Source organism: Taudactylus pleione, unplaced genomic scaffold (genome assembly GCF_031769625.1).
Source record: "Taudactylus pleione unplaced genomic scaffold, aTauple2 ptg002050l, whole genome shotgun sequence".
Classification (NCBI taxonomy): Eukaryota; Metazoa; Chordata; class Amphibia; order Anura; family Myobatrachidae; genus Taudactylus; species Taudactylus pleione.
In genome coordinates this window covers 2373-146551 of record NW_028286445.1, presented here as the reverse complement: position 1 = coordinate 146551, position 144179 = coordinate 2373, and the positions used below count along the sequence as shown (strand labels likewise).

The window sequence follows — 144179 nt, the reverse complement described above, 5'->3', positions numbered from 1 at the left end:
AAGTAAGAGGGAGGTTGTGGGTGTTGATAGAGGGATGGAAGAGAGAGAAGGAGAACAAAGAGAAGGGAAAGAAAGAGGGAGGTTGTGGGTGAAGACAGAGAGGGATGGAAGAAAGAGATAGGAGGAGACCAGAGAGAAGGAAAAGAAAGAGGGAGATTGTGGGTGAGGACAGAGAGGGATGGAAGAGAGAGAAGGAGAACAGAGAGAAGGGAAAGAAAGAGGGAGGTTGTGGGTGAAGACAGAGAGGGATGGAATAGAGAGAAAGAGAACAGAGAGAAGGGAAAGAAAGAGGAAGATTGTGGGTAAGGATAGAGGGATTGAAGAGATAGAAGGAGAACAGAGAGAAGGGAAAGAAAGAGGGAGATTGTGGGTGAGGACAGAGAGGGATGGAAGAAAGAGAAGGAGAACGGAGAGCAGTGAAAGACAGAGGGAGATTGTGGGTGAGGACAGAGAGGGATGGAAGAGACAGAAGGAGAACAGAGAGAAGGGAAAGAAAGAGGGAGGTTGTGGGGGAAGACAGAGAGGGATGGAAGAGAGAGAAGGAGAACAGAGAGAAGGGAAAGAAAGAGGGAGATTGTGGGTGAGGATAGAGGGATTGAAGAGATAGAAGGAGAACAGAGAGAAGGGAAAGAAAGAGGGAGATTGTGGGTGAGGACAGAGAGGGATGGAAGAAAGAGAAGGAGAACTGAGAGCAGTGAAAGACAGAGGGAGATTGTGGGTGAGGACAGAGAGGGATGGAAGAGAGAGAAGGAGAACAGAGAGAATGGAAAGAAAGAGGGAGGTTGTGGGTGTAGACAGAGAGGGATGGAAGAGAGAGAAGGAGAACAGAGAGAAGGGAAAGAAAGAGGGAGATTGTGGGTGAGGACAGAGAGGGATGGAAGAAAGAGAAGGAGAACACAGAGAAGGGAAAGAAAGAGGGAGATTGTGGGTGAGGACAGAGAGGGATGGAAGAAAGAGAAGGAGAACAGAGTGAAGGGAAAGAAAGAGGGAGGTTGTGGGTGTTGATAGAGGGATGGAAGAGAGAGGAGAGCAAAGAGAAGGGAAAGAAAGAGGGAGATTGTGGGTGAAGACAGAGAGGGATGGAAGAAAGAGATAGGAGAACAGAGAGAAGGGAAAGAAAGAGGGAGGTTGTGGGTGAAGACAGAGAGGGATGGAAGAGAGAGAAGGAGAACAGAGAGAAGGGAAAGAAAGAGGGAGGTTGTGGGTGAAGACAGAGAGGGATGGAAGAGAGAGAAGGAGAACAGAGAGAAGGGAAAGAAAGAGGGAGATTGTGGGTGAGGACAGAGAGGGACGGAAGAAAGAGAAGGAGAACTGAGAGCAGTGAAAGACAGGGGGAGATTGTGGGTGAAGACAGGGAGGGATGGAAGAAAGAGAAAGAGAACAGAGCGAAGGAAAAGAAAGAGGGAGATTGTGGGTGAGGACAGAGAGGGATGGAAGAGAGAGACGGAGAACAGAGAAGGGAAAGAAAGAGGGAGATTGTGGGTGAAGACAGGGAGGGATGGAAGAGAGAGAAAGAGAACAGAGCAAAGGAAAAGAAAGAGGGAGATTGTGGGTGAGGACAGAGAGGGATGTAAGAGAGAGAAGGAGAACAGAGAGAAGAGAAAGAAAGAGGGAGATTGTGGGTGAGGACAGAGAGGGATGGAAGAGAGAGAAGGAGAACAGAGAGAAGGGAATGAAAGAGGGAGATTGTGGGTGAAGACAGAGAGAGATGGAAGAGAGAGAAGGAGAACAGAGCGACGGAAAAGAAAGAGGGAGATTGTGGGTGAGGACAGAGAGGGATGTAAGAGAGAGAAGGAGAACAGAGAGAAGAGAAAGAAAGAGGGAGATTGTGGGTGAGGACAGAGAGGGATGGAAGAGAGAGAAGGAGAACAAAGAGAAGGGAAAGAACGAGGGAGATTGTGGGTGAAGACAGAGAGGGATGGAAGAAAGAGAGAGGAGGAGACTAGAGAGAAGGAAAAGAAAGAGGGAGATTGTGGGTGAGGACAGAGAGGGATGGAAGAGAGAGAAGGAGAACAGAGAGAAGGGAAAGAAAGAGGGAGGTTGTGGGTGAAGACAGAGAGGGATGGAAGAGAGAGAAGGAGAACAGAGAGAAGGGAAAGAAAGAGGGAGATTGTGGATGAGGATAGAGGGATTGAAGAGATAGAAGGAGAACAGAGAGAAGGGAAAGAAAGAGGGAGATTGTGGGTGAAGACAGAGAGGGATGGAAGAGACAGAGAGGAGGAGACCAGAGAGAAGGAAAATAAAGAGGGAGATTGTGGGTGAGGACAGAGAGGGATGGAAGAAAGAGAAGGAGAACTGAGAGCAGTGAAAGACAGAGGGAGATTGTGGGTGAAGACAGGGAGGGATGGAAGAGAAAGAGAACTGAGTGAAGGAAAAGAAAGAGGGAGATTTGGGTGAGGACAGAGAGGGATGGGAGAGAGAGAAGGAGAACACAGAGAAGGGAATGAAAGAGGGAGATTGTGGGTGAGGACAGAGAGGGATGGAAGAAAGAGAAGGAGAACTGAGAGCAGTGAAAGACAGAGGGAGATTGTGGGTGAAGACAGGGAGGGATGGAAGAGAAAGAGAACAGAGTGAAGGAAAAGAAAGAGGGAGATTTGGGTGAGGACAGAGAGGGATGGAAGAGAGAGAAGGAGAACAGAGAGAAGGGAATGAAAGAGGGAGATTGTGGGTGAGGACAGAGAGGGATGGAAGAGAGAGAAAGAGAACAGAGCGAAGGAAAAGAAAGAGGGAGATTGTGGGTGAGGACAGAGAGGGATGTAAGAGAGAGAAGGAGAACAGAGAGAAGAGAAAGAAAGAGGGAGATTGTGGGTGAGGACAGAGAGGGATGGAAGAGAGAGAAGGAGAACAGAGATAAGGGAATGAAAGAGGGAGATTGTGGGTGAGGACAGAGAGGGATGGAAGAGAGAGAAGGAGAACAGAGAAGGGAAAGAAAGAGGGAGATTGTGGGTGAAGACAGAGAGGGATGGAAGAGAGAGAAGGAGAACAGAGCGACGGAAAAGAAAGAGGGAGATTGTGGGTGAGGACAGAGAGGGATGTAAGAGAGAGAAGGAGAACAGAGAGAAGGGAAAGAAGGAGGGAGGTTCTGGGTGAGGATAGAGGGATGGAAGAGAGAGAAGGAGAACAAAGAGAAGGGAAAGAAAGAGGGAGATTGTGGGTGAAGACAGAGAGGGATGGAAGAAAGAGAGAGGAGGAGACTACAGAGAAGGAAAAGAAAGAGGGAGATTGTGGGTGAAGATAGAGAGGGATGGAAGAGAGAGAAGGAGAATAGAGAGAAGGGAAAGAAAGAGGGAGATTGTGGGTGAAGACAGAGAGGGATGGAAGAAAGAGAGAGGAGGAGACTACAGAGAAGGGAAAAGAAAGAGGGAGGTTGTGGGTGAAGATAGAGAGGGATGGAAGAGAGAGAAGGAGAATAGAGAGAAGGGAAAGAAAGAGGGAGATTGTGGGTGAGGACAGAGAGGGATGGAAGAAAGAGAAGGAGAACTAAGAGCAGTGAAAAACAGAGGGAGATTGTGGGTGAGGACAGAGAGGGATGGAAGAGAGAGAAGGAGAACAGAGAGTAGGGAACGAAAGAGGGAGGTTGTGGGTGAAGATAGAGAGGGATGGAAGAAAGAGAAGGAGAACAGAGAGAAGGGAAAGAAAGAGGGAGATTGTGGGTGAGGATAGAGGGATTGAAGAGATAGAAGGAGAACAGAGAGAAGGGAAAGAAAGAGGGAGATTGTGGGTGAAGACAGAGAGGGATGGAAGAGACAGAGAGGAGGAGACCAGAGAGAAGGAAAAGAAAGAGGGAGATTGTGGGTGAGGACAGAGAGGGATGGAAGAAAGAGAAGGAGAACTGAGAGCAGTGAAAGACAAAGGGAGATTGTGGGTGAGGACAGAGAGGGATGGAAGAGAGAGAAATGATGAGACTAGAGAGAAGGGAAAGAAAGAGGAAGATTGTGGGTGAGGACAGAGAGGGAAGGAAGAGATAGAAATGATGAGACCAGAGAGAAGGGAAAGAAAGAGGAAGATTGTGGGTGAGGACAGAGAGGGATTGAAGAGAGAGAAGGAGAACAGAGAGAAGGGTAAGAAAGAGGGAGATTGTGGGTGAGGACAGAGAGGGATTGAAGAGAGAGAAGGAGAACAGAGAGAAGGGAAAGAAAGAGGGAGATTGTGGGTGAAGACAGAGAGGGATGGAAGAGAGAGAAGGAGAACAGAGAGAAGGGAAAGAAGGAGGGAGGTTCTGGGTGAGGATAGAGGGATGGAAGAGAGAGAAGGAGAACAAAGAGAAGGGAAAGAAAGAGGGAGATTGTGGGTGAAGACAGGGAGGGATGGAAGAGAGAGAAAAAGAACAGCGCAAAGGAAAAGAAAGAGGGAGATTGTGGGTGAGGACAGAGAGGGATGTAAGAGAGAGAACGAGAACAGAGAGAAGGGTAAGAAAGAGGGAGATTGTGGGTGAGGACAGAGAGGGATTGAAGAGAGAGAAGGAGAACAGAGAGAAGGGTTAGAAAGAGGGAGATTGTGGGTGAGGACAGAGAGGGATGGAAAAGAGAGAAGGAGAACAGAGAGAAGGGAAAGAAAGAGGGAGATTGTGGGTGAGGACAGAGAGGGATGGAAGAGACAGAGAGGAGGAGACCAGAGAGAAGGAAAAGAAAGAGGGAGATTGTGGGTGAGGACAGAGAGGGATGTAAGAGAGAGAAGGAGAACAGAGAGAAGGGAAAGAAAGAGGGAGATTGTGGGTGAGGATAGAGGGATTGAAGAGATAGAAGGAGAACAGAGAGAAGGGAAAGAAAGAGGGAGATTGTGGGTGAAGACAGAGAGGGATGGAAGAGACAGAGAGGAGGAGACCAGAGAGAAGGAAAATAAAGAGGGAGATTGTGGGTGAGGACAGAGAGGGATGGAAGAAAGAGAAGGAGAACTAAGAGCAGTGAAAGACAGAGGGAGATTGTGGGTGAGGACAGAGAGGGATTGAAGAGAGAGAAGGAGAACAGAGAGAAGGGTAAGAAAGAGGGAGATTGTGGGTGAGGACAGAGAGGGATTGAAGAGAGAGAAGGAGAACAGAGAGAAGGGTAAGAAAGAGGGAGATTGTGGGTGAGGACAGAGAGGGATGGAAAAGAGAGAAGGAGAACAGAGAGAAGGGAATGAAAGAGGGAGATTGTGGGTGAAGACAGAGAGGGATGGAAGAGAGAGAAGGAGAACAGAGCGACGGAAAAGAAAGAGGGAGATTGTGGGTGAGGACAGAGAGGGATGTAAGAGAGAGAAGGAGAACAGAGAGAAGGGAAAGAAGGAGGGAGATTGTGGGTGAGGACAGAGAGGGATTGAAGAGAGAGAAGGAGAACAGAGAGAAGGGTAAGAAAGAGGGAGATTGTGGGTGAGGACAGAGAGGGATTGAAGAGAGAGAAGGAGAACAGAGAGAAGGGTAAGAAAGAGGGAGATTGTGGGTGAGGACAGAGAGGGATGGAAAAGAGAGAAGGAGAACAGAGAGAAGGGAAAGAAAGAGGGAGATTGTGGGTGAGGACAGAGAGGGATGGAAGAGACAGAGAGGAGGAGACCAGAGAGAAGGAAAAGAAAGAGGGAGATTGTGGGTGAGGACAGAGAGGGATGTAAGAGAGAGAAGGAGAACAGAGAGAAGGGAAAGAAAGAGGGAGATTGTGGGTGAGGATAGAGGGATTGAAGAGATAGAAGGAGAACAGAGAGAAGGGAAAGAAAGAGGGAGATTGTGGGTGAAGACAGAGAGGGATGGAAGAGACAGAGAGGAGGAGACCAGAGAGAAGGAAAAGAAAGAGGGAGATTGTGGGTGAGGACAGAGAGGGATGGAAGAAAGAGAAGGAGAACTAAGAGCAGTGAAACACAGAGGGAGATTGTGGGTGAGGACAGAGAGGGATGGAATAGAGAGAAGGAGAACAGAGAGAAGGGAAAGAAAGAGGGAGGTTGTGGGTGAAGATAGAGAGGGATGGAAGAGAGAGAAGGAGAACAGAGAGAAGGGAAAGAAAGAGGGAGATTGTGGGTGAGGATAGAGGGATTGAAGAGATAGAAGGAGAACTGAGAGCAGTGAAAGACAAAGGGAGATTGTGGGTGAGGACAGAGAGGGATGGAAGAGAGAGAAATGATGAGACTAGAGAGAAGGGAAAGAAAGAGGAAGATTGTGGGTGAGGACAGAGAGGGATGGAAGAGATAGAAATGATGAGACCAGAGAGACGGGAAAGGAAGAGGAAGATTGTGGGTGAAGACAGAGAGGGATGGAAGAGACAGAGAGGAGGAGACCAGAGAGAAGGAAAAGAAAGAGGGAGATTGTGGGTGAAGACAGAGAGGGATGGAAGAAAGAGAAGGAGAACTGAGAGCAGTGAAAGACAAAGGGAGATTGTGGGTGAGGACAGAGAGGGATGGAAGAGAGAGAAATGATGAGACTAGAGAGAAGGGAAAGAAAGAGGAAGATTGTGGGTGAGGACAGAGAGGGATGGAAGAGATAGAAATGATGAGACCAGAGAGAAGGGAAAGAAAGAGGAAGATTGTGGGTGAGGACAGAGAGGGATTGAAGAGAGAGAAGAAGAACAGAGAGAAGGGTAAGAAAGAGGGAGATTGTGGGTGAGGATAGAGAGGGATTGAAGAGAGAGAAGGAGAACAGAGAGAAGGGTAAGAAAGAGGGAGATTGTGGGTGAGGACAGAGAGGGATGGAAAAGAGAGAAGGAGAACAGAGAGAAGGGAAAGAAAGAGGGAGATTGTGTGTGAAGACAGAGAGGGATGGAAGAGAGAGAAAGAGAACAGAGAGAAGGAAAAGAAAGAGGGAGATTGTGGCTGAGGACAGAGAGGGATGGAAGAGAGAGAAGGAGACCAGAGAGAAGTGAAAGAGGGAGATTGTGGGTGAGGACAGAGAGGGATAGAAAAGAGAGAGAGGAGGAGACCAGAGAGAAGGGAAAGAAAAAGTGAGATTGTGGGTGAGGACAGAGAGGGATGGAAGATAGAGACAGGAGAAGAACACAGAAAGAATGGGAAAAGAGTGAGAGAAGATAAAGAAATACGGAGATTGTGGGCGAGGACAGAGACGGAAGGAAGAGAGAGAGGAGAATAGAGAGAAGTGGAAGAGGGAGAGAGAAAGAAGAGAGAGTAAAAAAAAACAGGAATAGAGTGCAGAATAATTGATTGGATATGAGAGTGAGAGGAGAAAAAAACATTTAAAAATACCTTGATCCATTTGAGTTCTGATCGGTGACGGCTCCACAGGTCTCGTTGAATCATTCTTCTGTCTTCTCTTGATGGAAGTATTTTTTTTCCTGTTTGGGGTTTTTGAACCTAAAGATTTAAATAAAACAACTATTAGATTGATCCAGAAACATGCTCCGGCACAGATTCCACAAAAAACTTACACAAACAATACTATCCTACAAACCCCCCAAGTACTACAAAATGCACATACAAATGCACGCGCCACCATTACACACAAACAACAACCACATATACCACTTTTAAACACAAACAAACTACACACAACCAGCATACCAACACAAATAGCACTGATATCAAACATAAAATACATCACTTTGCAGACAAAATAAACACTATACACATACCTACCCAAATAAAAAAAATTAGATAAATACATTTTACAACACATCCTATTGACATATAACAAAACAAAGCCAACCACTTTTAAAATGACAAATAAAATATAAACAGTCACCACTCTGCTGAGGACTTCTAACGGGTACGACATGCATCCTCACGGAGATGTTATCACTCTGTCTTGTTGGGAGTTCGTCTACAAAATTAAAACAATAAAATATATTTACAAGCATCATAAAAATGATATTTATATATATTTATCATACTGACATTTTCAAAAAAAGTAAGCACTATAACATTTACCAGTGATTTTCGTGGTGGATGTGCTCAGTGAATCCACGGTCCCGGTAACACCTACAACCATTTGGGGAGCAAGTTTCTCACGCATCTTCTCTTCCCAGTCCAACCACTTCACCTTCTTCGCTGCGCCGCCACCGGTTCCACGTGCATATCTCGCTTCTTTTGCCATCTTCTCCTTTGCTTTCCATTTGCAATCACGGTACCTTTTCTTGCAATTGTCTACAGTACTTGGTGTATGTCCTTCGGCCATTCGATGCAATGTCATACCAGATTGTTGACTTCTCTCTTGGAGCTGTGTTCTAGTCCTTCTTTCCAATGATTTTATCATAGTGACGATGAAGTTCCTCCACCAGACACAGGTTCTCAGGATTACTGAACCTCACAGTCTTCCCTCTACCTTGTGATGTTGGTTCATCTGATATTTCATCATCCTCCTCCTGTTGGGGTCTGACAGATTTTTTAGTCTTTGATTTCTTCCAAGCTTCTTTCGTCGTCTTTTTTCTCTGCTCTTCCAGTTCTTGGGTGGGGCTGTAGTTATCGTGGGATTCCTCATTTGCAGAATCATCACTAGATGGCTGTTAGCTTGCCATTTCTATTAAATAAAGAGGGTGGGGGGGAGGAAGAAAACAGGCACAACAAAAAAAACAGTACAATCTGAACAAAACAAAATCTTATACTATTGGAAAAAATAAAATAAGAAAAAAAAAAGAAAAATAACGAAAGGGTAAAAAAAAAAAAAAAGAAAAAGGTTTTGAGTGATTTGTGTTTGTGTGTTTATATAAATGGGTGCGTGTTTATAATACTGAGGAGGGGGAAGGGGAGGGAGGGGGATTAGTTGGGGAAAGGAAGGTAGAGGGGGGAATGGGGGAAAATTAAGTGATGAAAAAGCAAGAGTTGTGAGGGCTAAGGTGGTGTTGGTGTTTTGTAGAATGAGATGAGTAGTTCAGTTACAGTAGGTGGGGTTGCGTTTGTGATAAGTTTATTAGTGTGTTGTGAATGTAGATGTCAGGTGGATGTTGTGTTGTAAAAAAGGTTTGTGCTATGAGGATGTGGTGTTGTGAAAAAGGATTGTGCTATGGATGGGGTCTTGTGCAATAGATGTGGTATTTAGTAAAATATCACCAAACAGGAGTCCGCGTCCTTCACTTCTCTCCTCAGCAGCATCTAATAAAATGGCTGATAAAATCCCGCAAGGCGAAATATTTATATGACGCGTAAAGAAATTTTAGCCAGCCACTCTCGTGTCCCTATGCAAATTACGCGTGCGAGGTTTTATTAATTGAATAGCGTGAAAAACAGGAGCGCACATAACGGAAAATGGACGCGAGGTGGCGCGAAATGTAAACGGAAGAATTATTAAACATCACGCGCCCAATTGAATCTGCCCCAGAGACTACAAAAATATCCACCAATGGTGAAAGCTGTGTATAATTAGAATCAACCCCTGTAAAATAGAAAATTAAACCAGCACTGCATCCGATAACAGATAGAAAACAGGGATTATAAAAAGATAAAACATATGGGACATTAGAGCCCAAGAAGCGTAATCTGAGATAAAATACAACCAATATAATAGTGGAGTCTTACCAGGTCCGGGGATCAGGAATAAGTATAAACCAGTCCGTGTAAGTGATGCCCGACGGAAGTACACGTGCTGCGCTGGGGGTGCATACAGACTCACGCGTCCTGCAGTCTTGTTATCACAGCCAGGGCGGAAGTGACATGAGCGCTGACACTGGACCCAAAGAGAGGTTGCTGAATGGGGAGACCAGTGTAAATAGAAGAGGTGACTATGGTAGCCAACTTAAGGGTCGTGTACATTAATAGGGTAATTTCACTAGCTGCTCAAAGCAAAATCATCTACACTTCTATATGTAACATGTGGAGCCAAGAATATCTGTCTGTTCATCTTTTTCTCTTTGTGCACGCCCAGAGTTTTGGACCTGGCTCCACCAAGTTTGACCAGTATTATGTTTTTGCCTAGGTTTGAACTTCATCAGGGCCACACACTGTCACACAATCGCTCAAAATGGGGACTAAATTACACAGGTTGCAGGGCTAGCTCAAGTGGAAATTGGCAATCTGCCAAAAACCTGTAAGAGTGCAACAAAAGTATCCTTTTCACCAGGGTCTGAGCAAATTTGATGACTAAAGGTGCCCATACATTGATTTGTATATGATACGATCTTCTTAACGATTTCCCTTGAAATTCTTTACAATTTGTGCCAACAAATGGAACGATTGTACAAACGAGCAGATTAGATGTGTCGTAAAACAATTGAAAATAGTTTATGATATATCGTATGCAGCAAACAACCTCATGATGCATCTGCTGGAATTTTAATAATGGGAGGGCTTAACTAGGGGGTATAAAGTGGGTTTTTCTGCATTATATTCTGTAGTGATGGATTCCTTTCTCTATAAGCTTCTGCTAGCCTATGGCTATTTGAATCTGAAAGGTGATGGAGCTGAGGAGAAGAGGAGGATGAGGTCTAGCTGGACGAAGGGGTGGCTGATGAAGAGGGAGACTTGCTCCCATATGCTCCTGTTGATGGAGATTAGGGAGAATAACCCGGACGATTACCGCAACTACCTGCGTATGGATGATGCCACCTTCCAGGAGTTGCTGCGTCTGGTGACCCCTTATTTCCTGAGGCAGGGCACCGGCAGGAGGAGGGCCATCCCGGCTGAAGAGAGGCTCATTGCTACCCTGAGGTACCTGGCTACAGGAAGGTCCTTTGATCCTTTGAAGACCTGAAGTTTGGAACCTTCATTTCCCCCCAGGCTTTGGGGCGCATCATCCCGGACACCTGTGATGCCATTGTCAATGTCCTGAAGTTCCACTACTTTAAGGTGAGTAAAAACACTACACATTTCTTTCTGGTGAAAGAATTTAGTTTTTTTATTATACTGTGGTAAAAAAAAACCCAACATGGCACTATATCAATAAACTTAGCAAACGTTATGCATGGATATTTGTACTTAAAAGCAAAACCAACATGGCTGCTTTTTAATTTTTAACAAAACTAATATGGTTTAAAATGTATAAAAACTGCTATACAGTATCAACAATATTTATCTCTCCCAATAGCTAGGCAGCTGTATGGTATACAGTGTGTCAGACGACGGATTGAATAGGCCAAGAAGCACATGGCGCAAGACAAGATTGAGGCCCCGCCAAACAACAATCTGTCCTTACGCCATGCGTTTAGTGACCCTGTCCAATCCTCGTCATCCGCACCGTATACCATGCAGTAGCTATTGGGAGAGATAAAACTTGTTGATACTGAAGGCAAAAACCTTACTAAAAGTATTTATCCTTTTCAGGACAACATATTATTAGTAATGTATAAAATCTGCTATATCAACAAGTTTTATCTCTCCCAATTACTACACAGCTATATGGTATACGGTGTGTCAGACGATGGAATGAATAGGCCAAGAAGCACATCGCGCAAGTCCAGCTTGAGGCCCCGGCAAACAACAATATGTCTTTACACCATGCATTTAGTTACCCTGTCCAATCTGCATCATCCGCACCGTATACCATACAGTAGCTATTGGGAGAGATAAAACTTGTTAATATTTTAAATTATTTTAATTTTAAAATTGTGATGGTTCCTTATCCTCTGCCAACATGACTCTGTAGACAACCTCAGAGGATGGTGGGTTCGGGAGTAAGGTAAGTGGGATCGGGTGTAGGGTGGAGTGGGGTTGGCCCCATTAGTGGTGTGGCCTAGTAGCTTGGTGGCGGGTAAGCATGAGATGTGGAGGACCCATAACTAAGTGGCTGCACCGTTGTCAGGGGCAGAGGCTCATCGGTCAGCCTTGTTCTCGTGCCCAGCTGCTTAAATCTCCCCCCGGATCACTGTCTCATAGATGATCCTCTGTGCATGGATCTGTTGGGTTTCATCCATTTCCCGCAGACTGCTTGCTATATGAGTGCCCAGGTGGTCGAACATGTCCGGCAGCTTTTGTAGGGCCTGCTTGACTTGTTTTAAGAGCACATCTGGCTGCGCCTGGGTCTTTCGCTGATACCTACGTCGTCTTCAAGCAGGCTGAGTATATTCGGCCTCGCTCTTGCTTCTGGGGGCCATTTGCAGGCTAGAGCTAAGGTCGAGGTCTGGTGGTATAGACTGTTGGAGGAGAGAGAGAAAAGATTAATACTAATAACATGCTTTCTAATATTTTGTTTTTATCTTTCTTTATTCCAGTTCCCAACAACGGTGAAGGAGTGGCAGACCATTGCTGAGGAATTTGAACGTAGGTGGAATTTCCCCTACTGCGGTGGGGCAATTGATGGCAAACATATCCCGCATTAACCCACCTGCCCACAGCGGATCCTTTTATTATAATTCTAAGGTTTTTTTTTAGTATAGTGCTCATGGCGGTGGTGAACACCAATTATGAATTTCTTTTTGTTGATGTGGGCAAAAATGGTTGTGCTTCTGATGGAGCGTAATTTAAACAAACCCTCTTCTACGAGAGACTGAACACCAAGCGTCTGAATTTGCCAACTACAGCGGCAATGAAGCACGGCCTAAACTACATTTTTGTTGCTGACGAGGTGTTTGCTCTCCATGAACACTTGCTAAAGCCATATGCGCAAAGGGGCCAGACTAAAGAAAAGCGCATCTTCAACTACTGTCTATCCAGGGCAGGAAGATAGCTGAAAACGCATTTGGCATTCTCTGCAACCGTTTCCGAATTTTCCATACGGCTATAAATCTTCATGTGGAATAGATTCATTCATCTTGGCCTGCTGTGTCCTCCACAATTTACTACGAAAAACTTCTACTCAGGGGCGTATCTACCTATTGGCCGGGCTGGCACTTGCAATCCGTGGTGCCACCCACGGCCAGGGGTAAAATCAGGACAGGACTAGAGTCCTAGGAACGTTGGCTCCTATCCAGGTAGATGTCCGGAGCAGGGCAGCCGCCGGCACTTGCTGACGGCTGCCCGGTACAATGAGTGAATAAAGTTTTATTTTTTTTACAGATAAGCCGCGTGTGACGTCATGACGTCACACGCGCCACATAGCTGCGTGTGAAACTGAGGAGCCGTCCCGACTGTAGCTGTGCTGCCACAGCAAGAAGCGGATCTATCCACTTAAGAGATGGTAAGTAAGTATAGCTAAGCTTCGGAAGCTGGATGCGGGCAGGCAGCATGGTCTGGAGAGAACTAAGGAGGATGGCTGGGGACACAGGAGGATGATGGCTGGGGACACAGGAGGATGATGTGGGGACACAGGAGGATGATGACTGGGGACACAGGAGGAGCATGGCTGGGGACACAGGAGGAGCATGGCTGGGGACAGAGGAGGAGCATGGCTGGGGACACAGGAGGAGCATGGCTGGGGACACAGAAGGACGATGGCTGGGGACACAGGAGGACGATGGTTGGGGACACAGGAGCAGCATGGCTGGGGACACAGGAGAAGCATGGCTGGGGACACAGGAGCAGCATGGCTGGGGACACAGGAGCAGTATGGCTGGGGACACAGCTATGGCAGATGACCCGGACCATTCACAGGAGACAGTGCAAATGTCATCTGTGGCCCCGTCTGCAGTTTTGGAGTCAACAGGGACTGCGCGGGCTAAACAAGTCAGGGAGCAATACCTGGCCTACTTTAATGGAGTGGGGGTAGTACCATGACAGGAGGCAAGTATCTGCTAATGTAATATGGACAATTGTGGACTATTGAACTTTTAAAAAACATTTGGCATGGTGTGTATGCACTATGGGCCTGATTCAGAGCCGCTCGTAAGCGGCCGCTCGTTCGCTCCGAGCGATGTTTGCCCAACTGCGCATGCGTAGGGATCGTTATACGCATGCGCGAACCAGTCAGTGCGGTCGAAATTCATGTGCTCGCAAAATAGCGAATGCCTGAAAATTTGAGTGACAGAAAGAGGCGTATGTGGGTGGTAACAGGGGAAGGTGCTTGAAAACGGGGAGTGGAGATTCGAACGCAGGCGTGCTTAAAGGTCAAAACGGGCGTTTTATGGGTGTGCATAATTAAAACAGCAGCGTCATTGACCACGTCACTGGGTTATTCTAGAGCCAGAACTGCTCGCAAGATTGTGGTAGCAAAAACCAACCACAAGAATAGCGAGCAGTTCATACGCTGGTCGATGTACTCGATTAATCTAATAAATAGCGGACATGACGTAGGATGCGAGCAGCCAGGGGGCGTAGTTTTCCAAAAAACGACCGCAAGTTTTGTACGCTCGTTCAGACCTAGAGGCGTGAACAGACCGCGAAGAGCGAACGGTTCATTAGAATAGCCACCCCTATTTTCTGGACGAGCGAGCGCTAATTGCGTCCGGCTCTGAATCAGGCCCTATGTCTGTACTTACCACATCCAAAGAGGACAGTTGTTCAATTTCTACGTTGTCCTCTTCCTGCTCCTCAGGGACACTGGCAACCACCATAAGCGTTTGGGAAGCTCTGTGTGGCTCCTGCTCGTGTAGGAACTTGAGGAGGTTGAAGTACCACAAGGTACTGGTATATACATCATCTGCCCCTGCTCCAGATGCCCGCGACTCCTGCTGTTTTTTGTTCTCCTTCACGTAGACTGTACATAGAATCTGAATTTTTGCATTCACCCACTTCGGGCAAGCCTCGTCATGGTATGGCAAGCTGAACGTGACGAGCTCTTCAATGGCAGCAGCTCTCTTGGCTTTATTGCTGTAGTCTTTGCCCTTAATGCGCCATAGACATTCATGTGCACGATAGTGCTCGAGAAAGCCGGTGATGAATTGGCGCTCTCTTCCACTGGTCATCTCTGTGGGAAAACAGAACAAAAATTGAATTTAGAATTTTAAAGTTTGAAAGTTTTACCAGTTGAATTATTTTAATTAGTTTATATGTTTTTAATGTGTTCTAATTACATTTTTAAACCTGTACCAGTGTATTTTCATAGAACATTTTTTTTTATAGAAATTGGGGAACAACTTGCATTGTGCTACACTGTCATAACATTGGTTGGGGCAGTGGGTACATTGTGGGTGCGGTGGATTTTAACCATGGATAGGCTAGTACGTTGGTGGCATTGGGTACATTGGTGTGTCAGGGGTTAATACACATTGGTGGTGCAGAGTGTACAATGGTGTGGTAGTAGAATACTACAGGCGATACTCACTATCCAAATCAGCAAACTCTGCCAGACACACAATGCACATGCTGTTGCTTGTCTCTTCTCCAACGTCGTCTATCACAAAATGGAGGAGGGGAGTGGCCAGGGACATCGTACATTGCATCCTTCATCAAGCAAAATACCATACAATGTGTGTCACATCGTACACGATAGGTTGAAATCTTACTGCAGGTTCAGTTGATCTACGATGCCGATACATGTAGCCGGGGAAGCGCATCGGCATCGTAATCGTCCAGGAAAACTACACTTTTTACATGATTGGTCGTTACGATCGATCGAAAATGGCCAAATCGTGAAAAAAATTGCACCATGTATGGGCACTTTAAAGCTGGGCAAACACTATACAATTATCAGGGCGATACGCCCGATATCCGTGGATCGCCCTGATAATTGAAGTGTGTGTACGGGCGACCGAGGGTTAAATATCGATCGGTCGGTCATGCCGGATCGTCCAGCATGTCCATCCGATTTAATTGTAAATTAAATGTTGGCCGCAACAGGCAGTGTATGCCCAGCTGGTCCGACTGACAGACATGTCCCCTGTTCCTTCACAGAGACATCTCACAGTGTATGCCCGCAATATCTGCAGGGTGTCAGGCTGCCAGATAATATGTCTGTCGGCCTCTGTGTGCATGCAAAGGAGTAACCAGGGGAATAGAGATCCGCTCGAGAAAGGGGGCATGGCCTAATTGTGGGAGGCACGCTCACACCCCTTTAGAAAAAAAACACCTTATTTGCACACTGGTGAGTCCCTCACCCAGGCGCAAATCCAGGGGGCGCGATCAGTGTAATCGCTCCCACCCACAGGCAGAGGAGACAGCAGCAATAGTCTCCCATTGCAGCCCAGCACACAGCAGCATGTACTGGGCTTCAGACGGGTAGAGGAAGGAGGGGATGTCAGACGAAGCCCCCGCGAGGCCCCTCCAACAAGCCATGGTAATTAGTACCCGCTCCCCCCCTATCAGCTCCCCTGGGCGTTACTAGAACTTTGTGGTCCACATAGCAAGATCTTAAAAGGGCTCCCCAGAGGTAAAAGAAACACATACATTTTCCCAGACACAGAGCCAATTCATATTATGCCACACAGACCCAATTCAGATTATGCCACACAGTAGTACCCCTTATACACATTACGCCATAGTAGTGCCCCTTACATTCTGCCACACAGTAATGCCCCTTACACATTATACCACACAGTAATGCCCTTTACAGATTATGCCACATAGTAGTAGTGCCCCATATAACACAGTATTCCACACAATAGTAGTGCCCCTTGCACATTATCCCCCCCCAGCAACTCACCTCCCCAAGTATGATTTCCTAATTGATATGAAAAGTTAAATCTACCTTAAGAAGGATTAGTTTGGAACACCACTTTGTCCATAAATATGTTCAGTAAAAGACTCAATACTCCTAAAGACGGCTATATACTAAGCAATTATCTGTCCGACCACCAGTTATCAGCTGATCAGCCTGATAACTGCACAGTCTATCGCCACGACTGAGCACCAATTATCGCTTTGTCAGGCATGAGAAATCTTTTAGTATGCCCAACAGATGTGATAATTGGTGTTCGGATGTGATAGTGAATATGCTATCTGTCTATCTGACAGAAAGAAAACTGTCAGATAGACAGACAACTGTCTGTAAGAAAACTGGTCTGTCTATCTCATGGGGAGTTTAATGTCAGCGTGATATCACAGTGATGGACAGCATTACATTTAGTTACTACAACACTCAACTAGTAGAAGTGATAGCTAACAGAAAAAACCTTTTGGTATATTTACTAAAGTGCGTGTTTATAGAAGTGGAGGTGTTGCCCATAGCAACCAATCAGTTACTGCTTATCATGTATCTAGCACTATTTATAAGATAATATATAGAGTCTGATTATTTGCTCTGGGCAACGCCTCCACTTCTATAAACCTGCACTTTAGTAAATAGGGTGTGATATGTATTACCGCAGGCCGCATGGCCGGCGGTTCAATTCCCGACAGCGGCTGCCCGACAAAGGAGGAAATCCTGATCGTCCTAAAGGTAAATATTTACTAACCTAACCTAACCCCCCTAACCCTAACCCTCCTTAGGGGTGCCTAAACCTAACCGCCCCCCCTGTGCCTAACCCTAACCCCCCCTCTAAGTGCCTAAATCTAACATGGGGCAAAACCTGATTGTCTGAAATTGGTTGGCCTGGAAACTATTGTATACAATGTCAGAGGGGGTCCAAGATTTCAAAAACTTTGCAAACAAGAGGTATTGTGGATGTTCAGATTGGGTTCCTTATATCCTGAGGGTCTTAATGAGGGATTAGAATTAAATTCCATCCTGTGATTAGGAATGGCGATATAGTATTCGTTATAAGATAGTTTATTATATAGTTCCTATGATTCATATTATTATATATAATATTTGATATTTTATATATTTTATTATTCATTTTAATGTTTATTATTTTCAGTTGTTATTAATGTATACATTTCATGTATTTGGTGTTTTAATTAGTATATATTGCACTGGGATTATATACATCCAAGATATATTCCACTACAATTAATTCAGTCTTTCTTTGTAATAAACTACTTACTAGCCTTTAAATATTTTTATAATAGATTGCCTTCTATATAACTTATGTATATAACTTATGTATGTATATTTGTATATATTTAATGTGTTGAATTGTGACTAAACACAATCTTTTATTTATAACATTTGGATACAAATGGACTTATTGGACTCAGCTGCCACAAATTAGGTTGATTGGCAGCCCTATTTAAAGTACAATGTGTGGAGTGAGCGGTATATGCCTCTGACGAAGCTGTGGGAGGAGCCACGGGGAAACGCGTCAGCACTACCGCTATCATTCATTTATATGAGGATCACTGACCAACAGTGCTGACGGCTGCATACACCGGCAAAATACTGCCAGCAGCCAGGATCCTTTCATCCCTTGGGGAGCATTGGACATCATTCCTGCTTGTCGCAACATAGATCCAACTTACGGGCTGACGGGTTACCAGGCTGCCTCTGCCATTGTGCTGAGCTCTACACGGCTTGAATCACCGCCGCACCTGCTGCATCTGCCGCACCTGGACCCCAGCCGTACTGGTGTTACTCGCTACTAGCATCGGCTGGTTAGCTGGAGATACACGCGGCATCCACTTTGTTCCTTGGAGATTAAGGACGTTGCTGGACACTCATTCACACATAGGTGAGAGCCCTCTTTGATCCATCTATAGGACTCTCCCATTGCGCATTCAGTTGCTAGCGCTTTACATCTGATTTATCCATACAATGGGATATTAAGTTATTCCGGGACAAGCATCCTAGGAGACCTCCAGTGAGGGCAGAAAACACTTTTTTTCTCCAGCTCAGCCGGATTATATCCATTGATTCAAATTTACATTAATGCATGCAAGTACTTATTGTCTATACAGCATTGTTTTTTTGGTTTTGATCCTTTATTTGTTTTACATGTAATTATATGGTTATTTTTATATAACACCTCTATTATAAATAAATATATTTTATCTATTATATTGGAGGCACTGAGTTCCTGCGCTGTGAATTATCTATATAATCTTCTTGAGTTCAGTGAACTTCTTTGGGAGTTTTGACACAACTCCCCACAGCTGCAGGACGGGTACCTTATTTATTTAATCAACTCAATAGTAGCGCCTGTTTATAGGGATTTTTCTTGTTCCTAAATCTAACCCCGCCTTCCCCGCTGCCTAAACCTAAGTCCCCCAGGGGGGTGCCTAACCCTAACCTCCCCCCGGGGTGCCTAATCCTAACCCTCCCTCCCCCTAGCCTAACCCTTATCTCCCGGGGGGGTGCCTTAACCCTAAGTCCCCCCCGGGAGCCCTAAACCTAACCCTCCCCCCCCGCAGCTGTCCGCTGCGGCGCCCGTCATCCGCTCTATTGGGATGCCGGGCGCCGGTCTCCCGCCGTCGGGCAAATTACAGGCGTCTACATTTAGACGCCTGTCATTCGGCCCTAGTCGGGATAAAGTAGTCTGGAAGCCGTAAGTGTAAGCAAGTTGAGAGACTGTTTGCTGCATACACACGGAACAACTTGAACAACCATAGATATTGTTGATAGATTTCCCGCCAACTGCCTGTAGTGCAGGTCAAACGATTTTGGTTGTACACACTGATAGATATCTATGATAGATATTTCAGTGAAGCTATCTTTTTACAGGCAAATCTTTACAAAATCGTCCAAGTTGGCCTGCATGCATGAAAGACCATAGATATTGTTATCGTTCATGCGGGAACGCGCAACATTGGTCGTTGTCAGGTTGGTGACTGCAAAACAGTTAACGATAACGATATGAACGATATCGTTCAAATCGCTCATAAAAGTAGTACCGTGTGTACACACCATTAGAGCATGCTGCTGATTCCTCTCCCTATGCAACCAAGCATCTGACTTGCCTTCCTCATTGCTTTGTTACAATGTTTGCTTGCCTTAAGTCACCTGAAAATAGTGACTCCTAGATCCCTTTCCTCTTCAGTAATCTAGGAGTCACTATTTCAGGTAACTTAAAGGCAAGCAAACAGTGTAACAAAGCAATGAGGAAGGCAAGTCAGATGCTTGGTTGCATAGGGAGAGGAATCAGTAGCAGAAAGAAAGAAGTGATAATACCACTGTACAGGTCATTGGTACGTCCTCATCTCAATTACTGTGTTCAGTTCTGGAGGCCGTATCTCCAGAATGATATTAATACATTAGAGACTGTACAAAGAAAGGCAACTAAAATGGTGCAAGATCTACACTACAAAACGTACCAGGAAAGACTAAAAGATCTTACTATGTATAGTTTGGAGCAGAGAAGGGATAGGGGGGACATGATAGAAACGTTCAAATATATAAAGGGTTTTAACAAGGTAAAGGAAGGAGACATTCTTCAAAGAAAGAGAAGTATTAGAACAAGAGGACATGTTCTAAAACTGGAGGGTGGTAAGTTCAGGGGAAATTTGAGGAAAAATTACTTCACAGAAAGGGTAGGGGATAAGTGGAATAGCCTCCCATCAGAGGTGGTAGAGGCTAAGACAGTAGAGCAATTTAAACATGCATGGGATAGACATAAGGATATCTTTCAGAAGAAGGAAGTATCAATAAGGGTTAAGGTAATAATATGTTTAAAAATGGGGCAGACTAGATGGGCCAAGTGGTTCTTATCTGCCGTCAAATTCTATGTTTCTATGTTTAATACTAGATTAAAATCCCAAGGTGCCACAATAGGCTTGATACAAGGCCTTTTTCTCTCTACTGTTTAAAAACATTGAAAAATAAATCCACTAGACTAGATTCCAATCTTGCATATTTTACCAGGCTTGATGAGGTACTAGATTTTTTTGCTGTATTGATTATTTAACCATACTTTTTGTAGGACAGTGATTCTAATCCCTCAAGGTTTCCCAACAGGTCATGTTTTGAGGGTTTTTGTCTGTGGAAACAGGTGGGATAATCACTCACCCAGCAAAATATAATAACTCACTTGTGCATAATTAAATAAATCCACAAAACATGACCTGTTGGTGTTGCTTAAGGACTGGAGTTGAGAACCCCTGCTGTAGGATGTTCATAACCGGGGCTGTTCTTTGTTTGGCAATGTACTATGACTTTCCTATTACAAAAATGTGTTTCGGACAAGGCCAACCCATGTTTCCTTTATTTACAGAGAGCATCCATGAGAACTAGCAGCACTTTAGTGACTACTCTCTGAGAAGAGGACAGTCTTAATGGTGGATACGTGAACTAAAATGGTCTCTCAGCACATAAAAATCCTAGAAACTGATGGTGTTCAGCTACAATATGAATTGGAGATATACATTTTGTAGATATAATGAAGCTAGAAAGTCACTTTCTATAGCCAGGAGAATGGACTGTATGGATTCCACGCAGAAATACCTTTTCATAAATTAATTGACTGAGCGGCCTCAGTTGGAAATCTGTTTGAAATGCCCCTGATGCTTTTTCTACCATAATCTCTGTGTCACGGGACAGGAGAAATTACTTCTTCCAATAGAATTCTGTAATGCAGTGGTTCTCAGACTCGGTCCTCAGGACACCACACAGTTGATGTTTTCCAGGTCATCCAGTAGATACGCAGGTGTAGTCATTACTCACTGACACATTTTAAAAGATTCATAGGTTATTTATTTCACTTGTGATTCTGTGAGGAGACCTGGAAAACATGAACTGTTTTGGGTCCTGAGGACCGAGTTTGACAACCTGTGCTGTAATGTCTCCAGGTTCACTGGAAAGGATAGAACTCAGGGTTTCCCTCTAGGTGTAGACTGGAAAATTGAAAAGGCTGTTTGAATGTGCTTCCACCAAACTGCTAAAAATTGTGTTTTCCCAGCCAATATCTTTGTGGTTATCTGGCCAAAAAATGATAGAGGAAAGCTTCTACTTCTCGAATCCTGCGGCAAGTGATAGGATTTACCTCCAGTGATTTTTTTTTTTAATCATTGTGTCCAGTTTTCCCCAAACAAAATATTGAACTGTGTGGGGTCCAGATGACTGTGTTTGGGAACCACTGCATTACAGAATTCTATTGGAAGAAGTCCTTTAATCTGTCCTGTGACACAGATATGTGCAGGCATTTATGGTAGAAAAAGCATAATAGACATGTGGTTAAATGATTTTTTTTTTTGTGGGTCATCATTCAAGGCCTCATCCATAATGCACTCCTAAGGGTATATTTCCTAAAGTACGGGTTTATAGAAGTGGAGATTTTGCCAATAGCAACCAATCAGATTCCAGTTATTACCTTCTAGAAGGTGCTAGATCAGGGGTGTGCTAGATAAATGATAAGCAGAATCTGATTGGTTGCTATTGGCAACATCTCCACTTCTATAAACCCGCTCTTTAGTAAATATACCCCTTAGAGCATGCCCTGCCATAGTCTTGCTATTTGGCCATGCTAAAACTGTTGCAAGGCATGCTGGGATCTGTAGTTCAACAGCTGGAGGGGGCCGCTTATTGCTCACCCCAGCCCTAGAGACTACTGCTAGAGACATTCTCCATCCATAGGCGCTTCACAAATAAAAGCATTGTGAAATGAATGTATATCGTGTAATACATAGAGCCAGCTTTATACATGGGACGCAGCTGCATTTCTGTGTGAAAACCACATAATGCACAGATGTAACTGCCCCTTTTACTTGATAGCTGCAGAGAATAGAGTGCAGCAGAATAGCTGAGCTTTTCTATATACATTAGGTCTGGCTGCTACCTGCACCGCCACATAGGAGTTACCACCACCTTCACTGTGTGCGGCATTACCTCACTCATCATGCAGTGTGTTACTCTGCAGCATTCCGGAGATATATGCTTAAATGGAGCCAACATCACTACTGAAAGATTTGGCTATGTGTTTTCTTATTGAGGCAAAAGGGGTGGGAGATTTGTTAGTGGCATGTGGGCATCATGTCAAGACGTCTGTCATGTAGGGACGTGTTAAGGTCTGAGTGGCATGTGGAGGTGTCATCATTGCTTCTACCCTCTTGTACTCCCTCCACATTCAATCTCTCTCCCGATACTACTGTATCCACCTTATCACCCTTGCATAGATTACTGTAAGCTACTCTTCATCGGCCAACCAAACTCCTGTCTCGTGCCTCTTCAGTTCATCAACGTAGCTCTCTCACCTACAAAGCCCTCAGCCATTCTACTCCTCTCTACATCGCCACTCATTTCTGCTCCCCTGCCCCTCTTTGTGTACGCCTACATCCAGCTAGTATGTAAGCTCTGGCAAGCAGGACCATCTTTCCTTATGTGGGCTCTATGCAATTGTCATTTGCATCTTATATATGTAGGTTTGTGAACTTGTCAATAAAGCTGTGTACATGTTTACCAGACAGAGCAGCTGATTTGGAAAGCTAAATACACTTACCAATTGGCTGCTCGATATGTCTGGCCAGACACCACAACTGGGTGGGCGTTTAATTTTGCCCACTCATTTGTGATGTCAGTGTTGGCGGTCCTGCATCCAGTATATGGGCGGTCAGCAGGTCGCCCGTACACACATGCAGATGAACCAATTATTATCTGCATGATATATTGGCCACGGCTGTGCTGCGGGGTCGACCTGATATATCTGTGACGTCGTTCCCAGACATATCGGGTGTAGAAATCTGCCGATGCACTACCATCTACCAATATATTGTTCGACCAAACAATATATCTAGTAGTGTGTACCCAGCATTACTGAGTGTCCTATTTGGTCACCTGTATACTGTGTAATTTTTATGTATGGTTTATCCCCATGTAGTGTGCTTTGGAACCCTTGTTAGATAGATGTGCATGTGTCATGATAATATACTTTTCTTTTTTAATTTATAACACTGTATGAAAATATATTATAGACTACAATAGTAGCAAGGGTGTATAGTAAATAAATAAAAATCCTAATCTCAAAGAATGCGAACACATAGCAAGTCTGCAAACAGCAAAGTAAAGTAGTGACCTATTATACAGACTACTTCCCAATCATCATTACATGTTACCATCTCCTCTTCCATCATGTGTCTGACTGACAACTGGGACTCTCACCTGTCACCCTAGTACAAGACTACTAGTGCAGCAGTAGTAGTGGCCTAGTACGTACGTATTGTGTACGCAATAACTTCACCGTCTTTGGGCGCATCCATTTTAGATGGAAGGGGGGGGGTGTATTTTTGAGTGCCATGTATGTGACTTATCTTCTCTTTTCCCCGATACCTCTCTGAGCACAGGGGTTTTCTATAATGACGGATTTAGGGCCAGGTTAGGAGCCCCTCTACTCCTAGGCGTCCTCCAAATTTAGGATGGAACAGGCAGCGTGTTCCCCCTCTCTGTGCTCGAATAGTTTGCTCAGCGGGAAGTTTTAAAAGCCTGCTGGGGGAGTGGCGGGAAAATAGTGACACCTCTGGCGCCTCCAGGTGAGCAGGGACTTGAGCAGCGGGTGCACCGGCCCCAGTCTGCTCAAGTTATTAACTATGTATGTTGGCTGGACACCGGTAATAGCAGTGTGGGCAGCTATAACGACGACCAGCGTTGCTGAAGGGGAGCAGTGGGGACGGAGCGGGAGCCGGTGTGGCCGGTGACACGTGCCGGGCGCGTTGGAGTGTATACAGTACAGACGCGTGAGGCTGGGGTAATACAGGAGTGAGGGGACAGTTATAGCAGAGGACCTCGTGGCGCAACGGTAGCGCGTCTGACTCCAGATCAGAAGGCTGCGTGTTCGAATCACGTCGGGGTCATGAGATTTTTACATCGCGTTCTTTCGTGTCTGTCATTTTATCTGCGTGTGCTCCGGCGTGTGGGGTGATTTTTCTGTAATGTGGTTCGGTGTTTTCTCCTGATACAGTGACAGGCTCTGTGTAATGCCTGTCATCGGCGTACACACGCACGAAGTTTCCCTGTGTGTCAAATGTGCCGTGTTACTGCGACGTAGAGCCACACTTTGCACCCTCTCATTGGGGCAGATGTATGAAGCTCTAGGAAGTGATACTGCTGAATGATAAACTACCAGCCACTCAGCTCCTGTCATGTTACAGGCTGTGTTTGAATGACAGTTTTGAGCTGATTGGTCGTTTATCACTGTACCTTATCACTTCCAAGAGCTTCACACATCTGCAACCGTTATAACACTGCTACTGTATAGTACGGTATTAGTCTACCGGGGCTCCGTAATGCCGGCAGCTGGAGGAGGTGACGCGCGCTGCATGTGCTGGTGCCTAGTACAGCGGAGACAAGGGCGCGTAATCCCGCGGACCCTGTGGCGCAGCGGTAAAGCGTCTGACCCTGGATCAGAGGGCTGTGGGTTCGAATCGCTTCAGTGTCACTATTTTTTTCATCTTCTCCCTGTGCATCTTTTTAGCTATTCACACTGGCTGACTCCGTGCATCGTAGTGAAGCAGTATGGATGCAGTGTGATGTATAGTTTGTCCATAATCCTTACATGTAATGATGCACAAACTCGCATCATGTGTTTGTACAAGCTGCTCTGCAATTGACACTGAAAGTAAATGAGATGATTAAGGCTCCTCTACACCACTCTTGACGATGTCATGCTTTTTGTTTGAAAGTCTGTTAAATAACACGCAACAATGTGCTATAATGCATAGCAACCAGAATGTCTTGTAATAGTAGTTGCACCTTTTGTTAAAGGAAAAGTCCATAGGGATCGCGCGCCCTGTGCGATTTAGGGACTACCTGTCATCTAGGAGCTGCTGAATGCTTGGGATTCAGACGTCTATGTAGTGGTAGGGATGGTTAATAAAATAAAGCCATTAAATAGAAAATTGAGTGAATAGTGTCCTATCTGGGTACTTGTTAAACAGGCACAAAGGTAGCTCTGCTCACCTGTCATTCTAGGGAGTTCAGTTTTCTTGTACTGCTGAACAGAGTTCTCTTCCAATTGCCTAGCTGCTGCAATTATTCCTGATTATAGTTCTAAGGGGGGCAGTGAAATTTAGTGCGATTTAAAAAGTGCCGGCAAGGAGTTCCTGGAGCTTTTCAATTGACTGTGCTGTGCCCTGCACTAAGTCTGGAGATGCTGGTTACAGCTCCTTAAGCCAGTTAAGACGCAGTAACCGGCAGTCGCAGCCTTAAGTGTCAACCGCGAAGCTGTTAGCACAAAGTTGGAAACCGGAATTGCGGCTCTAATTATCTTCAGAATTCTGCTCGCACCTCAGGAGGATGTGAGCAATTCTCTAGTCAGGAATTTAGAGTGCGGTCAAGTGACTAGCTTGGGGTACTCCTTCCTGTGTACTATTCAAATTGCGCTGAATTTAATCACCCCAAAAGTGTTATTACAGAATGTTGTAAATTCACAATTTGTCTTTGAAATGGCTGCAAAAGTCATATTTTATTTTTAGGGGATTGAACACTATGGGGGTTATTCAATTTGGGAGTGAAAAGTCCGTGCTGGACTTTTTGTTCCACATCGCAGCTTTTCCGGTGCTAAAATATTGGAGCGAGCGCCTGCTTTATCCCCATATTCAATTTGGAAGCAGCGAAAACGGGAGCCTGCGGAAAGGTAAGTATCACTAAAAGTTCTGGAATTTTTGGGTATTGTTCCTAGGAACCCTCTAAAGATGTCCAGATATGGGGGTTCACTCTGGGTACCCCCGTCTAGCCCTGCAGAATGTGTTGTGCATTTTTAAATAGCCGCAGCAAGTGTTTTTTCAGATATTAGAACAAGTGATGCAGAAGAGCACTTAGGTTTATTTTTTCGTTTTTTAAGTGGTCACATCAAATTTGGGGTACTTGAAAATGGGTACTTGCATATTTTTAAATCCCTAAACTTATTTTTTTAAAATTCTGCAAAATTGCATCTGCAACTAATAGCCTATTGTAGAAAACACCTGCCGCGTACTTGTAGAACACCCCCAAACCTATTTGGCTATTTTTAAACTTCCCCAATTATTATTTTTTTTAGTACCCCAAATTTAAAGTAAATTTTTTGGGGCGTCCCGATTTTTTTTTTGTTTTTAATGACTTTTTTTTTTAAGCCTGCACCCCTAAACCCCAAATCTGCACTTTTTTTCGCCATGTAACATGGTGAAACCTTATCCCCGTTTTTTGTTTTTTTTTCAAAGACTTTTCGCACCGGCGAAAAGTCTTTGACATTGAATACGGGGGTAATTGAAACATGCAAAAATGACGTCATCGGCAATAAATTGCCGATTCCGACTTTTCGCAGCCTAATTGAGTACGGCCCTATACCCTAGAATATGGAACAGGAGACATTGCCCCTACTTCTCCATATGCAATACTTTAGAAATGTACAAAATACTGTGGAGGGGAAAAGTTTTTGTAGTAGGTGACAAGCTTCACATGATAAAACCTGTGCAAGAGAAGCCAGGTTCTGTTTTTGTTAATGACACGCCTTATATAATCTGGCTCCACCAATTTTGCCTGGATTGAGGTTATTGTGAAATATTAAATGTTTTTACTGATATTTGGAAGAAATATCAAATTTAAGTTGATGTCATATGGGCACTTTTAAAATAAACTGGATGTTATTTTTATGAACTCTACTTACACCCTGTATTTCCAGGACAAAGCAAGGATATATGGGGCAGATGCAGAGTATGAAGAATATTTGGCATACATGGCTGAAAAGAAACATGCATGGCATATAAGCCAGACTAAATGCATCTCAGAATGCTCCTACCTCTGTGTGTAGCATCTGCTCCTATGTTGCTGAAAGTCAGCAGTGAGCACTGGCACTAGCCTTATACTGTGTGAAAGATGCGCCTCCTTATTTGTAAGACACTTTTCCTGAACTTATGTGAGAGTGGCCCTACACTCTCTAGTTTTTCCTCCCCATTCAAGGCCATTTTTTGAGCATTCCCAGTGCGAATATATACAATATATGCGCAGAAAACAAGCATACATTCAACCCTGCATCAGACCCTATAAGTGCAGCATTCCATTCACACACACACTGATGCATTAAATAAGTTTCCTATTAAACGTGCTATCTTTGCTAAATTTCCCTATGGTTATTAAATTTGATAGTTTTCCCCACCCAATCACTATGTTGACTAATATGATATTGTTTTTATTATGTAAGAATGAAAAAAATAAACATTGAAAGACTGATGTATAGAGAGCCTATACCTTTTTAGGTAGATTCTGCAGATTCCACCTGATCATCATTTTCCAGTGAGCGTACCTTTTTCAGTGCTGCCTATTTGTTATCCCTTAAGATTGAGGCATTTAAACATGAGTGGATTAGTCTGTCTAAACTTTAGGCACAAGACTGCAATGGAGAGGGGTTACCTTCGAGCCTCACACCTGCAATAAGGCTTTTCAGCTGACTTAAGCTGGCCACACACTAGACCAACTTTCATCCAACTAGTTGATTGGTTGGAATAAAATCTGGTAACGTATGGGAGTAAATAAGCAATTTGCTCCTAGATGCCAGAAAACAGATGAAAATGGTCGTCGGACAAGTTTGTTAAATGTTTGATCTAAACAATTTGTTCAAACAGTTTTTGTCCATTTTCCGGTGTTTGGGAGCAAATTGCTGATAGTCATTTGCTTTCATACTTTACCAGATTTTCATTCCAACCAATCAACTAGCTGGTTGGATGTAAGTTGGTCTAGTGTGTGGCCAGCTTTACTGTATGTTTGAGCACACATTCTTGGGAATTGGCTGCTGACCTGCTGCTTTCACAGTTCAGCATCAGCCCCATATTGGGGAAGTTTTGATGGGTCTATCCCAGTTTGAGCACATTTCTTTATGCGAACACTGTTTCGTCCGACGTTGAAGATTTACGTTGGAAGCTATGCCCTAAGATTGAGTGAAAGTTCAGCTCTAAACTTCAGAGAGACAGCTGTAGCCTTCTAAAGGAAACAATCTTTGGTGGTATTGAGTTTTGAGGATGCTCTAATGCAAGAGTTTGGATGCCTTGCAAACAATTTTGGAGGGGACATAAGGTTTTCCTGAATGTGTAATGACTCATTAGCATATCTAGATATTACCTGTCTAGTCATCCTTACATTCGAATAAGAGCCCAAAGCTCATACCTGGGTGTGTTTGTTCTTGAAGGTTGCTAAATGAGGTGATATGAACACAGAGTGTTATGGTCCAGCTTGTGACTTGTGCTGGGTACACAGACTGATACTTTGGCCAATCAATTGATCGGCCAATATATCTGCTGCCCGTCAGCCAGTGTGTACCCACAATATGTCGGTGAATGTCGGCGTTCACCGACATATCGCATTGGCTGTGCTGCACAGCCGATGGACAGATATGTCTCCAGACATATCTGTCCATCGGCAAGTGTGCAGACTGCCCGTACACACACAGCAGCAGCCGTGAGGAGGGGGCTGGGACACACGGCCGGACCCGAGGGTACAAGCAGATGGCCGTTCAGTGTGTATGATCGACCATCATCTGCAGATATATGTCAGGTGTGTACCCACCTTTACTGTTGCTGGTCTTTGTATTGCTAATTATTCCTGCTCATCTCAAGTTTACAATAACTGTATAGACTTCACCGCCCAGCTGACCTTAAAGGGAATGTTCACATTTTGAAAATCCGAATGCCCCAATGGCATTTCTGTTCAGTTTATGTACAGCAGCTAAAGACCATTATGCAAGCAGGCTTATCCTGGTTTCTTATCCACCCATCACATTGTGTTGCCAAAGGCCTACAATGTCACTAGAAACCATCTATTGCCAGGAGCTGTGGGCTTACAGGTCTCTAGAGCTTCATTAGTAAAGTTTTTCTTTTTTTTTTTTTTTTTTTCTTGCAAATCATTAAAATGCATGGATAGTTTTCTCTCTGGATTAGGAACTTTATATGAAAATTTTGCAAAGAAATCGTGCTCTGCCAAGGTACAGTAATCTCCTGTTGGTGGGTGCATTGTTATAAGAAATTGGTTGCGTATTTGTTGTGGTACTGTAACTTGAATAAAGCATGATAAACACAACAGTATCCTCATTTTATACAGAACGAACTGTAGAATACACTTCTAAAATGTTAGTTTGTGTTGAAACATGACTATTAATGGTCTGTAGCAAGGCTATGTACAGATGGATTGTCCAAGGGCATTTAAAACGGGGCTCGACAATTTTTTGTAAAATATAGGAGCCATCTTAAAAGTTTAGGAGCCAGACCATCGTCCATTACCAAAATATGAAAGTTTGTATAGACCACCACACATGTCCTTTCAGTGCCCCTCAACCTCCCCATATACGTTCAAATCATAATGGTCATCAGATTCTGCAACATGCCTATACCAGCCCCTTAAATAGTGCCCCCAGTAGTAAGCCCCCTGTAATAGTGCCCCCAGTAGTAAGCCCCCTGTAATAGTGCCCCCAGCAGTAAGCCCCCTGTAATAGTGCCCCTAGTAGTAAGCACCCTGTAATAGTGCCGTGTGAACACACAAACCCCACTCCCCCACAAAAACAATACTTACCTTAAGCCCTGATCCTGCGTCCGCTGCTGTCCGCCACTCTTCAGGTCTATGGGAGAGACGTTATGACGTCTCTCCCATAGTGCCCGTGAGGAGAGCCGGACGCTGAAGCTCAGGAGTGAGAGGGGGGGGAGACCCTTGGAAAGCTTGGTCGCCAGGACTAAAATCTTATTCGTCCTGGCGGCTGGGATTTGTCGAGCCCTGATTTAAAACCAGTAAATATAATAAGATGTACGTGAATGCAATGAATTTAATCGCATAGCATATATAAACAATTCAGTGTAAGACATGAGCCGCACAAGCAAGGACTACAGAGTTTGGACAAGCATTGCACATAAAAGGCGGTATTCAATTAGCCCTGATAATTTTTCAGGAGTGAAAAATGGGACTTTTCCCCATTTTTAAGCTTCGGGCAATTCAGCTAGAGCCTGTATTTTTCCCCCCAAAAAAATTCTGTTTTTGGGTGAAAATACAGAATCCGTGATAAGTTCACTGATGTTGTTTTTGCAGGCGGCATTCTGAAAACAGGCTAATTATTGGGGATTTGTTTTCAGGGCCAGCTGAGGTCCTGAAAAAAAATTCCCTCGTGCTGGGGTTCGTGGCACTTTGGATAGCTCTGGGGGATCAATTAGCGTGCAGTAATTTAACGAGACTAATTGAATTCCCCCTTAGTAGAAGAATCTGCCTGTGAAAGCACACAATCCATGGGAAGGAATATTTAGAGGCGCTAAACAGATTAATCTTAACTGTCCAAGTTGGTAGTAGGAGAGCTAAGCTACTGTCACTAAATTCTAACAACATTTTTTTTTATCACTCATCAGATAGATGTGTGTGCGCTCCTCTATACCTCTGTATAGCTTTGATATATGCTATATAAATCTGTACACATCCTCTCACAACGACTAAATAAAAATATCACTTATTAAAGAACTGATAACACTGGTGCGTACTATCACCATGTATACCAGTATGAAGGACTGTGAATAAGACATGCACCATGTAGACAAGTAGTGCAGTTCACCATGAATCAAATCGGGTTTATACAAAAAAACTTTATTAATCTGCAGTTTGCAGAAAAATGCTACCAAATGTGCAGTGATTTTAAAAGACTCATAGGGAGATTTGCTAAAGCTTGGAGAGAGATAAAATTGTGAGATAAAGCACCAACCAATCGGCTTCTAACTCACATTTCAGGCTGTAATTGAAAAATATGGAAACACAAAGGATTCTACTGCGCATGCAGGTAGCTGCAATAGGAGAATACTAAAAGAGAATACTAAAATACTAAAAGAATCTACCTCTAGGAAATAGATGCAACGAAAAATGGTCTGTATAACCCAAAAATACACACAACCGGACTAGATCAATATCTGATTAAGGCCCGTATTCAATTTGAGGCGAAAAGTCCAGAGTTTTTGCCTGCTGGACTTTTCGCCTCCTTAGCCTGTTTTCCAGGTGACAAAGTATTGCACGTCTGCCTGCTTATCCCCGTATTCAATTTCAAAGGACGTGAAAACGGAACCCAGCAAAACTGGACATTTTTGGGAAATCAGCCTTGGCCCTCCTAAAGATGTCCTGACATGGGGGCTCACTATAGGTACCCCTGTTTTTGCCTGCTGAAGGGAAGTCTGGTTTTTAAATAGCTGCTGTGGGTGCATAAATGCGGTTTTTGAGAAGGTGATGAAGAATAGCATTTATAAAAAATTTTGGGGTACATAAAAATGGGTGCAAGCTAACTTTAAGTCCCTAAAATTATTTTTAAAAATTCTTCAAAAATGCACCTGCCGCTACTCCCCGCAATGAAGAAAATACATGCTGCATACTTTGGAACCCCTCTGGATTTAATTTAGCTATTGTAGAAGTGTTACATAATTATTATTTTTCTACCCCCAAAATTAAAGTAAATTTTTTGGGGTGTCCTGATTTTTTTTTTTTTTTTTTTTTTAGACATACATTAATATTATGGGCCATTCCCAGGGGTACAGGATATTTTTTTAAGCCTGCACCCCAAATCACAATTCTGCGCTTTTTCTCGCCAGTTATTCTGTGGAGAAAAGTTTTCCCCGCACCGGCGAAAAGTCTTTGAAATTGAATACGGCGAAAATGACGTCTATTTGTCTCAAATTGAATACTGCCCAATTACTGATAGGACAAATGGGTATAATACATACAATCAATGGGTAGAAATAGTCCACAACAAAGTCACTGAGCGTTGGATCCTAATCCTATCCAGATCATCATGGTTATTCAATCATCTGGCTCTGGAACTCTTGTCTGTTCCATAGGAGTGGCTGTCCATAAAAATACCTTTATGGGCAGCCACTATTCCGTTTCGATGTGCGTACGGTACGATTAATTGTACATTTCCTTTGTAGAATGCATAGCTGAATGTTACTATAATTCTGGTGGGCTTGTGTATATTCGTTTGCACCCTACCGCATTCCATATACAGTCAGGTGCATAAATATTGGGACATTGACAGAATTTTCATATTTCGGCCTCTATTCACCACCACAATGGCTTTGAAATGAAACAAACAAGATGTGCTTTAACTGCAGACTTTCAGATTTAATTTGAGGGTAATTACATCCAAATCAGATGAACGGTGTAGGAATTACAGCGGTTTCTATATGTGCCTCCCACTTTTTAAGGGGACAAAAGTAGTGGAACAAACTAAACAATCCTAAATCTAACTTTCACTTTTTAATACTTTGTTGCAAATCCTGTGCAGGCAATTACAGCCTGAAGTCTGGAACGAATAGACATCACCAGACGTTGGGTTTCATCCCTGGTGATGATTTGCCAGGCCTCTAACTGCAAATGTCTTCAGTTCCTGCTTGTTCTTGGGGCATTTTCCCTTCAGTTTTGTCTTCATCAAGTGAAATGCATGCTCAATCGGATTCAGGTCAGGGAATTGACTTGGCCATTGCGTAACATTCCACTTTTTAGCCTTAAAAAACTCTTTGGTTGCTTTTGCAGTATGCTTCGGGTCATTGTCCATCTGCACTGTGAAGTGCCGTCCAATGAGTTCTAAAGCATTTGACTGAATATGAGCATATAATATTGCCCGAAACACTTCAGAATTCATTCTGCTGCTTTTGTCAGCAATCACATCATCAATAAATACAAGGGAACCAGTTCCATTGGCAGCCAGACATGCCCACGCCATGACACTACCACCACCATGCTTCACTGATGAGGTGGTATGTTTTGGATCATGAGCAGTTCCTTTCCTTCTCCATACTCTTCTCTTCCCATCACTCTAGTACAAGTTGATCTTTTGTCTCATCTGTCCATAGGATGTTGTTCCAGAACTGTAATGGCTTTTTTAGATGTTTGGCAAACTCTAATCTGGTCTTCCTGTTTTTGAGGCTTACCAATGGTTTACATATTAAGGTGAACCCTCTATATTCACTCTTGTGAAGTCTTCTCTTGATTGTTGACTTTGACACATATACACCTACCTCCTGGAGAGTGTTCTTGATTTGGGCAACTGTTGTGAAGGGGTTTTTCTTCACCAGGGAAATAATTCTTCTGTCATCCACCACAGTTGTTGTCCGTGGTCTTCCGGGTCTTTTGGTGTTGCTGAGCTCTCCGGTGCATTCTTTCTTTTTAAGAATGTTCCAAACAGTTGATTTGGCCACACCTAATGTTTTTGCTATCTCCCTGATGGGTTTGTTTTGATTTTTCAGCCTAATGATTACTTGCTTCACTGATAGTGACAGCTCTTTGGATCTCATATTGAGAGTCGACAGCAACTGATTCCAAATGCAAATGTCACACCTAGAATCAACTCCAGACCTTTTACCTGCTTAATTGATAATGAAATAATGAGGGAATAGCCCACATGTCCATGAAATAGCTTTTGAGTTGATAGTCCCATTACTTTTGGCCCCTTAAAAAGTGGGAGGCACATATAGAAACCGTTGTAATTCCTACACCGTTCATCTGATTTGGATGTAATTACCCTCAAATTAAATCTGAAAGTCTGCAGTTAAAGCACATCTTGTTTCATTTCAAAGCCATTGTGGTGAATAGAGGCCAAAATATGATAATTCTGTCAATATCCCAATATTTATGCACACACACACACACCACCTGGTAACTTCCTGTATGAGACACGAGAGATACGTGAAGGACTACAGGAAAGCTTAAAGATATCTTGATATACATGCTCCAGCAAGCCTCACTGTGAGTTGAGGTACGCTTACTACCCAATCCTTCATTATTGCACATGGGTGAATAAGCTGTGGAAGACACTGATCTAAAGATACCTTTATGGGAGACTTCTCCGTTCTAACGTGAGTACGGTGCATTCACTCATAATTGGGATCTAAAAGGGAATATCAACTCACTTAAGACTGTGGCAAATTAGAACTATAAGGAACATAGTACACTATTGGTCTCCTTGTCTTCCATTTTGTTTCCCTTGTCTGAGAGGAATTGGAAGAATGATCCATCGTCCTATGGAACAGACAAGGGTTCCAGAGCCAGAGGATTGAATAACCCTGATGATCTGGATAGGATTAGGAACCAACCCTCATAGTGACTTTGTTGTGGACTATTTCTACCCATTGTTAGTCTGATAATGTTCTAGTCAAGTTGTGTGCATTTTTGGGGTGTACAGACCATTTTTCTTTGTGTTTGAAAAATGACAGGAGCTGATTGATAATTTATCACTCTCCAAGCTTTATTAAATCTCCCCCCTCCAAGCTGCATGTGGTTTTGTAGTGTATAGCTGGTTTATAAATTGGGCATGGAAAAAATAGTGAAAAGAATGTCTTGTAGTAAGTTAATGTGTTGATACTAGTGAGATTGAGTATACTCTCTAGACCAGGGGTGGCCAAACTCTATCCTCGAGAGCTACCAACAGTTCTTGTTTTCCAGGTCTCACAGAATCACAAGTGAAATAATTAGCTGCACCTGTGGATCTTTCAGAATGTGTCCGTGAGTAATGACTACACCTGTGCACCTGCTGGGTGACCTGGAAAACGTGAACTGTTGGTAGTTCTTGAGGGCCGAGTTTGGCTACCTCTGCTCTAAACACTACATCTGCATGCTGTATTTACAGTTGTATATGCCATAATTATGTATATACAGAATTTTGCTTGTACTTTTTGTCGGGATTTTAGCCATCCGTTCTAATTTGTGAACCTTTTTATAGGACATACTGCAAAAGCATCATTATTATTTGTATTATATAAATTATTTATGTAAATTCATGCAAGTGACAAATTCACCATTAAGAACCACGTCTACAAACAAAAATGTTATCTTTTAAAAGATTTTCTGTGTGAATTTACAAATGCCCGCTTGATGAATTGTACGGTTCTGGATCCTTGGTCACAACACCGGTATTACCATCCACAGATTTTGGAATATGTGAATTGATTTGCAATTTGTGCTTTGGTAAATTGTGATCAAAGTTTCAAAGCTGTCACTTTGAAGCATCTTCACAGTGTGTCTGTTTTTGTTAGTCCTTCCCAGTGCCAGAGCAGGGCTCTGTATCGACCCTGAAATATCATGACTTTACCCTGTGGGGGGCGGGCCTCCGGCACAAGGAACTACTCTCCAAATGGCACTATATGCTGCACAGTGTGTTCCCGGCAGCTCAGCAGCAGCTGCTGTTCCAGGCATCTTGCAAGCCAAATGCAGGTGATGTGGGGCAGTGACTGTGCCGGACCTGTGTGATTGCACCACTCGCACACCTAGTTTTACACCCCTAGTCCTACCCTTTTCCTCCTGCCAGAGCAACCTGCTACAGATGAATAAAGAATATGAGGACTATACTTAGTTGTGTAAGCACCTTTCAGCTCAGTAATACATAAATTTTGATGTTAGACATACTGTATACTGGCTATACTTGTCAAAAGTCTGAGCACACCAGTATATTTTAAGGAATTTTCAATTTATCTGCACAGTAACGAAATAAAACCTGTTTAAGGCAGCCCAAAAATCTTTTTCCTGCAAGACTTGTGGGGAGAAATTCATACAGGGACAGCCTAATGCTTCCTTACTGTGTGATAAATGCATGTGGTCTGATCAATTAGCATCAGTTATATCAACCCTGTCCGAGTTGGAAGCAGCTCGCAAGGACAGGGAGAGGCTTAAGCAGACAGCAGCTGAACCAGATTGCTCTAGTAAGTCCCTCTAGAGATCGAGCCCAATGTCCCAGGCACCCCCTGCATCTTCTCAGGTCCTTAGTAAGAGATTGACTCATAACCCTTGAGGAATCGGAACCTGCATCACAGGGCGTAGATGCTTTAATTACTGCGGTACGCCAGGTGTTACATGTGGAAGATGTAGAGCTAACTGCGAAACCATCTATTTTTGGTAAGAGGTTAAAACAGTCTGTTACTTTTCCAGCATTGGAAGAGCTGGATGATATTCTTTCAACTGCATGGAAACGCCAAGATAAGAAATTTCAAATGTCCAAGAAATATCTGTCTTAATCTCCTACTGTCCTGCGGAAAGGGATAATATGTGAAACTTCTCCAGCTGTAGACCCATCAGTAGCCCATCTTTCTAAGAAGACTGTGCTTCCGGTGCCTGGCGCGGTTTCTTTAAAGGAGACCTCGGACAGAAAGCTGGAACAAACATTAAAATCCTTATACACTGTAGCAGGGGTTTTGATGCGTCCAGCTCTAGTCAGCTGCTTGGTGAACAAGGCCATTGAGGCCTGGGCTATGCAATTGGCGGAGGGGATTAAGTCCGGAACACAATCTGACGACCTAATTCAGTTAGCTGAACAGATTGCAGAATCAGCTACATTCCTGGGGGAAGAGTCTAAAGACAATTGCTGTCTATCCGCCAGATCTTCAGCATTAGCTGTATCAGCTAGAAGGGTTTCAATGGCAGGTAGACGCAGAGTCTGAGAGTGGTAGAGGCCCTCCCTTTTACTGGGGAGGTTCTTTTTGGCTCGGAATTAGATAAGTGGATCTCACAAGCTACAGGTGGGAAATCCACTTACCTACCATCTGCTACCCCTGCTACTAGAAGACCCTCAGCAGGTCCGTCCTTTCGTGCCCCGGGGAGATTTAGAGGGCGTTCCAGAAGAGCCCCGGCTTTCTCCAGGGGTGCCAGAGGCCGGGGTAGAGCATCGGCTTCAGCTGCCTCCAGCTCACAGCAGGATAAAGCGGCTGCAAAGCCTGCCGCATGTTCTCCCTTCTCATTAGGGGGATTCCAGGGTCGGGGCTCGTCTCCTACGTTTCAGGGACATTTGGAACCAGTCTTGTCAAGACGCCTGGTTTTGGGACGTCATTGTTCATGGCCTAAAGCTGGATTTCAGGAGTCAGCCGCCTCCTCGTTTTTTCAAGACCGGTTTACCGCTGGTTGCAGAAAAACGATTAGTAATCCAGGAGGCAATACAAAGACTTAATGTCTCAGGTAATAGTGAATGTTCCTACCCACCGGAAAGGACAGGGGTTTTATTCCAGTTTGTTCGTGGTGCCCAAGCCGGACGGCTCCATGAGGCCCATTCTCAATCTCAAGGAGTTAAACCCTCATCTTCGAGTCTTAAAATTCAAAATGGAATCTCCAATCTGTGATAGCGGGTCTCGAGAGAAATGAGTTTTTAGTATCCCTCAACATAAATGATGCTTATCTCCATATCCTCATCTGGCCTCCACATCAGGCTTTTCTTCATTTTGCTGTACTAGACTCACATTTTCAATTTCAGGCCCTGCCTTTCAGTCTTTCGTCAGCGCTAAGGGTGTTCACAAAGAGTATGGCAGAAATGATGGCCCTTCTGCATCGTCAGGGTATTGTGATTGTTCCACACTTAGACGATCTCTTGATAAAAGCCTCGTCAAGGGATCGCCTGTTAAGGGACAGTCACCTAACGCAGAGTATTCTCTTGCAACACGGATGGATCCTAAATTTCGAGAAATCCTCCCTGATCCCAACACAATGCCTGCTATTCCTGGGAATGATGCTCGACACAAGGGAACAAAAAGTATTCTTGCCCCAGGACAAGGTTTCCTCCATTCAGCACCTGGTGCGCATGGTTTTACAACATCGCTGAGTGTCTGTACATCTCTGTATCCGTCTTCTCGGGAAGATGGTGGCAGCATTCGAGGCGATACAATATGCAAGATTTCACGCGCGTACTTTTCAATTGGATCTACTTTCCCAGTGGTCAGGAGCCCACCTGTTTCTCCATCAGAGGGTCCTTTTGGCGCCTCAAACACGAACATCCCTCGTTTGGCTGAATCCCTCCCACCTATTGGCGGGAAGAAGGTTTGCGATGTGGGATTGGATACTTCTCACCACGGACGCGAGCCTGAGAGGGTGGGAAGCAGTGACCCTGGGGAAGCATTTTCAGGGGCACTGGACTCAACAGGAAGCCAGAATGTCCAGAAATGTTCTGGAGTTGAGAGCAGTGTTTTATGCCCTCCAGATGGCGCATCCCATATTGAGGGGGTCAGGTGATCCGAGTTCAGTCGGACAATGCCACGGCGGTGGCATATATAAACAGGCAAGGCGGCACAAAAAGCAGAGCCGCAATGAGGGAGGTAAGCAGGATTTTGCTTTGGGCAGAGGAATTCGCAATAGCGATTTTTGCAATATTCATACCAGGGGTCGAGAACTGGGAGGCCGACTACCTCAGTCGACAGGACATCCATCCGGGGGAATGGTCACTCAATCATCAGGTATTCCATCAACTGACTGAGATGGGGCTGTCCACAAGCCGATCTCATGGCATCAAGATTAAACCACCAGTTGCCAGTCTTCTACTCCAGGACAAGAGATCTTCTGGCTGCGGCGGTGGATGCACTGACAGCTCCGTGGCGATTCCATTACATATACCTCTTCCCTCCTGTTCCACTTATTCCACGCTTACTTCAAAGAAGCAAGCGGGAAGGGGTCAAGGTACTGCTGGTAGCACCAGATTGGCCCAGGCGAGCGTGGTACTCGCAAATACAGAATCTGCTAATAGATGAGCCGTGGCCCCTACCCCTTCAAGAGGATCTTCTTTTGCAGGGGCCGTTTGTTTATCAAGACTTCGGCTTCGTTTGACGGGTTGGCTACTGAAAGGGCCGTCCTCCGAAGCAAGGGGATTCAGTCTAGCGTGATTCCCTCTATGACTCGGGCCAGGAAAGAAGTCACCTCTCAGCATTACTATCGCATATGGAAGACATATGTTGTTTGGTTCGAGAGACGTAATTATCCTCCGTCAGTCAGTCAGTCAGGGTATCGCGTCTCCTCCTTTTTCTCCAGGCTGGTCTAACAGCGGGCCTTCGTCTTGGTTCCTTGAAGGTACAGATATCCACGTTGTCTATTTTCTATCAAAGGAAATTGGCCTCGCTCCCGGATGTTCAAACCATTTTCCAAGGAGTCGTCAGAATTCAGCCTTCTTTTGTACCGCCCACTGCACCTTGGGATTTGGACTTAAGGTGCCCACACACATAGCGATATTTTACACGATCTGGCCTATTCCGACGAATCATGATGACAGATCGTGTAAAATATGGCCAAATCGTGAGTCCTAACTGGTCGCACATCGCATCATCAGATCTGCCGTGCAGTAGGGCAGATCTGACAATCTGGGACAAAATGCACTGGGGGAAAAAAAAAAAAGTTAAGCACGATAGATGTTATGCTTTTTTTCTCCAGATCGTGTGTAGGAGCTGCCAGGGGAGAGTTCAGGGGAAATCGCACACATCGTGGGATCGTGTGCAGATCGGTATGTGTGTGGGCACCTTAAGTCTTAGCTTTCCTTCAGTCTGAGGCCTTCGAGCCATTGCCCAGGGCGGAAATTATGTACTTAACCTGGAAGGTGGTTCTGCTGTTGGCACTTGCTTCAGCAAGGCGAGTGTCAGAACGAAGTGCTTTATCCTGTCGCCCTCCCTACCTCATTTTCCATGAAGATAGGGCAGAGCTGCGCACTCAGAAATCTTTTCTTCCCAAGGTGGTGACTGGTTTTCATATAAACCAGCCGACAGTGGTCCCAGTATTCAAGGATGATTCTCCAAATTCAAGATTATTGGATGTCGTCAGAGCTCTTAGGATTTAGGTGGACAGGACTGCATCCCTCCGTAAATCCGATGCTTTATATATTGATTTGGCCCGTACAGGTTGGCCGGCTTCCAAACGGACCATTTCAAGATGGATTCGCCTAGCTATCAGAAAGGCTTTTGTGGTGGCTTCCAAACAACCACCTAGTACCATTACGGCGCATTCAACGTGCTCGGTAGGTACTTCATGGGTGGCTGCTCGGGGGGGTTTCCTTAAACCAGGTTTGTAGAGCAGCTACTTGGTCAGGAAAGCATACGTTCTATCGTTTTGATACATTTGCAGCCTCCGCTTCAGAGTTTGGCCGTGCAGTGTTGCAGGGCTCTCAGCGCTCTCCCACCCGGGATGTAAGCTCTGGGACGTCCCCATTGTACTGAGACTCCAGTGTCCCCTAGTGGATGAAGGAGAAAATAGGATTTTGGTACTCATCGATAAATTCCTTTCTCTGATTCCACAGGGGACACTGGACGCCCACCCTGCGCTGTTCTTCCTGCATTGTTACTGTTTTTACAGGTTCACCAGTTTATTTGCATTTAGGTAGTCTGATTGGCCTGTTGTTTTTTTTTCTGTGAATGTTGTGTTATTACATGTATGTGATTATCGTAGCTTTTCTGTCTCCTTTTCCTTACTTCCAGCTCCCCTCGGGCACAGTTATTTTTAGACTGACCTGGTGGCGGGGGGGTATAGAGGGGGAGGAGCTAGCTACTATTAGTTTTTTTTTTTTTTAAGGTGTCGGCTCCCGGTTAACCCACTCCTATACCCCATTGTACTGAGACTCCGGTGTCCCCTATGGAATCGGAGAAAGGGATTTATCGGTAAGTACCAAAATCCTATTTTAGATTTGTCAGTTCAAAGCACCCTCTTCCACTGTTCCTCAATCCAATCCTTATGCTTCTTAGCCCATGCGTACCTTTTGCTACAATTTAGCACGTAGAAGTGGTTTTCTTACCACAACCCTACCACTAAGGCCATATTCCTGCAAGCCCCTGGCCACCGTCCTATCGGACACACACTGAGAATGACTTTTCCGCAACTCCCTTCCTCTTTCCAGAGCGGTAATGTGTGTGTAGTGTGTACTGTGGGGTGTATGTGTATATGTGGTGGTGTGTGTATTGCATGTGTGTAGCATTATTATGTGTATAAGTGGCACTGCCACCGTGGGCATTTATTATGTATACTGTATAAGTGGCACCGCTACCGTGGGCATTTATTATGAGTATAAGCGGCACGACTACTGTGGCCGTTATTATAGTATACTAATTTTTTGACACATTTTCTATCGATTTTTCCGGGTTGCATCGGTACGGAAATAATATATTTTGTTATTTTTATCATACTCCATTCATACACAAGTAGCAGAATGTACGATAAACCAGCTTCTTTTCAATTTCAGGGGGTGTGCTCAGACTTTTGCCAAGTAATGTGTGTGTGTATAATTTTTTTTTTTTTTTGTATTAAAAATGTCAATAATTTACAATATACAAAAGGTGTGGGGGTAGACCTTTTTAAATTTTATTAATAATGATAATTTTCTCCAGGAAATATGTTTTCACTTTATTATTGGGACATCAGACATACCCTGCGTAGGAGATTAGTTAATTTTTTTTAAATAATGTTCTACTGGGGAAACGCAGCCTGCATTTACGTTAGAACTGGTTCAATGTTTATGGTAATAAACTACATTTCACACAATCCATTGCAAAGTGGCATCCAGTAGAATCACTTAACAGTGTCTGTCTCTCCTCTGTGACAGCATCACCATGCTGCCTGGTTGCATCAGCTAGATTTGGAATCTTACATAGGCTGCACAGAGCTAAAAGCTGCAGACTAGGTAATACAAAATGTAATTTGAAGTAGGAAGGGGCAGTCCATTCCCTAAGTTGCATAGCAGTGTCTGTTACCCAGAGCTACTAAACTAGAAATGTTACTCCATAGGTGGCTAGGTACTGCTATAACTTTTAATGGAAAGCTCACAGGTAGTGTTATAGTGACAAATATGTTTGGGCATAATATATTTAATCAAACCCTTTTGCTTTAAAGTGGAAATATACTTTAAGGTATCCCCTCAAATTCCACAATAACTGTCACATTTGTCATGTGGGAGCATATCTGAAAGCTCTGGTGGTTCAGTGATCTTACCAAAACACCAGATACATTCAGGCATATGTAAAGCAGTATTCCAGTGTTCACATGCATGGTCATATGTGCTCATTATTCAACCAGATTTATTAAGTACCTTAACAAACACCAGAAAAATTCCTATTAAATGTTTATTGGGATTAGGTTTTTTTTTTGGACCCTTATACACTGCAATGTACAGCTAGGTAGGTATACACCTCATTGGCCACAAGAATATAAACTTGTACGGGAACCTTTTACAGTACTGGCATAACTGCAGATGATATAGAGAACTAGAAACAAGGCCAGTGGTTCCTAAACTGAGTGCGTGGCGCCCTGGTGTGCCTCAAGTTAGTGGTCCAGTACCAAATAAAATCATTTTTAGTCAGCGTGATAGGCAAAACCAGTACAAGAGGCTCCTAATCAAAAAATGTGGACAAAAAGTGCAGCCCTGTGAACCACCGCATAACTGACCCCTAAGGGTGACGTATAAGCATCATTTGCATAATTTAATTTTGGCTGAATTTTTCAATAAGAATATTTTAGCCCAGGGGTACCAAGAAAAAAATGCAGATTCTCTAGGGCGCCGTGATTGTAAAAAGTTTGGGAACCACTGAACTAGGCAGTTACTGAAACTGTGAGTTTCCAACAAACTGCTGAAGGCCACATTAATTTAACTTTGCCGATTCAGTTCTTCACCTGTGACATAAAGAACCATTTTGTAACATTGGATTTAAAGTGACAATTTTAAAACCTGGTGTTTTGGATTTGACTATTTTTCAACCTAAAACACCATGATAGATAGATATATATCTATTTCCAACATAATGGGCACTTGGAAGTAAACAGATAAGTTTACATAAAATTGTGGTTGTCTGTTTAAACATGGTGGGGTGATTTAGAGGTGGATGCAGGCAAAGCATCGGACGCAAAGTGATCGGCAGACACTGGGGGAGGGTGCATGGATGGGGCTGGCAGGTCAGAGTTAACGCACTGCCTGGTGTGGTCACAAACAATACAACCATACAAGATAAGTGGTTAAAGATGAATACACATGACATATCCAAATCCTTAGTATTAGGTGATTGCTACTTATATATTGGAAATTTATCTCTTGTTTCCTCAATTTTGGAGTGATACCCATAGGCAGCACGGATGGTGTAATGGTTAGCATTGCTACCTCACAGCACTGAGGTCTTGTGTTGGAATTCAACCACTGCCCTAACTGTAGTTTGTATATTCTCCCTGTGCTTGCGTGGGATTCCCCCAGGTAACATAAACAATTAACCTATATTAATTGGCTTCCAATTTAAAAAATAGCCCTGGTATATATGTGTACACATGTGGTTGGGAACATAGATTGTAGGCTCCACTGGGGCACGCACTGATGTGAATGGCTAAATATTTACTGTAAAGCTCTGGAATATGTGTGCGCTATATAAATGTTAAAAAAATAAATAGGTTGCGTGTAGCTGAATAAATTGGCCAGTGTGGAACAGAAAAGGTTTTCTGAGCTGACTATGACTACAATTAGCTCTCGTAATTGACCGAGGAGTGAGGGTGTCAACTTGCCATATTTCTATTTGCTGGGACATGGGGATAGATCTTTGTTGTATTTAAGAGATGTGCTTAGGTGCCTACTTGTAAATGAGCAGCTTTTAGGTAGACTTTTTAAATGTTTGGATTAAAAGGTCTGAATTCATTATCTTAGGCAACAAGCATTGAATTTGGAAGATACTTTACAGACCTTGTGTTATCTACATTAAGAATTTTAGATCGAGGAGGGACAGCCAAGACAAAACTGCATTGCTAGATTACACTGATCAATTTGATGTGCAACATTTGTACATCTGTGTGCGACTGAATCTGTGTAGAAAGTGCTCTTATGTGAGTGTTCTCTTCTTTTTCTCAGTTGTGCTTCTTCTGCGACTTTGTGTAAAACCAATTAGCCATTAAAGTCACAGCCTATCGTCACTGGTACACTTTGGCTTTAAAGAAAAGTACTGTATGCTACTCCTGAGTCTCAGTTGCATCGGGGCATCTCGTGGCTTATGATGACTCGACTGTAAATAGCAATATGGAGTAAATTAATGTATGATGGACACAATTAATTTTGAAGGACAAAGTTGGGAAAACTTACTTGCAAACAATTGCATTCATTTAAACTAGTAAAAAAAAGAGAAAACATGCAACAGAAATTTTATTTGCAGGTTTTATTAAACCTATGTGTAGAATCCTGATTTTAGTGTTTTGGAGAGATGGATTAATGCAGAAGCAAGAACAACAATGTGTTGCTTGGTGGTGGTTAAAAAAAACGCAAAACACTTTTGCCTTCTGTTCTCTTGTATCAATCACAAAAACACTTTATTTTACCATTTTGGGTAGATCTCTGATGACTAAGCAATCTAATGGCATTCCTGTAAATATAGTTTTCTGGGAAATATACAAGGTATAATTTGTGTGGTTACTGCATAAAAAAATATTGATATTAAAGCTGTAATGTGACCAGCACAGGGGAGAGAAAAGCCTTAGATGCAAAGGAAATAATGTGTGGTTGTGGCTGCCATTGACAAGGTAACCTATATATCCTACTTTTAAAGTCAATATCTCCTAATCAAATTACTTGAAACAGACTCTGATGTTTGATCTCCAAGACATCTTGATAACTGCTACATCTTAAAAGTACACACTATACAGATAGTGTTCTCCCCAGGCTGTTTTTTTGCGGGTGAACCACCTGGCACTTTGGGAGCCTACAAGTGGGGCCAGTATCTGGGAGCTGTACAAAAAGAACAAATCCTACAGACTTTGCAGGTTTCTGATAATCAGACGACTGGGCCTCTAATAAGAAGAGAATTAATATATAATATGGTATTTCAAGTTCAAATCATTATAAGGTCAGGGTATAGAACATTTTATTATTGCGAAGGCCCCCACCCGGCTACTTCTTGATGCCACCTGGCTGAAAAACTTTTCTGGGGAGAACACTGCAGATATACTGGATCTGCAGATGATGGTCGTTCATACACACTGAACGGCCATCATCAGTGTCTGGCCGTGGGTGCCGGCCCCCTCTCCATGGCTGCCGCTGTGTGTGTACGGGCGGTCTGTAGACACACTTGCTGATGGACAGATATATTTGCAGACATATCTTTCCATCGGCTGTGCAGCACAGCCAAAGCGATTTGTCAGTGAACCACGATCACCGACATATCGCGGGTACACACTGGCCGACTTGCAGCAGATATATTGGCCGATCAATTGATCTGCCAATATATGTCAGTGTGTACCCAACTTTAGTTCTAGGTTCTCAAGGAGACCTAGTAGTTGATTCAATTTGACGCGATAGTCGTGACCGCGAGTAGGTGCTGCTATATGCTGCACTTACGATAGTGCCTTGCAAGTGGATTTTTGTGTGCAGACCCATCGGGCTGTGAAAAAAAAATCCTCAAGTCTGGGGGGCAGAGTTGCAAGGCTGTTGGCGGCATTTCCAAGCTGTTACAACTACATATCACCCCCCTCACGGCTAATTGAATTGACCACCAAGAGTCACTTAAAAACCATGGATTGCATCTGTTGGGCAGAACACATTTGCCTATTACAGAATTTTAAAAGCTGTCATGTCCATGGCCCGAGCAATTTATTTAAAAAGAACAGTGCTGTGATATGGTTGATCAAAGCAGCCTCACTTTGGGTTTGTGCACAGAGTAAACTGCAAATCAATGCTCTGTATAGATGTTAGCCTGGAGGGTCAGACCATTAATGTATGCTTAGATTTGTCACACCTTGTACGCAGCCACCCCAGTGAGCATTTGCAATCAATGTACAGTTACAAGGGCATTTATATATCTAATGGACTGTGAAATGTTTTACACTTGTACAAATACAGAATGTGGTCGTGTCTATGCATTGGTGTATTTTAGGGCTTTTCTCCTCTGGTAGCTGCCTGAATGATAGGCCTAAACGATCTGTCTTGAATATACTGTAGATGTACAGTTTGTCCTTGTTCTTACTATTATCATATAGTATTGCATTTACATTTGGATGACCAACAACCATCCCAGAGCTTGTAATGCTTCTTTAAATAAAGCAGGGTCGCCAGTAAGCAGTTTGAATTACACATCTAGCAGCTGTCTGACATTTCATTGTAGGTTCATTCTGACCGGTAGCAGTCATGCCAGGCCATGCAGGAGATCCGTCTCAGTTCTCCAAAGATGAATTAAAAAGTGTGTTAATTTCTCATAATGTGCCATTGCCTCAGGGCGATCAGAGGAAAGCAGCCTATTTGCAGCTATACCTTAAGCACATTCTCCCCAAAGACAAAGAAGCTGCTGACTTTTCAAGCGATGATGAGGATATGTTGTCGGAGAATGATGTAAGTGCTGTGTGAGGAGCTGTGTAGCATGGAGAGTTGTTTGTGAGCAATGTAAAACATGAGCAAAAGCGAAGGAGATCACACGTGCACAAGGGCAATTCTGTAGGTAAAGTGCAGATTTCTGCAGCTTTGCACCTGTTCTGACTCCCTGTGTATTGTTACACTGTGACTTGTGCATTATGTGTAAATGACTTCTGCATTGTACACTACACTGGCAAGACAGAAATGAGAGATTGCTGATACAAGCAGAGCATGAGGTTATTGGTAAAAATGAAGCATGTCTGCTATTACATGTGTTCAGAGTATGGCAATCATCACAATCTGGTGCACTTGCCAGTTACCTCAGTGTCAGATGCCACTGTGTCATGACATGATCTGTTAACCTGGAAGAAAAAGGTTATAGGTTTCTGTCAGTCAGTGTGTACCCAGCGGTATGTTTAAAACTTCCCTAAATGGTGAGAATCCCTTTTACAGATCCAAAACTTCTGTTCTCCCATGTGTCATCTATTGAGTATGTCAATCGATATTTTACTGTTGTTTATTTAGAACGGCTTTCTAAATATTTAATCTGTCATATTTACTTTTTCTCTTATGGTGCATACACACGATCAGATTTTTTCTTCAGATATGGACAATAACGATTTAAAAATCGTTCAGTCGTTCATATCTGAAGGAAAATCGTTCATATCTGACATGCCTGAACGATGGACGATCAACGATGCGCGTTCCCGTTTGTCAGATAACGATATCTGACATCTGATGGGTTTGCAGTCAGACTTGGACGATTCCATTCATTTTAATGCAGTCAAAAATCGTTCAATCGTTCAAATCGTTCAAAACTTTGGTCAAATCGTTCAGATCGTTTAATCGTTCAATCGTTCATCTGACAAGTCTGACAAATCTGACCGTGTGTACGCTCCATTAGAAACTAAAATATAGTTTGTGTTTTATTTTCGTAAAAGGTAAAACGATTATTCAATAACTTTCTTTCATTACAGTAAACCTAGCCCACCTACTTCACTACTTGTCAAGTTATACAGTAGGTACCTGATTTTCGTGGTCTTGCTGGATGGGCAAGACCCAACCTTTAAGAAGGCATAGAAAGTAAAATAGCTTATTGTGTCAGGTACCTATAATTACTTGTAAAAGTTAATTGAGTGGGATATACTGTACTAAAAGTAAATGATGATTTACTGTATATTTAAAGAAAACATTTACAAAATCCTAAAGAGTTTCCATTGGGTGGTATCCATAAGATAAATTAAAACTGCTATATTTGGTGTGTGCCATCCTAATGCCTAACTGTTTAGTGCAGTGTTTTCAAACCTCAGTCCTCAAGGCACACAAAACTAGGTACACACTGGGCTGATTTGCCAATAATTTTGCAATTGATCTGATTTACTGTAAAGTGTGTAGGTTTGAGCGTTTTGGCATTTTGCCAATATATGGTTCAAAAACTTCCACAAACTCATTCTTTGGATTATCTGATCGGTCAGCCAAGACAGAAAATCTTGGCCTCAATCTTCTGGTATCGAGCAATGTACAGTATGTGCATTCTCCTATATCTACTCATATTTCCTGTTTTCCAGTGACTAAATCATCCTCCTTGTGGATGTACATATGCAAAATCAATGTGGTGTGGCCGAAAATCGGTAACTTCTAATAAATAGCATAACATGTCGCACCGATATTGGGGCTTTCGGGTTGCCGGAAGATCGCTCAGTTTGTCAACCAGTTTAGAATCGGACAGTGTATGCCTAGCTTTACAGTCCAGGTTTTAAGGTAATGTGCAACATACATCAGTGACGAATTGTTGCCGTTCACGGTTCAGGGCACCTGTGAAATCCAACATGTTGGATTTACCTGATTTGCCAATCCCGGACAAAATATGATCCGTATCATCAGATTGGGAATTGTCAACATGAAGAATTTCCACAATAGATTGCCGATTATCAATGGCCACCGACAGGCGCTTCTGGTTGCGTCGGAGAAATGTCAGTCTGATGTATACTTGAAATGGATACTTGAACACAGGTGGCTTTATTTGTACCTCAGTCAGTTTGAGTTTAGCATCTGTGCTCAAGCATGGGTATCCTTAAAACCTGGACTGCAAAGCTGGCCACAATTCTAAAGATTATCTTTCCAACCAGCCAACTGGTTGATCAGTTGCAACGAAAATCTTGTAAAATGTATGGGAGCAAATGACAATCGTCTGGTCCCAAATGCTGGAAACCGTACACAGATACTAGTACTTTATAGTTGTGATAGGTAGGTCTCTGTAGCCTACATAACTAGAAAGCAACCAGGAAGGAGTGACTCTGATCTCAGAATTAATCAGAGCTGGCATGTCAAACTGCAACATTAAGATTTTCAATAAAATGCATGATTTGCAAATTTTTATTTTTTTCTGCATTATGGCGGTAAAATTTTACGGTTTTTATTTCTTGAATATGTGTGCAAAACAGTATTCGTTAAGGGGATTTTTTGTAGTTTAGTGATTAAAATAAATATTAGTAGAGAAGAATATAATGTGTATAGTGCAACTGTTTTTGCTTTGTAGTAATAAATGAAAGAAAAAAAAAAACAATTCTGCAAGCACCCTGAAAGTATTTTGCAGCCATAGAGCCAAAAGGGTTATCCAGTAAATTTAATGTACTGTATATTGAAATTCCACTGAAGGTAAAGGTACTGTGTTGGACGGAATTTAAGGTACAATGTCCATGTGTGCGACACTTGTGGATCTTGCATATGCAACTTTGTTAATAATGCTACAAGCCCTTCTCTGATGTACAGCTGTGTGTCTGAATGTGCATGGACTGAGACTCCCACTTTGAGCATCTTTAGACGCTGAAATACTGCATGGTGAATCTTTGGACACAAGCATCGGTCGTACCAGCAAAATTGGGATGTAGTTTGGAAGCAGACTGTCTAAATGCAGACCGCCGGCTTCCAGACTTTCTAATCCCGGCGTGGTACTAATGACAGGCATCGAAAACTCGACGCCTGTCGTTAACCAGATGCCGGAAGACCGACTCCCTGCATACTGAATGAAGGTAAGCCGGGCGCGGACAGCCGCGGGGGAGGGAGGCTTGGGGGCCTTGGGATCCAGTGTTAGGTTTAGGGCTCCTGGGGGGACTTAGGGTTAGGTTTAGGCTAGGGGAAAGGGGGTTAGGGTTAGGCACCCTAAAGGAGGGTTAGGGGGTTAAGTTAGGTTTATACTTACCTTTAGGACGATCGGGATATTCACCCTTGTCGGCCTGCCGCTGTTGGGATTTGCATTGCCGGTGGTAATACCTACTACATCCGCAAAATTTGCTTCAGCCCTTTGCAAGGTGCGGATTTTTACTTAGATTAATGGCCTCCAATGTGAATTATTTAAGAGAATGAGTTTGCAACTAGTTCAGCAGCACGACTTAGAAGCACCCATAATATGGACCAGAGTAGTGCATTTGAATAGACCCCTCCCAGTGACCATCTAGAAACGCCCTGCCCATTTCTAATCTACTTCGGATACCATCTGCCTCAATCACAACTGCACCTCTATGTACACACCGTTTACATGCATGTACTGGCCAACACATGCGCAACTGAAAAACATTGTCAGTTTGTGTAAACCTTGACATTGTGTGTGACTCAGAATCCGGCCCTTTGTGTCTAAATTGCAACCAAAAAAGGTTCTCGGATAGGTGCATGTTACTTAGCTTGTAGAGCTGGCTATAGCAAAATGCACACTGCTTGTCAAGGAGTATCTTCACTTGGTCTTCTCCTGGAGCAGACAGTAATGTGTGGTGGTAAATGCTAAAGTGTACAGTACAATAATGTGTGAAATATGTGCACAGTTTTATTAATAGGTAAGCTAGTTCTGTCATATAAAAGGATATTGAAACCAGAGAGAACTACAAAATGATAGTACTAATTAGGTTCAAATCAATACAAACATCCATTGCTTTCCCCTTTAAAGATGAAATGATCCTGACGTATGGCAAGATAATGGCATGGGAGTCCTTCTCTACCCTGGCTGCACCTTCTGTGTCATATCCTCTGAGCCCTCTCTCTCCTGTGTAATATCTTCTGCCTCTTCAACGCTATTCATCTTTGTGTAGCAGTCTTGTTCTGTGCTTCGGGCCACAGCCTCTACTTCCTAGATATCGTCTCCGCTTTGATCCCCCTCTTTCTCTTCCCTGACCTTCCATTCCTTCTCCTAGGTGACTTTGATATTCTGCTTGGCAATCCCACTGAAGCTGCTGCTTCCAAACCATTCCTATTTGACTTTACTCAACGGAGCTCCTCCACCTCCATAAGTCATACCTTGGATTCTAGTTTTCTCTGACTGCTGCTCCATCTCTGACATCACAAACTACTCCTTTCCTCTATAACCAAAACTTTATCGTCTTTAGCCTCTCCCAAGGTTAGTCTTGCCAAGTGCAACCTTGACATGGCTTATTCTCCTACTCACTGGTCTATCCCTAGCCTGCTCAGACCAAGCTGTCTTACCTCTACAACACCACCCTCACCTCCACCCTTGACTCTGCTAACATAGCTCGCACTGGTTTCCTCCATTTCAAATTCATACACTCTAGCATATCTCTGTCCTAACCCACACTAAACAATCCCCTCTCAATTCTCCACTCCTCGCCACCTTTACAGGCACTCATTTGTGTTCTCTCCATCTCCCCCTGAACCTTGTTCCCTCCCAGAAGCCTCTTCCAACCAGTGAACCCTTGTTTCACCCGTCCTTAATAAACCATTGCTTGATCCAGACTCTAGAGGCTGATAAAAAAATGGGAGATGAGCACAAAAAGTGTAAGCGTAAAAAAATTAGACTCTTGTATTTATTAACAAAGTATATATGTTCTCCTATTTTTGCTTTTTCTATTTTTATATACACGTGGAACCAGGCTTGGACAACATGTGGCTAGATAGATAAATAATAATTTTGGCACTCTAAAGTATACAATACCAGCTGCCTGGTTTCATTTGGGAATAGAATACAAACTCCCAGGTGACAAAACTGCGCATACAGTAATCAACATATTGCACTCCAGGGTTTAATGCAAAATGCTTATATTGTATCAGTAGCCCAGAAACGTTGATATAAGCATTTTGCATTAAGCCCTGGAGTGCCGTGTGGTGATTACTGTATGTGCAGTTTGTCATCTGGAAAGATTACTTATGTCTTGTCTATCTTATGTATAAAGCTTTCCAATTTTTGCATGCACCAAGTTTTCAGTACTGTTCCAATCATTCATGCAACTAACTGCATGTTGACTTTATGCCCTGCGTTTTACAACCACACCTCTAATGATGCTTATAGACATTGAGATTGTGCTCCACAGATAAAAAATGAAACCAGAATTGTTTGCATTCTGTTTTATTGTCAGTTTGTGAGTGATTAAGTTTGTATTGTAAAAACTCTAAATAATGTTGCTGACCTGTGCGTATTGTGGTGCAGTGACTACTGCCTGCTTTTCACATGCTTGTGGGTGTGTATCTTTGAAATATATTCCCTTTTGTTTTAACCCAAAGGCTTATATACAATTCAGTTTCAGTCCTTTTGACAAATATTAATACAAATGTCAGAATTCCCTGTAAGGGGAATGAGCTTTGGATAGACTCATTAAATCTGGCGTTACACTTGGGAGCAATTTCTTGGGCTGACAGGCAGGGCAGTAGGTCACAGAGTGCAGGGTTGTTACCAAGCAACAAACCCCTTTGTGGAGAATGTTGACAGATTTCTCAGACTACAGGAAGACAGGTGTCGCCATCCACTGAATGTATTCTGCAAATTACCTGTTTATCATTTGTTTGGTGAACCCATTTCAACTTTTCAGGGATTTTATTTTAAATACAACCAGAATTGTATAAGCAAGATGTAGTATTTGGTCTGCTTTGTTTGCAATGGCTATCTGTGACCATTTGACAGTTTGCATTAAATACATTGTTCTATATTTATGCGTGTGGCAAAGAGCAAGTACTTTTGTAGGCATTTATGCAAAGTTGGAGCACCTTTCATGGATGCTCAAACATTGTTTTCTTTTCTACTTCAGGGTCCATAGGGTATCCACAGGATACCTTGGGGTATAGGTGTGACGTCAGTCGCAGGGCACCAAAGAGTTAAGCTTTCAGCCTCCCAGGATGCACTAGGTCCCCCTCCTATACCCCGCCCCCGGGCCAAGGCACCTCAGTTTAGTTTGGTGCCCGGCCGGAGTCGGGTGCACCTGTTGGAGTGGGGGCTAGAAGAGCCCCTGAAGCTTTTTCTTCATGCAGCTGTGGCTGCACATCTGGATGAACAGCATGGACAGTCAGTCCTGACGTCCATGCTGTCTTCCCTACACCCCGCCGGTACCAGAACGCCGGTACTGATCCGGGGATGCTGGTGGGCGTCTGGGGTCACAGCTAGCGGTGACCCCAGATGCTCCGGACCATGGCCGGATTCAAGGGGGACAGAGGTAAGCAGCGGGGTCCCGCGGTGGGTCCCCGCTGATCACATGGTCCTAAGTCCCCAGGCAGGGGGCTCCCTGGGGACTGGCTGCAGCGTGGAGCCAGGCGACCAACCTGCGCTTCGACTACCCCCTGGGACAGCGGACCGCAGCAGAGCGGTAGCGCTGCGGCGTCCCAGGGGTTAAATGCATGCCAGGGGAGCGCGCCTTCCCTGTCTCACAGCCGGCGCCTCCCCCGCTGCACACAGCCCTCTCTGCATGCTGCCGACTGGTCCTGTGGCAGCGCTCCTCCCCCAGGCCAGCCTCCTCTCTGCTCCTCGGCGGCCATCTTCTCCAGAACGCATGGTGAACGCTGCTGGAAGCGCTGGACGGAAGCATCGTGGTCTGGGTCCCCCCCGCATACCTCTCCTCCGCTGTGGCTCAGGTCTGTGTATGCAGCGCTGTGTCCTACCAGGCCCTGTGTCTGTGTAGTTGAGTAATCAGCGCTGTTAGTGCAGGAATTGTTATTTCTTTGCATTGTATGTGACTGTGCTAGCGCTGCTGCCTGTAACTTTTCTTCTCTAAACTGTCAGCTTTATTACTGTCCCTGTTCTTCTGCTAAAGCCCTTGCGGTGCGGTGCTGCAGGGTGGTCTCTCGCCTATTTAATACTTAATTGGTGAGAGAGGTCACATACGTGGTGCCATCATGTCTGAAAGTGATTTTCCCCTCCGGCTACAGTGTACCACGTGTAAAGTACCGTTAGCGGAGGGGGAGGGTAGCGCGGAGGGCCTTTGCCGGCAGTGTTTGTCCATGGCGCGGCCTATTACGGTTACAGCACCGGTACAGGAGCCGCCCTGGGCTTGTTTCGCTCAGGCGTTAACAGCTTTAGTGGGCCAGTTAGCTCCGCAGCCCGCGTTTACCCCGAGGGGTTTGTCCCAGCAGTCTGTGGTGTCGTCACCCATGCAGGGGTTCCCACGACAATTGGTGGTACCCCACAGTCTCCCTATTTCCCCGCTCCCGGGTTCTCAGGAGCCAGCGTGGGTTAACTCCCTGACGAGTTCTGTACAGCACTTGTCGGACGTGTTGCAAGGGGAGTCTGTGATGCGGCCTCATAAAAGGCCGGTGGCGTCTCTGTCCGCTCCTTATGAGGATGACGAAGGGACGTCTGATGATGGGGAGATTCTGGATCCTTACGATCAGGAACCTCTCCATACTAAGGACGCTGATGCTAAGTCCAAAGTATATATTCCTGGACTTATTCGGGCGGTCCGCACAGCCTTGGTGATTGAGGACGAAGTTCCCCCAGCGGCTAAATCTAAGTATGCCTTTTTCAAAGATGTGAAGGGCGATGCCACAGTCTTTCCTCTTTCGGGTCAGTTGGTGGACCATTTAGAGGAGGCGTGGAAACAACCTGGCAAAAGATACCAGCCGCAGAGACGCCTGGCGGTGGCTTATCCGTTCGCGGATAATTATTTTGCTAAGTGGGAATCTCCTCCACAGGTGGATTCTCACGTGACCCGTCTTGTCCGTAGTGCCACATTGCCGATGCCATCCATGTCCTCCCTTAAGGATGCTACGGACCGCAAGGTAGAAATCTGCCTGAAGTCCGCTTATTCCCTTGCAGGGGGGGCAGCACGGCCGGCTATGGCCATTTGCTGGGTTGCCAGAGCGATGGAGCGCTGGGCGGATTCATTAGAGGCTTCTTTTGAATCCGACTGTCCGGCCGAACAGGCGGAGTTGATTGGCAATCTCCGTGATTCGGCCACCTACATCAACGAGGCGGCTCTAGACATTAGTACTCTGGTGTCTAGAATTTCTTCAGCAGCGGTAGCTGCTCGTCGCACCTTGTGGCTGCGATCCTGGAAGGCGGACGCAGATTCCAAGAAAGGTCTGGAAGCGTTGCCGTTTACCGGAGAAGTTCTCTTCGGTCCGGATCTGGATAAGATTGTGGCCACGCTGGCGGCAGCCAAATCTGCTTGTCTCCCGTCGGCCGCTGCTCCTTCTGGTTCGGGACCATCGTCCTTTCGGTCATCTAGGGCCCAGGGCAGGCCCAAACCACAGTCGTTTCCTCGACAGGCTGGCCCTAAGAAATCGGTCAAGCCCCGGAAGCAGGCATGGAGTACCAGACGTCCGGCCCCCAAGCCAGATGACAAGCCTGCGGCCTGACGGTCCGGGCCTCCCTTTGGGCGATCCCAGGGTGGGAGGCCGCCTGCTACAGTTCGCCCAGTGTTGGTCGACCACTACGACAGACACTTGGGTTCTGGAGGTGGTTTCCCACGGATACGCCCTCTCCTTCCGGCACAGACCCCCGGCTCGCTTCTTCACCACGGGTCTCCCATCAGACCGGAACAAGGCTACGGAGCTGCGGAAGGTATTGCACACTATGCTCCAGGCTGGAGTTATAGTGGCGGTTCCATTCTCCCAGAGGGGCCAGGGTTTCTATTCAAATCTATTTTTGGTACAGAAACCCAATGGGTCATATCGTCCGATTCTCAACCTCAAAGCACTCAACAAGTCTTTGCGGGTCCCGAAGTTTCGGATGGAGACCCTACGGTCCATCATTCTGGCGCTGGAACCTGGGGACTACTTGGTGTCATTGGACATACAGGACGCTTACCTGCATGTCCCTATTCTTTGGCGCCATCAACAGTTCCTCAGGTTTGCAATCCGCAGCGACCACTTCCAGTTTCGGGCGTTACCTTTTGGCCTGGCAACAGCACCACGTGTTTTCACCAAGGTGATGGCGGTCATGGCGGCTTCTCTGCGGCTGCAGGGAGTCCGCATGTTGCCGTATTTGGACGACCTGTTATTGGTGGCAGGATCTCCAGAGCTCCTGTTACGCCACTTGGACCTGACCATTGCACTGCTGCAACGGCACGGCTGGCTAATCAACTGGCAGAAGTCCACTCTAATCCCGTCTCGGAGGATTCTGCATCTTGGAGCCTTATTGGACTCGGGACAGCAAAGGATCTTCGTGACGGAGGACAAGATCTCTGCTTTACAGTCAAGGGTGCGCAGTTGCCTGCACAGCCGCCGGGTGTCCTTACACTCGGCGATGAGGTTACTGGGCTCCATGGTGTCGGTGTTCGACATGGTGGAATACGCCCAGTTTCACTCCAGACCTCTGCAGCACCTGATCCTGTCCAAGTGGAACGGGCTGACTCAGTCTTTGAAGTCCCAGACGATTGTGCTCACCCAGGAGGTTCGCCTGTCCCTTGCGTGGTGGTTACAGACGACCCACCTCAACAAGGGACGTCCGTTCTGGGTTCCAAATTGGGTCCTGTTGACAACGGACGCCAGTCTTCGGGGCTGGGGAGCAGTTTCGGGTCCACACTTGTTCCAGGGCAGGTGGACGCCGACAGAAGCGGAGCTTCCAATAAATATCTTGGAACTCCGTGCGGTCTTCAATGCTCTCCAGCAGGCACAGCGGTTTCTCCAGGGTCGCCCGGTGCAGGTCCAGTCGGACAACGCTACCACCGTGGCCTACATAAACAGGCAAGGAGGAACTCGCAGTCGGGCGGCTCTCGTAGAGGTCTCTCGGATCCTGGTTTGGGCGGAGCGCAATCTTCCGGCCATATCAGCGGTCTTCATCCCGGGAGTGCTAAATTGGGAGGCGGACTTTCTAAGTCGCCAGGACGTTCATCCGGGGGAATGGTCCCTGCACCCGGACGTTTTTCAACTACTGGTGGACAGGTGGGGTCTTCCAGAAATCGACCTCATGGCGTCCCGGCACAACAACAAGTTGCCGGTGTACGGGTCTCGCACAAGAGACGAAGGGGCGTCTCTGGTGGATGCTCTGTCCGTCCGGTGGACGTTCCGGTTCGCATACCTGTTCCCTCCGGTCTCCCTTCTTCCACGGGTAATCCGGAAATTCAAACAGGAAGGAGGGACGCTCCTGTTGATAGCTCCCGCGTGGCCCAGACGGCACTGGTTCTCAGACCTTCAGGGTCTGTCCGTGGACATTCCTCTGCGGTTGCCGCTACGACCGGACCTTCTGTCTCAGGGTCCTTGCCTTCACCCGGACCTGACTCTGCTGTCTTTGACGGCGTGGCTGTTGAGACGGCCATGCTGAGGTCCCGGGGGTTTTCCAGCTCTGTGGTGCGTACCATGTTACGAGCTCGGAAACCGTCTTCCGCGAGGATATACCATCGCGTGTGGCATACGTTCTTCCAGTGGTGTCGACCGAGAGGTTATGCACCGCGGGAGTTTCGTCTGTCTCGGATTCTCGCCTTCCTGCAAGCGGGACTAGATCATGGGCTTCGCCTTGCTTCTTTGAAGGTACAGGTTTCGGCCCTATCTGTCTGGTTTCACCGTAGGATTGCTACAATCCCGGATGTGCGCACCTTTATGCAGGGTGTTCTCCGCATTCAGCCGCCCTTTGTTCCACCTGTGGCGCCTTGGGATTTGGCTGTGGTCCTGAGGGCTCTCCAAGGACCGCCGTTTGAACCACTGGGCTCAGTGGATCTTAAATGGCTAACAGCTAAGACTGTTTTCCTTCTGGCCATTGCTTCGGCCAGACGTGTTTCTGAGTTAGGGGCTCTTTCTTGTAGACCCCCTTTCTTGGTTTTTTATGGGAACAGGGCAGTGCTCCGCACTCGGCCCGAGTTTCTTCCCAAAGTTGTTTCCCAGTTTCATGTTAACGAGGAAATAGTTGTTCCGGCCTTTAACTCACCGGGTCTTTCCGTGGGTGAGGCCTCTTTGGATGTTGTGCGGGCCTTAAGGACTTATGTTGACCGCACTTCTTCGTTTAGGAAGTCGGACGCTTTGTTTGTCCTCTATAGCTTCCGTAAAAAGGGTTGGCCTGCTTCAGAGCAAACTTTGGCAGCCTGGATCCGTATGGCTATTTCTGAAGCTTATCTTCATGAAGGCCTACCGGTTCCTCCTTCTCTGAAGGCTCATTCCACTAGGTCTGTGGGTCCTTCGTGGGCAGCTCGACGTGGTGCCTCGGCAGTTCAGATCTGCAAGGCTGCTACGTGGTCTTCTGTCCATACCTTCGTGAGGTATTACAGGTTTGACACCTTCGCCTCTCAGGATGCTTCCTTCGGGCGGCGGATTCTCCTTTCTGCACAGGAGCGTCCCCACCCTTAAAGGATACTGCTTTGGGACATCCCCAAGGTATCCTGTGGATACCCTATGGACCCTGAAGTAGAAAATATGAGATATGGTAAGAACTTACCCTTGTTATCTCTATTTCTACGAAGTCCATAGGGTTCCACAGGACTCCCGCCCTGTCGCACCTGTGCTGCAGATGGGCTTTGCTCTGGTCACCGGTTTTCCGTCTCCCTCTGGTGAGAATGTGATTCTTGTATGTGTCCAGATCTTTGTTCTCTCTCTTCCTTCTCCTCCTCCGGCCTATGGCTTGGTAACTAACTGAGGTGCCTTGGCCCGGGGGCGGGGTATAGGAGGGGGACCTAGTGCATCCTGGGAGGCTGAAAGCTTAACTCTTTGGTGCCCTGCGACTGACGTCACACCTATACCCCAAGGTATCCTGTGGAACCCTATGGACTTCGTAGAAATAGAGATAACAAGGGTAAGTTCTTACCATATCTCATATTTTTTGCATATTGTTGCGCCATTAAGAAAAGTGTTTGTTTAAAGTATATTGTTTGTTTTCTTCTTCAGGGTCCATAGGCTCCACAGGGAGACCTTGGGATATAGGTTGGGAACCAAATCCGAGCACTACGCAGTTAAACCTTTCAGCTCCCAGGTTGCACTGGGTCCACTCTCCCTATAACCCCGCCCCCAAGCCAGAGGCCCCTCAATTAGAGTAGGTGCCCGGCCGAAGTCGGGTCACTGTTATTGCAGAGGGGGCTGCTAAAGCTATTTTATTTCATTTTATTTTTATGATCTCCTGAGTGCGCAGCAACAGACTGTTCATTGGACTTCTGTGCTGCCGCGCAGTCACCCCGCAGGCAGCGCGACGCCAGTTCTGATCTTGGGATCTCGGTGGGATCTGTGCTAGCCGGACTCTGTGGGCTACCCGGGCTGCTGCCGGATCTACGGGGACAGGTAAGATCACGGATCACCGCGTGTTCAAGCAGTCTGTTGCCTCCGGTTGTTGGGAACACACCAAAGGTGCTGGCAGTGGCAGCAGCCCCCCCCCATGTACCCCGCGCATCTACTAGACCACCAGGGACTTAAAGTTCGGTAGCGGAAGCCGGCGTCCCGGCGGTTAATAACCGGCCAGGGTAGGCAGCCTTCCTTGTTACAGCAGTTCCTCAGCTCAGCACGCCTTTCCAGTCTAAGGTCTGGCTTTGCTGAGTTGCTTGCTCCTTGGGTGGCCCGAGGTGGCTGCTTCCTCTGAGGTCTCCGGCAGCCATTTTACTCTGTGGTGCATCGCAGATCTCCTACATCGCCTTTGGGTCAGTGTACACAGCGCTATAGCCTCCCTAGACACTGAGTCTTGGGCAGTTGATTGTAGTGCCATTTGCAGTATATTATATTAAATGTATATATATTTCTGCATTGTATGTGACTTATGCTAGCGCTGACTGTCTGTGCTTTTTCTCTCAACTGTCAGTGTATATCTATCCCTTTCTACTTCAGGGTCCATAGGGTATCCACTGGATACCTTGGGGAATAGGCGATGGTGGCATACAACGGGCACCTCAGAGTTAATTTTTCAGCCTCCCAGGATGCACTGGGGTCCCTCTCCTATACCCTGCCCCCAAGGCAAATCAGTTTCGTAGGCGCCCGGCTCAGTTGGATCACCTCTTCAGAGGAGGGCTGTTGGACAGCCCCTGAAGTTTTGTCCAGCCGCTTTTGCTGCAATGATATGAGCAGGCAGCATGGACAGGCTAATTAGAGGTCCATGCTGCCGCTCCTTCACCCTGCCAGGCCAGAACGCCGGTACTGATCCGGGGATGCTGGCGGGGTACCAGGGTCTCAGCTAGCGGGGACCCCGGTATTCCAGACTGTTGCCGGATTCACAGGGATGCAGGTAAGTGGCGGGAACCTGCTGTGGGTTACCGCTGATTCACAGTCTTATTTGTCCCTAGGCAGGGGGCTCCCTGGGGACAGGCTGCGCGTGGAGCAAGGTACTGATCCTCCGCTTCCACTAGACCACCAGGGACACCAGGCTGCAGCAGTATGGAAAATGCTCCGGCATGCCAGGGGTGTGCGCTTTCCTTGTCTCACAGGTGGCGCCTCCCCCGCTGCACAGTGCCTTTACACAGCAGTCTGGCGGGCTGTGGCAGCGTTCCTCCTTCCGGGCCTGTCTCCTATCAGCTCCTCGGCGTCCATTTTAAAGAAGTGGTGAACGCTGCTGGATTCTGATACAGGGGGCATCGCGGTCCGGGTCCCCCGCATACCTCTCCTCTGCTGAGGTCAGTGTATGCAGCACTGTTTCCTACAAGGCTCTGTCTGCGTAGTTGATCATAGTGCTTGTAGTGCAGATGATTTATTTCTGCATTGTATGTGACTATATGCTAGTGCTGTCTGTACTTTCACTTCTGACTGTCAGCCATTTTACTATTACCTGTCTTTCTCTCCCTTGCGGTGGTGTGCTGCAGGGTGCTTATTGCCTCTCAGTTAAAATGAAGTGTTTTTCTGTGTGGTGCGTCACATACACATCGTTTACACTCATCCTGTGGACAGGTAACATGATTATTCTCAGCTGAAACGTACCACATGCTCAGTACTGTAAGTGGAGGGTGATGTGAACACAGAGTTTCTCACATTTATATAGTATATGTATTTGTGAGAATTGGTATTTATGCAGTAAGTTCCTGCGGCTTGACAAGCATCAGACAGGACTAGTATTTTGCTTTACTACTATAATGTGTATATATGTATGAATATACAATGTGGTCGCATTATACCCAGTGCATGCTGTGTGCTATTACCATGCGGTTGTGCCTGCAGGTATGATGTACACCCTGCTGTTCCACTCTACCTGTTAGTTACAAGACAGGTATGTGGGGATAAACTGCTAATTCTCCCTCCCTGGTAGTTCACGCAGCTTTCACAGTAGTGTCTTTCTCTCTCTACCTTTGTACAGAGACTGACTACTACCTCCAGTCCATGTTGCAGGGATTTCCCTTAAGCCAACATGGGGCACGCTTTAGGCGAAATCCACATATTGCACCCTTTCGCCTACTCTTCGCTTCGGAGATGAAGTTTTGCGTGTATGCCACGCTAGGTAGGCGGTCTGGGATTTGCCAAAGCAAAACTTTTTTGCCTGCGTTATACTTTCTACATCAGGGTCCATAGGGTATCCACAGGATACCTTGGGGTATAGGTGATGACGTCAGGCATCGGGCACCATAGAGTTAAGTTTTCAGCCTCCCAGGATGCACTAGGGTCCCCCTCCTATACCCCGCCCCCGAGCCAAGGCATCTCAGTTTCGTTTGGTGCCCGGCCGGAGTCGGATGCACCTGTTGGAGGGGGGCTAAGAAGAGCCCCTGAAGTTTTCTACATTGCAGCTGTGGCTGCACATCTGGAAGTACAGCATGGACAGTCAGTACTGACGTCCATGCTGTCTTCCCTACACCCCCGCCGGTACCGATCCGGGATGCTGGTAAGCATCTGGGGTCACAGCTAGCGGTGACCCCAGATGTTTGGGACCATGGCCGGATCTAAGGGGGACAACGAGGTAAGCAGCGGGTTCCCGCGGTGGGACCCTGCTGAACATGGTCCAGAGTCCCCAGACAGGGGGCTCCCTGGGGACTGGCTGCAGCGTGGAGCCAGGTAGTAACCTGCGCTTCCACTACCCCCCTGGGACAGCGGACCGCGGCAGAGCGGTAGCGCTGCGGCGTCCCTTGGGTTAAATGCATGCCAGGGGAGCGCGCCTTCCCTGTCTCACAGCCGGCGCCTCCCCCTGCTGCACACAGCCCTCTCTGCACACGCTGACTGGCCCTGTGGCAGCGCTCCTCCCCCAGGCCAGCCTCCTCTATGCTCCTCAGTGGCCATCTTTCACAACGCATGGTGAACGATGCTGGAAGCTTAAAACTGAGGCATCGTGGTCTGGGTCCCCCGGCATACCTCTCCTCCGCTTGGTCAGGTCTGTGTATGCAGCGCTGTGTCCTACCAGGCTCTGTCTGAGTAGTTGAGTATCAGCGCTGATAGTGCAGGATTTGATTTTCTGTGAATTGTATGTGACTGCTAACGCTGCTGCTTGTACTTATAATTTCTTACTGTCAGCCTTTTCACTGTCCCTGTTCTTTCTGCTAAAGCTCTTGCGGTGCTTGCAGGGTGGTCTCTTGCTATACTAACAAGTATTGGTGAGAGGGGTCACATACTTACCATCATGTCTGAGAGTGAATTTCCTCTCCAGCTTCTGTGTACTACATTTAAGGTACCAATAGCGGAGGGGGAGGGTAGTGCGGAGGGGCTATGTCGGCAGTGTTATTTATTGGCGCGGCCAATTACTGTCACGGCACTGGTGCAGGAGCCGCCCTGGTCTTGTTTCGCCACAGCGCTTACAACCCAGGTGGGCCAGTTAGCTCCGCAGCCTGCGTTCTCACAGATGGGATTGTCCCAGCAGTCAGTGATGTCGTCACCCATGCAGGGTTTCCCGAGGCAATTGATGGTTCCCCACAGTCTCCTTATTTCCCCTTCCCAGGCCTCTCAGGAGCCTGCGTGGGTTAATTCGCTGACGAGTTCGGTACAGCACTTGTCGGATGTGTTACAAGGGGAGTCTGTGTTGCGCCACATAAGCGGCCGGTGGCGTCTGTCTGCTCCTTATGAGCGTGACGACCGATGATGGGGAGATTCTGGATCTTTCGGACCAGGAACCTCTCCGTACTAAAGTGTCGGACGCTAGGTCCAAGGTATATATTCCTGGACTTATTCGGGCAGTCCGCACAGCTTTAGTGATTGAGGACGAAGATCCTCCGGTGTCCAAATCTAAATATGCCTTTTTTAAGGATATTAAGGGTGACACCACAGTGTTTCCTCTTTCGGGTCAGTTGGTGGACCATTTAGAGGAGGCGTGGAAACAGCCTGGCAAACGGTACCAGCCGCAGAGGCGTTTGGCGGTGGCTTATCCGTTTGCGGATAATTATTTTTCTAAGTGGGAATTCCCTCCACAGGTGGATTCTCATGTGACACGCCTAGTCCGTAGTGCCACATTGCCCATGCCCTCCATGTCTTCCCTGAAGGATGCTACGGACCGTAAGGTGGAGATCTGCCTAAAGTCCGTTTATTCCCTTGCGGGGGGGGGGGGCGCAGCTAGGCCGGCGATGGCCATTTGCTGGGTTGCCAGAGCTATGGAGCGCTGGGCTAATACTTTGGAGGAGTCTTTCGATTCTGACTGTTCGGCTGAACAGACCGAGTTGAAAGGCAATCTCCGGGATTCGGCCACTTATATCAATGAAGCGGCCTTGGATATCAGTACCCTGGCGTCTCGGACTTCTTCGGCAGCTGTAGCTGCTCGTCGCACCTTATGGTTGCGATCTTGGAAGGCGGACGCTGATTCCAAAAAGGGCTTGGAAGCTTTGCCTTTTAATGGAGAAGTCCTATTTGGTCCGGACCTGGACAAAATTGTAGCCACACTGGCGGCAGCCAACTCTGCATGTCTCCCGTCTGCTGCAGTTCCTTCCAGTTCAGGTACGTCGGCCTTATAGGGCCCAGGGTAGGCCTAAAGCACAGTCCTTTCCCAGACAGGCTGGCCCCAAAAAATCGGCCAAGCCCTGGAAGCAGGCCTGGAGTACCAGACGTCCAGCCCCTAAACCAGATGACAAGCCTGCGGCCTGACTGTCCGGGCCTCCCTTTGGGGGATCCCAAAGTGGGAGGCCGCCTGCTGCAGTTCGCCCGGTGTTGGTCAGTCACCACGACAGACACGCTCGAGGTGGTTTCTCACGGATACGCCCTCTCCTTTCGGCACAGGCCCCCGTCTCTGTTCTTCACCACGGGTCTTCCATCAGACCGGAACATAGCCTTGGAACTGCGGAAGGTTTTGCACACTATGCTCCAGGCTGGAGTTATAGTGCCTGTTCCATTCTCCCAGAGGGACCAGGGTTTCTATTCCAATCTGTTTTTGGTGCAGAAACCCAATGGGTCGTATCGTCCGACCCTCAACCTCAAAGCACTCAACAAGTCTTTGCGGGTGCCGAAGTTTCGGATGGAGACCCTACGGTCCATCATTCTGGCGCTGGAATCTGGGGGATTACATGGTGTCGTTGGACATACAGGATGCTTACCTGCATGTCCCTATTCTTTTACGCCATCAACAGTTCCTCAGGTTTGCAATCAGCAACGACCACTTTCAGTTCCGGGCGTTACCTTTTGGGCTGGCGACAGCCCCCACGTGTTTTCACCAAGGTGATAGCAGTCATGGCAGCTTCCCTGCATGTTACCATACTTGGACGACCTTCTCTTGGTGGCAGGATCTCCAGAGCTCCTTCTACGCCACTTGGACCTGACCATTCCGGTACTGCAACGGCACGGCTGTTTGATAAACTGGCAGAAGTCCACCCTAATCCCGTCTCAACGGATTCTGCACCTCGGGGCCTTATTGGACTCCGAACAGCAAAGGATCTTTGTGACGGAGGAAAAGATCTCTGCCTTGCAGTTGAGAGTGCGCAGTTGTCTGCAGAACCACCGGGTGTCTCTACACTCGGCAATGAGGTTACTGGGCTCCATGGTGTCGGTATTCGACATGGTGGAATATGCCCAGTTTCACTCCAGACCTCTGCAGCACCTGATCCTGTCCAAATGGAATGGACTGCCTCAGAGTCTACGGTACCAGACGATGGTACTCACGCCGGAGGTTCGCCTATCCCTAGCCTGGTGGTTGCAGACGACCCATCTCAACGAGGGTCGTCCGTTCTGGGTGGCGAATTGGGTCCTGTTGACAACACACGCCAGTCTTCGGGGCTGGGGAGCAGTCACGGGTCCACACTTGTTCCAGGGCAGGTGGACTCGGGCGGAAACGGAGCTTCCGATAAACATCTTGGAGCTCCGCGCAGTGTTCAATGCTCTCCAGCAGGCACATCAGGTTCTCCAAGGTCGCCCAGTGCAGGTCCAGTCAGACAACGCTACCACCGTGGCCTACATAAATCGGCAAGGAGGAACCCGAAGTCGGGCGGCTCTCGTAGAGATGTCCCGCATCCTGGTTTGGGCGGAGCGCAATCTCCCGGCCATATCAGCGGTATTCATCCCGGGAGTCCTCAACTTGGAGGCGGACTTTCTCAGTCGCCAGGACGTTCATCCGGGGGAATGGTCTCTGCACCAGGACGTCGTTCAACTGCTGGTGGACAGATGGGGTCTTCCAGAGATCGACCTCATGGCGTCACGGCACAACAAGTTGCCGGTGTACGGGTCTCGCACAAGAGACGAAAAGGCGTCTCTGGTGGATGCTCTGGCCGTCCGGTGGACGTTCCGGTTTGCTTATCTGTTTCCTCAGTCTTCCCTTCTTCCTCGGGTAGTCCGGAAATTCAAACAGGAAGGAGGGACGCTCCTCTTGATAGCTCCCGCATGGCCCAGACGGCACTGGTTCTCAGACCTTCAGGGTCTGTCCGTGGACAGTCCTCTGCAGTTGCTGCTACGACCGGACCTTCTGTCACAGGGTCCTTGTCTTCACCCGGACCTGACTCTGCTGTCTTTGACGGCGTGGCTGTTGAGATGGCCATGTTACGGTCCAGGGGGTTTTCCAGCTCTGTAGTACGAACTATGCTACGGGCTCGGAAACCGTCTTCAGCAAGAATATACCATCGTGTGTGGCATACGTTCTTTCAGTGGTGTCGACCGAGAGGTTATGCACCTCGGGAGTTCCTTCTGTCTAGAGTGCTAGTCTTCCTGCAAGCGGGACTAGACCATGGGCTTCGCCTTGCTTCTCTGAAGGTGCAGGTTTCTACCTTTGTCTGTCTGGTTCCATCGTAGGATTGCTACAATCCCTGATGTGCGCACCTTTATGCAAGGTGTTCTGCAAATTCAGACGCCATTTGTTCCACCGGTGGTGCCTTGGGACTTGGCTGTGGTCCTGAGGGCTCTCCAGGGACCGCCGTTTGAACCACTGGGCTCAGTGGATCTTAAATGGCTAACAGCTAAAACTGTTTTCCTCCTGGCCATAGCTTCGGCCAGACGTGTTTCTGATTTAGGGGCTCTCTCTTGTAGACCCCCTTTCTTGATTTTTCATGGGAACAGGGCAGTGCTGCGCACTCGTCCTGATTTTCTTCCCAAAGTTGTTTCCCGTTTTCATATCAACGAGGAAATCGTTGTCGGCTTTTAACTCACCTGGCCTTTCAGTGGGTGAGGCCACTTTGGATGTTGTGCGGGCCTTAAGGACTTATGTTGACCGCACTTCTTCGTTTAGGAAATCGGACGCCTTGTTTGTTCTCTATGGCTTCCGTAAAAAGGGTTGGCCTGCTTCAAAGATTCGTATGGCCTGGATTCGTATGGCCATTTCAGAAGCATATTTTCATGAAGGCCTTCCGGTTCCTTCCTCTGTGAGGGCTCATTCCACTAGGTCTGTGGGTCCTTCGTGGGCAGCTCGACATGGTGCCTTGGCAGTCCAGATCTGCAAGGCTGCCACGTGGTCCTCTGTCCATACCTTTGTGAGGTATTATGCGTTTGACACCTTTACCTCTCAGGATGCTTCCTTCGGGCGGCGGATTCTCCTTTCAGCACAGGAGCGTCCCCACCCTTGAAGGATACTGCTTTGGGACATCCCCAAGGTATCCTGTGGATACCCTATGGACCCTGATGTAGAAAATGAGATATGGTAAGAACTTACCTTCGTTACCTCTATTTCTACGAAGTCCATAGGGTTCCACAGGACTCCCGCCCTGTCGCACCTGTGCTGCGGATGGGCTTTGCTCTGGTCACCGGTTTTTCCATCTCCCTCTGGTGAGAATGTGATTCTTGTGTGTCCAGATCTTTTTTTCTCTCTTCCTTCTCCTCCGGCCTATGGCTTGGCACGTAACTGAGATGCCTTGGCTCGGGGGCGGGGTATAGGAGGGGGACCCTAGTGCATCCTGGGAGGCTGAAAACTTAACTCTATGGTGCCCGATGCCTGACGTCATCACCTATACCCCAAGGTATCCTGTGGAACCCTATGGACTTCGTAGAAATAGAGATAAAGGTAAGTTCTTACCATATCTCATATTTTTTCGCCAAAGCGAGACCTTTTCGCAAATGCGAGGTTTCGGGAGCGCGAAACTTTTGTGTGTAAAGGGTATTCTGCGGAGTTCCCTTCGTCAGTGATATCACAGGAATGTTAGCTGCAGGTTATCCATTCCTCTAGTTCATTACATGCCTAGTGAGTACTGCAGCCTTGCCTATGTTCTCTCGAATGCTACGTATCGCAAAGTGGTACTTTGTTGGAAGTCCATATACTCCCTTACAGGAGGGCGGCTTCCAGACCAGCTATGACTAAGCTGGGTACCCAGAGAATGGAACAGGGGGCAGATGCCTTGGATCCTTATATTTTAATGAGGTAGCCTTGGTTATACAGTCAGGTCCATAAATATTGGGACATTGACAGAATTTTCATATTTTGGCCTCTATTCACCACCACAATGGCTTTGAAATTAAACAAGCAAGATGTGATTTAACTGCAGACTTTCAGATTTAATTTTAGGGTAATTACATCCAAATCAGGTGAACGGTGTAGGAATTACAACGGTTTCTATATGTGCCTCCCACTTTTTAAGGGGACAAAAGTAATGGGACAAACTAAACAATCCTAAATCTAACTTTCACTTTTAATACTTTGTTGCAAATCCTTTACAGGCAATTACAGCCTGAAGTCTGGAACGCATAGACATCACCAGACGCTGGGTTTCATCCCTGGTGATGCTCTGCCAGGCCTCTACTGCAAATGTCTTCAGTTCCTGCTTGTTCTTGGGGCATTTTCCCTTCAGTTTTGTCTTCATCAAGTGAAATGCATGCTCAATCTGTTTCAGGTCAGGGGATTGACTTGGCCATTGCATAACATTCCACTTTTTAGCCTTAAACTCTTTGGTTGCTTTTGCAGTATGCTTTGGGTCATTGTCCATCTGCACTGTGAAGCGCCGTCCAATGAGTTCTGAAGCATTTGACTGAATATGAGCATATAATATTGCCCGAAACACTTCAGAATTCATTCTGCTGCTTTTGTCAGCAGTCATATCAATAAATACAAGGGAACCAGTTCCATTGGCAGCCATACATGCCCACACCATGACACTACTACCACCATGCTTCACTGATGAGGTGGTATGTTTTGGATCATGAGCAGTTCCTTTCCTTCTCTTCTCTTCCCATCACTCTGGTACAAGTTGATCTTTGTCTCATCTGTCCATAGGATGTTCCAGAACTGTAATGGCTTTTTTAGATGTTTGGCAAACTCTAATCTGGTCTTCCTGTTTTTGTGGCTCACCAATGGTTTGCATCTTGTGGTGAACCCTCTATATTCACTCTTGTGAAGTCTTCTCTTGATTGTTGACTTTGACACATATACATCTACCTCCTGGAGAGTGTTCTTGATTTGGCCAACTGTTGATAAGGGGTTTTTCTTCACCAGGGAAATAATTTTTCTGTCATCCACCACAGTTATTTTCTGTGGTCTTCCGGGTCTTTTGGTGTTGCTGAGCTCTCCGGTGCGTTCTTTCTTTTTAAGAATGTTCCAAACAGTTGATTTGGCCACACCTAATGTTGTTGCTATCTCTCTGATGGGTTTGTTTTGATTTTTCAGCCTAATGATGGCTTGCTTCACTGATAGTGACAGCTCTTTGGATCTCATATTGAGAATTGACAGCAACTGATTCCAAATGCAAATGTCACACCTAGAATCAACTCCAGACCTTTTACCTGCTTAATTGGTGATGAAATAACGAGGGAATAGCCCACACCTGTCCATGAAATAGCTTTTGAGTTGATAGTCCCATTACTTTTGGCCCCTTAAAAAGTGGGAGGCACATATAGAAACTGTTGTAATTCCTACACCGTTCACCCAATTTAGATGTAATTACCCTCAAATTAAATCTGAAAGTCTGCAGTTAAAGCACATCTTGTTTGTTTCATTTCAAAACCATTGTGGTGGTGAATAGAGGCCAAAATCTGAAAATTCTGTCAATGTCCACAATATTTATGGACCTGACTGTAGGTCTCCTGACTTCTAGAATTTCCTCGGCAGCAGTGGCGGCTAGGTGCTCATGGAGAGCTGATGCAGACTCCAAGAAAGGGTTGGAATGCTTACCCTTTAATGGTGAGGTCCTTTTTGGCCCTGATCTGGGGGAAAAAATTGTGTGCACTTTTGCAGCAGCTAAATCCGCGTGTCTGCCATCGGCCCAAGTTCCTTCAGGGTTTGGGACTTTGTCCTTTTGGCCCTGTTGAGCCCAGGGTAAGTCCAAAGACCAGTCCTGACGGGACGAGCCTCCCCTTTGGGGTACCCCAGGGTGGGATGCCGACTGGGACCCCAGGGTGGGATGCCGACTTCTTCAGTTCGTCCAGTGCTGGTATCAGACTACTACAGTCACTTGGGTAGGAGAAGTGGTCTCTCACGGGTACGCCTTCTCGTTCCCCAGAAGGCCTCCCAGCCGCTTTTCACCACAGGCCTTCAATTAGTTCAAGACAAGGCCCTGGAATTCCAGAAAGTAGGGCACTCTATGCTCCAAGCGGAGGTTATAGTGCCTATTTCGTTGCCTCTGAGAGGAACAGTGTTTTACACCCGACCCCTTTCTGGTTCTGACACCCAATGGGTCCTACCGGCCTATTTTTAACCTAAAGTCCCTCAACAAATCTTTGAAGATTCCTTGGTACAGGATGGAGACCCTGCGTTCCATCATATTGGCTATGAAGCCTGGGGATTTTATGGTGTCCTTGGACATTCAGGATGCCTACCTGCATGTCCCAGCTGCTTTAGCTTACCAGCGATCCCTCAGGTTCGCAGTGGTCAATCAACGTTTCCAGTTTCAGGTTCTGCCCTTTGGCCTTTCCACAGCACCTAGGGTGTTTACCAAGGTCATGGCAGTTGTGGCAGCTCTCCTGCGGATGCAGGGGGTCCGCCTGTTACCCTATATGGACAACCTTCTGCTATTAGCGGGGTCTATGGATGTACTTCAGGGCCATCTGCAACGGACAATATCTGTGTTGCAGACTCATGGCTAGCTGATAAACTGGAAGTGTTTCCTCACAGATAACGAAGGCTTTTTGTGACAGAGGAAAAGATCTCTGCTTTATAGGCAAAGATTCTTATTTGTCTTCAGAGTCGCCGAGTGTCCCTTCACTTGGAAATGAGGTTACTGGGGTCCATGGTGTTGAAGTTCACCATGGTAGAGTATGCCCAGTTTTCACTCCAGACCTCTGCAAAAGTTGATCTCCAGATCGAATGGGTTGCCCCCTCGGATAAAGACAATGACCATGGTGCTTTCTCCAGAGGTACGGCTGTCTCTGGCCTAGTGGCTACAGACGTCCCACCTCTACAAGGGTCGCCCCTCTTGAATCTCAGACTGGGTCCTCTTGACGACTGACGCCAGTCTCCGAGTTTGGGGGGCTGTGACAGGTCCACACTTCTTTAGGGAAGCGGGCCGTCATCAGAATCTGTTCTTTGAATCAACATATTGATACTTCGAGCGGTATTCAGAGCTCTTCAGCAAGCTAGACTAGTTCTTCACGGAAAACCCGTGCAGGTCCAGTCAGACTACGCCACCACAGTGGCTTACATAAACCTCCAAGGAGGAACCAGAAGTCAGGCGACCCTGACACAGGTGTCCCGCATTCTGGCTTGGGCAGAAGGCAATCTCCCAGCTGTCTCGGCAGTGTTCATGCCAGGAGTCCTTAACTGGGAAGCAGACTTCCTCAGCCGTCAGGACGTGCATCCAGGGGAATGGTTGCTTCACCAGGAGGTGTTTTAATTCCTAGTGGACAAGTGGGGCCTTCCAGAGATAAACCTCATGGCCTCCTGACAAGACAACAAAACTGTCTGTTTGGGTGAAGAAGAAGAGACGAGGAGGCTCTTCTGGTAGACGCTGTGTCGGTCCGGTGGACCTTCCAGTTTGTGTACCTCTTCCCTCCGTTCTCCCTTCCTCAAGTACTTCAGAAGTTCAAGCAAGAAGAAAGCTTGCTCCTGTTGATGGCTTCAGCGTGGCCCAGCGGTCACTGGTACTCAGATATTCGGAGTCTTTCCATAGACACTCCGATGCTGTTGCCTCAACGTCCGGACCTATTGTCTCAAGGTCCTTGCCATTACCCGGACCTGGGTCCGTCTGTCTTTGACGGCGTGGTTGTTGACAGTCCTTTTAAGGTCCAGGGGTTTTTCCAGCTCTGTAGTTAACACCATGCTCAGAGCTCGGAAGCCTGCTTCTGCAAGAATTTACCACAGTGTGGCATACTTTCTTTGAATGGTGTCGACCTAGAGGCAACGATCCTCAGGTGTTTAGGATATCCAGGGTTTTGGCTTTCCTACAGGCGGGCTTAGATCACGGTCTTCGCCTTGCTTCCCTGAAGGGGCAGGTTTCTGCCCTATCAGTGTTGTTTCAGCGTAGGATTGCTACCCTTCCTGATGTCCGCACCTTTATACAAGGTGTACTTCATATTTAGCCTCCCTTTGTTCCACCAGTGGCTCCTTGGGATTTGGCTATGGTCCTGAGGGCTCTCCAAGGTCCGCTGTTTGAACCACTGGGCTCAGTGGATTTAAAATGGCTTACAGCTCAGACTGTGTTTCTTCTGGCCATTGCTTTGGCCAGAAGGGTGTCAGATTTGGGGGCTCTCTCGTGTCGCCCTCACTTTCTGATTTTTCATAGGTAAAGGGCAGTGCTTCGCACTCGCCCTGGTTTCCTACCTAAGGTGGTATCTAGTTTCCACATTAATGAGTTATTTATAGTTACCAGCCTTCAATCAGCTGGTGAGGCCTCCTTGGATTTGGTACGTGCTCTAAGGATTTGTTGACCGCACCAATTCATTTCGGAACTCAGACTTTGTTTCCGTAAGAATGGTTGGCCTGCCACTAAGCAGACTTTGGCAGGGTGGATTCGCATGGTGATTTCTGCAAGTCATGTGCTGCAGCTATGAGTAAGGAGGATTTGACTTGAGCAGGGTTATATATCAGGTGCCGGGCCCCTCAAAGTACCCCCCTTGGGCATTTTTTTCTCAAGACCCTGGCCTCCATTGTGAATCGCCTGGCAGCCCCTATAGTTGTAACCCGCTTGGGGTTACCTCAACATGCTAACCTTCTTTCTCAGGATATCTCGCAGTTCTTGCAGTTTACCCCTGTGACACAGACTGTCGCACCCAACCAGGGTTTTTCACAGTACATGCAATTCCCTCGGGTTCCACAACAGTCTGTCATTTCACTTGCAGGGATTACCACAACAGCCACCCTGGGTGGATGTTGTTTCTAAGAAACCCAACAAGGCATAATAATCGCCCTGTGGTGTCTCCTCAGTCTCCATTGCTGTCTAACACAGATAGTCAGCCAAGGGAGAAATGGATAATGTATCTGACTCCTATTCCTTTCACACGAGGGGCAGCCTAAATAAAGTATTAATATCCCTGCTTTGGTGCTGGCGGTCAAATCCATCCTAGTTTATAGAGGATGTTGAACCTGCACCTAAATCATATCACCCTCAGTTTAAGTATTAATGTGTCTTCGGCTGTTTTACCCCTCTCTGACCAGCGGGTGGACTTGGCGGAGGTCTGGCAATCGCCAGATAAGAGGTATCCCAAAAGCGTTTGTCCTCAAGTTACCCATTCCCTGAGGGTCATTACAAGTAATAGGAATCACCTCCTGTGGTGGATTCTCATGTTACTCGTTTGATTAAGAGTGCTACGCCTCCCATCCCTGCCCTAACTGATTCTACAGATAGGTAGGTAGTAGCTTTGCCTGAAATCAGTATACTCTTTCAGGAGCTGTTGCCCGTCCAACCATGGCTATCGCATAGGTGGCTAATGCTGTTGAGGGCTGGGCTGATGCATTTGTAGACCTTTTTCCCTCAAAAGCTTCTGGGGATCAGATATCTTTTGCTGCTCACATTCCAGATGCAGTTTCCAATGTTGGAGTAACAACATCGGATGCCAGTCTCCTAACCTTCAGGGTTTCGGCCGCAACCGTATCTGCTCGCCGTACCCAATGTCTGTGCTCATGGAAGGCAGAGGTGGACTCCCAAGATGGGTCTTAAAATGGATTACCCTATAATGGGGAGATCTTGTTTTGGCCCTGACCCTTGACAAGATTGTAGCAACGTTGGCAGTATCACAAGCGGCATTTCCGCCTTCAGCTACTTCCACTACAAGGCCTCGGACTACATCTGTTGCAGTCCTTTTGTCCTCAAGGAAAGCCTAAAGGCCAGTCCTTTCCTAGGCTGTTTGCTTACACGAGGGCCACCATACCCGGAACCAAGCAGACCTGGAACTCCAGATGCCCTGCTTCTAAACCTGAGTATAAACATTCAGCCTGACAAGACAGTTCTTCATCTGGGGGATCCCAGAGTGGGATGCCGACTTTTTCAGTTCGCCCAGTGCTGGTGTCAAACCACCATGGATGCTTGCTCAGATGGCCTCCTCACCTGTATTGCTACACAGGCCCTTCTTCAGACCCAAACAAGGCCTTACAAATCCAGAAAGGTATACAGTCCTTGCTGTAAGCAGGGGTAATTATGCCAGCCCCACTATCTCAACGAGGGACTTATTATTCTACTTCCTTTCTGGTTCAGAGGCCGAATGGTGCTCATTGGCCTATCCTCAATCTCAAATCCCTGAACCTATTCTTAAAGGTGCCTAGCTTCAGGAGGGAACCCCTATGCTCCATTTTCCGAGCTATGGAACCTGGGGACTTGGTATCGCTGGATATTCAGGACCTATAGAGCCCTCTAATCAACGTTCTCAGTTTTGCTGTGCCACAGCAACACTTCCAATTTTCAAGCTCTGCCCTTTGGACTGTCCACAGCCCCACCGGGGTTTACCAGATTTATGGCTTTTATGACAGCCCACCTGCTCAGGGTATCCGACTGCTCCTGTATCTGGACGGCCTCCTGCTCTTAGCGGGATAACCAGGGTACTTCAAAGCCATTTCCAGTTAACCATTCCTTCACAAGCACAAATGGTTAATCAACTGGGAAAAAGTCCTCCCTGAATCCCTCACGGGTTATGATCTAGGAACCCTGCTGGATTCCCAGAATCAGAGAATCCTTATGACGTCAGACAAGATCTCCACTCTTCAACTGCGAGTGCACAGATGTCTCCACAGTTGACGAGTGTACTTACACTCAGTAATGCGGGTTCTGGAATCCATGGTATTTACCTTCGGAATGGTGGAATATGCTCAGTTCAATTCCAGGCCTTTGCAAAAACTGATCCTCTCCAGGTGGAACGGATTTCTCCATCGGATCAATGTTCAGACGATGATGCTCTCTCTGATCCTCTGCAGGTGGAACGGGTTTCTCCATCGCATCAATGTTCAGACGATGATGCTCTCTCCGAAGGTGCGTCTGTCTCTATTTGGGTGGCTATGGCCATCTCATGTAACCAAGGGTCGCCCCTTTTTGGATTCCGGACTGGATAATCCTTACAACGGACGCCGTTCTCTGGGGCGCAGTGACTGGTCCGCACTCCTTTCAGGGCCGTTGGACATCGGTCGATTCAACCCTGCCAATCAACTTATTGAAACTTCGAGCTGTCTTAGGGCCCTCACTCTGGCCTAACACTTAACGATAAACCTGTAAAGGTTCAGTCCGACCTTGTCACAACAGTGGCTTACATCTAGGAGACACTTGAAGTTGGGCAGCAATGACAGAAGTGTCACACATTCTGACATGGACCAAGGGTCACCTCCCGGCCAACTCTACAGTGTTCATTCCGGAAGCGGACTTCCTCAGCCTTCACGACGTGCAACCCTGGGGACTGGTCTCTTCACCAAGAGAGGTTTCAACTCCTAGTGAGCACATGGGGCTTCCCAGAGGTGGTCCTCATGGCCTCCTGACTCTATCACACACTGCTGGTGTTAGGGTCCAGAGCTAGAGATACCGAAGCAACCTTCGTCGGTGAAGTGGACCTTCCAATATGCGTACCTGTTTCCTCCGGTCTCCCTTCTTCCTCGAGTTCTTCGGAAGTTAAATCGAGACGGAGATACTGTCCTGCTGGTGGCTCCAGATTGACCCAGATGTCACTGGTACTTAGATTTTCGGAGTCTCTCCATTGACACTCCGTTCCTGCTGCCTCAACGTCCGGACCTGTTGTCTCAGGGTTCTTTCCATTCCCTGGACCTGGATCGTCTGTCTTTGACTGCGTCCCTACTGTGGTCCAAAGGATTCTCTGGCATCATCGGGATGTTTAGAGCGCGTAAGCCAGCTTTGTGTGGCATACATATTTCTTATGGTATCGTACCTGTAGCTACGATCCTCAAGTGTTTAGGATTTCCAGAGTTCTGGCATTTCTTCCAGCTGGATTGGGTCTAGCCCGGCCTGGCCTCCCTGAAAGTGCGTGTCTCTGCACTGTCAGTAAGGTTTGTATGTAGAATTGCTCCACTCGGGTGTTCAGACTTTCCTTCAGGGTGTTCTCTGGATTCTACCTCCCTTTATCCCCCCTAAGGGCTCCTTGGGATTTGGCAGTAGTTATTCGTGCCCTCCAGGGGCCTCCATTTGAACCTCTAGTTTTGATAGCCCTTACGTGGGTTATAGCTTAGACTTTTTTTTTTTTTATAGCTTTTGCATCTGCCAAGAGAGTGTTGGAATTGTGAGCGTTACAATGTGGCACCTTCTTCTGGATATTTCACCTGCACAAGGCTGTGAGTCGCACTCGCCCTGTTTCTTCCTAAAGTGGTTTTTAAGTTAAATATTATTCAGGAACTTACCGACATTTCAGCTACCAGTCCTCTCGGCTGGTGGGGCCTCATTGACTGACTGTGGTCCGAGCTCTAAAGATTTACGTAGACCATACCAGTTCCTTCCAGAAAAGACTTATTTGTGCTCAATGGATTTCACAGGAAAGGATGGCCGGCCAATAAACAAACATTGGCTAGATGGTTTCACACAGACGGGCCTACACACAGGAAGGCCTTTCTGTTTCAGATTCTGTTGATGCATATTCTACTCGGGCTGTGGGCCCCTCGTGGGCGGCTCGCTGTGGCGCCTCGGCTGTTCAGCCTTGCAAGGTGGTGACGTGGTCTTCTGTCCAGACTAAGGTTCTATGCATTGGATACCTTTGCCTCTCAGGATGCTTCCTTTGGGCGCCGGATTCTCCTCTCAGCGCAGGAGCGTCCCCACCCTTACAAGGATTGCTTTGGGACATCCCCAAGGTCTCCCTGTGGAGCCTATGGACCCTGAAGAAGAAAATGAGAGATATGGTAAGAACTTTTATCTCTTTCTTCGAAGTCCATAGGGTCCACAGGGCACTCGCCCTGACGCTCCTGGCTTCATATGGGCTGTTACTGGTTTCCGGTCTCCTTCTCTGCGAGTGTGATTCTTCAGTGTTCCAGTCTTCTCTCTCTTTCCTCCTCCGGCCTTTTGCTACTTACAAACTGAGGTGCCTCTGGCTTGGGGGCGGGGTTATAGGGAGAGTGGACCCAGTGCATCCGGGGAGCTGAAAGCTTTAACTGCGTGGTGCGCGGATTTAGCTCCCAACCTATACACCAAGGTCTCCCTGTGGACTTCGAAGAAAGAGAGATAACAAAGGTAAGTTCTTACCATATCTCTCATTAGCTCTGCTCATACTTATGTAGTCTGATATTTGCCTTGTCTGGTACTCACATTCCATTAAGGGGTCAATTCATCATCACTTAATTTCTAATTTCTGCTTTTGTAGAAATTAATGGCTCTATTTATTATGTTAATTATCCGGGTCCCAACGGACCCTGATAATTAAAATACTAATTCAACACGAGCATCGGAGCAATTCACCATTGCTCTGGCCAGCTGATCCGAAAATCCGCTGTCTCCCCGAAGCGCTTCACTGCTCCTTTTGGAGCAGTGCTCCAGTGACACAAGTGCGTCCGCATGACCTACAGGTCACGCATGCGCACAAAAGCCCCGGCGGAAAGAGCTTGGGAATCCTTCCTATAGGAAGGAGCAGGGTTAGTGGAAGGAGCAGGATTAGTGGGACTCCTTCCCATGGAGCAGGGTTAGTGGCGACTGCGGGAGCAAACTCCATCTGAAAATGGTGAATGCTCCCGCGTTCAAGCTCTGAAAATATAGTATTTTCTGAGCTTGATGACTTCTGTCCCCATACTAGTGTATGGGGGCAGCGGGCTATTCGGTGAGAGATAAATAGCATATCTGATATTTCCTGCGTTACCTTTTTAATATATGGCCCGAAATTGACCCCTCACTGTAGGGGCCATTCATCCAAAAGGTAAAGCAGGAGATATCACTGATATCTCCTGCTTACCTTTCTCTTGCGGATTGGCCCGCTGTTCCCATACATTAGAAGATGGTGTTTGCTCCCGCACTTGCCGCTGACCCTGCTCCTTCCCCATCGGATCGCTCCACCCCTGTCCAGCTCCTTCTGCCGGACGTCAGGGCTTTGTGCGCCTGCTTGAACTTAGGGTAACGCAGGCCCACTAGCGCTGCCGAGTCAACTTTGCAGTGCTAAGTTTCACTGCTCTGAAAGGAGCAGTGAAGCCACTTCGTGAAAACAGCTGATTTTCGGATCAGCTGTCTCCGCACCGGATCAATGATGAATTGCTCCGGCGCTCGCGGCGAGTTAGTATGTTAATTATCGGGGATAATGAACATAATGAATAGACCCCTTAGACCTAAAATTGTGAAAGTCTATGACCGCACATGGTTCTCATTTGGTCCCACCTGATAACCTTAGCCTCCTACTTGCTTAATTCCAGAAGACCTTCAGGAAAATCAGAGAGTAAGTACGAATCTCGATTCCCACTAATACCCCTTTCAGACTTGAGATCATTTTACCAGGGTCTCAGCTCAACCCTAGTAAAGAGCAGGGTTGTGGACCCAGGACTTTGTCCAGGGTTGTGTCGTTTCATACATACCAGTATCCTAGGTCGATGCGCGTTCACGTGCAAAAACCTGGGATTTTCATGTATGTGTGAAAGTGGTATAATTCATCTTTTCACTAAAGTGCTTACAGGGAACTCCAAAGATGCTTCAACTCAACCTTGTATTAATGTGAATGTTCGCCCCAGTAACTTTTATTTTTTGATCCTTTGTAAAATTAACAAAAATGTCATTAACTGTTTTATTTTTATACCACAATTGGAAAAAAACTGCAGGGCAGAAATTTGTAATTTGCCTCTTCAAATGAGTGGTTTCGAGAGGCTCATTTGAGTGGAGCATTGCCTGAAAGTCTACCTGCTGATGCTCATTATTATTGTAAGATGACAATTACATTGAAATCATACAATTCTCCTCTGACATTTAAATTACTTTACATATCATAAACATGGTCTACACCTCATTAGATGTCCCTGTATTTCTAGAGATTTTTTAATGTCCAAATATTTTTGGTTCATATTTGACCTTAACCTCCTCACTTTACTCGCAGCCACATTATTGGATCAGTCTGCTGCTAGAGGAGCAGATCTCTTATGTAAGACTGGGTACACACTAGGCCGGCCTATCTAATTACTGATTGTCCGCTCAATGTACCGTTCGTGACATCACAACTGGGCAGGCATTTAAGTTAAATGCCCGCCCAGTTGAGCTGTCACTCACCTCCGGGTCCCTGCAGCATGTGTACGGGCAATCGACAGGTTGCCCGCACACACCAGTAGATGAAACAATATATGTGTGAGATATCTTCATCTGTTGTACAGCAGATTGGATATGTCTGTGAACGATGTCTATATATTCGCTGTCCACACTAGCACATGCACTAGATAGCTATATTGCCCGTTCAATGGGTCAGGCGATATATCTATCAGTGTGTACCCTACTTTAGGAGGAGATTCAATTAGATGTGAGTTTTGTGCTATGACTTTATCTGATATTTATAAGTCTGCTTGGAACCTCTAGTGCAATTAAAATTAAAAAAATAAATAAAATGCTGCTTATGCATATTGTGGGTTAAACTTGGCAGTGTGCAAGATGTGTGAAGTTCGCTTGTGATGTAAAAATATCCAATTTACGGTCTTTTTGGAAAGAGAAGATTCTCGTACTAATATTATACAGTGTATTCTCAATTCTCTGGGTCAGCCGTGTTATTTGGGGGCTGGTATTGCACAAGTGTTTGTGAATAAGATTATTCCCCTTGCGCTTCCAGGGTTTCTTATTTGACTGATCAGCTTCAGGATTACTTGGACCGGATTGTCCTGCCGAAGCGCTCTCAGGAAGCTTTTGATGTCTTGATGCTCAATTTATGTTAGAAGAGATTGAGGCAGCAGTTTCCTCTCCCCGCTTCCAGGGCCCCTGGCTATGACGGGATTCCTGTGGAGGTGTACAGAAAATGTAAAGATTTCTTTATTCCGTACTTATTGGATCTGTTTAATTCTTTATTTGATTAGGGTTCTCTTCCTCCCTCTATGTCTGAGGCCATTATTGTTGTATTAGCCAAACCTGGGAAGGATCCCACCCTCCCTGAGTCTTACCATCCCATTTCACTATTAGCCACAGATGTCAAAATATTAGCCAAAATACTTGCTACATGTTTGAATCATGTCACTTATTCACCCTGACCAGGCTTGTTTTATGCCAGGAAAGTCTACGGTCCAGAATCTTCATAGATTATTTTATCATATGAAGAGAAGTGATGTACTTGGGGAAGAGGCAGTGGTGGTGTCCTTGGACGCCGCCGAAGCCTTTGACTCGGTGGATTGGAGTTACCTTTGGGCTGTGATCTGCAAATTTGCCTTTGGGCCTCGTTTTATTCACTGGATTCAGCTCCTGTATTCTTCTCCAGCAGCTTGAGTGTCTGTTAATAGGTATACATCAGATCCTTTTCCTCTAGCGAGGGGGACTCGTCAGGGCTGTCCACTATCCCCTGCCCTTTTTGCCATGGCTTTTGAGCTGTTGGCCTGTCTATTACGTGCAGATCTGGATGTCCGAGGTATTAAGATGTGGTTGAGAATGTTGTGGCCCTATTTGCTGACAATATGCTATTGTTTTTAGAATATTCAGGGAGTTCACTAGAGTCGATGCAGTGCATTGCTAATATGTTTGGTGTTTTTTTCAGGATTACTTACCAATTGGGATAAGGCCAAATTTTTCCTATTTCAGGCTGTATTCCTGATGGAGAGCAGCTACCCTGCCCCTGCAGTGGACCATAAGGTTTCAATATTTGCGTGTTTGGATTACGCCCCTGGCCTCGGACTATGTATCGCAAAATATTGATCCTATAACAGCTAATTTTAAAGCGAAGGTCCATTTTTGGAAAAAATTACCTGTCAGTTTTGAGAATATTAATTGATTTAAAATGTCTATCCTGCCCAAGTATTTATATATTTTGCAACATTCTCCAGTTTATGTCCCCCAAAAGGGTGTTTTCTGTTATTTGTAGTCTTTCATCCTTTATTTGGGGTTATGGATCAGCTAGAGTATCTATTAAAACTCTTTATAGAACTAAAGCTTTGGAGGAATGGGCCTTTCTAACCTTCGGTTCTATTATATATCTGCTCAGGTAGTTCACTTGTCTGATTGGGTGAGTGGCTCCGCTGGTCTAACATTGTTGGGCTTTCTGGCTGAACGGGTTGGATCCTCTCTTGTTCTATTATTATTTTTACTCTCTGGCATGTTTACCTCTGGTTTGCCCCCTTTGCTTCGTCAGGTCCTAGGCAGGTACATTTTTACGTCCTACACAGAGTATATCGTACACTTATCTCGGCAGCGTCCTGGTCTTAGGGAGGAATCTCTCTGCCCTAGATGTCTGGAGGAGAATGCTGGTTTTTGGCATCTGCTGTGGGACTGCCCATTAGTCTATTCCTTCTGGGAACACATTTGGAAGGATATTTTGACCACTGATCCCTCTCTGCCCAGCTTTAGTCCTAAAATCTGTCGTTCTCAAACTCTGTCCTCAGGACCCCAAACAGTGCATGTTTTCCAGGTGCCTCACAGAATCACAGCTGAAAAAATTGGCTCCACCTGTATATTTTTAAAATGTGTTAGTGCAGGGCTTGACAAATCCCAGGGGCCAGGTCGCCATGGCTACCAGATTTTGCAGCTAAACAGAACGGATGTATCTATAAACATACGGTGGACACATTGTATCTGATCTACAGGTATTATATACATCTTGAGAAAACCAATTGCACCTTATTATTTCAAGTCAAAATGTTTTTATTATGAACCCGGGTCATAACACTCTTTAAACTTTAAAGAGCATTATAATTCTTTAATGAACTCAACTAATTTTTCTTTTTCATTATTACCGTATATACTCGAGTATAATTCGACCCGAATATAAGCCAAGGTACCTACTTTTACCACAAAAAACTGGGAAAACTTATTGACTCGAGTATAAGCCTAGGGTGGGAAATGCAGCAGCTGGTAGTGTCCGCAGTAGTAATTCCCCCTGGTTGTGCCCCCAGTAGTAATCCCCCCTGGTAGTGCCCCCAGTGGTAATCCCACCTTCCAGTGCCCCCAGTAGTATTCCCCCCCTGGTAGTGCCCACAGTGGTAATCCCCCCCCCCCCCCCCCTTTAGTGCCCCCAGTGGTAGTCCCCCCACTGGTAGTTCCCCCAGTGGTAATCCCACCCTTTTTAGTGCCCCCTTTAGTAATCCCCCCCTGTAGTAATCGCCCCCCTGGTAGTGCCCCCAGTAGTAGTGCCCCACAAAAAATGTGCTGAAAAACTCTGCTTATACTCGAGTATATACGGTAATTTACCGATTTATTGTGTTAGTATGACTAGTCTATATTGGGTTTTTTTATATGTACAGGTTGAGTCTCCCATATCCAAATATTACGAAATACGGATCTTTTTTTTGCATGACTGAGATAATGAAACCTTTGATTTTTTTAATAGTTTAATGTACACAAACTTTGTCTAAGGCACAAATTATTAAAAATAATGTATAAAATGACCTACAGGCTGTGTGTATATATGAAACATAAAATAATTTAATTTCTGTACACAAACTTTGAGACACACAATTATTGAAAATATTGTATACAATTACCTGCAGGCTGTGTGTATAAGGTGTGTGTGTATATAACACACAAATGCATTCTGTGTATATTTGGGTCCTATTCCCAAGATATTTCATTATGATATGCAAATATTCCAAAATATGGACTATTCCGTTAACCAAAATACCCCTGGTCCCAAGCATTTTGGATATAGGAAACTCAACCAATATCTCCTATTGTTTTGTTTTTTCATTTATTTGAAGGATTAATATTTATTATCTTTATTATTTTTTATTATATTATATTGCAACTCATCATATTGATTTCATATATTTTTAACCAGCGCGGTACTGTTTTTCTATTTATGCTTTTTTGTGGGGTTGCAGTTTCTCACCTTTTATCTTTGACCGCTGCAGGTTAACTGTGAAGTACCAGTGTAATCTTTGAGCGCTAAGGTTTTTTTCTAATTCACAATTTGCTGTGATGATGAAATTTTTGGATTGAAAATTTACACAACTGCGTGCAATTTGCTAGTCTAATTTGCTTATGTAGAAATAGCACCTTAGTAGATTTGTCCCATCTGCTTTTTCTATTTTGCTCTCCGTAATAGCTTTCTTGTGCTTTTAGAGATGATTTGTCAACCAAAACAGTTATGCCAAGTTTGTGGAATTTGTTTCTCTTTCATTTTGCTGGGCAGGCGATACTACTGATGGCCTGGTATGAAGTTTGTTTTTTAATAATGCCGTTCCATATTGTGAATTGCATTTCACTGCTTGAAAGTGTAATTCTTCAAATTCAATGTTGTATGAATCTCCCTAATGGTTGGAAATTGGTACTTAATAAGGCATGCAGCTTGTATGCACATTATCTGTAAACAGTATAAATGAGTGTAGTTATCAATTACATTTACATTACTGCTACTGCTGACTGTTTTTTAGTAGATTAGCAATTACTTCTATTAGCAGTACTATGAAAATGTATTCTATATGCAAAATAGTATCCGTATGCCTTATTTAGCTTAATAATAATTGAACTGGTTTCAATGGACCTAAACATAATGGTCAGTATTTCACTTTATGGTGTACACTGTATCTACAACAAGTTCTTTTCTCAAATGCCCATTGGACTCTAAATTCTGATTCATCTATTGTCTAGTGATCGTGATAAGAGGAAAAATTTGTATGTCCCAGGGACCCCTCGCTTTATGAAATTGGAGTCCTACTCCACCGTTTCTGGGTCCCATCACATATTATGGTGGGGTGAAAGCAGGCAGCAGCTGGGATAGTGCTGGTGGGCAGGTAGCAGTTGTGGTAGAGCTGGGGGGAAAGGCAGGGAGAAAATGGGGTAGAGGGGAGTAAGGCCAGGCAGTGCTGGGGCTAGGGAAGGGGTAGGTGCAGACAGCAATTGCGATAGTGCTGGGGGGGCAAGGAGGGGAAAGGATAGATAACAGCTGACAACAGTATTGAGGTGCAAGGAGGGGTCTAGGGGTAGACGGTACTGAGGGTAGAGAGGGGGCAAGTGTAGATAGCAGCTGAGGCAGTACTATGTGCAAGGAGGTGGTTAGTGGCAGGCAGTGCTGGGGGTAGGGAGGGGGCAAGGATAGATAGCAACTTGGGCCGTATTAGGGGCAAGGAGGAAGTTAGGGCCGGGTAAGGAGGGTGAAACTAGGTAGCTGGGGCAGTACAGGGGCAAAAGGAGAGGGTTTAGTGGCTGGCAGTGCTGAAGAGTAAGGAGGGTGTAAGGGTAGACAGCAGCTGGGGCAGTACTGGAGGCAAGGGGCAGGCAGTGCTGGGGGTAGGGAGGCGGTAAGGGTAGACAGCAGCTGGGGCAAGGAGGAGATTAGGGGTAGGCATATTTACAGTGCAGCACACAAAGGAGTACCCCATAAATATAGTGGCCCATACACAGCAGTGCATTTAGAGAGTGTAACACATAGGAGTGCCCTCAATTTTTAACTATTAAAGTGGGAGGACATTGTAATTAAATAATGTAAATAGTCCCTCACCCGCAGTGTACAGCTCCCTGGAGGACACTCTACCTACCCAGTCACCAGTACTGCAACCTCCAGGGTCCCACTCTTCCATGCTGGTAGATCTGCAGCTCACTGGTGGTCACTACTCCTACGCGCTGGTAATCCCCATGGCACGGTCACTCTGCTCCCTGCTGCAGGGGCAAACGCAGGGTTTTTAAGAAGGGGTTTATAGATAGATCTTTGTATATAAACAAACACACAAGCATGCATACATACACAGCTTACATACACAATTTACAAATACACAAGCATAGTTTACACAAACACAAGCATACTTGCATACACACTACATACATACATACAGTACATACACACACATCAGCAAACTTACGCACAGTGTACATACACAGCATACATATATATCAGCATACTTATATAGTACATACAAACATACTTACAGTATACATACATATATACACATACACTCACATAAGCATTCATACACCATACATACATATATACAGTACACACATAAACATACAGTATATATACACATACAGTACTTACTCACATAAGCATACTTACACAAACAGCATACATACTGTGCACACATCAACATACATATATACAGTACACACTTAAACACAGTACATACTCACATAAGCATACTTACACACAGTATACATATTCACACAGCATACATACTGTACACAGCAACATGCATACAGTGCACACACACAAACGTACAGTATACAAAAATATATACACATATAGGGCCTGATTCAGAGCCGCTCGTAAGCGGCCGTACGCTCGCTGCTGACGAGGGCTGGCTATTCAAATTCCTTGCTCGCACGGCAGACCATAATGACGCCCTCTGTTTTAGCGAGCGTGAAAAATGTGATTGCATTTTAGTGAACTACCGCCCCTTGCCGCTCGCAGCTAAAGTTATCTCCAGGAAGTGTTTAAAGCCATCGTTAACATCAAGAGCCATCGGAAGCACACGTACTGCTTGTGGTAGACCTTACCCTACCGCAAGCAGTGCGAGTGCTTCTTGTCAAATTACACCTACTGCAGCGTCATATGACGAACCCATGATAATTATGGACGCCCTTAAAACGCCTTTTTGATGGTCAGACACACCTGCGTTAGCAGCACCACTCCCCCGTTCACAAGTACTTTCCCCTGTTACCACCCACAAATGCCACTATCTGTCACTCAAAGTAGCGCTCACTCATTGTTTTACGAGCGCACGATTTCCCATCGCACAGACTGGTTTACGCATGTGTATTTAGAACCGTGCGCGGACGGGAGAAAATCGTTCAGCGAGTGAGCGCCCGCTTACAAGCGGCTCTGAATCAGGCCCATAGTACATAGTCACATAAGCATACATACACACAACATGCATGCATACTGTACACACACACATCAACATACATACAGTACACACACACCCATCATCATAAAGTACTGAGGGCTGAGAAGGGAGTAGGAGATCACTGCTGGAGTCCATGTGGGCGGAGACCTCCTGCGCAGAGTGCTCTATTCCTGTCAGCTCTGCGTCTGTAAAGCTGTAGTTCTGTCGCTCCTGCGGGTGGCCTTCGGGGGTAGAGACAGAGACTAGGCTGTCTCCTCTCTAATAAATACATTTGGTTCACAGGGGGGTTTCTGCGTGCGCTTGGAGGTAGCATGGGAAACTCCCGGAAAGTGTTCGAGCCGCAAGGACGCCTGGCTCACGCATATCAGTTTGCTGGGGAGTATTTTGTCACGTGGGAAACTCCATCTGTGGTGGATTCACATGTCACGCGCTTGGTCAAGAGCGCGGCTTTGCCTATGCCTTCCATATCATCCTTAAAGGACACTACAGGTAGGAAGGTGGAAAATTGCCTGAAGTTCGTTTATTCCCTGTCGGGTCCAGGTCGGCTATGAATATCTGCTGGGTAGCCAGAGCTATGGAGTCCTGGGCAGGCTCCCTGGAGGAGTCCCTGTCTTCAGACGCTAATAGTGACCATATGACTCTGGTGGGCAATCTCTGTGGTTCAGCCGCATATATTGATGAGGCTGATTTGAATGTTAGTCTCCTATTCTTAAGGGGGTTGGCGGCCGCAATTTCGTCTCACCGTACTTTGTGGCTCCGCTCCTGGAGGGCAGATGCAAACTCTAAGGAGGGTTTGAGGGTTTGCCTTATAATGGTAAAGTCCAGTTTGACGGCATGCCTGCTTGCTGTGCCCATTCCTGCGGGGGTCACGAACTGTGTCCTTTAGGGCCCAAGGTAAGGTTTAACAGTCAGTCAGACTGGCAAGCCCAAGAAACAGGTTTGGAGCGCAAGGCGGCTGGCTGCCAAGCCCGACGACTAGTCCTCAGCATGTCGGGGCGGGAGACCTGTCTCCGACAGGGACAAAGCCTTGCAGGTCCAGAAAGCAGTACATTTCTTGCTACAAGCAGGAGTCGTACCTTTCCCAATGTCGCAAAAGTGACCGGGATATTATTCAACCCTCTTTCTGGTGCTCAAACGACCTATCATCAATCTCAAGTCCCTGAACAAATTCTTCAGGGTACCTCGATTCAGGATGGAAACCCTACACTCCATTATACTGGCGACGGAACCAGGGGATTTATGGTATCCCTGGATGTCCAGGATACATACCTGCATATCCTGATTGCATCTTCGCACCAACGGTTTCTCAGACTTGCTATATGGCAACAACATTCCAGTTTCGGGCTTTACCCTTTGGCCTCTCAATGGCCCCTCGGGTGTTTACCAAGAGTATGGTGGTAATGGCATCCCATCTGAGACTACAAGGGATCCGCCTATTACCTTACCTGGACAATCTCTTGCTGCTGGCAGGATCTCCAGTGGTTCTTCACCACCTGCAGCTTACCATCTTGGTGCTCCAGTCACACGGGTGGCTGATTAATTGGAAGAAGTCCTCATTGACTTTGTCTCAGAGAATGCTCCATGTGGGAGCCCTCTTCACAACAGCAACGGATCTTTCTGACACTAGACAAGATCTCTGTTTTGCAGATGCAAATATGCAAATGTCTTCAGGGTAGCAGGGTGTTCATTCACTCAACAATGCAACTACTGGGATCCATGGTATCGACCTTCGTCATGGTGGAGTATGCCCAGTTTAATTTGCGACCTCTGCAACTGTTGATACTCTGTAGGTGGGACGGATTACCTCAGCGGATAAAAGCACAGACGATACAGTGCTCTCTGTGAAGGTCCGGTTGTCTGACTTGGTGGCTACAGATGGGGCATCTCGCCAAAGGGTGCCCTATTTGGATCCCGGACTGGACTCTATTGACGATGCCAGTCTTCGGGGTTGGGGCGTGGTGACAGGTCCACACTCATTTCAGGGTCAATGGGCTGCAGAGGAGTCTGTCCTGCCAATCAATATATTGGAATTACGAGCAGTCTTCCGAGCCTTGTTGCAAGCTGGACCGATACTTCAGGGGAAACCTGTGCGAGTACAGTATGACAACGCCACGACAGTGGCTTACATCAACCGTCAAGGAGGAATTAGAAGTTACAGAAGTGTCCCGCATTCTGACATGGACGGAAGGCCATTTTCCAGCCATGACTGCAATGTTCATTCCCGGAGTCCTCAATTGGGAAGCGGACTTCCTCAGCCGTCACGACGTGCTTCTCGGGGAATGGTCTCTTCACCAATAGGTGTTTCTACTCCTAGTGGAAAGGTGGGGCCTTCCAGAAGTGGTCCTCATGGTCTTCCAACACTATCACAAACTGCCAGTGTACGGGTCCAGATCAGGCGGTCTCCTGGTAGACGCTCTGTCAGTCAAGTGGACCTTCCAGTTTGTGTACCTCTCTCCTCCGGTGTCCGTTCTTCCTCGAGTACTTCGAAAGTTCGAACTACAATGTGACATGATCCTGCTGTTGGCTCCGTCATGGCCCAGAGGGCACTGGTATTCAGAGCTTCAGAGTCTCTCCATCGACACTCTGTTGCTGTTACCTCAACATCTGGACCTGTTGTCTCGGGGTCCTTGCTTTTACCTGAACCTGGGTTGTCTGTCTTTGACGGCGTGGCTCTTGAGACATCTTTCCTAAGGTCGAAAAGGTTTTTCCAGCTCAGCGGTTAACACTGTCGAAGCCGGATAATTGGCTGAGACAGGATCGGTTTAAAATTAGATCTGCGCGACGCCATTTTGCGAATGGCAAGGAGACGCCATTTTTTGATTGGCCGTCCAGCGCCATTAGTGAAGCTCGCCCTTATAAGTACATATGGCAATGCTATTATTTAGCATCGTGCGATTCCCACGCAATAGAAAGAAGTTAAAAGTCCTCACCATTTAAATACAGACAGACATTAAAACATATAAAACGATTATCCCTGCAAAACACGTTCACAAAACAGTCGCACAACACTAACTAGCATCTTTTCCCAATTCCCCAATATTTACACACTGCACACTTACATAAAAGGTTCCCTAGCATTAAAGTGTAATACCCAAGGTTTATGGAGTAATTATCAAATAACCTTTATTACACAACATTAATATCTAAGGTTTAGTACATGGTAAGCAGACAGTGTTTGGTGTTATACTGATCCACTGTGTCTCCACAGATTTCCGGTATCATCGGTGAGAAGATTGCAACATGCGTCCGCAAACTATGGACTATAGAGAGTTAAAACATTAAAATGTCCTCTGTAATGTTTGCAGCCTAGATTAGCATGCAGCGGGAAAAAGGACAAAAAGGGTTGTTAGAGGCTGTTTGTGTCCATTCGAATTGAACTATCCTGTAACAAACTTGTCTATTGTATTGCCTATCTCTGTAAGAGTATATATGTGTGCTCTCTGACCCCAGTGTTGAGTCTTCTAGCTGTGCTGTTGACGGAGGTTTCTAATGCTGATGCCGGTATCTGGGCCCAGAGCGCGTGCGTATATAACAAATGTACCTTGGGTCTGTATGATTTATTTGCGCTAATTGTCTTTAGATCACAGTAACCATCTGTTTTTATATTGAATAATAACTTTTTGTGCTTTGGAGCCACATTCAAAGTCTGAAAGCATTTATTTAGTGTGCAACTCATTACGCTAAATAGCGACAATTTTAGAAGGTATAGGCAGGATTGCATAGAGGTTTTAATTGGGTATCCATAACACCATGCTCAGAGCTTGGAAACCGGCTTCTACAGATTTTACCACAGGGTGTGCCATACCTACTTTAAATGGTGTCGCCTTAGAGGGTCGATCCCCAGGTGTTTTGGATATCCAGGGTTCTGGCTTTCTTATAGACGGGCTTAGATCAAGGTCTTCGCCTCGCCTCCTTAAAGGTGCATGTCTCTGCACTGTCAGTGTGGTTTCTGCGTAGGATTGCTCCGCTTCCTGATATTCGCACCTTTATGCAGGGTGTCCTTCGCATTCAGCCTCCCTTTGTCCCTACAGTGGATCCTTGGGATTTGGCTGTGGTCCTTCGGGCTCTCCAAGGACCTCCATTTGAACCCCTGGGCTTCATTGGACTTCAAATGGCTTGCAGCGAAGACTGTGTTTCTTCTGGCTGTTGCTTCGGCCAGAAGAGTGTGAGATTTGGGGGTTCTCTCCTGTCGCCCTCCTGTTTCTGATTTTTCACTAGGACATGGCAGTACTTCAGACTCGCCCTGGTTTCCTTCCTAAGGTGGTGTCTAGTTTCCACATTAATGAGGATATTACAGCGCCGGTCTTTAACTCACCAGACCTTTCAGCAGGTGAGCCCTTTTTAGATGTGCTACGGGCTCTACGGATTTACGTGGACCCTACCAGCTCCCTTCGGAAGTTGGAGTCTTTGTTTGTCCTCTACGGTTCCCATAAGAAGGGTTGACCTGCCAATAAGCAAACTTTGGCAAGGTGGATTCGCATGGCAATCTCTGAGGCTTAAAATCTGGAGGGCATTCCAGCGCCGCCCTCTGTTACTGCTCACTATACGAGGTCTGTGGGTCAGCTCGCCGTGGCGCCTCGGCTGTTCAGCTTTGCAAGGCGGCCACGTGGTCCTCTGTCCATACTTTTGTATGGTATTATGTTTTTGACACCTTCGCCTCTCAGGATGCTTCCTTCGGGCGGCGGATTCTCCTTTCTGCACAGGAGCGGTTTCACCCTTAAAGGGACTGCTTTCGGACATCCCCAAGGTATCCCTGTGGACCCCTAAGGACCCTGAAGTAGAAAAGAAGAGAGATGGTAAGAACTTACCTTTGTTATCTCTTTCTACGAGGTTCTTAGGGTTCACAGGGCACCTGTCCTGACTAGCCTGTGCTTCAGCTGGGCTTCGCTCTGGTCACCGATTTCCGTCTCCTGTGTGAGAATGTGATTCTTGAGTGTTCCAGACTTCTTCTTTCTCTTTTATTTTCTCCTCTTCTGGCTTATTACTAAACTGAGGAGCTTCTGGCTGGGAGGCGGGGAATAGAGGGGAAGCCAGGTGCATCCTGGGAAGAAAAAATTAACTGCGTGCTGCCCGGATGCCTCTGCCATCACTATACCCCAAGGTATCCCTGTAACATGGAGTTATCCTTTTCTGACGTTTGTCCATTCGCATTTGCCGTTACTTTTTTTCATCCATTCACACAGTTGATGGACCTTATCAGATTCATCCACTTGTTCATTTTTTGTACCATGTGTAGGTGCACCGCACAGTTCCGTTTAAGATCCACCAGGTCATATTTTCATGGTTTATTTGCCATTGTTTAGTGGCTCATCCCTCGTTACACACCAGCTTTATGTGTTTCATTTTCTTCTTTGCATGGTTAGAACCATTTCAACAGCATGCATCAAGGTTTCCCATGATCAGCTCGGCCATGTAGAGGTTATTTTATCTTAAGGAGTCTACTCATTGATTATTTTCTTTATTCCAATACATGCATTTTTTTTATATTAATTGCTTGGTATTACATTCGCTTGTGTGCTTTACATCACCTTTGAACTTTCAGATCTGATTGTCAATGTTACCAGTGTTATATGTTACTCATCTGCCATTATTACTTGTGTTACATGTTGTGCATTTTTCATGTAGCACATTTACCATATGATATTATATTGTAGAGAAATTCTGTTGTAATAACCCATATGTATCACTGTCATTTCTTTATTCACATCTGTTTATTATTCTATGTATGCCGCCGTTCGTTTTGCCATATTACCGGGGTTTATTGTGCAGTTTATCATTGTGTCTGCCTTGTTACATCTGTGGCATGCTCTCTCCCCACTGCGTGCTGACAGCGGTGGGGAGTGCAGCATGCTTTTGTTGCAGAGCCATGTTTGTGTATCAACACTGGGTTGCCCTGGTTACCTACCAGGGTAATCACGTTGGGCGCGGCTGCATCATTGTGCAAGCACCCTGTCCCGACTTGATGACGTCATCAACGGCGTGGTGAGCGGTGCACATGGTCACTATGGGATGTCACTGGGTATAAAGGTATGCACTGTATCTTCTGTCTGTAGTTCTTGATAAAAGTCGCTAGACTGAAACGTTGAACTTTGACTTTCCTGAGTCGTGAGTCTTCTATCCAAAGTCCTGTGAGTTCCGCAGTTATTTCTACATACGTTTGGCAGTTTTTCCATTGGAGGGCATATATATGTGTGTGTGTGTGTGTGTATGTATGTATATATATATATATATATATATATATATATATATATATATATATATATATATATATATATATATATAAAAGAATTAGGAATTATTGTTGCAATAGATGTTTATTTGCAAATGTGAAATATATATACGAGGGTGAGTCAAAAATTATCTGCACTCTGGTTGTAGAATTTATTTGAATCAACTTTCAGAAGAGACAAATACATTATTTTTCTACTTCAGGGTCCATAGGGTATCCACAGGATACCTTGGGGTATAGGTGTGACGTCAGTCGCTGGGCACCATAGAGTTAAGCTTTTCAGCCTCCCAGGATGCACTAGGGTCCCCCTCCTATACCCCGCCCCCGAGCCAAGGCACCTCAGTTTAGTTTGGTGCCCGGCCGGCGTCGGGTGCACCTGTCGGAGTGGGGGCTAGAAGAGCCCCTGAAGCTTTCTTCAGTGCAGCTGTGGCTGCACATCTGGATGTACAGCATGGACAGTCAGTCCTGACGTCCATGCTGTCTTCCCTACACCCCCGCCGGTACCAGAACGCCGGTACCGATCCGGGGATGCTGGTGAGCATCTGGGGTCACAGCTAGCGGTGACCCCAGATGTTCCGGACCATGGCCGGATCCAAGGGGGACAAAGGTAAGCAGCGGGGTCCCGCGGTGGGTCCCCGCTGGTCACATGGTCCTAAGTCCCCAGGCAGGGGGCTCCCTGGGGACTGGCTGCAGCGTGGAGCCAGGCGACCAACCTGCGCTTTCCACTACCCCCTGGGACAGCGGACTGCAGCAGAGCGGTAGCGCTGCGGTGTCCCAGGGGTTAAATGCATGCCAGGGGAGCGCGCCTTCCCTGTCTCACAGCCGGCGCCTCCCCCGCTGCACACAGCCCTCTCTGCATGCTGCCGACTGGTCCTGTGGCAGCGCTCCTCCCCCATGGTGAACGCTGCTGGAAGCGCTGGACGGAAGCATCGTGGTCTGGGTCCCCCCGCATACCTCTACTCCGCTGTGGCTCAGGTCTGTGTATGCAGCGCTGTGTCCTACCAGGCCCTGTGTCTGTGTAGTTGAGTGATCAGCGCTGTTAGTGCAGGAATTGTTATTTCTCTGCATTGTATGCGACTGTGCTAGCGCTGCCTGTAACTTTTCTTCTCTAAACTGTCAGCTTTATTACTGTCCCTGTTCTTTCTGCTAAAGCCCTTGCGGTGCGGTGCTGCAGGGTGGTCTCTCGCCTATTTAATACTTAATTGGTGAGAGAGGTCACATACGTGGTGCCATCATGTCTGAAAGTGATTTTCCCCTCCGGCTACAGTGTACCACGTGCAAAGTACTGTTAGTGGAGGGGGAGGGTAGCGCGGAGGGCCTTTGCCGGCAGTGTTTGTCCATGGCGCAGCCTATTACGGTTACAGCACCGGTACAGGAGCCGCCCTGGGCTTGTTTCGCTCAGGCGTTAACAGCTTTAGTGGGCCAGTTAGCTCCGCAGCCCACGTTTACTCCGATGGGTTTGTCCCAGCAGTCTGTGGTGTCGTCACCCATGCAGGGGTTCCCACGACAATTGGTGGTACCCCACAGTCTCCCTATTTCCCCGCTCCCGGGTTCTCAGGAGCCAGCGTGGGTTAACTCCCTGACGAGTTCTGTACAGCACTTGTCGGATGTGTTGCAAGGGGAGTCTGTGATGCGGCCTCATAAAAGGCCGGTGGCGTCTCTGTCCGCTTCTTATGAGGATGACGAGGGGACGTCTAATGATGGGGAGATTCTGGATCCTTACGAAGTTCCTCCAGCGGCTAAATCTAAGTACGCCTTTTTCAAAGATGTGAAGGGCGATGCCACAGTCTTTCCTCTTTCGGGTCAGTTGGTGGACCATTTAGAGGAGGCGTGGAAACAGCCTGGCAAGCGATACCAGCCGCAGAGACGCCTGGCGGTGGCTTATCCGTTCGCGGATAATTATTTTGCTAAGTGGGAATCCCCTCCACAGGTGGATTCTCACGTGACCCGTCTTGTCCGTAGTGCCACATTGCCGATGCCATCCATGTCCTCCCTTAAGGATGCTACGGACCGCAAGGTAGAAATCTGCCTGAAGTCCGCTTATTCCCTTGCAGGGGGGGCAGCGATGGAGCGCTGGGCGGATTCATTAGAGGCTTCTTTTGAATCCGACTGTCCGGCCGAACAGGCAGAGTTGAATGGCAATCTCCGTGATTCGGCCACCTACATCAACGAGGCGGCTCTGGACATTAGTACTCTGGTGTCTAGAATTTCTTCAGCAGCGGTAGCTGCTCGTCGCACCTTGTGGCTGCGATCCTGGAAGGCGGACGCAGATTCCAAGAAAGGTCTGGAAGCGTTGCCGTTTACCGGAGAAGTTCTCTTCGGTCCGGATCTGGATAAGATTGTGGCCACGCTGGCGGCAGCCAAATCTGCTTGTCTCCCGTCGGCCGCTGCTCCTTCTGGTTCTGGACCATCGTCCTTTCGGTCATCTAGGGCCCAGGGCAGGCCCAAACCACAGTCGTTTCCTCGACAGGCTGGCCCTAAGAAATCGGTCAAGCCCCGGAAGCAGGCATGGAGTACCAGACGTCCGGCCCCCAAGCCAGATGACAAGCCTGCGGCCTGACGGTCCGGGCCTCCCTTTGGGGGATCCCAGGGTGGGAGGCCGCCTGCTACAGTTCGCCCAGTGTTGGTCGACCACTACGACAGACACTTGGGTTCTGGAGGTGGTTTCCCACGGATACGCCCTCTCCTTCCGGCACAGACCCCCGGCTCGCTTTTTCACCACGGGTCTACCATCAGACCGGAACAAGGCTACGGAGCTGCGGAAGGTATTGCACACTATGCTCCAGGCTGGAGTTATAGTGCCTGTTCCATTCTCCCAGAGGGGCCAGGGTTTCTATTCAAATCTATTTTTGGTACAGAAACCCAATGGGTCATATCGTCCGATTTCTCAACCTCAAAGCACTCAACAAGTCTTTGCGGGTCCCGAAGTTTCGGATGGAGACCCTACGGTCCATCATTCTGGCGCTGGAACCTGGGGACTACATGGTGTCATTGGACATACAGGACGCTTACCTGCATGTCCCTATTCTTTTGCGCCATCAACAGTTCCTCAGGTTTGCAATCCGCAGCGACCACTTCCAGTTTCGGGCGTTACCTTTTGGTAACGCCCGAAACCACCCTTAAAGGATACTGCTTTGGGACATCCCCAAGGTATCCTGTGGATACCCTATGGACCCTGAAGTCGAAAATATGAGATATGGTAAGAACTTACCCTTGTTATCTCTTTCTACGAAGTCCATAGGGTTCCACAGGACTCCCGCCCTGTCGCACCTGTGCTGCAGATGGGCTTTGCTCTGGTCACCGGTTTTCCGTCTCCCTCTGGTGAGAATGTGATTCTTGTATGTGTCCAGATCTTTTTTCTCTCTCTTCCTTCTCCTCCTCCGGCCTATGGCTTGATAACTAACTGAGGTGCCTTGGCTCGGGGGCGGGGTATAGGAGGGGGACCCTAGTGCATCCTGGGAGGCTGAAAAGCTTAACTCTATGGTGCCCAGCGACTGACGTCACACCTATACCCCAAGGTATCCTGTGGAACCCTATGGACTTCGTAGAAATAGAGATAACAAGGGTAAGTTCTTACCATATCTCATATTTTCAACATAATCTCCCTGTTTCTCAATACGCATTTGTCAACAAGCTTTCGTATTCACTCATTAAAAATGTTTTGGGCTGAGCTGTGAGCCACAAATGCACCGCTGTCTTCACCTCTTCATCAGAAGAATCTTTGTTCTCTTAGGGCCTCTTTGCAACATAATCCACTGTCACTCGTCTGTCCAACAGAATCTGTTCACGTACACGCTCAATATTCTCATCAGTCGTGGACGTGCGTCCGGCTCCTCCTTCATGGCTGACACTTGTGCGACTTTCTTTGAACTTCTCTATCCATTCATACACACTTCTTCGCAACAAAACACTTTCTCCATACTGTGCACAAAATCTTCGATAAATATCAACACCAGACACACCCTCAGACCACAAAATAAAAATCACTGCACGCTGCTTTTCTTTCTTGCAAATCACAAGTGAGGCATTTTTTTCTTGCACTGCAGTCACAAACGAACTGACGTAACACGTTCAAATCTGCACTGGGGAGACAGCGACCTAGTACAGAAAGCATTGAAAAAGCAGTGCAGCCAGCAGAAGTTTTAATATACCTGGAGTACGGATAATTTTTGACTTGCCAGATATCAACATTACAAGCCAAAATGCAACACATACAAACATTTACATAAGTAATATGAGCACTAAAAAGGTTAGTGGCTTCCCTGTCATTCCTTTTTAAGCTATTTTGCTCATGTTAGGAAGATTTTTTTTTTTGATTGGAGATGAAAATGTGCTTTATTGTTATTGTACGGTTACTTCGCTTTGAGCAAGACGAACTGTGACAGGCAGGGGCTGATTGGGAATTTAAAGTAGCCCTGGAAAAAATCATGAGGCCATATGTGCGCGCACCGAAGATGCGTGCCCTAAACAGTGGGTGTGGCCTCATGTGAAATGCCATGCCCACAAACCATTCCTCTTGTGTTTATCATGCTGGGAGCATGCCCACCACTTCGGGAGCTGATTGATATGCCCCCAGTCCCTCTCTACAGTTAATAAATACAGCAAGCATGTGAATAAGTATTTTCTTACCTATATGATCTCTCTGCAATGGGGAACCTCTGACAGGGAGTGTCTTGAGTCAGTATTTACTATTAATGCAGGAGATCACATTGTCTGGAAACCACCTGTTTGCGTAGGAACAAAACCAAAGTCATGAACATGCAACAGAGGTTCACCCAGATAATGCATAGGAACAGAAGTTTTTGTGCAGGGTAAATACTAATCTGACCAGTGGTCCTACCTGTGTGTCTCCAGCACCAGCCATGCCTCCCCCTCTTACGTCTTTCCAACGCCATCTCCTCTGTGCCCCCAGAACCATCTCTGGTGTCTCCCCCAGCTCCAACTTCTGTGTACCTTGCTCCATGTCCTTGTGTGTCCTATTTTGCCCCATTCACTTGTATCTCCAGCAATACTTACCTTACCTTTCTTCGATAACACTGTTTGCAGGTGTCGGGACTGCCACAGGGGGAAACTGGCACACTGCTCCCACTACCCACATCACCAGCCCCGGTCTTACTGCACCCCCATGTCACCATGCACCTAATCTTACATTACTGTATCACATATCACCAAATCCATCTTATTACACCCCCATGTCACCAGCAACCATTCTTACTGTACCAACATCACTAGCCCCCTTTTACTACAACCCCATTTTACCACGCACCCAGTCTTACTGTACAAACATGACCAGACCCATCGTACTGTACCCACATCACCATGACCATAGCTTTACTGCACCCCATGTCACCCTGCACCCAGCCATACTGCACCCCATGTTAACATGCATCTAGTCTACTGTACCTTCATGTCACCCTGCACCCACCCTTACTGCACCCCAAATCCAGTCTTATTGCACCCCCATGTCACCCCACACCAAGCCATCCTGTACTAAAACATCACCAGCCCCCATCTTATGACACTCCAGGTCACCCTGCAACCCCAAATCACACTGCACCCCCACATCACCAGTCCTGATCTTACTGCAGTCCTAGATCCCCAGCCCCCATATAACTGCACAGTGCACACCCACTCTTTTCTTAAGCATGTGGGATTATTTCTGTCCCGTTCCTGGACCTGCCCCCTGTCTGGACCCTCCAGCGTTTCTTACCTGCTGCTCCTCAGTGGTCCCAAAAGCTTGCAGCCTCCTGGCCACCAGTGCTAAAACAATCTACCCGGGGCTGCAGTGTGTGTTCCATCTTCAGTTGATTTCAGTGCCAGGATCAACAGCAGCAGGAGCAGCTACCCCTGCCCCGTCACTTCCTCCCCGGCAGCACGGCCTCACTTTCGGCTCCAATCCTCCCACTGTGATAGCTCTGCACTGTATGCAGAGAAGACCTGGTAGATGCTGCAGAGCTTAGAGCCCTGGGATTGGGCCGGGTCAGCATTGCAGCTGGGGGCAAGACATTGTGGATGCGCTGGCAGGCTGGTGTGTTAACAAAAAATAATATATATATATATATATAATATATTTATTTAAAGAGGTCACTCTGCCACCAGCCAGGTCCACCAGGCCAATCCACTCACCAGTAGCCCAGGCTTTGATTGGTATGCAGGCTACACTTGGGTTCAGAAAGAAGAGTAATGGGAGCCCAGGGCGCTTGCTCCTTTATGAAACGTGCCTTAGGTATGTGAGGCAGAGTAGAGATGGTTACATGTAGAATTCTCATAGGTGACACAAGGATGCAACAAATGCTGTGTATTGTATTTTTCTATAAAGAGCTTTGAATATGCATTGTGATTGTGAACACTTGCATAATACTGTATATGGGGCCTAGGAATTTACTTTGTATATTTAAACATTTTTTTTTTATATTGCCTCTTTGTTGGAATTTAAAAAAGTTGTTAGGACATCAGGTTCATATATTTATGCATGGGACATGTTTGATGGTGATTTAATTATACTCTAAATGTAATAGTTTTCTTGATTCCCTTTTATCACCGCTCCTTTTTTTTTTCTCAGTTTTTGCCTTTTGCAAACCAAAAGGAAAACGCAAGAGAGAAGATGAATGTAAGAAGCTTAAGCAACAGTGAGCTCAAGGAACAGCTGCTGAAACTTGGGGTCAACCCGGGACCTATCTTACGTATGCAAATCTTATTTTACAGTGCTGTCATGAGCAAGGGAGTGTCAGAGCGTGAATGTGGTACAGTATGAGTAAAAGCGTTTCCTGTATAATAAAGAGATGAGAATTACTCATTTGCTGCTGTTTGGTTTTCCAAGGGGGTATTTATGCGCATGCTTTTGAATATTCAACCTTGTCTCAATTTTGCCTTCTTGTTATTGTGTCTTGCGATCATTAACATGCAGGACAGTAAATGCATCTTCATTTAAGCCAATGTAGTTAATCTGTATAATCGGAATCTGTCTGTGGAAATTTTTGCATCTAGAGTGTTCCAGAGAGTAGAAGCCAAGAATTTTATCATTGCATATTGCTCTATGGTTCACTTGTTTCCTTTCTAGAACCATCATTTGCGGTTAGCAGTACTTAAAGGGTGGTTTGTCGGCAATGCTTTATTTTACCTGGTGATATTGTATAGAAGCATTGCTGAAACACTGCATTTTTAGCAAAGCTTGACCCATATGCTGATCACCACTATAAGTAGCTGAAAAGGTAGGGTGATCAGGGGTATAAAACATTTGTACTCTTAGGGATTTTCATTTTATTAATTTCCTGTTTTGTATAGCCAGTACAAGGAGTGTTTATGAAACGAGGCTGCAGCAATTACTGGAAGAGTTACACGTCCAAGAAAACAATGCAGGCTACGAGGATCAGTATTCAGACAGTGAAGATGAAGGTCAGTGCTTATTCTGTTAGAAGTCTTATTTACCTAGCCAGGGGACGTAGTTATGAGACCGCCGCGATGCTACCAGTCTAAATCATGACTGGGGAAGACCAACAAGGGACTCTCAATAGGCGTCGAATAATCCAGACGCCGGAACACAGATGGACGCCAGCCCGAACGAGGTATACCAACCATCGGGATGCCGCTGTCGATATTTTGACAGGAGGCATCCCGACAGTCGGCATTACATACCGATTCCCTAGCCAGCATACAGACAAAGTAGTATTTGGAAATTTCATCAAGATTTACTATTAAACCATTAACCTGCCAACTACTCTCCACCTCTCCCCCAAAACTTATTTTAATTGGGGTTTATGTTACATGAGTGTAATAATCAAATAATTGCTTAGGTTAAAACTTTATGTAGATCTCCAAACCCTAAATTCTTGCAGACTAATCTACACTATAGAAAAGATTTTCAGAATGTTTAATTTCCAATCCTCAACAAGAATTGATCTGCAATTTTGTCCAAGTCATAACAAATACAGATGTGTCCTCATACACTTAGCCTCAAAATGCCATGTACTAGAGATACCGCACTGTGACTTAAACTGCACGGGAATTTGCGTTCAATATGTACGAAGTCGCAGAGAAACAAGGAAACTTGGCGTGAGGAAAAGCTGCGGCCGCCGCATTGTAACACTTTGTATACAGATTCAGACTCGTACGCACACAGATGTGCAAGTTTCACCTATCAAATTATTCAGTGAAGTCTTGTTAAGCAGTTCTGTCAGTGTATTGCAACTAAGGGACATTTCTACTTCAGGGTCCATAGGGGGTCCACAGGGTTGACCTTGGGGTATAGCTGGATCTGGATCCACGGGCACCACGCAGTTAAAGCTTTGCTGCTCCCAGGATGCACTTGGGTCCGTCCTCCTCTATACCCCGCCCCGGCCACAGGCACCTCAGTTTTAGTTGGTGCCCGGCCGGAGTCGGGTCACCCTGTCGCAGTGGGGCTGCAGGAGCAGCCCCTAAGCTTTATTTTAAAAGAGAAATTTTTTATTTTTTTCTTCTTTTTTTACACTTTTAGAGCGGCAGCATCAGACTGTCCTTTAGGACGTCCACGCTGCCGCTCTTTCTCCCCGCTGGCGCCGCGACGCCAGTACAGCTCTGGGGATCGCGGCGGGACCCCAGAGCCTGTACTAGCCGGGCTCTGGGGACTCCCTTGACTGCTGCCGGACGCGACGGGGATCAGGTAAGCCGCGGGTCGCCGCGTGCGGCGGCCCGCGGATACTTCAATGCAGTCAGGAGCCTCCGGTCTCTGGGGACAGACCGGAGGCGCTAGCGGCGGCGGCGGGCTCCCCCTCAATTGAGGAATACCCCGCGTGTCCGCTAGACCACCAGGGTATCAGGCTGGTAGCGGGACCGGCAACCCGGGGGTTAATTGCTAGCCAGGGGAGGCAGCCTTCCCTGTCTAGCGGCTCCTCCCCTCAGCTCAGCGCGCCTTTCAACAAGCAGTCTGGCGTCGCTGAGCTGCTCTTATCTCTCGGCCACTCCTCCTCTGAGGTCTCCGGCGGCCATCTTTACTGGCACATCGCAGACTCCCAGGCGGTATCAAGTGGACCGGTCCCCCTGTGTACCTCTCCCCTGCTAAAGGACAGTGTACACAGCGCTATAGCCCTCCCAGACACTGAATCTGGGCGGTTGATTGTAGCGGAAGGTGCAGTGAGTATAACTTTTCTGCATTGTATGTGACTATTGCTAGTGCTGCCTGTCTGTGACTTATTCTCCTTACTGTCAGCTTATAACTATCCCTTTCCTTCTCCTACGGCCCGGCAGGTGTGTGGGGGAAGGGCGTTTTTCTGAGACCCTCACATATATAAACACGTATTTGTGGGGTCAGTCACATACTGTTGTGTGCTACACAGTACCATATCTGGGCTGTTGTTTCGCATACTGGTGAGTGCGCGGGTGTTAAAACCGTAATTCCTCTGGTGATACCTATTTCTTGTGTATTTACGGTATCATGTCTGATGAGGAGACTGAGCGCTCTGTGGCTCCTGTGTTATTTTCCTGCAGACGCTGTGCTGCTGGAGTTGATGGGGAGGACTTATCTCAGGATGGTCTGTGCGGGCGGTGCCAGCTGGTACCGGGCCCCTCCAACCCCCCTGTATCACAGGACCCTCCTTGGGCGATGTTTTCACAGGTGCTGGCGTCTATTGCGGACCGGTTATCGGTCCCATCAGCGGTCCCTTCTAGGGCGTTACCGCAGCCCACCATCCCCCATTCCCCGAGGGTTCCACAAATGTTGCGGTCTTCCCCCGGGGCCCAGACTGTGGGTCCTTACTCGGGACTGCCTGTGTATGTGCAGTCTTCCCCAGGGACGTGTCAGTCTGTAGTGCCTTTGCAGAGTGTTGCTCCGACGGCTCCTCCGCCTTGGGTGGATGTTCTATCCAGCTCCGTACAGAGTCTGGCGGCTTCATCCTCGGCGTTTCAGTCTATGTTGCAAGGTGATGTGCCACCAAGGGTGTCTAAACGTCCGGTTGTGAGTTCACTAGCTGCGCAGTTGTCGGACTCGGAAGTGTCCTCAGATGATGGAGAAATCCATGAGGACTCACGTCATGGGGCAGGAGGTGGAAGCTAAGTCCTCCATTAATGTTCCAGCCTTAGTTAGGGCGGTGCGGGCTATCCTACATGTTGAGGATGATGCGCCGGCTCCTAGGTCGAAGTTTCCTAATTTTAAAAAGGCCAAGGTGACCTCAACTGTGTTCCCCCTGTCTGATCAATTATCGGATCATATGGCGGCGGCCTGGCAATTACCTAGTAAGAGGTTCCATCCACAGAAGAGGTTGGCGGCGAACTATCCTTTTCCTGAAGCTCATTGCAGGAAATGGGAAACTCCGCCGGCGGTGGATTCCCACGTTACCCGCTTGATCAAAAGCGCGACGTTGCCATTGCCGTCTCTCCTCTTTGAAGGATCCCACGGACAGGAAGGTGGAGACTTGTTTAAAGTCCATTTATTCTCTTTCCGGGGCGGTGGCTCGCCCGTCCATGGCTATCTCCTGGGTGGCTAAAGCCATTGAGGCATGGGCCAATGCCTTGGAGGATACCTTTTCTGATGAGGCTCCGGATATCCAGAGAGCGTTAGTGGGACAGATGCGGGATGCAGCTTCCTATATTGGGGAAGCGTCTTTGGATGCCAGCCTGCTCACTTCTAGGGTGTCGGCTGCAGCGGTATCTGCTCGGCGCTCCCTGTGGCTGAGGTCCTGGAGGGCTGATGCAGATTCAAAAAAGGGTCTGGAGGCCTTGCCTTTTAATGGTGATTTACTATTTGGTCCGGATTTGGACAGAATAGTGGATACTTTGGCTAAGTCCAAGTCGGCTTTTCTCCCTTCGGCCTCTGCGCCGGCTAAGGTGAGGAGCTCTGCCTTTCGGTCCTTTCGGGTTCAGGGTAAGGCCAAGGGCCAGTCCTTCCCGAGACATTCGGCGACCAAGGCCGCACCCAAGCCCAAGAAGCAGGCATGGAGTGCTCGGCGCCCTTCTTCCAAGCAGGAGGATAAGCCTGCTGCCTGATGGGACGGGCCTCTCTCTGGGGGACCCCAGAGTGGGAGGCCGACTTCTCCAATTCGCCCAGTGTTGGCACAATACCACCACGGATGCCTGGGTTCGAGAAGTAGTCTCTCAGGGGTACGCCCTGTTTTTTCGGTTCAGGCCGCCCCACCAGTTTTTCTGTACGAGTCCTTCTCTGGACAAGACCAAAGCTGGTCAGATTCAGGTAGCTATAGAATCCTTGCTACAAGCAGGGGTCATTGTTCCCGTTCCGCAGTCTCAGCGCGGGACGGGGTACTATTCTACTCTGTTTCTGGTACAGAAACCCAATGGTTCTCATCGCCCTATCCTGAATTTGAAGTCTCTGAACAGATACCTCAGAGTTCCCAGGTTCAGGATGGAAACGTTACGTTCCATCATTCTGGCGATGGAACCCGGGGATTATATGGTCTCCCTCGATATCCAGGACGCCTATCTCCATGTGCCCATAGCACCGGCACATCAGCGGTATCTGAGGTTTGCTATCCTGAACCATCACTACCAATTTCGGGCGTTGCCTTTTGGCCTTTCCACGGCTCCGAGGGTGTTCACCAAGGTGATGGCGGTTATGGCTGCCCACCTTCGGGGTCAGGGTCTACGTCTGTTGCCGTACCTGGACGATCTTCTGCTGCTGGCGAGCTCCCCGGAGGTGCTTCTTCGACATCTCCACCTGACCATTGCTTGTCTTCAAGCACACGGGTGGTTGATAAACTGGAAGAAGTCCTCCCTGATTCCATCACAGTGGATGGTTCATTTGGGAGCCCTGCTGGATTCTCGTCAGCAGCGGATTTTCCTGACTCCAGAGAAGGTCTCCTCCCTGCAGCTGCGGATACACAGTTGCCTGAGCAGTTGCCGCCTGTCGGTCCATTCAGCTATGAGAGTTCTGGGGTCCATGGTGTCGACATTCGACATGGTGGAATTTGCCCAGTTCCATTCCCGGCCCCTGCAGGGGCTGATTCTATCGGAATGGAACGGGTTACCTCACCGGATCCGCTCTCAGATGCTGGTGTTGTCCGCGGAGGTTCGGCAGTCTTTGGCTTGGTGGCTTCAGACGGTGCATCTGGTCGAGGGGCGCCCCTTTTGGATCCCGGACTGGGTCCTGCTCACGACTGATGCCAGTCTTCGGGGTTGGGGGGCAGTGACCGGCTCATTATCGCTTCAGGGTCGTTGGTCCGCGGAAGAAGCACTTCTCCCCATCAACATCCTGGAACTGCGGGCTGTGTACAGGGCCCTGCAGTCGTCCGGCCCCGCTCTTCACGGAAGGGCGGTTCAGGTGCAGTCCGACAACGCCACCACGGTGGCGTACATCAACCACCAAGGGGGAACTCGCAGTCGGGCAGCAATGTCGGAGGTGTCTCGCATTCTTGCTTGGGCGGAGTGTCACGTTCCAGCGATCTCGGCAGTCTTCATTCCCGGAGTCCTCAATTGGGAGGCGGACTTCCTCAGCCGTCACGATGTGCATCCCGGGGAATGGTCGCTTCACCCAGAGGTGTTTCAGCTACTCGTGGACAGGTGGGGGCTGCCGGAGCTGGACTTGATGGCCTCCCGTCACAATCACAAGTTGCCCGTTTACGGGTCAAGGAAAAGAGACGCAGGCGCCTGTCTGGTAGACGCTCTGTCGGTGAAATGGACGTTTCACCTGGCGTATCTGTTTCCTCCGATATCCTTACTTCCTCGGGTTCTGCGGAAATTCAAGCAGGACGGCGGCACGCTCGTGCTGGTGGCTCCGGCGTGGCCCAGACGTCCTTGGTACTCCGATCTGAGGTGCCTCTCCATCGACGCTCCGTACCTTCTTCCTCAGCGTCGGGACCTGTTGTCTCAGGGGCCCTGCCTTTACCCGGATCTGGGTCGGCGTGGCTCTTGAGACAGCCGTCTTGAGGTCTAGGGGTTTCTCCAGTTCAGTGATTGGTACCATGCTTAGGGCACGCAAGCCTGCCTCCGCACGGATTTACCACAGGGTGTGGCGCACTTATTTTCAATGGTGTGAATCCAGAAACTATGATCCGCAGGTGTTCCGGGTTTCCAGAATCTTGGAATTTCTTCAATCGGGTTTGGACCTCGGCTTACGCCTGGCCTCTCTGAAGGTTCATGTGTCTGCTTTGTCCGTGTGGTTTCAGCGACGGATTGCTACACTGCCAGATGTTTACACCTTTTTCCAAGGTGTTCTCAGGATCCAGCCTCCCTTCGTGCCTCCGGTGGCTCCGTGGGACTTGACGGTGGTACTGAGGGTCTTGCAGGGTCCTCCTTTTGAGCCGCTTGAGTCGGTGGAGCTCAAGTGGCTGACGTTTAAGACCATTTTTCTCCTGGCAATTGCTTCGGCCAGGAGGGTTTCAGAATTGGGGGCGCTTTCCTGTCGCCCTCCTTTTCTGATTTTTCACCAGGACAGGGCAGTGCTCCGCACGCGTCCTGAGTTTTTGCCCAAAGTGGTTTCAAAGTTCCACATTAATCAGGAACTTGTTGTGCCAGCTTTTCAGTCACCTGATCTTTCGGCTGGTGAGGCTTCCTTGGATGTGGTCCGGGCACTTAGAATCTATGTGGACCGGACTGCTTCGGTTAGGAAGTCGGATTCTTTGTTTGTCCTCTTTGGTTTTCACAAGAGGGGTTGGCCTGCCAACAAGCAAACGATAGCCCGTTGGCTTCGTTCAGTTATTTGTGAGGCTTATGCGCAGGAGGGTTTACCTGTGCCAGCCTCTGTTAAGGCTCATTCCACTCGTTCTGTGGGTCCCTCTTGGGCTGCTAGACGTGGCGCCTCCGCTGTTCAGCTGTGTAAGGCGGCTACTTGGTCTTCAATTCAGACGTTTTTGAGGTTTTATGCGTTTGACACCTTCGCCTCTCAGGATGCATCCTTTGGGCGCCGGGTACTCCTTTCAGCACAGGAGCGTCCCCGCCCTTAGTTGTACTGCTTTGGGACATCCCCAAGGTCAACCCTGTGGACCCCCTATGGACCCTGAAGTAGAAAACAAGAGAGATGGTAAGAACTTACCTTTGTTATCTCTGTTTCTACGAAGTCCATAGGGTCCACAGGGCGCCCGCCCTGACGCACCTGGCTTCAAATGGGCTGTGTGGCTGGTCACCGGTTTTCCGTCTCCCATTTCTGTGAGTATGGTTTCTTGTGTGTTCCAGTCTTCCTTCTCTCTGTTTAGTCTCCTCCTCCGGCCTTAGTTGCTTACCAACTGAGGTGCCTGTGGCCGGGGCGGGGTATAGAGGAGGACGGACCCAAGTGCATCCTGGGAGCAGCAAAGCTTTAACTGCGTGGATCCAGATCCAGCTATACCCCAAGGTCAACCCTGTGGACCCTATGGACTTCGTAGAAACAGAGATAACAAAGGTAAGTTCTTACCATATCTCTTGTTTTTAGGGCGAAATACGCTTGGAACGAGTCGTACAGGACCTGGAATGGCTGTTTGGGCTACTGCGGCAATAGTGTATGAGGGCACATCTAAATGTATATTAATAATTACTTTGCTAACTTTTTCTACTAGTGTATATGAGATCAGTCCTTCCTGTGATGGATTTTGTTCTGAGGTAATGCTATTCTACAACTTTCTAAAGGTTTTCAGTTGACGAGCCAGGTGGAAACGAGGAGTGAGATGCATGAAGAGAGAAGTGATGAGGCAGTTCATGGAAATAACTACAGCCAAGGAAATGTAAGTTGTCCCTTGTAGTGTGGCCCTAATTAGGTTATGCTGGAAAGATAAGTATATGCAATACAATATCTTAGTTTTGTAGCTAAGTTTTAGACCGGTGTTGCTGCGCTTTTGTACGTTGAAGTCAACTCACATCTCAAGGAGTCTTGACATTTCAGTTATTGGAACTTTTGAACATGCAGATATATTTTCACCGAATGTTGCATTTAAAATGTTTAATTGCACAATTCTGAAAACACTAATAGCATTACTAGCAGAATATATGAAAAACAATAATTAGCATTTTTAGAGTTCAATCCAATTAGGGGCGATATTCTCGCCTCCATGAGTAAGTGTATCTGTATGCTGCTCTTAAGATACCTTCAGGCTCACATATTTCTGTTTGCAGCCCCTTAGGACTGTCGGCAAAAATGTGCGAAGCCGGTATGAGATCGGGCCGCGAGGAGGGCGAATTGCCATGCTGTTGCTGGCGTTTCTATGCCGTTCCAATGGCAATTCGCCACTAATTGGATTGACCCCTTAATTCATTGAAAATAAAGCTGTTAAAGGTCATGCACTGTGTATGACTCCATGCTGGTGACATTCACAGAACATGTTCAACTTCAGTGGAATAAGATATAGAAGAATAGTGAATGCTGTTGCTCCAAATTGCATAATGGTTACAACAACAATATTGTGGAAATAAAGTTGTTCATAGAGCAGCAAAGCATCACCTGGCCACGCACGTGGGTGTCTGAATTGGACCAATCTAGTTGTTTGACTCCTAACCCAAGATGCTAGGTACAATTGAGTTGATGAAAATCACTGGCTACTACAATAAGACATATGGACTTTCAATAGATAAACCAAAAATATTTCACTGCTCAAGTGGCTTAATGTGGTTCCTGAACCCAAAATGCTTCTGCTGGTATTAATCCTCCAGTATAGCCATATATCAGTGATGTGCGTATCGAGCTATTTCTGCAATTTGCAGAGGTGGTTTGGCTCAACCTGTAACCTTATAACCCTGTAAGTCAGATGTGTGTCATTAGAAATATCCAGGTACCATATGACGAATCACATTATTCCATTTGTTTATTGACTTGTATGGACTTAAACGGGAATTACAGGAATTAAGAAGAACTGGCTGTATTTGGAAATCAATAACCAAAGAAACTACAAATTGCTAAGTATGTAAATTTGTAGCTTTAATGAGGGGTGAGTTTGCTCAGTTGCACGACTTGATGGAAAATTATGAAAGTAGCCACTGTAATGGAATGCAGCCAGTCTGACATTTTATTTTATTAGTACTTGTTAATTATATGAGGACCACTTGACTCCGTGTAAAATGAGCTGTAGTGCGATAAGCTGTCATGTGTGCTGGAGTCTGTGTTCAGTCCCAAGTGTTGGAGCTGCTGCTGGATTACAGCCATCCCCTGCTCACGTGCTGCCCACCTTGGTCATGTTGTACTTAAACAGCTGGCAGGCAGGGTTCCCTATGAGGGGGGGTGCTTGAAGGGCACTACCTCTGTCGGCAGCATGACAAAGTGGTTCTGGTTAAGCAGGTTTTGAATAGTCGTTAGACATGGAACTGGCACTGGTTAGTTTGTATGAAACAAAGTTTATAATGTGAAAGCAAACATCTGACTATTTTCAAAATTGCTATCCCCCCATTTTTTAATTTGTTCTATTCTATAAACCAGTTTATACTTGTTGCACAAGAACATATACTGTATTTGAGCAAGTTTGTGACGGCAGCAGAGAAGTCACTGGAGGGGAATAAATGCAATCCAAAAAGTGGATTTTACAGCATGTTGCACTAAAAAAGGTTAATTGAGAAGCATACAGTTATAGATCATGCTCGCACAGCTTAGTTTGTTGGTAATACCTTGTATAACCCCCTAGGTTTTCACAGTGAATGTTCCAGTTCCTCGACGATCTTCCTTATCAAGTGGTTCAACAAGACGCCCTCCTGCAGGCCAATATACACATGTAATGCTGATTATCCATTGTACCATGATAGTCACTTGAGTACCGCACATCACTGGGTGATCTTGCTTTCTTTCTGGGTTGTTGTTAAGCATTAACATAATGAACAATCTGGCAGCAAAGAGCTAAATCTGGCCAATATTTTAAATGTTTTACTACTTTGTAATGATGAACATCCAAATAAATGAACTCGTATTAAATGTCTACTTAATAATGTTAGTGTAATTCATGTAGATCACTGAATATCTTAAACTTGAAACACAAGATGAGAGTGATGCTTTTTCCTCTTACAGATCCCAGCATGTCTTGCAGCTGAATTTAACCAGAACCTTGCAACACTAGGAGACGATTTCAGCGTTACAAGAATGTTAAAGCAGGAAAGTATAGTGGTTACTTTATAAAGTAATGGCCAATCATCCATTCACAGCTTAAAATTTGAACTGCCAGATTTTATTACTACTTAATAGATCTTAGAGCAATGGCTGGTGGGAAACACTGCACTGCTCCTAGCCATAATACTTCAGATCTGCACGGTTGAAATTATAATCCTTCATTGCTGCCCAACTGAATAGTGTATTAAATTTATACCTGTTCAGAATCAGATCTATTAAAATTTATGACCATTTACTTTTTGAGAATAACCCAGTCAGAACATTTGTCTGAGGTTAAGAATCTCCTACATTGTTGAATGATTTTAGAATTACCTTACATAGAGAGCAAGTTTTAGTGGCAAGGACTGTTTTGTGACCTGTGTTAATGATTTGTCATGTTAGTACTATGTTTGTTGAGGATGTTGTGTATCACTAATAGCCATGACAAGGTTTTCCACATACATCAACAGTGGGATAGTAACCTAAATAATATGTAAAGTATTCTGATCAAAAGTTGGTATTATTTTTTTGTCCTTTTGCCAGATGAACCCATTGACGTAATATGCATTAGCAGAAGTAATGTGTACAGTTAGCACGGTGCTCTATATCAAATTGTTTATATCTGGTTAGAATATATTACTTTGGTAACAATCTAATAGAGTAAACTGTATTTGCGCAGATGGACCGAAGGCCCTCTGTCAGCCAGACTGCATGTTACGAAAATGGACAGGATGGCAAAAATATGACATCCAGAAGCCAGGTACAACTGTCTATAATCCGATAATTGCCAAGCTATGCTTAAACGACTGTGTACACTTTTGGGGGGGCATTCCTGTAACCCAGAACACCCCAACTCCATCCACATGCTCAAATATCTATACCATAATCTCTGGAAATCTACTCCTGCCTGCGCTACCATATGCAGGCATGGACAAGCAAATTAATAGTACAGTGTAAAATGCAACATGTTTTAGGTGGGATGGGGGGTTTTGCCTTTACTTTTAAAAAAAAATTCTAATTCATTATAAAGTTTTAGTTTGGTTGTAATTGTTGCAAAGGTAAAAATCTAGCGCAATTTGTCCAGTGACAATCCTTATGAGGATGATGACGTGACGACCGATGATGGGGAGATTCTGGATCTTTCGGACCAAGAACCTCTCCGTACTAAAGAGTCGGACGCTAAGTCTAAGGTTTTATATTGCTGGCCTTATTCGTGCAGTCCGCACAGCTTTAGTTATTGAGGATGATGATCCTCCGGTGTCCAAGTCCAAATATGCCTTTTTCAAGGATATTAAGGGTCCCGCCACAGTGTTTCCTCTTTCGGGTCAGTTAGTAGACCATTTAGAGGAGGCGTGGAAACACCCTGGTGAACGGTATCAGCCTCAAAGACGCTTAGCGGTGGCTTGCCTGTTTGCGGACAATTATTTTTCTAAGTGGGAATCCCCTCAGGTGGATTCTCATGTGAAATGCCTAGTCCGAAGTGCCACATTGCCCATGCCCTCCATGTTCTCCTTGAAGGATGCTATGGACCGTAAGGTGGAGATCTGCCTAAAGTCCATTTATTCCCTCGCGGGGGGGGCATCCAGACCGACTATGGCCGTATGTTGGGTAGCCAGAGCTATGGAGCGCTGGGCTGATAGTTTGGAGGCGTCTTTGGATTCCGACTGTTCGGCTGAACAGGCCGAGTTGGTAGGCAATCTCCGGGATTCGGCCACTTACATCAGTGAAGCGGCCTTGGATATTAGTACCCTCACATCTCGGATTTCTTCGGCAGCGGTTGCTGCTCGTTGCACCTTGTGATCCTGGAAGGCGGACGCTGATTCCAAAAAGGGATTGGAAGCTTTGCCCTTTAATGGAGAAGTCCTCTTTGGTCCGGATCTGGACAAAATTGTGGCCACGCTGGCGGCAGCCAAGTCTGCATGTCTCCCGTCTGCTGCGGTCCCTTCCAGTTCGGGTACGTCGTCCTTTTGGCCTTATAGGGCCCAGGGTAGGCCTAAAGCCCATTCCTTTCCCCGACAGGCTGGCCCTAAGAAATCGGTCAAGCCCCGGAAGCAGGCATGGAGTACCAGACGTCCGGCCCCCAAGCCAGATGACAAGCCTGCGGCCTGACGGTCCGGGCCTCCCTTATGGGGATCCCAAAGTGGGAGGCCGCCTGCTGCAGTTCGCCCAGTATTGGTCGGCAACTATGACAGACACTTGGGTTCACGAGGTGGTTTCTCACGGGTATGCCCTCTCCTTTCGGCACAGGCCCCCATCCCGATTCTTCACCACAGGTCTTTCCTTAGACCAAAACAAAGCCATGGAACTGTGGAAGGTTTTGCACACTATGCTCCAGGCTGGAGTTATAGTGCCTGTTCCATTCTCCCAGAGGGGCCAGGGTTTCTATTCCAGGGTTTCTATTCCAATCTATTTTCGGTGCAGAAACCCAATGGGTCGTACCGTCCGATTCTCAACCTCAAGGCCCTCAACAGGTCCTTGCGGGTGCTGCCGTTTCGGATGGAGACCCTACGGTCCATCATTCTGGCGCTGGATCCTGTGGATTACATGGTGTCGTTGGACATACAGGACGCTTACCTGCTTGTCCCTATTCTTTTGCATCACCAACAGTTCCTCAGGTTTGCAATCCGCAACGATCACTTTCAGTTCCGGGCGTTACCTTTTGGCCTGGCGACAGCACCATGTGTGTTCACCAAGGTTATGGCGGCGTTCATGCGGCTACAGGAAGTCCGCATGTTGCCGTACCTAGAAGGCCTTTTGTTGGTAGCAGGGTCTCCAGAGCTCCTTCTACACCACTTGGATCTGACGATTGCAGTACTAGAACGGCACGGCTGGTTGATAAACTGGCAAAAGTCCACCCTGATCCCGTCTCAGAGGATTCTGCACCTCGGAGCCTTATTGGATTCCAGTCAGCAGAGGATCTTTGTGACGGGGGAAAGATCTCTGCCTTGCAGTTGAGGGTGCGCAGTTGTCTGCAGAGTCGCCGTGTGTCTCTACACTCGACGATGAGGTTACTGGGCTCCATGGTGTCAGTATTCGACATGGTGGAATATGCCCAGTTTCACTCCAGACCACTGCAGCAATTGATCCTGTCCAAATGGAATGGACTGCCTCAGAGTCTAAAATCCCAGACGATGGTGCTCACTCAGGAGGTTCGCCTGTCCCTTGCCTGGTGGTTGCAGACGACCCATCTCAACAAGGGTCGTCCGTTTTGGGTGGCGAACTGGATCCTATTGACAACGGACGCCAGCCTGCGGGGCTGGGGAGTGGTCACGGGTCCACACTTGTTCCAGGGCAGGCGGAAAAGGAGCTTCCAATAAACATCTTGGAACTCTGAGCCGTTTTCAATGCTCTCCAGCAGGCACATCGGGTTCTCCAAGGTCACCCCGTGCAGGTCCAGTCGAACAACGCCACCACCGTGGCCTACATAAATCGGCAAGGAGGAACCCGAAGTTGGGTGGCACTCGTAGAGGTGTCCCGCATCCTGGTCTGGGCGGAGCACAATCTCCCCGCCATATCAGCAGTATTCATCCCGGGAGTCCTCAACTGGGAGGCGGACTTTCTCAGTCGCCAGGACGTTCATCCGGGGGAGTGGTCTCTGCACCAGGACGTCTTTCAACTTCTGGTGGACAGGTGGGGTCTTCCAGAGATCGACCTCATGGCGTCACTGCACAACAACAAGTTGCCGGTGTACGGGTCTCGCACAAGAGATGAAGACGTCTCTGGTGGATGCTCTGTCCGTCCAGTGGATGTTCCGGTTTGCTTATTTCTTTCCTCCGTTTTCCCTTCTTCCACGGGTAATCCGGAAATTCAAACAGGAAGGAGGGACGCTCCTGTTGATAGCTCCCGCGTGGCCCAGCCAGCACTGGTTCTCAGACCTTCAGGGTCTGTCCGTGGACTTTCCTCTGCGATTGCCGCTACGACCGGACCTACTATCACAGGGTCCTTGTCTTCACCCGGACCTGACTTTGCTGTCTTTGACGGCGTGGCTGTTGAGACGGCCATGTTAAGGTCCAGGGGGTTTTCCAGCTCTGTAGTACGAACTATGCTAAGAGCTCGGAAGCCATCTTCTGCAAGAATATACCATCGTGTGTGGCGTACGTTCTTCCAGTGGTGTCGGCCGAGAGGTTATGCACGTCGGGAGTTCCGTCTGTCTAGAGTGTTGGCTTTCCTACAGGCGGGACTAGACCATGGGCTTCGCCTTGCTTCTTTGAAGGTGCAGGTGTCTGCCCTGTCTGTCTGGTTCCATCGTAGGATTGCTACAATCCCTGATGTGCGCACCTTTATGCAAGGTGTTCTTCGAATTCAGCCGCCATTCATATCAACGAGGAAATCGTTGTGCCGGCTTTTAACTCACCTGACCTTTCAGTAGGTGAGGCCACTTTGGCTGTTGCGCGGGCCTTAAGGATTTATGTTGACCGCACTTCTTCGTTTAGGAGGTCGGACGCCTTGTTTGTCCTCTATGGCTTCCGTAAAAAGGGTTGGCCTGCTTCAAAGCAGAATTTGGCAGGCAGGATTCGTATGGCCATTTCAGAAGCTTATCTTGAAGGCCTTCCGGTTCCTTCCTCTGTGAGGGCTCATTCCACTAGGTCTGTGGGTCCTTCGTGGGCAGCTCGACGTGGTGCCTCTGCAGTCCAGATCTGCAAGGCTGCCAAGTGCTCATCTGTCCATACCTTTGTGAGGTATTATGCATTTGACACCTTTGCCTCTCGGGATGCTTCCTTCGGGTGGCAGATTCTCCTTTCAGCACAGGAGCATCCCCACCCTTGAAGGATACTGCTTTGGGACATCCCCAAGGTATCCTGTGGATACCCTATGGGCCCTGATGTAGAAAATATGAGATATGGTAAGAACTTGCCTTCGTTATCTCTATTTCTACAACGTCCATAGGGTTCCACAGGACTCCCGTCCTGTCGCACCTGTGCTGCAGATGGGCTTTACTCTGGTCACTGGTTTTTCCGTCTCCCTCTGGTGAGCATGTGATTCTTGTGTGTGTCCAGATCTTTTTCCTCTCTTCCTTCTCCTCCTCCGGCCTATGGCTTGGTACGTATCTGAGATGCCTTGGCCTGGGGGCGGGGTATAGGAGGGGGACCCTAGTGCATCCTGGGAGGCTGAAAACTTAACTCTATGGTGCCCGATGCCTGACGTCATCGCCTATACCCCCAAGGTATCCTGTGGAACCCTATGGACTTCGTAGAAATAGAGATAACAAAGGTAAGCTCTTACCATATCTCATATTATTGCAGCAAGTTGTTTTTGTTTGTTTTTTTTTCTCCAAAATCAAGCATTTGAAAACTTCCCTCTACAAATCCTTTAATTGCCTAAGATAAAAACGTATTCTGGGAAATATAAGTGGTGAAGCATTTAAACTTACAACATGGCTTCAATGGCAACTTGTGGCAAAACAATGGTGCATTCAAAGCAACATTTACTGTGGCAATCCATCTACATTTAAAGTCCATGAAGATTTTGTCCAGATTTAGGGATCTGTTCAGTATTAAGTAATGGTTTCCTTTGGCTGCATATCACAGCCAGAGAAAACCTGTCGTCATTCGTAACCAATAACATGTTGCTGAAGTAGCTGAGTGATAACCCATTGCCAGTCAGTCTTTGATGCATCTGTTTAAAATTCAACTAAAAGACTATTAGTCCGTTTTTAATCAATATATTTTGCCATTATCTGACATGTCGATAAGAGATGTGATTGGGTCTTGATAGATGGAGAAGCAATACCTGTTTTTCCTGGAGATGGGGCTGCTTTTGTTTTTATTTACTTAACAAACATACCCATTAATGTTATACACAGACCCAATTTGCAATGCAGATTTTCCAGCGATTTATAAGTTGCCTGAAATCAGTTTCCATTTTGTTCTCCAGTTATCCAGATGGTAATACCCAGTGTAAAAACCTAAACTGCTGCCATTGTGTAGGGGGGTTTAACTCACACACAAGTTGTTTTGAAGACATCTTGAATTGTGTGTATTAAAAATAACGTGTGGTCCATCCAATCCCTCTTTCTCTAATAGGCCTGTGCTATTCAAGCTTAGTTCTCTAGGATGTAGGCAAACAAATGTGTGACCTCCACTCCAGCCTTTAATAATGCTGGATAATAATGGGCCCAGTGTTAAAACACCAGCAGACATGCAGAAGTTTTCTATCTCAAAGATAAAACATAGGCCCTGATTCAGAGCCGGACGGTCTGACCAGAGCGCTCACTCTGAATCAGGGCCCACCTCCATTAAAATGGAGCGTCGTCCTGGACGCTCGTATAGCTGTGGGTCACCACCCACAGCATATACGAGCGTCCAACAAGATGGTCGCGATGGTCTTGACCATCGGACTTGCGAGTGAAACCCTGTGGTCGGGTTTCTCAACCGCAAGGCCAGGAGTGATTTTGGCTCTATCAGAGCCAAAATCACTCCCACTGACATCACTAGTGATGTCAGTGGGGCCGGCTTCAGACGGTAGGCGTTCCCATAGGAACGCCTCCGTCTGGCAGGCACGCCCCCGGAACGCCCACCAAGGGGGGCGTGCTGTCAATCAACATTGACAGCACGCCCCATTTGGTGCGAGACCCGGAGCGATGGAAAGTCCTTCCCTCGCCGGGTCTCGCGCATGCGCGCGACGGAGCTCCCTCCGCCGTGCGCATGCGCAGTGGGGAACATCGACCCACTTGCGATTGTACTGCCGCTCGCGAGTGGGTCTGAATGACCCCCATAGTCACTGATTGATTTTAACTCTGTGATAGGGCTATTCGGAGCCAGTTTCATCCGGGACATGTTGGTAATATTTTATTATATGGGGATAATTTTTTATTTTAAGGATGCAATATTTTATTTTAATATAGGGTGCTACATTTTTTATTTCATAAAGGAGCCACTAGTTTATGAATATATTATGAGGGCACTAGGCAATATTTTGTAAGGAAGCAACATTGTAATTATAATTTCTACTTCAGGGTCCATAGGGTATCCACAGGATACCTTGGGGTATAGGTGTGACGTCTGTCATCGGGCACCAAAGAGTTAAGCTTTCAGCCTCCCAGGATGCACTAGGTCCCCCTCCTATACCCCGCCCCCGAGCCAAGGCATCTCAGTTTCGTTTGGTGCCCGGCCGTAGTCGGAGGCACCTGCTAGAGGGGGGCTTAGAAGAGCCCCTGAAGCTTTTTCTTCATGCAGCTGTGGCTGCACATCTGGATGAACAGCATGGACAGGCAGTCCTGACGTCCATGCTGTCTTCCCTACACCCCGCCGGTACCAGAACGCCGGTACTGATCCGGGGATGCTGGTGGACATCTGGGGTCACAGCTAGCGGTGACCCCAGATGTTCCGGACCATGGCCGGATTCAAGGGGGACAGAGGTAAGCAGCGGGGTCCCGCGGGGGGTCCCCGCTGATCACATGGTCCTAAGTCCCCAGGCAGGGGGCTCCCTGGGGACTGGCTGCAGCGTGGAGCCAGGCGACCAACCTGCGCTTCCACTACCCCCTGGGACAGCGGACCGCAGCAGTGCGGTAGCGCTGCGGCGTCCCAGGGGTTAAATGCATGCCAGGGGAGCGCGCCTTCCCTGTCTCACAGCCGGCGCCTCCCCCGCTGCACACAGCCCACTCTGCACTGTGCTGACTGGCCCTGTGTCAGCGCTCCTCCCCCAGGCCAGCCTTCTCTCTGCTCCTCGGTGGCCATCTTTTCTGAAGCATGGTGAACGCTGCTGGAAGCCTGCATTGGAAGCATCGTGGTCTGGGTCCCCCCGCATACCTCTCCTCCGCTGTGGTCAGGTCTGTGTATGCAGCGCTGTGTCCTACCAGGCCCTGTGTCTGTGTAGTTGAGTGATCAGCGCTGTTAGTGCAGGAATTGTTATTTCTCTGCATTGTATGTGACTGTGCTAGCGCTGCTGCCTGTAACTTTTTTTCTAAACTGTCAGCTTTATACTGTCCCTGTTTTCTACTTCAGGGTCCATAGGGGTCCACAGGGTGACCTTGGGGTATAGCTGGATCCTGGATCCTCGGGCACCACGGAGTTAAAGCTTTTAGCTGCTCCCAGGATGCACTTGGGTCCAACCTCCCCTATACCCCGCCCCCGAGCCACAGGCACCTCAGTTTGAGATGGTGCCCGGCCGGAGTCGGGTCACCCTGCGGGGTGGGCTGCAGGAGCAGCCCCCTTTAAAGCTTTTAATTTTTTACTTAACTTAGTTAAATTTATTTATTTATTTTTTTCTACAGTTTTTTCTCCAGAGCGGCAGCACTGGGCTGTCTGTACAGACGCCCACGCTGCCGCTCCTTCTCCCTGCTGGCACCGCGACGCCAGCACTGAACTGGGGATCGCGGCGGGGGAAGCCAGAGTCTGTACTAGCCGGACTCTGGTTTCCCCCGGGACTGCTGCCGGAAGACGCCGGGGAGCTTAAGGTAAGCCGCGCACCGCTGATTAGCGCCGGTGCGCGGGTAATGCCTTTTTATATGCAGTCCCATGCCCCCGGGGGCGCTAGCGGTGGCGGTGGGCCCCCCCTCCATCGGAGGCATACCCCGCCAGACCACTAGACCACCAGGGTAAATTAAGCGGCAAGCGGGATGCCGCAACCTTGGGGGTTAAATATGCTAGCCAGGGGAGGAAGCCTTCCCTGTCTAGCGGCTCCTCCCCTCAGCTCAGCGCGCCTTTCAGCACGGAGTCTGGCGTCGCTGAGCTGCAGATTCTCGGCCACTCCTCCTCTGAGGTCTCCAGCGGCCATTTTCTTACTGGCAGCGCAGATCTTCAGGGAGCACGCGGACCGGTCCCCCTGTGTACCTCTCCCCCGACAAGGACAGTGTACACAGCACTATAGCCCTCCCAGACACTGAATCTGGGAGGTTGATTGTAGTGGAAAGGTGCAGTGAGTATATCTTCCTGCATGGTATGTGACTTTTGCTAGTGCTGCCTGTCTGTGCTTATTTCTACTTACTGTCAGCCTATACCTATCCCTTTCCTTCTCCTACAAGCCCTACAGGTGTGCGGGGGAAGGGCGTTTCTACTGACCTCTCTTATATAGATCACGTATTTGTGATGTCCGTCACATACAGTTGTGTGCTACACTGTGCCATATTGTGGGCTGTTGTTCAGCACACTGGTGAGTGCGCACGTTTTCTTCCTAAGTCATGTCTGAGGAGGAGATTGAGCACTCAGGGGCTCCGGCATTGTTTTCCTGCAGGCACTGTTCTGCAGGAGTGGATAGGGAGGATTTGTAACAGGACGGCCTGTGCGGACGGTGCCGGGCGCTCCCTGGTACGTCTAAACCTCCCATGTCGCAGGAGCCACCATGGGCGATGTTTTCCCAGGTGCTGGTGTCCATCGCGGATCGTCTGTCGGTCCCGACTGCCGCCCCTACTAGGGCGTTGCCCCAGCCTGCCATCCCCCATTCCCCGGGTGTCCCACAATTATTGCAGACTCCCCCGGGGTCTCAGCCTGTTGGTCCCTATGCGGGGTTGCCAATGTATATTCAGTCCACCCCTGTGGCACAGCCGGCTGTGGTGCCGTTTCAGGCTCCTGTGACAGTTCCTCCACCCTGGGTGGATGCGCTTTCCCACACGGTCCAAGATTTGGCGGCAGCATCTTCGGCTTTTCAGTCGATGTTGCGCAGTGACGTGCCCTCCAGGGCGTCTAAACGCTCAGTCATGGCACAGGCTGCGCATCTTTCGGATTCTGAGGGGTCCTCGGATGATGGTGAGGTGCAGGATGACTCAGATGCCTCAGTCCAGGAGGTAGACACTAAGTCTTCCATCAATGTGCGGGCTCTGGTTAAGGCGGTGCGGGCCATTCTTCTGATTGAGGATGAGGCACCCGCTCCCAAGTCGAGGTATCCTAGTTTTAAAAAAGCTAAGGTTACTTCTACAGCGTTCCCCTTGTCTGATCAGTTGACTGATCACATGGCGGTGGCCTGGCAGACGCCCAGTAAGCGTTTCCTGCCACAGAAACGCTTGGCGTCCAATTATCCATTCCCGGAAGCACATTGTAAGAAATGGGAAACTCCGCCTGCAGTCGTTTCCCATGTAACACGCCTCATCAGGAGTGCTACTTTGCCATTGCCGTCTATATCCTCGCTGAAGGATCCTACGGACAGGAAGGTGGAGACTTGTCTAAAGTCTATTCTCTCTCAGGGGCTGTAGCCCGGCCGTCCATGGCCATCTCCTGGGTGGCCAAGGCCATTGAGGGGTGGGCCAACGCCTTGGAGGACACGTTTACGGATGAATCTCCGGACGTCCAGAGGGCGTTGTTAGGACAGATGAGAGATGCCGCATCCTACATTGGAGAGGCATCTTTGGATGCTAGCCTGTTGACCTCTAGGGTTTCGGCGGCAGCAGTGTCTGCTCGTAGATCCTTGTGGTTGCGGTCTTGGAGAGCAGACGCGGATTCAAAGAAAGGCTTGGAGGCCTTACCTTTTAATGGGGAATTACTATTTGGTCCGGACCTGGACAAAATAGTAGATACCCTGGCAAAATCCAAGTCAGCCTTCCTCCCTTCAGCTACTACACCTGCTAAGGTCCGGAGCTCGGCGTTTCGTTCCTTTCGGGTTCAGGGCAAGGCAAAGGGTCAGTCCTTCCCGAGGCAGTCCGCACCCAAGACCGCCTCAAAGCCAAAGAAGCAAGCCTGGAGTGCTAGGCGCCCTTCTTCCAAGCCAGAAGATAAGCCTTCTGCGTGATGGGACGGGCCTCCCTCTGGGGGACCCCAGAGTGGGAGGCCGACTTCTTCAATTCGCCCAGTGCTGGCACAATACCACCACGGATGCCTGGGTGCGAGAAGTGGTCTCCCAGGGGTACGCCCTGTCTTTTCGGCACAGGCCGCTTTGCCAGTTTTTTTGCACAAGTCCTTCTCAGGACAAAACAAAGGCCTTGCAGGTTCAGGAAGCCATAGAGGCATGGCTGACAGCGGGGGTCATTATACCCGTACCACAGTCTCAACGTGGGATGGGGTATTACTCTACGCTGTTTCTGGTGCAGAAACCCAATGGCTCTCATCGCCCCATCCTCAATTTGAAGTCCCTGAACAGGTTTCTCAGGGTTCCCAAATTCAGGATGGAAACTTTGCGTTCCATCATACTGGCGATGGAACCGGGGGATTATATGGTCTCCCTGGATATCCAGGACGCCTACCTCCATGTGCCTATAGCAACATCGCACCAACGGTTTCTGCGGTTTGCTATTCTCCACAACCACTACCAATTCAGGGCTCTACCCTTTGGTCTCTCCACGGCACCAAGGGTATTTACCAAGGTGATGGCGGTCATGGCGGCTCACCTTCGGAGCCAGGGGATACGGTTGCTACCGTATCTAGACGACCTCCTCTTGCTGGCAAGCTCCCCGGAGGTACTGATCCAGCATCTCCACCTGACGGTCGCTTGTCTACAGGCGCACGGCTGGTTGATCAACTGGAAGAAATCCTCCCTCATCCTATCACAACGGATGGTTCATTTGGGGGCCCTGCTGGACTCTCGTCAGCAACGGATTTTTCTAACTCCAGAGAAGGTCTCCTCCTTACAGCTGCGGATTCACAGTTGTCTGAGCAGTGGCAGAGTGTCGGTGCACTCAGCGGTGGGAGTTTTGGGGTCCATGGTGTCGGCATTCGACATGGTGGAGTTTGCCCAGTTCCATTCCAGGCCCCTGCAGGGGCTGATTCTTTCGGAATGGATCGGATTGCCACACAGGATCCGCTCTCAGATGCTGGTGTTGTCCTCGGAGGTGCGTCTGTCCCTAGCCTGGCGGCTGCAGACAGCTCATCTCCTAGAGGGGCGCCCCTTTTGGATCCCAGAATGGGTTCTGCTCACGACAGATGCCAGTCTCCGGGGTTGGGGGGCGGTGACAGGCTCCTTGTCACTTCAGGGTCGTTGGTCGGCGGAGGAAGCGATTCTTCCCATCAACATCCTGGAACTGCGGGCAGTATACAGAGCCCTGCAGTCGTCCGGCACCGCTCTTCACGGAAGGGCCGTTCAGGTGCAGTCAGACAACGCCACCACGGTGGCGTACATCAATCACCAGGGAGGGACTCGCAGTCGAGCTGCGATGTCGGAGGTGTCCCGCGTCCTGGCTTGGGCGGAGCGCTATCTTCCAGCTCTCTCGGCAGTTTTCATCCCAGGAGTCCTCAATTGGGAGGCAGACTTCCTCAGCCGTTACAACGTGCATCCCGGGGAATGTTTGCTTCATCCAGAGGTATTCCAACTACTCGTGGACAAGTGGGGCCTGCCAGAGCTGGACCTGATGGCGTCCCGTCACAATCAGAAGCTGCCTGTGTGCGGGTCAAGGACAAGGGACGCAGGCGCAAGTCTGATAGACGCGCTGTCGGTGAAATGGCTGTTTCAACTGGCTTACTTGTTCCCTCCGATATCTCTGCTGCCTCGGGTTCTGCGCAAGTTCAAACAGGACGGAGGCACACTGATCCTGGTTGCCCCAGCGTGGCCCAGAAGGCCGCGGTACTCCGATCTGTGGAGCCTGTCCATCGACGCTCCGTACCTCCTACCTCAACGGCGGGACCTGTTGTCTCAGGGGCCCTGTCTTCACCCGGATCTGGGTCGACTATCTTTGACGGCGTGGCTCTTGAGACAGCCGTCCTGAGGTCTCGGGGCTTTTCTAGCTCCGTTATTACCACCATGCTGAGGGCGCGCAAGCCTGCTTCCGCGAGGATCTATCACAGAGTGTGGCACACTTACTTTCAGTGGTGCGAGGCCAGAAACTATGATCCCCAGGTGTTCCGGGTTTCGCGTATTCTGGCTTCCTTCAGTCGGGTTTGGACTTAGGATTACGTCTTTCTTCACTGAAGGTACACGTTTCTGCTCTGTCGGTGTGGTTCCAGCGCAGGATCGCTGCTATGCCGGACGTACACACCTTTTTCCAGGGAGTTTTGAGAATCCAGCCTCCCTTTGTGCCACCTGTGGCCCCGTGGGATTTGGCGGTGGTTCTTCGGGCCTTACAGGGTCCTCCTTTTGAGCCCTTGGAGTCAGTGGAGCTCAAGTGGCTAACTTTTAAAACTGTTTTCCTCTTGGCAATTGCTTCTGCCAGGAGGGTTTAAGATTTGGGGGCACTTTCTTGTCGTCCCCCTTTTCTGATTTTTCATCAGGACAGAGCGGTGCTTCGCACTCGTCCTGAGTTCCTGCCTAAGGTGGTTTCCAGGTTCCACATTAATCAGGAAATTGTTGTACCAGCCTTTCAGTCGCCTGATCTTTCGGCTGGGGAGACTTCCTTAGACGTTGTCCGGGCACTCCAGGTTTATGTGGACCGGACTAGTTCTGTGAGGAAGTCTGATTCTTTGTTTATCCTCTTTGGTTTTCACAAGAGGGGTTGGCCTGCCAACAAACAGACTCTAGCCCGTTCTGTTATTATTGAGGCTTATATGCAGGAGGGTTTACCTGTTCCAGCCTCTGTTAAGGCTCATTCCACTCGGTCTGTGGGCCCTTCTTGGGCTGCTAGCCGTGGCGCCTCTGCTGTTCAGCTCTGTAAGGCGGCCACCTGGTCTTCCATTCAGACCTTTTTGAGGTTCTATGCGTTTGACACCTTTGCCTCTCAGGATGCATCCTTTGGGCGCCGGGTTCTCCTATCAGCACAGGAGCGTCCCCGCCCTTAGTTGGACTGCTTTGGGACATCCCCAAGGTCACCCTGTGGACCCCTATGGACCCTGAAGTAGAAAACAAGAGATATGGTAAGAACTTACCTTTGTTATCTCTGTTTCTACGAAGTCCATAGGGTCCACAGGGCACCCGCCCTGACGCACCTGGCTTCATATGGGCTCTGTGACTGGTCACCGGTTTTCCGTCTCCCATTTCTGTGAGTATGGTTCTTGTGTGTTCCAGTCTTCCTTCTCTCTGTTTCGTCTCCTCCTTCGGCCTGGGCTGCTTACCAACTGAGGTGCCTGTGGCTCGGGGGCGGGGTATAGGGGAGGTTGGACCCAAGTGCATCCTGGGAGCAGCTGAAAGCTTGAACTCCGTGGTGCCCCAGGATCCAGCTATACCCCAAGGTCACCCTGTGGACCCTATGGACTTCGTAGAAACAGAGATAACAAAGGTAAGTTCTTACCATTTCTCTTGTTTTTTCTGCTAAGCCCTTGCGGTGCGGTGCTGCCGAGTGGTCTCTCGCCTCTTAAATATATAATTGGTGAGAGGGGTCACATACGTGGTGCCATCATGTCTGAAAGTGATTTTCCCCTCCGGCTACAGTGTACTACATGTAAAGTACCGTTAGCGGAGGGGGAGGGTAGCGCGGAGGGTCTCTGCCGGCAGTGTTTGTCTATGGCGCGGCCTCTTACGGTTACTGCACCGGTACAGGAGCCGCCCTGGGCTTGTTTCGCTCAAGCGCTTACAGCCTTAGTGGGCCAGTTAGCTCCGCAGCCCGCGTTTACACCGATGGGTTTGTCCCAGCAGTCAGTGGTGTCGTCACCCATGCAGGGTTTCCCACGACAATTGGTGGTACCCCACAGTCTCCCTATTTCCCCGCTCCCGGTTTCTCAGGAGCCAGCGTGGGTTAACTCCCTGACGAGTTCTGTACAGCACTTGTCGGATGTGTTGCAAGTGGAGTCTGTGATGCGGCCGCATAAACGGCCGGTGACGTCTCTGTCGGCTTCTTATGAGGATGGCGAGGGGACGTCTGATGATGGGGAGATTCTGGATCCTTACGATCAGGAACCTCTCCATGCTAAGGACGCTGATGCTAAGTCCAAAGTATATATTCCTGGACTTATTCGGGCGGTCCGCACAGCCTTTGTGATTGAGGACGAAGTTCCCCCAGCGGCTAAATCTAAGTATGCCTTTTTCAAAGATGTGAAGGGCGATGCCACAGTCTTTCCTCTTTCGGGTCAGTTGGTGGACCATTTAGAGGAGGCGTGGAAACAGCCTGGCAAAAGATACCAGCCGCAGAGACGCCTGGCGGTGGCTTATCCGTTCGCGGATAATTATTTTGCAAAGTGGGAATCCCCTCCACAGGTGGATTCTCACGTGACCCGTCTTGTCCGTAGTGCCACATTGCCGATGCCATCCATGTCCTCCCTTAAGGATGCTACGGACCGCAAGGTGGAGATCTGCCTGAAGTCCGCTTATTCGCTTGCGGGGGGGGCAGCACGGCCGGCTATGGCCATTTGCTGGGTTGCCAGAGCGATGGAGCGCTGGGCGGATTCATTAGAGGCTTCTTTTGATTCCGACTGTCCGGCCGAACAGGCAGAGTTGATTGGCAATCTCCGTGATTCGGCCACCTACATCAACGAGGCGGCCCTAGACATTAGTACTCTGGTGTCTAGGATTTCTTCAGCAGCGGTAGCTGCTCGTCGCACCTTGTGGCTGCGATCCTGGAAGGCGGACGCAGATTCCAAAAAGTGTCTGGAGGCGTTGCCGTTTACCGGAGAAGTTCTCTTCGGTCCGGATCTGGATAAGATTGTGGCCACGCTGGCGGCAGCCAAATCGGCTTGTCTCCCGTTGGCCGCTGCACCTTCTGGTTCTGGACCATCGTCCTTTCGGTCATCTAGGGCCCAGGGCAGGCCCAGACCACAGTCGTTTCCTCGACAGGCTGGCCCTAAGAAATCGGTCAAGCCCCGGAAGCAGACATGGAGTACCAGACGTCCGGCCCCCAAGCCAGATGACAAGCCTGCGGCCTGACGGTCCGGGCCTCCCTTTGGGGGATCCCAGGGTGGGAGGCCGCCTGCTGCAGTTCGCCCAGTGTTGGTCGACCACTACGACAGACACTTGGGTTCTGGAGGTGGTCTCCCACGGGTACGCCCTCTCCTTCCGGCACAGACCCCCGGCTCGATTCTTCACCACGGGTTTACCATCAGACCGGAACAAGGCTACGGAGCTGCGGAAGGTGTTGCACACTATGCTCCAGGCTGGAGTTATAGTGCCTGTTCCATTCTCCCAGAGGGGCCAGGGTTTCTATTCAAATCTTTTTTTTGGTACAGAAACCCAATGGGTCGTATCGTCCGATTCTCAACCTCAAGGCACTCAACAGGTCTTTGCGGGTACCGAAGTTTCGGATGGAGACCCTACGGTCCATCATTCTGGCGCTGGATCCTGGGGACTACATGGTGTCATTGGACATACAGGACGCTTACCTGCATGTCCCTATTTTGCGCCATCAACAGTTCCTCAGGTTTGCAATCCGCAGCGACCACTTCCAGTTTCGGGCGTTACCTTTTGGCCTGGCGACAGCACCACGGGTTTTCACCAAGGTGATGGCGGTCATGGCGGCTTCTCTGCGGCTGCAGGGAGTCCGCATGTTGCCGTACTTGGACGACCTGTTATTGGTGGCAGGATCTCCAGAGCTCCTGTTACGCCACTTGGACCTGACCATTGCACTGCTGCAACGGCACGGCTGGCTAATCAACTGGCAGAAGTCCACTCTAATCCCGTCTCGGAGGATTCTGCATCTTGGAGCCTTATTGGACTCGGGACAGCAAAGGATCTTCGTGACGGAGGACAAGATCTCTGCTTTACAGTCAAGGGTGCGCAGTTGTCTGCACAGCCGCCGAGCGGCGATGAGGTTACTGGGCTCCATGGTGTCGGTGTTCGACATGGAATACGCCCAGTTTCACTCCAGACCTCTGCAGCACCTGATCCTGTCCAAGTGGAACGGGCTGCCTCAGTCTCAAGTCCCAGACGATTGTGCTCACCCCGGAAGTTCGCCTGTCCCTTGCTTGGTGGTTACAGACGACCCACCTCAACAAGGGACGCCCGTTCTGGGTTCCAAATTGGGTCCTGTTGACAACGGACGCCAGTCTTCGGGGCTGGGGAGCGGTTTTGGGTCCACACTTGTTCCAGGGCAGGTGGACGCCGACAGAAGCGGAGCTTCCCATAAATATCTTGGAAATCCGTGCGGTCTTCAATGCTCTCCAGCAGGCACATCGGTTTCTCCAGGGTCACCCGGTACAGGTCCAGTCGGACAACGCTACCACCGTGGCCTACATAAACAGGCAAGGAGGAACCCGCAGTCGGGCGGCTCTCGTAGAGGTCTCTCGGATCCTGGTTTGGGCGGAGCGCAATCTTCCGGCCATATCAGCGGTCTTCATCCCGGGAGTGCTAAATCGGGAGGCGGACTTTCTAAGTCGCCAGGACGTTCATCCGGGGGAATGGTCCCTGCACCCGGACGTTTTTCAACTGCTGGTGGACAGGTGGGGTCTTCCAGAGATCGACCTCATGGCGTCCCGGCACAACAACAAGTTGCCGGTGTACGGGTCTCGCACAAGAGACGAAGGGGCGTCTCTGGTGGATGCTCTGTCCGTCCGGTGGACGTTCCGGTTCGCATACCTGTTCCCTCCGGTCTCCCTTCTTCCACGGGTAATCCGGAAATTCAAACAGGAAGGAGGGACGCTCCTGTTGATAGCTCCCACGTGGCCCAGACGGCACTGGTTCTCAGACCTTCAGGGTCTGTCCGTGGTCAGTCCTCTGCGGTTGCCGCTATGACCGGACCTTCTGTCTCAGGGTCCTTGTCTTCACCCGGACCTGACTTGGCTGTCTTTGACGGCGTGGCTGTTGAGACGGCCATGCTGAGGTCCCGGGGGTTTTCCAGCTCTGTGGTGCGTACCATGTTGCGAGCTCGGAAACCGTCTTCCGCGAGGATATACCATCGCGTGTGGCATACGTTCTTCCAGTGGTGTCGACCGAGAGGTTATGCACCACGGGAGTTTCGTCTGTCTCGGATTCTCGCCTTCCTACAAGCGGGAATAGATCATGGGCTTCGCCTTGCTTCTTTGAAGGTACAGGTTTCGGCCCTATCTGTCTGGTTTCACCGTAGGATTGCTACAATCCCGGATGTGCGCACCTTTATGCAAGGTGTTGTCCGCATTCAGCCGCCCTTTGTTCCACCTGTGGCGCCTTGGGATTTGGCTGTGGTCCTGAGGGCTCTCCAAGGACCGCCGTTTGAACCACTGGGCTCAGTGGATCTTAAATGGCTAACAGCTAAGACTGTTTTCCTTCTGGCCATAGCTTCGGCCAGACGTGTTTCTGAGTTAGGGGCTCTTTCTTGTAGACCCCCTTTCTTGGTTTTTCATGGGAGCAGGGCAGTGCTCCGCACTCGGCCCGAGTTTCTTCCCAAAGTTGTTTCCCAGTTTCATGTTAACGAGGAAATCGTTGTTCCGGCCTTTAACTCACCGGGTCTTTCCGTGGGTGAGGCCTCTTTGGATGTTGTGCGTGCCTTAAGGACTTATGTTGACCGCACTTCTTCGTTTAGGAAGTCGGACGCTTTGTTTGTCCTCTATGGCTTCCGTAAAAAGGGTTGGCCTGCTTCAAAGCAAACTTTGGCAGCCTGGATCCGTATGGCTCCTTCTGTGAAGGCTCATTCCACTAGGTCTGTGGGTCCTTCGTGGGCAGCTCGACGTGGTGCCTCTGCAGTCCAGATCTGCAAGGCTGCTACATGGTCCTCTGTCCATACCTTCGTGAGGTATTACAGGTTTGACACCTTCGCCTCTCAGGATGCTTCCTTCGGGCGGCGGATTCTCCTTTCTGCACAGGAGCGTCCCCACCCTTAAAGGATACTGCTTTGGGACATCCCCAAGGTATCCTGTGGATACCCTATGGACCCTGAAGTAGAAAATATGAGATATGGTAAGAACTTACCCTTGTTATCTCTATTTCTACGAAGTCCATAGGGTTCCCCAGGACTCCCGCCCTGTCGCACCTGTGCTGCAGATGGGCTTTGCTCTGGTCACCGGTTTTCCGTCTCCCTCTGGTGAGAATGTGATTCTTGTATGTGTCCAGATCTTTGTTCTCTCTCTTCCTTCTCCTCCTCCGGCCTATGGCTTGGTAACTAACTGAGATGCCTTGGCTCGGGGGCGGGGTATAGGAGGGGGACCTAGTGCATCCTGGGAGGCTGAAAGCTTAACTCTTTGGTGCCCGATGACTGACGTCACACCTATACTCCAAGGTATCCTGTGGAACCCTATGGACTTCGTAGAAATAGAGATAACAAGGGTAAGTTCTTACCATATCTCATATTTTTCCTGGTTATCATGTCATAAGAGAATGCACCCCAATGCTGAATTCAAAAACCTATTCGAGAGGTGTATGTTTTTTTTTTTTTGTTTTTTTTTACCTTTTATGACACGCCAGACAGCTCCACTTTTCATAACCACCCCTATTTATTGTCCTATTCGTAATGATTTTTGTATAATGTGCTTATTACATCTGCTGATTTGTATTTCTAACATAAAAAAAAAATCAGGCTAGCGACTCTTGTTAAAGTCCACAGATGTGTCCACATACATCTAGCCCAGTGGCGTGACTTCATCCCAGGTGCCCGGAGGCAAGATAAATGTTGGTCCCCCCCAAACTAAAATGTACCACCCCCCAGCACCTATGCCAGCCCCAGCTGTCGCCGCCCCCCTTATGCAGTTCCTTTTATATAATGCCCCCAGTAGTGGTCCACCTATGTAGTGCTCCCCAGTAATGGTCCCCCTCTGCAGTAGTGAGGCCCCTTGTAGTTGCCCCCAGTAGGGAGGCCCCTTGTAGTGGCCCCCAGTAGCGAGGCCCCTTGTAGTGGCCCCCAGTAGCGAGGCCCCTTGTAGTGGCCCCCAGTAGCGAGGCCCCTTGTAGTGGCCCCCAGTAGCGAGGCCCCTTGTAGTGGCCCCCAGTAGCGAGGCCCCTTGTAGTGGCCCCCAGTAGCGAGGCCCCTTGTAGTGGCCCCCAGTAGCGAGGCCCCTGTAGTGGCCCCCAGTAGTGATGGCCCCCACCGCTCGCGGGCACACACAAAAAAAAAAAACTTACCTTTCTACTTCAGGGTCCATAGGGGGTCCACAGGGTTGACCTTTAGGTATAGCTGGATCTGGATCCACGGGCACCACGCAGTTAAAGATTTGCTGCTCCCAGGATGCACTTGGGTCCGTCCTCCTCTATATTCCGCCCCCGACCACAGGCCCCTCAGTTTTAGCTGGTGCCCGGCCGGAGTCGGGTCACCCTGGCGCAGTGGGGTTGCATAAGCAGCCCCTAAGCTTTATTTACATTTTTTAAAGAAGATTTTATTATTTTATTTTTACTATCTTCAGAGCGGCAGCATAAGACTGTCCATCTGGACGTCCATGCTGCCGCTCCAACAAGCCCCGCTGGCGCTGCGACGCCGGTACTGATCCGGGGATCGCAGCGGGACCCCGGAGTCAGTGCTAGCGTGGCTCCGGGACCTCCCACAGACTGCTGCCGGACGCAAGGGGCAAGGTAAGCCGCGTGCAGCGCTGTCAGCGCTGCGCGCGGGGGAAGTAAATGCAGTCTTTATGCCGCCGGTCTCTGGGGACAGACCGGCAGCGCTAGTAGCGGCGGCGGGCTCCCCCTGCAAAGGAATACCCCGCGTGACCGCTGGACCACCAGGGTGTAAGGCCGGCAGGGAACGGCGTCCCTGGGGTTCCATTACTAGCAGGGGAGGCAGCCTTCCCTGCTTGAGCGGCTCCTCCCCTCAGCCCAGCGCGCCTTCTCTCAAGCGTGCTGTCGTCGCTGGGCTGTGCTCTCTCGGCCACTCCTCCTCAGAGATCTCCTGCGGCCATCTTCCCAGGCAGCAACGCAGAGCTCCCAGGCAAGCTTCCAGTGGACCGGTCCCCCTGCGTACCTCTCCCCTGATCAGCTATAGCCCTCCCAGACACTGAATCTGGGAGGTTGATTGTAGCTGAAGGTGCAGTGAGTATACTTCTCTGCATGGTATGTGACTATTGCTAGTGCTGCTGTCTGTGCTTTTTCTACTTACTGTCAGCTTTTTACCTATCCCTTTCCTTCTACGGCCCGCAGGTGCGTGGGGGAGGGGTGTTCTTTCTGTGTACCTCACTTTTATAGATCAACGTATTTGTGAGGTCCGTCACATACAGCGGTGTGCTACGCAGTACCAGATTGTGGGCTGTTTGTGTTGCATACCTGGGAGTGCGTGGGTGTTGTACGCCTTACCTCGTTTCGGTGATACACGTTTACTGCAAAAAGTTTGTGTCCTGTCTGATGAGAATGAGCGCTCCGAGGCTCCTGTGTCGTTTTCCTGCCGTCGCTGTTCGGCAGGGGTCGACGGGCGGATTTGTCTCAGGACGGTCTGTGCGGGCGGTGCCAGCTGGTGCCTGGTCCCTCTAAACCCCCGGTGGCGCAGGATCCTCCGTGGGCGATGTTTATGCAGGTGCTGGCGTCGATTGCGGACTGGCTTGCGGTCCCGACTGCGGCCCCTTCTAGGGCGTTGCCCCAGCCTACCATCCCCCGTTCCCCAGGTGTGACGCGTCTGGTGCAGTTTCCGCCCGGGTCTCAGACTGTGGGTCCTTATGCGGGTTTTCCTGTATTTGTGCAATCTCCCACGGTGCCGCAGCAGTCCATGGTGCCGTTTCAGGGGTATCCTCAAAGGTGCCCCCTCCCTGGGTGGATGTCCTCTCCAGCTCTGTTCAGAGCCTGGCGGCTTCGTCATCGGCCTTTCAATCTGTTGCACAGTGATTTGCCCCCACGGGCGTCCAAGCGACCCGTTCCGGCTTCACTGGCGGCTCAGTTTACGGACACGGATGTGTCTTCGGATGACTGGGAGATCCATGAAGACTCTGACTCTGATGCCGGGGCCCAGGAGGTGGAGGCTAAGTCCTCCATTAATGTGCCGGCATTGGTTAGGGCGGTGCGGGGCCATCCTTCATATTGAGGAGGATGTGCAAGCTCCCAGGTCAAAGTACCCTAACTTTAAAAAGGCCAAGGTGACTTTGACGGTTTTTCCCCTGTCAGACCAGTTAACGGATCATATGGCAGGGGCCTGGCAGTTGCCCAGCAAGAGATTCCAACCGCAGAAATGGTTGGCTTCAAACTATCCGTTTCCTGAGGCTCATTGCAGGAAGTGGGAAACTCCGCCTGCGGTGGATTCCCACGTTACCCGCTTTAATTAAAAGCGGTACGCTGCCTCTGCCGTCTATCTCCTCCCTGAAAGATCCCACGGACAGGAAAGTGGAGATTTGTTTAAAGTCTATTTACTCTCTCTCGGGGGCGGTGGCCCGTCTGTCCATGGCCATCTCTTGGGTGGCTAAGGCCATCGAGAGCTGGGCCAACGCTTTGGGGGATACCTTTCCGGAAGATGCTCTGGAGATCCAGAAATCGTTGATAGGACAAATGAGGGATGCGGCTTCCTACATTGGGGAAGCTTCGTTAGACGCGAGCCTGCTGACCTCTCAGGTGTCGGCTGCCGCTGTATCGGCGCGTCGGTCCTTGTGGCTGAGGTCTTGGAGAGCTGACGCGGACTCCAAAAAGGGACTGGAGGCCTTACCTTTTAATGGGGAGTTGCTTTTTGGTCCAGACTTGGACAAAATTGTGGATACGCTGGCTAAGTCTAGGTCAGCCTTCCTCCCTTCGGCTTCTGCACCTACCAAGGTACGGAGCTCTACCTTTCGGTCCTTTCGGGTTCAGGGCAAGGCTAAAGGTCATTCCTTCCCGAGGCAGTCGGTGGCCAAGGCCGCTTCTAAGCCCAAGAAGCAGGCCTGGAGTGCCAGGCGCCCTTCTTCCAAGCAGGAGGATAAACCCTCTGCCTGATGGGACGGGCCTCCCTCTGGGGGACCCCAGAGTGGGAGGCCGACTTCTTCTGTTTGCCCAGTGCTGGCACGATACCACCACGGATGCCTGGGTTTGAGAAGTGGTCTCCCAGGGGTACGCCCTGTCTTTTCGGCACAGACCGCCCCACCAGTTTTTCTGCACCAGTCCTTCTCAGGATACGACCAAGGCCTTACAGATTCAGGTAGCCATAGAGTCCTTGCTGAAAGCAGGGGTCATTGTTCCCGTTCCTCAATTACAACGAGGGACGGGGTACTATTCTTCTCTGTTTCTGGTGCAGAAACCCAATGGTTCTCATCGCCCTATCCTCAACTTGAAGTCTCTGAACAAATTTCTCAGATTTCCCAAGTTCAGGATGGAAACGTTACGTTCCATCATTCTGGCGATGGAACCGGGGGATTACATGGTGTCCCTGGATATCCAGGACGCCTACCTCCATGTTCCGATAGCACCTTCGCACCAGAGGTATCTGAGGTTCGCTATCCTTCAACATCACTATCAGTTCCGGGCGCTACCCTTTGGTCTCTCCACGGCACCGCGGGTGTTCACGAAGATTATGGCGGTCATAGCCGCACATCTACGGAACCAGAATGTACGGCTGCTGCCGTATCTGGACGACCTCCTGTTGCTGGCGAGCTCCCCGGAGGTACTGCTTTAACATCTCCACCTGACGATCGCTTGCCTGCAAGCGCACGGGTGGCTGATAAATTGGAAAAAGTCCTCCCTGATTCCATCTCAGCGGATGGTTCATTTGGGGGCCCTGCTGGATTCTCGTCAGCAAAGGATCTTCCTGACTCCGGAGAAGGTCTCCTCCCTCCAGCTGCGGATACACAGTTGCCGCCTGTCCGTTCATTCGGCTATGAGAGTTCTGGGGTCCGTGGTGTCGACATTCGACATGGTGGAATTTGCCCAGTTCCATTCCCGCCCCCTGCAGGGGCTGATTCTATCGGAATGGAACAGGTTACCACACCGGATCCGCTCTCAGTTGCTGGTGTTGTCCCCGGAGGTTCGGCAGTCTTTGGCTTGGTGGCTTCAGACGGCTCATCTGCTCGAGGGGCGCCCCTTTTGGATCCCGGACTGGGTCCTGCTCACGACGGATGCCAGTCTTCGGGGTTGGGGGGCAGTGACCGGCTCATTATCGCTTCAGGGTCGTTGGTCCGCGGAAGAAGCTCTTCTTCTCATCAACATTCTGGAACTGCAGGCAGTGTACAGGGCCCTGCAGTCATCCGGCCCCGCTCTTCACGGAAGGGCGGTTCAGGTGCAGTCCGACAACGCCACCACGGTGGCGTACATCAACCACCAAGGAGGAACTCGCAGTCGGGCAGCGATGTCGGAGGTGTCTCGCATTCTTGCTTGGGCGGAGTGTCACATTCCTGCGATCTCGGCAGTCTTCATTCCCGGAGTCCTCAATTGGGAGGCGGACTTCCTCAGCCGTCACGACGTGCATCCCGGAGAATGGTCGCTTCACCCAGAGGTGTTTCAGCTACTCGTGGACAGGTGGGGGCTGCCGGAGCTGGACTTGATGGCCTCCCGTCACAATCACAAGTTGCCCGTATACGGGTCAAGGACAAGAGACGCAGGCGCCTGTCTGGTAGACGCGCTGTCGGTGAAATGGACGTTTCACCTGGCGTATGTTTCCTCCGTTATCCCTGCTTCCTCGTGTTCTGCGGAAATTCCAGCAGGACGGCGGCACGCTCGTGCTGGTAACTCCGGCGTGGCCCAGACGTCCTTGGTACTCCAATCTGAGGTGCCTCTCCATCGACGCTCCGTACCTTCTTCCTCAGCGTCAGGACCTATTGTCTCAAGGGCCCTTCCTTTACTCGGATCTGGGTCGGCTGTCTTTGACGGCGTGGCTCTTGAGACAGCCGTCTTGAGGTCTCGGGGTTTCTCCAGTTCGGTCATTGGTACCATGCTTTGGGCACACAAGCCTGCTTCCGCACGGATTTACCATAGGGTGTGGCACACTTACTTTCGGTGGTGTGAATCCAGAAGCTATGATCCTCAGGTGTTCCGGGTTTCCAGAATCTTGGAGTTCCTTCAATCAGGTTTGGACCTCGGCTTACGTCTTGCCTCTCTGAAGGTTCATGTGTCTGCTTTGTCCGTGTGGTTTCAACGACAGATTGCTACACTGCCAGATGTTCACACCTTTTTCCAGGGTGTTCTCCGGCCTTAGCTGCTTACCAACTGAGGTGCCTGTGGTCGGGGGCGGGGTATAGAGGAGGACGGACCCAAGTGCATCCTGGGAGCAGCAAAGCTTTAACTGCGTGGTGCCCGTGGATTCAGATCCAGCTATACCCCAAGGTCAACCCTGTGGACCCTATGGACTTCGTAGAAACAGAGATAAGAAAGGTAAGTTCTTACCATATCTCTTGTTTTATCCCCCGCTCCAGTGCTGCTGCCGTCCATCCCTGGTGTCTGCTCCTCGGCACTATGGGAGTGACGTCATTTCGTCACTCCCATAGTGCACTGCGGGACCCGGAAGACGGAGCTCACTCCTGAGCTCCGTCCCCGGAGTCCGCTCCTCGGCACTATGAGAGTGACGTTATGACATCACTCCCATAGTACACTGCGGGACCCGGAAGACGGAGGGAGCTCCGTCCTCCGGCTACCGCCAGGAGGACAGGAGTCGGGCGCCCGCTGGCAACACACTCAGCGGGCGCCCGGCAAATGGAGGGTGCAGGGGTTCCGCCACTGATCTAGCCTCCTTGCGCATTAAACAGCCATTCTAGTTGCGCCATGCATCTTTTCATGCAATGCATATAGGACACACAAGCAGCTTCTGCTGATTAAAATTATATGTGAATTATTTATCTTTTGTGTTCAATTGTGGGTGTATCTGCATGCAATATACTAAGTTAAGAGTGTCACACTGTAACATAGCATTTTGCATGCAGATACACCTGCAGTCGCACACAGGCTCTAGACATGCCGCATATCACTTTAATCAACAACAGCTGTGTGTCCTATTCTCATCGCTTTGTGTATAAGACGAATTTTAAGGGATAAGGTTGCACGAAAAGACGCTCAGCGTTGTGTAACGTGACTTTTAGCACGCGGTGGATAGATGAATGTGGACACATCTGTATTTTGCAAATTTTAGTAATGTAGCCTGTATTACTTATAGTGGTTTGCTACACACCAGGAAACTGCAGATTTTCCAAAATTGGAGACAATTACATTCCTCCCCAACTTCTATCTTTCTCTTCTGAAGTTATCGAAGTATTTGGTTATATAGGTTATATCTGCCAAGCACGTGATGCTTGTATTAGTCATTGGCTCTTGATGTAAAGATTTTGAGTTTAATCCAGCTGTAAAAAAGTATTTTTTAATTCTATTGTTTCCTGATTCTCATATAGCCATATGAAATTTATTTTTATGTTCCTGTCTTGTTGCCCATTTATCTTTTGTATCTTTGTTTTAATGTGAGAACACTGACATACTGTAGATAAAATAGTTGAGTGTAATAACTTTTGTACTTTTCCTAATATTAGAAATTTGTATTGGAAAATACACACTATTTGAGTCAGAACAGAAAGCCTACTGTACATCAAAAGGGAGTTCATAAGAGCTTTTGATGGCAGAATTTCTGGTGTACTTAAAAAAGATTTTCTAGCCTGTTAAAGCATCAAACACTGTTTAAGCATAATTTTTATTGTAGTTTGTATTTGTCAGGAAAAAGTGACTGCAGACAAGAATACAATGACCTACAGATCCACAGCTAACACACCCAAGGCTTGTGTGTTTACAAAGCAGAACAGACTCCAGGCAACAATTTGTGTTATAGCTGTGGCTATGGGCACCTTAATGCTGCACTTAATTCTTCCTTGAGAATGAACATGGTTTGTCTAGTTCACCATGCTAAAATATATATTAACCATCTTTCTTAACAAAAAGCTCACAGCAGGGACTGTATAACTGAAAGTGTCATTCCTGTCAGGAGCACCCAGTTTTATATATTTGAGAGCTGTGTGACATTTATGGCACTCATTGCTGTTGGGAGTGTATACTATATTTATAGTTTTACAGCAGCAAGTGGTATAGTTTGACAGACGTGGTCCGCCATTGCTGAAAGTTGCAGGATTTTCTAGCTTCTTTGCTTTAGTTAAGTGGTGGAGGGTACATCCCACTTTCTCCTTCATCCACTAGGGGACACTGGAGTTCAAGATAGTGGGGTATAGACGGTGGTAGAGCAGAGCCTGGCACTTGAAATAATCTAGAAGTGTGACTGGCTCCTCCCCCTCTATGCCCCATCAGCCCCAGTTTTTAGAATGTGCCCGAGAGAGCTGGTCGCACATCAGGCTGTCTCCAGCCTTTCTCATATTTAGTTATTATTACAAGCACCGAGGACAGGCAGGCTGCTTACTGTGGCAGTCTGCCTGCTACGTGGGAGCCGCCGGGAAGGGCACCACACGGCTACTGCAGCCTGTGTCCGGTGACCCTAAGGAGGGGGCACACATAATGGAGTCATCCGACCCTGCGAGGACCCGCCACTGCTGACACCGGCATGTGTCTGGGTTCCACGCCGCCCCCTCAGCCCAGCATCCCGGCCGCAGCAGTCCGTAAATATGACCACTGCTCCTGATTAGCAGGATCAGTGGACGTTAGCTGGGCTCAGTGACATGCCGCTAGCGGTCACTGTTGAGCCCGCCATTTCAGCGGTGCCATTTGTAACAGCGTCTGTGGCTCAGCGTTAAGGCGGGTTCTCCCCCTCAGTGCTCTGCACTGCAGCGAGGTCAATGCAGCGCTGACAGGCCGCAGTCCGGGTCCTCCTCCCCAGATGGGGAGCAGGAGGGGTAGCTGCGGTAGGCGCGCTAAACACCCGCCACTAGCAGGAGCTTCCCTGTACAAATAATTGTAGCTGCGCCGGGGCTTGTAATGTAGAAGCTCCGGCGACGGCATTGACGGGGGCACGTGGACACCGCATGCACCACGCACCCTAACAGCCGTTCAGCGGCTGTCTGTAATCACCGCGCCAGTGCTTAAAAGAACACCGGCGCCGGGTTGATCTTCTGCGCGCCGTTAGACGCCGCTACAGCGCGCCTGTCTACCTGCAATGTCCCTCCTCTTGTTACAGGAGGAGACGCTGCACCGCGGATTATAGAACCACGGCTTGCGAGTCAGGTCTCTGGTTAGGGGAGTGGTGCGATGATAGCTGGAGAGTCTCCGTTGCACCGTGCACCCTCTTGCCCTGTATTCCCCAGTACAGTCTATGTGCCCCAGGCAGCAAGTGCAAAGAATCATCTTAAGCACCGCGCGGAGGCCCGACATTCTCCATAACAGGAGCGCTGCGTCTGCCTTTTCAAAGGGCGAGCTAGTATACGCAGCTGAGGCACAGTCAAAGCTACAGCAGACCTGCTGGACATAGAGCAGCGTGGTTCTGCTATCATTGTTCTATAACACAGATAATGGTTGACATGACTGCCTTTCAGCGCTGACGTTGTGGGCTCAGATCCCACCGCAGCCCTTGCTGTGTGGAGTTTGTGTGTACTCCCTGTGCTTGCAGCACTACCTGAGGTTTCATAGTGTAGTGGTTATCACATCTGCTTTACAGGCAGCAGGTCCTGGGTTCAGTCCCCAGTGAAACCACCAAATAGCTATTAGCAGCTCTCATCTAAACTCAGGAGGAGACGCTGCATCCCGCAGCTCCTGGCGGGGCTGAGCAGGCTTCCCTATTGGCTAGTCTATAGCATAGGGCTAATAGCCTTAACGTTATACCAAATGCAGCTCCCCAATGTAGCGATGTATGACCGTCACACCCTGCCATAGCAGCCTACGACCGCCTGGGAATACCGGGAACTGTAGACCTAGAACAACATCAGTGCTCCCATGAACCCTCTCCAGTCTAGCAGGAGAGAGGTTCAGTTAATGAGTGGTTTTGCATCAGGAGCCTTGAATGCTTCCGCTTTATGCAAAACCAGTCGGGGACAGCACGCTGCTAAAATATCCTGCCCCTACGCAGTAGCAGAATGACGGCCACATGCGGCACATCTCCCTGAGTGGAGGTAAGCCACGTGTGTGTATGTGTGTACATATATGTGGGTGTATGTATATGTAATACATATATATATTTCTACTTCAGGGTCCATAGGGGGTCCACAGGGTTGACCTTGGGGTTATAGCTGGAACAGGATCCATGGGCACCACACAGTTAAGCTTTTAGCTCCCAGGATGCACTTGGGTCCTCCTCTATACCCCGCCCCCGAGCCACAGGCACCTCAGTGTAAGCTGGTGCCCGGCCGGAGTCGGTCACCGCGCAGGGGGGCTGCAGGAGCAGCCCCCAGAAGCTTTTTATTTTAAGTTAAATTTTATTTATTTTTAATCTATTTTTACTACAGACGGCAGCGAAGGGCTGTCTGTACAGACGCCCACGCTGCCGCTCTGATCCCCGACTGGCGCCGCGACGCCAGTACTGATCTGGGGATCGCGGCGGGAGGACAGAGTCCGTACTAGCCGGACTCTGTCTACCTCCCAGGACTGCTGCCGGAGTCGCCGGGGATTCAGGTAAGCCGCGCGTCGCTGGCTAGCGGCGGCGCGCGGAATGCCTTAAATGCAGTCCTTTAGCCTCCGGTCCGGGGGACAGATCGGAGGCTGCTGGCAGTGGCGGCGGGCCCCCCCATAACCCGTGGGACCACTAGACCACCAGGGATAAAGGGGCAAGCGGGAAGCCAGCATCCCTGGGGTTATGGCCAGCCAGGGGAGGAAGCCTTCCCTGTTTAGCGGCTCCTCCCCTCAGCTTAGCGCGCCTTTCAGCACGCAGTCTGGCGTCGCTGAGCTGCAGCTACTCGGCCACTCCTCCTCTGAGGTCTCCAGCGGCCATTTTCCCAGTGGCAGCGCAGATCTCAGGGAGCACGCGGACCGGTCCCCCTGTGTACCTCTCCCCTGATTAAGGACAGCGTACACAGCACTATAGCCCTCCCAGACACTGAATCTGGGCAGGTTGACTGTAGTGTAAAGGTGCAGTGAGTATTACTTCTCTGCATGGTATGTGACTTTTTGCTAGTGCTGCCTGTCTGTGCTTATTTTCCGCTTACTGTCAGCTTATACCTATCCCTTTACTTCTCCTACAAGCCCTGCAGGTGTGTGGGGGAGGGGCGTTTCTACTGACCTCACTTATATAGATCACGTATTTGTGAGGTCCGTCACATACAGTTGTGTGCTACTCAGTGCCATATTGTGGGCTGTTGTTCAGCACACCGGTGAGTGCGTTTTACTTCTACCCTGGTGCCGGATATATAATATATTCTGTCATGTCAGACGAGGAGGTTGAGCGCTCAGTGGCTCCGGTGTTGGCCTCCTGCGGACGCTGTTCTGCAGGAGTAGATAGGGAGGATTTGTCACAGGATGGCCTGTGTAGTCGATGTCAGGTGGCTCCTGGCCCATCCAGACCTTCTCTGGCGCAGGAACCACCGTGGGCGATGTTTTCTCAAGTGCTGGTGTCTATTGCGGACCGTCTGTCGGTCCCGACTGCTCTCCCTACTAGGGCGGTGCCCCAGCCGACCATCCCCCATTCCCCGGGTGTCCCGCAGTTATTGCGGAGTCCTCCTGGGTCTCAATCAGTTGGTCCCTATGCGGGGTTGCCTATGTATATACAGGCTTCCCCTGTGCCGCAGCAGCCTGTGGTACCTTTTCAGGCCCCTATGGCGACGCCTCCACCATGGGTGGATGTGCTCTCCAACTCCGTGCAAAATTTGGCGGCCGCTTCCTCGGCTTTTCAGTCAATGTTGCAGACTGACATGCCTTCTAGGATTTCTAAACGCCCACTCATGACACGGGCTGCTCAGGTATCGGACTCAGAGGGTTCCTCAGATGATGGGGAGGTCCCTGATGACACTGACTCAGACGCCTCGGTCCAGGAAATGGATACCAAGTCGTCCATTAATGTGCGAGCACTAGTTAGGGCGGTGCGAGCTATTCTTATAGAGGATGAGGCACCGGTTCCTAGGTCGAAGTTTCCTAGTTTCAAAAAAACTAAGGTGGCTTCTGCGGTGTTTCCCCTGTCGGATCAGTTGACGGATCATATGGCGGTAGCTTGGCAGGCGCCCAGTAAGAGATTCCTTCCTCAGAAGCGGTTGGCTTCTAATTACCCCTTCCCTGAGGCACATTGTAAAAAATGGGAAACTCCACCGGCGGTGGATTCCCATGTCACCCGTTTAACTCGGGGCGCCACCTTACCATTACCGTCGATATCCTCGCTGAAGGATCCCACGGACAGGAAAGTTGAGACTTGCTTAAAGTCTATTTACTCCCTCTCCGGGGCGGTGGCCCGACCGTCCATGGCCATTTCCTGGGTGGCCAAGGCCATTGAGGGGTGGGCCAATGCATTGGAAGATACCTTCCCGGACGACGCTCCGGATGTCCAGCGGGCGTTGTTGGGACAAATGAGGGACGCCGCTTCTTACATTGGAGAAGCTTCTTTAGATGCTAGTCTGCTGACCTCGCGGGTATCGGCTGCAGCGGTGTCTGCCCGCCGATCCTTATGGTTGCGGTCCTGGAGAGCGGACTCTGATTCAAAGAAAGGTCTGGAGGCCTTACCTTTCAATGGGGAATTACTATTTGGTCCGGACTTGGACAAAATAGTGGACACCCTGGCTAAATCCAAGTCGGCCTTCCTCTCTTCGGCGGCACTGCCTGCTAAGGTTCGGAGTTCGGCTTTTCGTTCCTTTCGGGTTCAGGGTAAGGCGAAAGGTCAGTCCTTCCCGAGACAGTCTGCGAGTAAGACGGCCTCTAAACCCAAGAAGCAAGCCTGGAGTGCTCGGCGCCCTTCTTCCAAGCAGGAAGATAAACCTGCGGCCTGATGGGACGGGCCTCCCTCTGGGGGACCTCAGAGTGGGAGGCCGACTTCTTCTATTTGCCCAGTGCTGGCACAATACCACCACGGATGCCTGGGTTCGAGAAGTGGTCTCCCAGGGGTACGCCCTGTCTTTTCGGCACAGACCACCCCACCAGTTTTTCTGCACAAGTCCTTCTCAGAACAAGACCAAGGCGTTACAGGTTCAGGAGGCTATAGAGTCCTTGCTGAAAGCAGGGGTCATTGTTCCCGTTCCTCTATCACAACGAGGGACGGGGTATTATTCGTCTCTGTTTCTGGTGCAGAAACCCAATGGTTCTCATCGCCCTATCCTCAACTTGAAGTCTCTGAACAAATTCCTCAGAGTTCCCAAGTTCAGGATGGAAACGTTACGTTCCATCATTCTGGCGATGGAACCGGGGGATTACATGGTGTCCCTGGACATCCAGGACGCCTACCTCCATGTTCCGATAGCATCTTCACACCAGCGGTATCTGAGGTTCGCTATCCTTCAACACCACTATCAGTTCCGGGCGCTACCCTTTGGTCTCTCCACGGCACCGAGGGTGTTCACGAAGATTATGGCGGTCATGGCCGCACATCTTCGGAACCAGAATGTACGGCTGCTGCCGTACCTGGACGACCTCCTGTTGCTGGCGAGCTCCCCGGAGGTACTGCTTCAACATCTCCACCTGACGATCGCTTGCCTGCAAGCACACGGGTGGTTGATAAATTGGAAAAAGTCCTCTCTGATTCCATCACAGCGGATGGTTCATTTGGGAGCCCTGCTGGATTCGCGTCAGCAAAGGATCTTCCTGACTCCGGAGAAGGTCGCCTCACTACAGCTGCAGATACGCAGTTGCCTGAGCCGTTGCCGCCTGTCGGTCCATTCGGCTATGAGAGTTCTGGGGTCCATGGTGTCGACATTCGACATGGTGGAATTTGCCCAGTTCCATTCCCGGCCCCTGCAGGGGCTGATTCTATCAGAATGGAACGGGTTACCTCACCGGATCCGCTCTCAGGTGCTGGTGTTGTCTCCGGACGTTCGGCTATCTTTGGCTTGGTGGCTTCAGACAGCTCATCTGGTCGAGGGGCGCCCATTTTGGATCCCGGACTGGGTCCTGCTCACGACGGATGCCAGTCTCCGGGGTTGGGGGGCAGTGACCGGCTCTTTGTCGCTTCAGGGTCGTTGGTCAGCGGAAGAAGCACTTCTCCCCATCAACATCCTGGAACTGCGGGCAGTATACAAGGCCCTGCAGTCGTCCGGCCCCGCTCTTCACGGAAGGGCGGTACAGGTGCAGTCCGACAACGCCACCACGGTGGCGTATATCAATCACCAAGGCGGAACTCGCAGTCAGGCAGCGATGTCGGAGGTGTCTCGTATCCTGTCTTGGGCGGAGGGTCACATTCCAGCGATCTCGGCGGTCTTCATCCCCGGAGTCCTCAATTGGGAGGCGTACTTCCTCAGCCGTCACGACGTGCATCCCGGGGAATGGTCGCTTCACCCAGAGGTGTTTCAGCTACTCGTGGACAGGTGGGGACTGCCGGAGCTGGACTTGATGGCCTCCCGTCACAATCACAAGTTGCCCGTTTACGGGTCAAGGACAAGAGACGCAGGTGCAAGTCTGGTGGACGCGCTATCGGTGACATGGACGTTTCACCTGGCGTATCTGTTTCCTCAGATATCCCTGCTTCCTCGGGTTCTGCGGAAATTCAAGCAGGACGGCGGCATGCTCGTGCTGGTAGCTCCGGCGTGGCCCAGACGTCCTTGGTACTCCGATCTCAGGAGCCTCTCCATCGACGCTCCGTACCTTCTTCCTCAACGTCGGGACCTGTTGTCTCAGGGGCCCTGCCTTTACCCGGATCTGGGTCGGCTGTCTTTGACGGCGTGGCTCTTGAGACAGCCGTCTTGAGGTCTCGGGGCTTCTCCAGTTCGGTTATTGGTACGATGCTCAGGGCACGCAAGCCTGCTTCAGCACGGATTTATCACAGAGTGTGGCACACTTACTTTCAGTGGTGTGAGTCCAGACTTTATGATCCTCAGGTGTTCCGAGTTTCTAGGATCTTGGAATTTCTTCAGTCAGGATTGGATCTCGGCTTACGCCTTGCATCTCTGAAGGTTCATGTGTCCGCCTTGTCCGTGTGGTTTCAACGGCGGATTGCAATACTACCAGACGTTCACACCTTTTTCCAAGGTGTTCTCAGGATCCAGCCTCCCTTTGTGCCTCCTGTGGCTCCTTGGGACTTGGCGGTGGTGCTACGGGTCCTGCAGGGTCCTCCGTTTGAGCCTCTTGAGGCGGTGGAGCTCAAGTGGCTGACATTTAAGACGGTTTTTCTCCTGGCAATTGCTTCGGCCAGGAGGGTGTCTGAATTGGGGGCGCTTTCCTGTCGCCCTCCTTTCCTGATTTTTCACCAGGACAGAGCGGTGCTCCGCACTCGTCCTGAGTTTTTGCCCAAAGTGGTCTCGAAGTTCCATATTAATCAGGAACTTGTTGTGCCAGCTTTTCAGTCCCCTGATCTTTCAGCTGGTGAGACTTCCTTAGATGTGGTCCGGGCGCTTAGAATTTATGTAGACCGGACGGCTTCGGTTAGGAAGTCTGATTCCTTGTTTATCCTCTTTGGTTTTCACAAGAGGGGTTGGCCTGCCAACAAACAAACGTTAGCCCGTTGGCTTCGTTCCGTTATTTGTGAGGCTTATGCACAGGAGGGCTTACCTGTGCCAGCCTCTGTTAAGGCTCATTCCACTCGTTCTGTGGGTCCCTCTTTGGCTGCTAGACGTGGCGCTTCTGCTGTTCAGCTGTGTAGGGCGGCCACTTGGTCTTCAATTCAAACGTTTTTGAGGTTCTATGCGTTTGACACCTTTGCCTCTCAGGATGCATCCTTTGGGCGCCGGGTACTCCTTTCAGCCCTTAGTTGTACTGCTTTGGGACATCCCCAAGGTCAACCCTGTGGACCCCCTATGGACCCTGAAGTAGAAAACAAGAGATATGGTAAGAACTTACCTTTGTTATCTCTGTTTCTACGAAGTCCATAGGGTCCACAGGGCGCCCGCCCTGACGCACCTGGCTTCAAATGGGCTGTGTGGCTGGTCACCGGTTTTCCGTCTCCTATTGCTGTGAGTATGGTTTCTTGTGTGTTCCAGTCTTCCTTCTCTCTGTTCCATATTCTCCTCCGGCCTAGGCTGCTTACCAACTGAGGTGCCTGTGGCTCGGGGGCGGGGTATAGAGGAGGACCCAAGTGCATCCTGGGAGCTAAAAGCTTAACTGTGTGGTGCCCATGGATCCTGTTCCAGCTATAACCCCAAGGTCAACCCTGTGGACCCTATGTACTTCGTAGAAACAGAGATAACAAAGGTAAGTTCTTACCATATCTCTTGTTATTTGTATGAGGTACGCGTATCCATATGTGGATATCACTTCTTAGCCTTACCATAAGAGCAGAGGTAGGATCTGTTCTTATCAGTTTTATGTCGGATACCTAGCATATTGAAAGAAGGAGGCTGCGATTGGTTGCTGGCTCTCCTGATGCGCTAGTTGGTACAATAACTCCGCTTTACACTATCTCTCCTTGGGGTTTGAGTTGTGTGTGTGTGTGTTTGTGTGTGCGTGTGTATGTGTATATTCATATATATATTTCTACTTCAGGGTCCACAGGGTGACCTTGGGGTATAGCTGGATCCTGGATCCTCGGGCACCACGGAGTTAAAGCTTTCAGCTGCTCCCAGGATGCACTTGGGTCCAACCTCCCCTATACTCCGCGCCCGAGCCACAGGCACCTCAGTTTATGATGGTGCCCGGCCGGAGTCGGGTCACCCTGCGGGGGGGGGCTGCAGGAGCAGCCCCCTAAAGCTTTTTATGTTAACTTAGTTTAATTTTTTTACTATAGTTTCTTTCTCCAGAGCGGCAGCGATGGGCTGTCTGTACAGACGCCCACGCTGCCGCTCCTTCTCCCTGCTGGGGCCGCGGCGCCAGTACTGCACTGGGGATCGCGGCGGGGGAAGCCAGAGTCTGTACTAGCCGGACTCTGGTTTCCCTCGGGACTGCTGCCGGAAGACGTTGGGGAGATTAAGGTAAGCCGCGCACCGCTGATTAGCGGCGGTGCGCGTGGTTCCTTGTAAATGCAGTCCCATGCCCCCGGTCTAGGGGATAGACCGTGGGCGCTAGCGGTGGCGGCGGGCCCCCCCCTCCAGCGGAGGCATACCCCGCCAGACCACTAGACCACCAGGGTAAATTATGCGGCAAGCGGGATTCCGGCAACCCGGGGGTTAAATATGCTAGCCAGGGGAGGAAGCCTTCCCTGTCTAGCGGCTCCTCCCCTCAGCTCAGCGCGCCTTTCAGCACGGAGTCTGGCGTCGCTGAGCTGCAGATACTCGGCCACTCCTCCTCTGAGGTCTCCAGCAGCCATTTTCTCTGTGGCAGTGCGGATACTCTCAGGGAGCACGCGGACCGGTCCCCCTGTGTACCTCTCCCCTGCAAAAGGACAGTGTACACAGCACTATAGCCCTCCCAGACACTGAATCTGGGCAGGTTGATTGTAGTGGAAAGGTGCAGTGAGTATATCTTCCTGCATGGTATGTGACTTTTGCTAGTGCTGCCTGTCTGTGCTAATTTCTACTTACTGTCAACCTATACCTATCCCTTTCCTTCTCCTACAAGCCCTACAGGTGTGCGGGGGAAGGG

The 144179-nt window shown here is 48.4% G+C and overlaps 1 protein-coding gene and 2 non-coding genes across 3 annotated transcripts; all 3 read left to right on the top strand.

The window, feature by feature from the left end:
* Positions 1-24171: 24171 nt before the first annotated feature.
* TRNAW-CCA (transfer RNA tryptophan (anticodon CCA)) lies at positions 24172-24243 on the top strand. Its single transcript has one exon. It is a non-coding gene; the product is annotated as a tRNA-Trp (tRNA).
* Positions 24244-46224: 21981 nt separating this feature from the next.
* LOC148435703 (uncharacterized) lies at positions 46225-134540 on the top strand. The gene is made up of 8 exons (XM_088465625.1): positions 46225-46427; positions 97863-97983; positions 98585-98695; positions 105824-105918; positions 107803-107889; positions 108180-108263; positions 108937-109017; positions 134385-134540. The coding sequence occupies exons 1-8, from the start codon at positions 46227-46229 to the stop codon at positions 134538-134540; spliced, it is 936 nt and encodes a 311-aa protein (XP_088321751.1). The 5' UTR covers positions 46225-46226.
* A 1685-nt stretch (positions 134541-136225) lies between these two features.
* TRNAV-UAC (transfer RNA valine (anticodon UAC)) lies at positions 136226-136298 on the top strand. The gene has a single exon. It is a non-coding gene; the product is annotated as a tRNA-Val (tRNA).
* The last annotated feature ends 7881 nt before the right edge of the window (positions 136299-144179 follow it).

Coding starts and splice junctions, on each gene's coding strand:
- LOC148435703 (XM_088465625.1), top strand. CDS start 46,227: ATGCCAGGCCATGCAGGAGATCCGTCTCAGTTCTCCAAAGATGAATTA. Junction 97,984..98,584: donor CAACCCGGGACCTATCTTAC/GTATGCAAATCT, acceptor TGTTTTGTATAG/CCAGTACAAGGAGTGTTTAT. Junction 109,018..134,384: donor ATATGACATCCAGAAGCCAG/GTACAACTGTCT, acceptor TGTATTTGTCAG/GAAAAAGTGACTGCAGACAA.